The 144,179-nt window shown below is 40.4% G+C and overlaps 14 protein-coding genes across 15 annotated transcripts; all 14 read left to right on the top strand.

Annotated features, from left to right (window-relative positions):
- Positions 1–6,246: 6,246 nt before the first annotated feature.
- On the top strand, positions 6,247–11,102 carry PCDHB2 (protocadherin beta 2). Of its 2 annotated transcripts, XM_077137216.1 has the most exons (2): positions 6,247–9,805; positions 10,985–11,102. In XM_077137216.1, exons 1-2 carry the CDS (start codon positions 7,531–7,533, stop codon positions 11,098–11,100), a joined length of 2,391 nt encoding a protein of 796 aa, XP_076993331.1. In that variant the 5' UTR covers positions 6,247–7,530; the 3' UTR covers positions 11,101–11,102. The 2 variants fall into 2 exon arrangements, with proteins under 2 accessions (XP_076993331.1, XP_076993332.1); XM_077137217.1 differs by lacking the exon at positions 10,985–11,102 and having other exon boundaries at positions 6,249–10,969.
- Positions 11,103–12,749: 1,647 nt separating this feature from the next.
- On the top strand, positions 12,750–17,278 carry LOC143663869 (protocadherin beta-3-like). Its single transcript, XM_077137219.1, has one exon. It carries the CDS (start codon positions 12,765–12,767, stop codon positions 15,111–15,113), a length of 2,349 nt encoding a protein of 782 aa, XP_076993334.1. The 5' UTR covers positions 12,750–12,764; the 3' UTR covers positions 15,114–17,278.
- Positions 17,278–34,815, top strand: LOC143663868 (protocadherin beta-4). Its single transcript, XM_077137218.1, has one exon. The coding sequence runs from the start codon at positions 25,714–25,716 to the stop codon at positions 28,087–28,089; it is 2,376 nt and encodes a 791-aa protein (XP_076993333.1). The 5' UTR covers positions 17,278–25,713; the 3' UTR covers positions 28,090–34,815.
- Positions 34,816–34,889: 74 nt separating this feature from the next.
- Positions 34,890–40,884, top strand: LOC143663870 (protocadherin beta-5-like). Its single transcript, XM_077137220.1, has one exon. The coding sequence runs from the start codon at positions 38,210–38,212 to the stop codon at positions 40,580–40,582; it is 2,373 nt and encodes a 790-aa protein (XP_076993335.1). The 5' UTR covers positions 34,890–38,209; the 3' UTR covers positions 40,583–40,884.
- Positions 40,885–50,526: 9,642 nt separating this feature from the next.
- LOC143663872 (protocadherin beta-6-like) lies at positions 50,527–57,749 on the top strand. Its single transcript, XM_077137221.1, has one exon. The coding sequence runs from the start codon at positions 55,376–55,378 to the stop codon at positions 57,746–57,748; it is 2,373 nt and encodes a 790-aa protein (XP_076993336.1). The 5' UTR covers positions 50,527–55,375; the 3' UTR covers position 57,749.
- A 2,258-nt stretch (positions 57,750–60,007) lies between these two features.
- Positions 60,008–62,476, top strand: LOC143663873 (protocadherin beta-17-like). The gene is given in 2 exon segments (XM_077137222.1): positions 60,008–61,550; positions 61,553–62,476. Coding segments are annotated over 2 exon segments (2,370 nt in total). The 5' UTR covers positions 60,008–60,019; the 3' UTR covers positions 62,392–62,476.
- Positions 62,477–64,005: 1,529 nt separating this feature from the next.
- On the top strand, positions 64,006–67,769 carry LOC143663880 (protocadherin beta-13-like). The gene has a single exon (XM_077137229.1). The coding sequence runs from the start codon at positions 65,408–65,410 to the stop codon at positions 67,727–67,729; it is 2,322 nt and encodes a 773-aa protein (XP_076993344.1). The 5' UTR covers positions 64,006–65,407; the 3' UTR covers positions 67,730–67,769.
- Positions 67,770–72,579: 4,810 nt separating this feature from the next.
- On the top strand, positions 72,580–75,332 carry LOC143663875 (protocadherin beta-16-like). Its single transcript, XM_077137224.1, has one exon. It carries the CDS (start codon positions 72,584–72,586, stop codon positions 75,020–75,022), a length of 2,439 nt encoding a protein of 812 aa, XP_076993339.1. The 5' UTR covers positions 72,580–72,583; the 3' UTR covers positions 75,023–75,332.
- Positions 75,333–75,492: 160 nt separating this feature from the next.
- LOC143663874 (protocadherin beta-9-like) lies at positions 75,493–80,101 on the top strand. The gene has a single exon (XM_077137223.1). It carries the CDS (start codon positions 77,272–77,274, stop codon positions 79,624–79,626), a length of 2,355 nt encoding a protein of 784 aa, XP_076993338.1. The 5' UTR covers positions 75,493–77,271; the 3' UTR covers positions 79,627–80,101.
- A 5,908-nt stretch (positions 80,102–86,009) lies between these two features.
- Positions 86,010–91,303, top strand: LOC143663877 (protocadherin beta-12-like). The gene has a single exon (XM_077137226.1). It carries the CDS (start codon positions 88,044–88,046, stop codon positions 90,420–90,422), a length of 2,379 nt encoding a protein of 792 aa, XP_076993341.1. The 5' UTR covers positions 86,010–88,043; the 3' UTR covers positions 90,423–91,303.
- A 6,544-nt stretch (positions 91,304–97,847) lies between these two features.
- Positions 97,848–102,959, top strand: PCDHB14 (protocadherin beta 14). Its single transcript, XM_077137225.1, has one exon. The coding sequence runs from the start codon at positions 98,058–98,060 to the stop codon at positions 100,437–100,439; it is 2,382 nt and encodes a 793-aa protein (XP_076993340.1). The 5' UTR covers positions 97,848–98,057; the 3' UTR covers positions 100,440–102,959.
- Positions 102,960–111,736: 8,777 nt separating this feature from the next.
- Positions 111,737–114,671, top strand: LOC143663878 (protocadherin beta-18-like). Its single transcript, XM_077137227.1, has one exon. It carries the CDS (start codon positions 112,267–112,269, stop codon positions 114,640–114,642), a length of 2,376 nt encoding a protein of 791 aa, XP_076993342.1. The 5' UTR covers positions 111,737–112,266; the 3' UTR covers positions 114,643–114,671.
- Positions 114,672–117,915: 3,244 nt separating this feature from the next.
- On the top strand, positions 117,916–121,657 carry LOC143663879 (protocadherin beta-15-like). The gene has a single exon (XM_077137228.1). It carries the CDS (start codon positions 117,917–117,919, stop codon positions 120,278–120,280), a length of 2,364 nt encoding a protein of 787 aa, XP_076993343.1. The 5' UTR covers position 117,916; the 3' UTR covers positions 120,281–121,657.
- Positions 121,658–122,044: 387 nt separating this feature from the next.
- LOC143663881 (protocadherin beta-15-like) lies at positions 122,045–135,683 on the top strand. Its single transcript, XM_077137230.1, has 2 exons — positions 122,045–125,022; positions 127,489–135,683. The coding sequence occupies exons 1-2, from the start codon at positions 122,658–122,660 to the stop codon at positions 127,587–127,589; spliced, it is 2,466 nt and encodes an 821-aa protein (XP_076993345.1). The 5' UTR covers positions 122,045–122,657; the 3' UTR covers positions 127,590–135,683.
- Positions 135,684–144,179: the final 8,496 nt, after the last annotated feature.

Here is a 144,179-nt window from a genome sequence, read left to right on the forward strand (position 1 = left end):
CTCTAAAATAACTATGAATATACTTCATAGTCTTCAAAACTTCCCTAGGTAAGTTCAGGCTGTTGATTTTTGCCTATCTGATATTTCATAAGTGAGTACTGATAGGTGTAGTCTCCACCTACTTACTCATTTCATTGAGTAATAACTACTTACTTGATTAATAGTATAATGTCTTAACTTTTTCTTTGAAATAAAGTCATTTGTTTGATGATTGTAGTTTTCAAGACAAAATCAAATGCTTACAGATATAAAAGCACAGGAGAAAAAGAATTGTTAGAAACCGAGGTCTCTTTTATTATTTAAGGCATAAATCCACTGAGTTGCCAGATAATTTATTTAACCCAATGCTAAATTTGTGTTTGCTACTTTTTACCAAATGTTCTTATTTTCCTTAGACATAAAAGCTTTATTATTTAGAACTTAAACAGCTCAGCATTTCCAATATATTAAGAGTAAATATCATGTAAAATGGACTGATAAAACACTCTCATCTCTTTCTGTCAGTGCTTATTACTCTCCAATATTATATAAAATAAGCAAAGGCTCAGGTGCCTCAAATGAGACCTATTTGTTGTTACTGAGGAAATGAGAGTACACATTATTTAATACAGTGGATAATAAATACATTACATAAATATGAAATATGTTGCCTTTCTCAAATACTTTTTTTTCTTCCTGGAAAGCTTGAAACCCTAGACCTGTATTGTGGCACTGCAGGCTCAGATGGTGTTTAAAACAAACTGCAAATACAGTAGTGTATGCTCCACATTGCATTACATGAACTGTGACAGTTGTATTGGAAGCCTGAGACTCTTGTGACATAATAATAGAAATAAAGACAATGTTGTCAGGCTTTATGCAGGGCCATATTTGCTGGAAGGAAAGGAATTAATGGAAGAAGGAATAATAGAATACTTAAAGCTCAATCTAAAACAAAGTCTGTTTTTTTTCTGTTTTATTTAATAGATATTCAGGGTACTGAACTCCTGAGATTTCTTTTCCAGAGGAATTGTAGATTGGTTCCTTCATTACCAGTCTAGCAGATGTTTTGGGCATGAGTATGGGGAAGCTGATAGGAGGGGGAATGAGGCAGTAAATAATATTTTTAAGGATTAAAAAAAAACCGCATTTTCAGATTAACCGTCATACCCAGGACTTGCTACTAAATAGAAATTGTATCAGAGTTGCTGTGCAGACCCAGGAAGACAGGTATTGCATTTTCAGTTGCTAAAGGACAGTCCTTTGCACTTTCCTAAGTTGAGTTGAGACTCACAGATTTAAATAAGCATTCCCTAGTACACTCCTGGATCTGGGATGCTGCAAAAATCCAGCGGAGTATTCCTATAGGGACCGAATTCGTACAGATGTTGCCCATGACTTGGATATAGACAGCAGTATTCGTAAGCATACACAGAATCCCAATTTCCATGTCTCTTCTTTCACTTCTTGAGACAGAGGAGGCAGGAAATAGCCTGAACTGGAATGAACAAATTTCTCAGTGGCAATAAATAGAATAGATGTAAATAATTTAACCATAATGGTGTTTGATGCTGCATCACCACACACATCCAGATCTGCACTGGTCCTCATCAAAGTTGTGGACTGCCAGTAATTTTGTGTAGCTGTACAATAATGTGCTAAGTCCAGAAAAAAGTACTTGCCTCCCTATACCCTTCTTTGTCAGAGATTTGGATGTATGGTATAATAGAGAAATAATCTTCAAGAATTTTCTGGGATATTGAAGACTTATGATAACCTTAATAAAACATTTATACTGTTTTAAAAAAACAACCCATAAATGACTAAAACCTACAACTTCAAGGCAATACCAATATACAGTGTGGATTTTTAGGTCATCAGTGATGAAAGACTTTCAGGAAAATGAACTGTCTTGATGTAAAAGATAGCTCACCCAAAATAATAAAGCCATCACTTTCAAACTAAATCCCAGGAAACTAGTTTGAGACCACAGTTGCTATTTTCAATATTTAAGATTCGGACCAGAGGAAAATAGATACCTCGTCTTTGCAATACCACCTTCCTTTACCTTAACACCGTCAATAGTGGTAGACAGGGAAGAGAGACTACCATTCTTTTATCACTGCCAGAGATCTGGAGTTTTCCCGAGGTGAAAATGAAATGTAACATAACCATGTCTCTTTTCACCAAAGTGCTGTACACTTACCACAAAACTGCCTGAACACTTAACCATGAGGACAGAGCCTCAGGCCACATGCACTTTTGAAGGACAGTGCATAGACAGAGACTTAGAAAAACACCCAAGCAACCTATTTGGTTCCGCAGTATGAGTGCCCCTCCATGAAAACGAACAAGAGAAACCTGTTGGCTCTCAGATGCCTGGATTGTTACGCCCCTTCAAATGTCAAGCAGCTCTCCAGAGCTGAGCAGCATGGTGTTCATATGGCTGGTAGTTCTTGATGACAAAGACAATTCAGCCATCAGGTCAAATTTGATGCAGAAAGCCTATCTGATGTCTCTCAGTGGAAGAAGACTAGGTCTGAAAAGCCATCACATCCTATCGGTTACTCACGGACTCAGATCTCAGTCTCTTTAGCATGTAAGCCCGTGAGAGGAAAGTGCACATCCCCAGGTTTCTGAGAGATAGAAATCGAGCCAATCATAGATGGAAGGTTAGGTCAAGGACACTGAGATGCCATCTCTGTCTTCCATGTTAGGACTACACATGCTGCTGGTCATTAGTTTCTTTCATTTCTATTGGCTGCATCGTCACAGGCCCCAGAAGGTTTAAGACTCCACCTTTAGCTACTACTTCATCGTTACTAGGGTCTCAGTATCTTATCTGTCTGCTCCTATCCATGGTATGTGTTCAACTAAGTACTCCAGTGTGACAACACATGAATAATTTTCTCATTTTTCAAGCACTATTTCCTTGTATTTCTTTAGTATGTCTAATTGGTTATTTCATATTTTGTATTTTGTAGTCAGGTTCTCAAGTTTCTTTTTACCTCACATATGCTTTGCCCTTTGTATATTTTTGGATTTCTTCCTTATTAATTTTCTATATTGTGTTTAATGACACACACCTAGCTATATTTTCATTTCAAAGTGAAATTTCAATGTGGTCTTAGCAAAAACTGCAATCATCTTTCAGATTGCCTAAACCTGACAGAAGTTTCAGCCTAATTTAATCATGGGAGGGAAGCTGTCTGAGATTCATGGAAAATGTCATATATGTTGCATGCAAATATATGAGAGCCTCCAAATGTATACTCACATCAAGCCAGAAGCTATGGCAATGCCTGGTCAAGATTTCTGTTTTCAAGGGAACAGACTATGATGATTTTTCTTACACACACACAAATGCCAAGATTCTTGAATGGGTATCGCTTTCAAAACCTTAGCTGCATATTTGCAGTGTCAAAGAGAATAAACAACACTTTTTTCCCCTGGTTTGAATCACTGTTATTTGGAAATCCTGCTTGCATGAGTTTTGTGAAATGCAGGTCTTGGTAGATTGTGGGAAATTTTATCTGTTTGCATCCTGAATAAAGCAAAAGAAAATTGTTTGGGTGTTACACCGGTCCACAATTTCCATCTTAGATAAGGTAATACAAAGTCCAAACACCCCCTCCCTATGCTAGATTATTTCCTGCAGGGTCTGAGTGGTAGGTCATTGGAACTCTGGTTTTCTGTCTTCTGCCCTCTGATTCCAAGTGAGCAAAGACAGCTTGTAGACTGAAGGCCTTTGAAGGGCTGAAAAGAAGGCTAGAAGTAGTATGGATAATATGTCTATATTTGTTTGGCATTATCTCATAAGAAATTTGGTGATATAAAACACTTTGAGTACTTTTTCTCCTGATTCCTCTAATTTGTATCTCATGGCGGTCAAAAGAATCAAATCACCTCTAGTCCAGAAGAGAGGCAAACCTATTTGTGATAGATCCTCAAACAATGCTTTCTTATTTACTTTTAAAATGTTTTCTAGTGAGATTATGATGACTTACTTTCATTTTCTTTGATGTGTTTTTTTTAGAAGAGAAAGAAAAGCAATTTTATTATGGAATAAGCATTAAACCAGACTGTGATGTATCACAGGCAAGCCACTAAAGAGATTACAAAGAAAGAAATCTCATCCTTTTTATTGCCAAGCAGATTCAGCCCATTATGTACATGTTCTCAAGATGAATGATAACTAGTGCTCAAGTAAGAAGACAGCACCACCATTTGCCAAACATAGTTCATCTTAAATTCACCTTTCCAGTAGGCTGGTCATTGTGTTTGCTGATAGCCAAAGGAATAATGTAACTTCTCATGTCTCTAGGACAGGTAGATTGTTACATCTTAGAGCCAGGGATGTCTATGCTAACCTCCCCCCCATGGAAATAGGGAGGTAAGAGGGCTAACATTTCTGATGTCTGCATTTCAGAGGTAGCTCCCAGGTCCTTGAGAAAGACATTCCTGGGTTGTCTCTTTGATATGTTTTAAAAATATTTTTCTATTCATATATATATACATATAATTATTCATTTATATGTTATTTTAATATATTGGACTTTTATTGAAAATAATCTTCACTATTATGAAAGTGACTCATAAGATAATTTCTCTGATTAGGCAGTATATGGAAAGTAAAGCCAAACATAAGAAATTAAATATAATGCAATAATATAGCTCCTAATTGTATATGTCCTCATTATAATACAAATTATTGTATATAAATATGTAATATAAATATTTTAGGTTTCTAAATATTATATAGATTCTAACTCTAATATATATAATTCCTTATTAACAGAGGTTAAGAAAATAAGAGCATTTGTAAAGGCTACTCAAGAGGAATTATGTAGTCTCATCAAGATTTAAGGAAATAAATAAGATAGCATACTGTATATAATGCACCGAAAACTGGAAACCCATATACGAATATAAAAACATTGCTACTGGTTCTGTCGCTTTTGAAAAAGAGAAACTTCCTCTATTTTCTAGGTATTAATAATATTGAAGCTGAAAAAAGGGTGAAATCTTATGAATTATGAGAACATATATAACTCAACATGGGAAGTTATGAAATTTTTTGCACAATAAAACCTAATGCGTTCTTGAGTATATTTTTCCTCTGAAATATCTTATCAGTTTTTTTTTGTTCTTCAGTTTATGAGAGGTGGTAGACTATGTAATTTTCTTCATATTAAATAATCGTCAATGTCCTTATGGTATCTCAAATTCACCACAACTGCTTAGATCAGGGAACTTATCAAAGCTGAATAATCTGCTTGGCTCAACATAAGATTTCAAGTAATCTACTAGTTGTCTTCTACCTTTATGATGGAAGTGATCCTTACTACATCTACTTCTGGGCATCATTAAATTTTGCAGCCAATACAAAGAACTGTTTTCAAAGACATGTTATATCCTTTATAAGTAATGTTCTGATATTCAGCCAGTTTTTACATTTGGTATTTTCTTTTTATTCACTTAATCATAGTTTTTTTTAGTAAAATATTATTTTGAATTGCACTGATTTATTATAATGAAACATTCTCTATATTGTATGGTCTTTTTCCTTTAAAGTCCTACTCAGAGATTTAATACTTTAGAGTTGGACCATTTCCTGGAAAATAACCTTTTCAATCCCTTTGTCCACTTGGATAAATGGTTTTTAATGCTCATTGTCAGTGAATTAACATTTGAATTCAATATGAACATAACAGCAGTAACATGGAAAGCAAAAAATAACAATATCAACAGAATAGAAGAAGGCAAATGTTTCCTAAACAATTCCCTTCTTTTTTTTACCCAATACAGAAAATAAATGAGAACTTAAAAAAAAATGTTATAGCTTTGTTAAATTTAATAATCATCTATTCCAGTTTTTTGGAAACCAGGAGGAAATAGGAACAGGTTAAATGACACCATAAGGAAACAATCAGACAAACTCAGAATGTAGGACATCCTACAAAACAGTTGGCCTGTATACTTCAGAAAAATCAATATCATAAGAAATAGGGAAGTGTTTTAGAGTAAATATAACACTCAAATACAATTATGAAACTTGATTGAATTCTGGTTAAAAAATAAAGCTTCTAAGACATTCCTTATAATAGTGGTGAAGAAAGTTAAGTTCATTAGTACCAGGCATTCAAGAGTGAATATGAATTATCAGCACTGAAGAAAATTGGGAAAGGACAATTAATGAATATTAATAGAGACTGTATTTTAGATAATACTATGGAATTATTGTTAATTTTCTTAGGTGTGATAGTAGCATTATGGTTATGTGAGAATAAGGTCCTTATACGTAAGAGATGCCTGCTGAAATATTTAGAGGTAAATACCATGGTATCTGCAAGTTAATGTCCGCAAGTTATTTTCAAATAGGTGAGCAAAAAGCGGGTGAGTTCATGAGGAATATATACAGAGAGAGAGGGGGAAAAAGAGAACAAATATGGGAAAATCAAACAATTATTTAGTTTGGACCAGAGTATACTTAGGTTCATTGTTTAGTTCTTTGAACTTTTCTATATATTTTAAAGTTTTCATATACAAGTATTTTCTTAAACAGAAAGAGACTTTTAAAACCTAGGAACTACAACATATATAACCTGTTTGGGAGCCGATTTAACAAACCCTCTCAAAAAGACGTTTTTAAACATAATGGGAAATTTGAATGTTTACTGAGTGATTGTGAAACTGTCACTAACTTTGCTAGTTGTGATAACTGAATTGAGGTTATGTTTTATAAAAAAGATCCTGTCTGTTAGAAAGGAAAACAAAAACTGTTGACACACAGAAGAAATTACCCAGCTGTTCTTGGAGATTTGCATGTGGTTCAAATGCATCAAAACTCAAGAAATATGAAGTGGAAGCAGTGCAAGAAAGAGAATATTGTATTGTCCATGAGCATATTCTCATTTGAATTCTTTGCTTTTCCTGGGTCTCTATACTTTTTGGTTGGACTTGAGTGTGAGGATAGTAACTTCACCACTGCCTGTATGTGCACTTACCCAAGCTCTGAGTGAAAACTGGCAACTGCCTAGTCTCAGCCTTTCTATCGCATCCTAGGACTGAGGTCATTCCCGTCCAATTCCTGAAGTTGATTTTTTTTTCCGCAAGTAAAAGAGCCCCTTGAATCTGTGAGGAAATGTGTGGAAATATTTTTCCATGCTAGCCATGTGCTTATGGAAGTAGTGAAATATCCTAGAAATTCAATTAAGACTTCGGTACTGTGAGACTTCTTGAAAACATTCAGTTTATCGGTCTGGAAGGATTAGTGTTTTTCTCAATGTTTCAAAGGAAAGAAATACTCAGAAAAGACGCAGGGTGGCGCTGCAGCCTTGGAAGTAGAAGAGAGCAACCAGCAAGCTGTTCCTTTAGCTGGAGTTACTCGGTCAAAGAAGAAAGCAGGAAGAGGCTTTCTAAGGCGGGCCGTCCGGGAAATCGGGACTCTAGGATCGTCTGCGCATCCCAGTATCTGCGAGATATCGGGAGACAGCTTCAGCGCCAAAGCGAGCACGAGCTGGGTCAGGTTGTTTGGAAGGCTAAAAGGCGATGGAGACCGGAAAGAGAAAGGAACGCGTTCTGAAACGAAGGCAAGTCCTAATACTCTTTGTTTTACTGGGTGTATCTCAGGCTGGTTCCAAGCCTAGGCAGTACTCAGTGGCCGAGGAAATGGAGAGTGGCTCCTTAGTGGCCAATTTATTAAAAGACCTGGGCCTGGACGTAGGCGAACTAGCCGCGAGGGGGGCTCGGGTCGTGTCGAACGTGAAAAAAATGCGTTTGCAGTTAGACGGGCAGAGTGGGGATTTGTTGTTAAATGAGAAACTAGACCGAGAGGATCTGTGTGGCCGCACCGAGCCGTGTGTACTTCCTTTCCAGGTGTTGTTGGAAAATCCCTTGCAGATTTTTCAGGCCGAGCTACGGATTAGGGATATAAATGATCATTCTCCGATTTTCCTAGACAAGGAAATCATTTTGAAAATTTCAGAAAGTATCACTCCCGGAACTACTTTCCTAATAGAAAGTGCTCAGGACTTAGATGTAGGAAGCAACGGTCTCCAAAATTACACAATAAGCCCCAATATCTACTTCCATCTTAAATTACAAGACAGTCCCGATGGCATACTATTGCCACAGCTGGTGCTGGACAAAGCGCTGGACCGTGAGGAACAGCCGGAGGTCAGGTTAACCCTCACGGCGCTGGATGGCGGGGCTCCCCCCAGGTCCGGCACCGCCCTGGTCTGCATTGAGGTCTTGGACATCAATGACAACGCCCCTGAGTTTGCAAAGCTGCTCTATGAAGTGCAGGTCCCGGAGAACAGCCCCGTTGGATTCCAGGTTGCCGCCGTCTCTGCTAAGGATTCAGACATTGGCACTAACGGAGAAATATCTTACGCATTTTCTCAAGCCTCTGAAGACATTCGCAAAACGTTTTTAATAAACACAAAATCTGGAGAACTCCTTTTAACACAGAAACTAGATTTCGAATCCATTCAGACTTTTACAATAAACATTCAGGCGACAGATGGTGGGGGCCTTTCTGGAAGTTGTGTGGTATTTGTCCAAGTGATGGATTTGAATGACAACCCTCCGGAACTGACCATGTCAACGTTTATTGGTCAGATCCCAGAAAACTTGCAGGAGACCATAATTGCTGTATTCAGTGTTTCAGATCCTGACTCGGGAGACAACGGAAGGATGGTTTGCTCCATCCAAGATGATCTTCCTTTCGTCCTGAAACCCTCGGTGGAGAATTTTTACACTCTTGTGACAAACACAGCTCTGGACCGAGAGAGCAGAGCCGAGTACAACGTCACCATCACCGTCACCGACCTGGGGACCCCCAGGCTGAAAACCGAGCACAGCATAACCGTGCGCGTCTCCGACGTCAACGACAACGCGCCCACCTTCACCCAGACCTCCTACACCCTGTACGTCCGCGAGAACAACAGCCCCGCCCTGCACATCGGCAGCGTCAGCGCCACCGACAGGGACTCGGGCCCCAACGCCCAAGTCACCTACTCGCTGCTGCCGCCCCAGGACGCGCGGCTGCCCCTGGCCTCCCTCGTCTCCGTCAGCGCCGACCACGGGCAGCTGTTCGCGCTCAGGGCCCTGGACCACGAGGCCCTGCAGGCCTTCGAGTTCCGCGTGCGCGCGGCCGACGCGGGCTCCCCGGCGCTGAGCAGCGAGGCGCTGGTGCGCGTGCTGGTGCTGGACGACAACGACAACGCGCCGTCGGTGCTCTACCCGCGCCACAACGGCTCGGCGCCCTGCACCGAGCTGGTGCCCAGGGCGGCCGAGGCGGGCTACCTGGTGACCAAGGTGGTGGCGGTGGACGGCGACTCGGGCCAGAACGCCTGGCTGTCCTACCAGCTGCTCAAGGCCACGGAGCCCGGGCTGTTCGGCGTGTGGGCGCACAACGGCGAGGTGCGCACCGCCAGGCTGCTGAGCGAGCGCGACGCGCCCAGGCACAGGCTCGTCGTGCTGGTCAGGGACAACGGCGAGCCGCCGCGCTCGGCCACCGCCACGCTGCACGTGCTGCTGGTGGACGGCTTCTCCCAGCCCTACCTGCCGCTCCCGGAGGCGGCCCCGGCCCGCGCCCAGGCCGACTCGCTCACCGTGTCCTTGGTGGTGGCGCTGGCCGCGGTCTCGTCGCTCTTCCTGCTCTCGGTGCTGCTGTTCGTGGCGCTGCGGCTGTGCGCGAGGCCCAGGGCGGCGTCGGGGCCCGAGGGCCACTTTCCCGGGCACTTGGTGGACGTGAGCGGCACCGGGACCCTGTCGCAGAGCTACCAGTATGAGGTGTGTCTGAGAGGAGGTTCTGGGACAAGTGAGTTCAAATTTCTGAAGCCGATCATCCCCAGCTTTATGGATGCTGAAAGAGTTAGTGAGGCAAAGGCTAGTTTTAGGGATAGCTTTGATTTCAGTTAAATATATTAAAACGTGTCTATTGAGCCAAGGTTTAGTTAATATAAGAAAAGTCCTTTTTCTTTTTCGCCACCTTATGCTTTAGAGTTCTCTCTTTATTTGAAATGTAGCTATCCTATTCCACTTCATATCCTATTCCAATATCCTATAACTGATTTTTTAAATGTGTTTCCTTGTGGTTTAGTGAATGCAAATTTTCTTTGTATTCTATTCTTTATTCATCTCACTGTAACTTAATTTGCATAAAGTGGAAAAGTAAAATTTGTATTTTTGGAAACCTTTTAGTTAGGGCACCTTTTCCTAAACTTACCTTCTGTAGTTCCTAGGTAATTTTGTAATCTTCCGTATATTTTTAAAAAGTTGCTATTATAACTAGGTTGTTTTGTCCAGCCTGAATATTTGAGTTTGTTTATATCCTCTTTGGCCAATGTAACATTTATGCTCTGACTTCACATTGACTAAACCATTTATGTAGGTATATTCATGAATAATAGCACCCTTTCTATGTTTGTCTAAATAAATCTCCTCTCAGCGCTTCATTAACACTCAAAAGACTTGAAGGAATATCTTTGTCCTTGACCAACTTTTTGAGATTTCAACATAGCTTGACTTTGCATTTTTCAAAAATTTCTGAAGCATGTAGAATTCAATTGCAATATGCCTGTGAAAAAAATTGCATTTAGGTCAACTCATTGTATTTTTCAGCACTGACTACTATTTTTCTCCTTTTGGTTCTCTAACCTTTCAGTGTTTTTCTTAGGTGCTTGAGTTATTTTTTGCAATTGTTCCCAATTGTATTGCATGATTTGCGCAGTAACTGGAACACTGTTGGTTCTTCATAAAATTTTTGAATGACTGATGAAACAAAGAGGTGTCTTTATTTTACCTGGAATGTATTGATAGTTAAATAGAATAAAATACTTAGAGAATAAAATTGTGCTGGAATTATATGCTCTTTGATTTTAAATGAATTATATAATCATTGCTAGTAATTGAACTGGTATCTGTCATTTACACATTTGCAATTACCAGTCCATGATGTCTCTTTCCTTCAATATATTTTTTCTTTTATCTCTTCCAGTTCAATTCGAGTTTCCTCTCCTGAATATATATGAGGAAAATGTGGCCTTCAATTTTATAATTAAAATTTCCTTCTATAATTCCCTAAACAATACATCCAACTTTCTTCATTTCTAGCCATTTAGTTTCTGATGCCTATATTAAGATAGAATTATAATTACAAGGATCTTTCAGCTTATCTTTAAATTTTATGTCATTTTATGTATATCAAATGAGTTAGACTATTAAACTTAAAACATGAATTTTAAGGTCTCATTTGGAGATTTGCAGTGGTGTAGAGCACTACCTTGGTATCAAAAATATCTGATCAACCAATTTACTACCAGTAGGATGTTGGGTAACTCATAATATCAGCTCCCCAAAAGAATACTTATAACTACTTCAATATATTGCAGTTGTGATCAAATAAGATAATATGAAGATATGGAAATGTAGTTTTTGGTATTACTAATGTTAAAAGTATACTCAAGAGATGAGCATGCATGTAACGTTCTCAATAATTGTGTAGAAATACCAAAGAAGTTCAACTGAACATAAGCTATTTGCATTGTTTTACTTCTATGCTTAAAACCTTGCAATAGCTTTCTTCTGTTCTTAGAATAAAATTCAAACACCAGTTATGGGCCCCAGTTTACCTCTCCAGGCTCCTGTTCTCTCTCACTCTCGAGACACTAGGTGTTGGGTTCACTCACTCTTATCTAGAACAGCTGTTTTACCAACTCAGGGATTTCGCAAATCAGTTTCTTATATAAGAAGTCTTCTTTCCATCCTACAGTCTTAACCTGACAGACTTCTCATCCTTCGTGTTCCAGTTTAAATGGTATGGGAAATTTTCTCAAACTCCTAGATTAAGTTAGGTTCCCTCATTCTCTCAATGCACTCAGTACGTTTCCTATACGCCACTTTCTGCCCTTTTTGTTTGAACATCTGTTTAAAGTCTGCACACCGAATTGGGGAGAAGACTGTAAGATGGATGGACATTGTCTTATTACCACTGTCTAACTTCTACAAACACAATAAATATATGTGCAGATAAGTTAATATGGGTGAAACAACTGTAAAATTACTGTGAAAATAAGAATAGGAAAAAGCACTGTGGGACTTCCTTGAGTGGATATGAAAAGGTCATTTGTGGCTTTGTGGATCTATTCCCGACTTGATCTCTTATAATTTTTATAAACTTGCATTTTTCTAACTATAAATGCAACTAATGAACATTTTATAAAATTTGGAAACTAAAAATACAAGTTAGATAGTGAATCATGTCATTATTTAGAGCAAAATCTTATTTATGGGTACAGATTAGAGGGGAAAAGCAGTTGTAAACTTCCACAAAATCATATAAAGGAATCTACCAGGCACGGTTATTCCTTTTCACTAAGGGGGCATTTCAGTTCTCTAGGTTGCGATCTACTCATATGACATAAGAAATCCCTCCAACAGCGTCAACTGGGTCTGATAAGGGGACTAAGCATTTAAAAAAACAAAACGGCATAACCCCACAGCCTTCTCCAAGAATTTGAAACTCCGAGCGAACGCGTGGTGGCGCTGTTGACTAAGAAGGCGAATTAACCCACAGCCACAACCACTGCGTACTCTGGGACGCACGAACGCTGAGGTGTAACTGAGGATTTTTGTGAGCTTGGGAAGGTTTGCAAACAAGCAAATCAGAACCTCTGGGAAAGATTCTCCGCTAGGCTGTCTCCAAAGGTTGGGAACAAAAGACTCTGTGTTCCCCAGCCTTGTCTGAGGCTCTGCTTGGCGACATATCCTGGAAGAAGATGGCGGAGAGCGCAGTGGAGGCCGGAGGGGAGCGCTTTCTTAGACAAAGGCAAGTCCTGCTTCTCTTAGTTTTTCTTGGTGGGTCTCTAGCTGGGTCTGAGTCGAGACGCTATTCTGTGGTTGAGGAAAAAGAGAAGGGCTTTTTAATAGCCAACCTAGCAAAGGATCTGGGGCTGAGGGTCGGGGAACTGGCCGCGAGGGGGGCCCAAGTTGTGTCCAGAGGGAACAAACAGCATTTCCAGCTCAACCATCAGACCGGTGATTTGATCCTGAATGGGAAATTGGACCGAGAGAAACTGTGTGGGCTCACAGAGCCATGCATACTGCATTTTCAGATATTACTACAAAACCCTTTGCAGTTATTTACAAATGAGCTCCAGGTCGTAGACGTAAATGACCACTCCCCTGTATTCCTTGAAAATGAAATGCAGTTGAAAATTTTAGAAAGCACTCCACCAGGAACAGTAATTCCTTTAGGAATTGCTGAGGATTTGGACGTGGGAAGAAATAGCCTCCAAAACTACACAATCCTTCCCAATTCCCATTTCCACGTTCTCACATCCAGTCGGAGAGACGGAAGGAAATACCCAGAACTGGTGCTGGACAAAGCGCTAGATCGCGAGGAGCAGGCGGAACTCGTTTTAACGCTCAGGGCGCTGGATGGCGGGTCCCCACCCCGGTCGGGTACAGCCCAGGTCCACATCCTGGTCACAGACATAAATGACAACGCTCCAGAATTTTCCCAGTCGCTCTATGAGGTTCAAATTCTAGAGAACACCCCCCTCCACTCTGTCATTATCACCGTGTCAGCTACTGATTTAGATACAGGACATTTTGGGACAATATCATATGCCTTTCTCCATGCTTCTGAAGAAATTCGCAAAACTTTTCATATAAACCCAATTACTGGTGCTATCCAGCTAGTCAAATATTTGGATTTCGAGGCTGTAAGTACTTATGAGGTTGATATAGAAGCCAAGGATGGCGGAGGCCTTTCCGGAAAATCAACAGCCATAGTTCAGGTGGTGGATGTGAACGACAACGCGCCGGAATTGACCTTGTCGTCGGTTAACAGCCCCATCCCAGAGAACTCTCCGGAGACGGTGGTGGCTGTTTTCAGTATTTCCGATTTAGACTCTGGGGACAATGGGAAGATGATGTGTTCCATCCCGAACAATCTCCCTTTCGTCCTGAAACCCTCGGTGGAGAATTTTTACACTCTTGTGACAAACACAGCTCTGGACCGAGAAAGCAGAGCCGAGTACAATGTCACCATCACCGTCACCGACCTGGGGACCCCCAGGCTGAACACCGAGCACACCATAACCGTGCGCGTCTCCGACGTCAACGACAACGCGCCCGCCTTCACCCAGACCTCCTACACCCTGTACGTCCGCGAGAACAACAGCCCCGCCCTGCACATCGGCAGCGTCAGCGCCACCGACAGGGACTCGGGCCCCAACGCCCAAGTCACCTACTCGCTGCTGCCGCCCCAGGACGCGCGGCTGCCCCTGGCCTCCCTCGTCTCCGTCAGCGCCGACCACGGGCAGCTGTTCGCGCTCAGGGCCCTGGACCACGAGGCCCTGCAGGCCTTCGAGTTCCGCGTGCGCGCGGCCGACGCGGGCTCCCCGGCGCTGAGCAGCGAGGCGCTGGTGCGCGTGCTGGTGCTGGACGACAACGACAACGCGCCGTCGGTGCTCTACCCGCGCCACAACGGCTCGGCGCCCTGCACCGAGCTGGTGCCCAGGGCGGCCGAGGCGGGCTACCTGGTGACCAAGGTGGTGGCGGTGGACGGCGACTCGGGCCAGAACGCCTGGCTGTCCTACCAGCTGCTCAAGGCCACGGAGCCCGGGCTGTTCGGCGTGTGGGCGCACAACGGCGAGGTGCGCACCGCCAGGCTGCTGAGCGAGCGCGACGCGCCCAGGCACAGGCTCGTCGTGCTGGTCAGGGACAACGGCGAGCCGCCGCGCTCGGCCACCGCCACGCTGCACGTGCTGCTGGTGGACGGCTTCTCCCAGCCCTACCTGCCGCTCCCGGAGGCGGCCCCGGCCCGCGCCCAGGCCGACTCGCTCACCGTGTCCTTGGTGGTGGCGCTGGCCGCGGTCTCGTCGCTCTTCCTGCTCTCGGTGCTGCTGTTCGTGGCGCTGCGGCTGTGCGCGAGGCCCAGGGCGGCGTCGGGGCCCGAGGGCCACTTTTCTGGGCACTTGGTGGACGTGAGTGGCACCGGGACCCTGTCGCAGAGCTACCAGTACGAGGTGTGTCTCATGGGCGACTCTGGGATAAATGAGTTTAAGTTCTTGAAGCCAATTCTCCCCAGTGGTCTTGTTCAAGACATTGAGCGGGATTAGAGCAAAACTCCAATAGCTTAGATTTTCACTAAAGAAGAAAAAGTAGTTAGGCATGTTGTCTATGAGTATTTACTTTATATTGATATGTCTTTATTTGGTACAGCAAATTGTTTTTATGTTGCTTCCAATGTAATCACGCATATTCTCCTTTTTTCATCTGCTTTTTATCTTGCTAAAGTAATATCAACTTATCCCTTTTTTCCTAATACCCCGGCAAAAATAAATTCATTTTATTTTAAATTGTGATTTCAAATAGGCTTGTTTGAATGAATTAATTTCAAATTCAAATTCTAAATTCCAAAGCAATGTAGAGTTCCAACCCATCAATCTTAGATTTAACTTTGTTGAACGTATTTATGTAATGCTCTGCATAATGCTCCTAAAGCCACTTTGTCTATGGTTAACGAAGTTTGTAGATAAGGATATGTTTTCTTTGAGATACATCAGTGTACCATTTTTAGAGGCATAGGACTTGAATGAAAGTAATACATTTTCTTCCGTTTCTGTATTGGCACTTACAATGAATATTTCAATATTGCACAGGTTTATAGTGATCATAGGTGGGCAAAAATTAAAGCACTTTATGAAAACTTACTCTCACATTTGCCTGAAGTGTATTTATGATACCTGAGAAAACAATTAAACTCAGGCTATTTTAATCGGTTTGCCACTTGACATGAAGACAGTCTTCAGTAAGGCGTCTGGCGGATTGATCATTCAGTTTGTAAATTGATAGGTAAATGTTATCAGCTTCATTTATTTTTTAGTTCAAGAAAGCACATGTAAATGTGATCTCTAAATGCCTTCTGGTAAAACTAGTGTCCCGTCCAGCCCTACTCTATTATTATTACCTGGTGGCATTTATGTGGTGATAGATGAGGGAAATATTTTCTTTGACTTCGGATTACGTATTATCCTTCTGAGATAAACATTGCCCATCCACTTCAGCATTCTACCTCCTACAGTATAACTAAAAGAAGATGTACAAAGAATAGGGAGTTTTGAAGAGGCCAGAGCAATATCATTATGAAAGTCAAAATTAGCTGAGATTAAGAATCAAATCTGGAAGTAATCAAGACATTAAATTTTCATGGCTATTTTGAGTGAAATAAGAAAAGCTCATTTTTAAGTAACAAAATATTTGGAGTCTACCTAAAGAAACTTACTAGGAAAGTTTCTTCTCGTAGGCATTTTCTCATCCAGAAATAGAACTTTGTGGGAGTTGTTCATAGGGGAGACCAGAAGAGAACAGAAGTTTCTCAAAGATTTTGGAAACTCCAAAAACGGGGAAATAATTTAAGATTACCCTGCCTTCAATCATACATTAAACTCTAGTTATTATTACATTGAAATAGTATCATTTTGTATTATAGTTAAATCCAAATTCGTGAATCCTTCATAATCAGGAGAAAGAATATTTCCTTTTACTAATTACTTGATAGAGATGTTTGAATGTGGCTCTTACAGTTTTTTTTCTTCTTTTCACACTAAACTGAGTTTTCATGAAGATTATCAAGAGCACAGAGAATTCTGACCAAGACTTCTCTTTATTTGCTGATTTAGTCCCAGGTTGTGCAGCACCTGGGAGATATAGTAGAGGATAGTTCTTTTTAAAAATTATTATAGCAGTTGTAGGTTTACAGAAACATCATACAGAAAGTACAATATTCCCATATACTCTCTACACATACAGCAGTTTTTGCATTAGTGCGGTAGCTTTGTTACAATTTGTGAAACAACAGTACCATAATTATACTATTAACTTTAGTACATTGTTTATCTTGTTTTGCACAGTTCAATGGGTTTGGGTCTGTGTGTATGTGTGGTAACATATACAATCTGAAATATCCTTTTTTCCCCCTTTTTGGGGTAATAAATAATCCCAATCTCCATAGGGCCAATTTATTATTTAATGGTCTCTTTTGGCTTGTTGAGATTTCTGGATACTCAGAGAACTTTACTGTATTAATCTCCAATTGGATTCCAAATTGAGTGTTGCTCACATCTTTGATTTCAAAAACAAATAAGAGATTAAACAAAAATAAAGTGTAAAATAATGGCAAATTTCAAGGCCTTTCTGTTTATAAAATTAACTTCCAGAAAACCATATTTAAATTTCCTGGCCTCTAATAGACACAGCTATTGAATTTTGGTTAGACTTAATAGTATCAAAAAAGAAATGAGATATGCATGATCCCAAAAGCTTTAAAAAACTTAAAAAGTAACCAATCATTTATTCTCAAACATAATTGTAGTTAGCGTATTCTCTCTGAAAATACATCAATTCATAAGTAATTTAAATATTTCTTAAAATTCACAATCCAGTTTTTAACACTGAAAGAGAAGGGATGACAATATTAAGTATTTATGTGGGGCTGTTAAAAGACTAATGTTGTTCAAATATCAGCCATCAGAATTTGTGAAGTCATTCACCATACTTTTCATAAATCTCCCTTGATCCTTAAATGCTGCTTCCGTGCAAATGAGGATATTAAAAAACATATGACAGTTTTTCTTCACAGTCCATTATTTTATTATAGGGCTATTTTTTTTTTCTTGGAGTAGGTTGTTAATGCTTTTTTAAACCCAGGAAGCTGTTAGTCATAATTCAGAGTTATTATGTCTACTGCTCATACCCTTCACCAGTGCTTTGGTTATAGCTTTTTTAACATTTAAATTCATTTTTCTTCTGTTCTTTGTTTTTGGTATCCAACAATGTTGATATTAACATATTTTTTCCTTGATTCTTGATGTTCTGTTACTTGCTAAGTTCCACCAACCTAAGATTCACCCAATATACTGAATTTTTTGTTTTCTTAACTATCTTTTTCTGTTTCAAAATTTCCATTTGGCAAGTTTTTATAACTTGTTCTTATTGTGCAATTACCATTTCCTCCTTTTTCTGTTTGACGATAGGAAATATTTTACTCTTAAGTTCTTTCCTTACCTTCTGAGTTTCTATTTTTTTTTTAAGTATCTACTCTTTCATTTGTTGAGCCTATTTTTCATGGTGTTTGTCTTCCTCATGTGCTTGGCAATATTTTACTGAGAACTCATCTCCTACTGGAGGGTTCCCTCATATCAGTACTGGTTTTTATAATCTTGGTGAAGGAGGGAGGGAGAGGAGAAATCTCCAGGTGGTTTCAGCTCCACTTCTGCAAGTCTAAGTCTTAAGTTTAGAAGCTTAGCTCTCTTTGCCACGCACAGGTAGAAGTTTGGATCCAACCCCTACAGATGTGTTTGAACTGAACCAAGTCTCCCTTAGATAGTACTTCTCTGCATTTTCTCTATGAAGCAAAAATCACAGGGAATGTCATTTATTGGTTACCATGGTGTCTGCTAAGGCTTTAGACATGAAAGCAAATAGAAATTGTTAATCTTTTCATCTTGATGGTAAGCAAACTAATTTTGAGAAAAATTGAGTCTCATAGTTGTAACTGAAGTAATTGATTCATGGGGAATACCTACTGGACAAAATAATGATCTTAGTTTAAGTAATGAGTATGTGTGACAATGAGCAGGAAGAGAAAATGTAATCCAAGATATTGCCCCTGAAATAATGGTTGTGAATTTTTAGAAAATGGGATTGAATTCCATCAGTAATGCAAAACTGATTTGTTCCATCCAAGACAATCTCCCCCTCATGAAAGTATCTATCAAGAACTGTATTTCTTGTAACAGAGAGATCAGTGCTGAGTACCATCTCAATCACAGCTAGGGGACCTCCAGGCAGAAATACAGCACAATGTAATTGTACTGGACTTTGACATTGATGACAACTCCCTTGTCTTTATCCAAATCCCATTTACTTCACTAGTCAACAATAAAAGCAGCCCTATCCTGCACATTGGTAGCATTAGTGCCCCAAACAGAGGCTTTTACCTAGGGAATTATACTCAATTTATCTTCTCATTGCTGCCCCAGGACATATGCCTCAACCCTATTTTGTATCAGTCAGCATAGACAAATGGAAACCTGTTTTCTTTGAGGTCCCTGTTTTTTTAAGCCCTTGAAGAGTTTGAGTATTAAAAGAGTTGGAGGCTCCCTGGGGTTGAATTTCACATACAACTTGCTGGATGAAAAAGAAAACCCACTGCAAAGCTATTATATATTTTGCACTAACCTGGAACAAGGTGGGTAGCCTAGGTGGCAACTTGGGCCAAAATTCATGACCATTTTACCAACAACTCAAGGCCTCAAGGTCCTGGATGTTTAGCATATGGGCCTGCAATTTGAAAATATGACAGGTGTGAAGCACATCTAGGTGACAGACATACGTCCAGGCATGATCTGGCACTTATCAAGTACAACAGGAAGCCACCTTTGTCCGCCGTGGTCATCCTACATATTGTTAGAACCTCTCCCAGACTAACTTTTCATTCCTTAAACCATCCACAGAAGCACACTCCAGCTGGAAGGTCTACCATTTTTTTGGTTATTGTCTTGGCTCAGTCTTCTTCATTCAATTCTCTGGGCTCCTGTTCAATGATGTCAAATTTTGGAGGATAAACACAGAACTTTTGATGGACTGATATTCATAAGAAGAGCCCTTTCTAAGCATCTTGGGGATATCAGCACCACTGGAACTAGTTCCAGAGTCATAAGTATGAGAGTTTTCAGACTGGAATATCAAGTAAAGTGGATTAAAATTTCTAAAATTGGACTTGTGGGAAGATGATGGAGTAAGGAGCTTCAGGACTTAGTCCTTCCACCAGAGCAACCATTAAACAGGCAGGAGCTTTCTGAGACAACTATTTTGAAACTCCAGAGGCCAGAAGAATGCTGTACAACATCCAGAGAAGAGTGAGAGGAAGAGGCTGATAAATTATGAGAAAGAATAGCAAATTGGGTGGCTACTGATGCCCATCCCCCACTCTCCAAGCAGGCCACCATGGGGTCCAGCCTATGGCTAGCCCACTAGTGATAGAAAGGGGCATAAACATTCTTTCCCCCAAGACCAGGGGTGGGCATGGCCAATTACTGATCATAGCTTTTGATCAGTGATCATTAGCAACTTTGGATCATTAGAGACTCAGCTCTAAGGAAGGTCATTGTTTTAACCGCCATGAACAAAGGTAGTGGCAGCCACTGTTTCAACCCACCCAGTAGGGTGGAGGAAACTTAGAGATGCTATGATTCCTCGGGGTTATAGGGGAAGTTAGTTGAAGGGCAACATCTTCTGGGCAGGCAAAGTAAGTCCAGCTGTGGGGAGCCCCGGTAAAAGGTCTTGGCACCCTACCTGATAGCCTTTTCAGGGCACACTGGAGCTAGTTTTTGTCTCCTCCATGTATGTCTGGCCTTATTTGGGCTGGAAAGGACTGATTTGAGAAAATCCTGTCCAGCATGTCCTACCTTCTAGAATTTGCTCCAGGTAAACAGAAGCTTTGAAAAGGTCTGACATGTTCCTGGAATTCTAAAAGGACACATGTATAGGGCTTTGTGTATGACCAGGGCTGTGCACATACTCAGGAAAGAGCTGAGAAGGCTGTAAGTTATCACCATTTGCTAATCTTGAGGATCTCTACAAGCAGGAAGTGAAAGCTAAGGCAGAGTTGTTAACTTTCTAGCTGAGAACTGAAGGTGTGCCACAACATGCACATAGACCCTTGGCAAAGACTGAGATAACTACTGGTTCTATGAATGTAAATAAATCTGTCCAGTCATTAACTTACCACTTAACTAACTGAGTAAAGAATTCAGTGGCCACAATTATTTCAGAAAAGTCACAAAATAAACAACAACAAGAGCAACAACAGAAAACCTTAAAGAGGAGAGAGAATCTGATCACAGAAGTTGCCATATATTATTTAAAACAAACACTTTTCAACAACAACTAGACATTCAAAGAACCAAGAAAGCATGACCCATACACAGAAAAAGTAACCAACAGAAGCTGTCCCTGAAAAAGCCAAACATTGGGCTTACTAGGCAAAGACTTTAAATCAGCTATTTTAAATATGTTCAAAGAATGAATGGAAACCAGGTCTAAAGAATTAAAGGAAAGCATGAGAACAATGCCTTATCAAATACAGAATATCAATAAGAGATGGAATTATTTTAAAAAATAGAAATACAGGAGTTGAAAAGTACAATAATCAAAATGAAAATTTTATTAGAGGGACTCAATAGCATATTTGAGCAGGCACAATGAAGAGAAATGAACAGAGCCTGAGAGAACTGCATGTTTCCACCACCAGGAAACCAGCATACACATAGAGGAGTCCTAGAAGGAAAGAAAAGGGACAAAGGGGTAAATAATAGTAGAAAAGATAATGGTTGCAAATTTCCCGAATTTCTTGAAAAACACTACTCTGCATATCCAAGAAGTTCAATCAATGAACTCCAACTAGAATGAAATCAAAGAGATCTTTACATTGGTCCACCATGATCAAACCATCAAAAAGCAAAGACAAGGAAAGAATCTGGAAAGCAGGAAGAGAGAAGCAACTCATCACATACAAGGGATCCTCAATTAGATTAACATCTGATTTCTCATCAGAAATCACGGAGGTCAAAAGGTAGTAGTTCATACTCAGGGTGAAAATGAAGTGGTATTCCTGTATTTCTAAAGTTTGAAAGACATCATGTTCTACTGTTTTGTCTCACCCAGAGAATGTAACATTTCTAACACTCACAGCCCTGTATGGGATGCACATATGAATAAAACAGGCAAAGAATAATTAATAACCAATGGGTCAGAAAAAATTAAATGAGTCAGGGGTTTGTTTATTAATTGACTTACTAATTTTTAATTACTTTTAAAAAAGGTTTAGGTTGGGAAAAGAAAGCTGTATCTCCAATGCCCATTCCTCTTCCCTAATCCGAGAAGCTGTGTATATTTTTTATATTGAGGTTCTGTGTTATGTTTTGTACTTGGAAAAAAAAAGTTTCTATCAATTTGAAAGAAACAATTTGACAATCACTGTTTAAAAAAAAAACATATTCAAAGTGCGGAAATAAAAAGACTACCAACCAAGAATTCTATATCTAGCAAAACTATCCTTCTAAAATAAGTGAAAATAAGAAATTTCCCAGAAAAACTAAAACTGAGAAAATCTGTCATAAGCAAACCTGCCCTACAAGAAATCCTAAAGGTAGTCCTTTGTGCTGAAATGAAAGGACACTAGAACTTTCATTTAAGTCTAATTCACTTAAAGAGCACCAGTAAAGTTAACTACAAAGCTTTTTTTTAAAAGATGGTATATCCCAGGGATGAATCTGCCCATTGCACCATGGGATCAACCTTGGCATCCCCTGACCAAAAGAGGGAAAAAAAAGTGTAACAAAGTATCGGTGACTGAGAGAGACTTGAGAGGCTACTCTGGAGGTTACTCTTACACAAGCGTCAATTAGACATTGCTAAATATCATAACTTGCCAACCCCCAACCAAAGCCATTCCAGCCAATCCTAAAGAACACCTAGGGCAATATATAAGATTCTACAAAAGTTCCATGCACTAAGGTAACTTTCCAGAAATCTACAACCTCCAGATGGGTCCCTGGATCAGATAAGTCCTGAAACCTACAGGGGCAAGCCTCTCCAGAACAACAGCTAGTTCCATCTCCATACCCCTTATTACTGATAGCCCCTTCCAACATGAAAAAGTTAGAATGGACATAGCCCAAATACCCCTAAAGAGTGGGTGAAAGATGAAAGGTGATGGTGGACTTATACAGAGAAGGTAGGGTTTAACAAAAGAGTATGATTGCTGAATCATTAAATTGATATTTCTTTTAGTCTCCAGTATCTTAGAGCAGCTAGAAGTAAAAACCTAAAATTGTGGAATTAACCCATACCAAACTCTGAAATCTTCTCTACAACTAATTGTTGTGTTGTGCTTTGAAATGTATTGCTTTTTTTGTACATATGTTATTTTTCACAAAAAAGAAAACAGTCAATTGTGATGATAAAAAAAAAAATTATTCCTTCTAGCCTCCAATGTTCTGGAGGAGCTGGAAGGAAAAATCTGAGATGACAAACTTTGGGATCTGTCCTGTAACTACTTGTTGAAGAGTGCTTTGAAAACTACTGCTTTTTTCTTTCTTTTGTATGTATGTTATATTATACAATAAAAATTAAAAATAAAGATGTCATTTTTATACACACCAGCATAAAGGCGAGAGAAGGGAATGGGACTGTATAGGAACAAACTTTCATACTATGGAAATTAAATTTTTATCAATCCAAACTAGATTGTTATAAATTAAGATGTTAACTGTAATCCCCTGAGCAACCAAGAAGAAAATAACTAAAAAAAAAAAAAAACAGTAAAAGAAATGACAATGGAATTAAATGGTTCAAAAGAAAATATCTACTTAACAACAACAACAAAAGAATAAAGTAATGTAGGGATAGAACAAAAAACCATTAGAGATGTGAAAAACAAATAGCAAAATGGCAGACATAAAGTCTATGCATCAATAGCTAAATTAAATGTAAATGGATTATGAACTACAGTCAAAAGACAGAGATCGGCAGAATGGATTTTTAAAAATGGCCCAACTATATATTGTCTACAAGAGACTGATTTAAGATTCAAAGACACAAATAATTTGAAAATAAATGAGTGGAAAAAGATATACCCTGTAAACAGTATCCCAGAGCTGGAGTGGCTATATTAATATCAGATAGGACAGACTTTGAGACAGACCTGTTACTAGAGACAAAGAAGGATATTTTATAATGATGAGAGGGTCAATCCATCAAGAAGATATAACAATTATAAATATATATGCATATAACAATAAACATAAATAGGTAAAACAAAACTGTCAGCACTGAAAAGAGGAAAAGATAATTGAACAATAATAGTAAGATTTCAATACCCTACTCTCAATAACAGATGGATAAAATTTCAGGAAGAAAACAGAAGACTTGAACAACATTAAACCAGCTAGACCTAACAGACATTATGCCAATGCCATATCCCTTACATGAATTAATAGGAATGGAATCAAAGTAAATTAATTGAATGTTCTTAGCATGTATTATATTCTCATATCTCAGAACCTGTACTCATTTTCAGACATTCATGGCCGATGTGTGATGTGATACTAATGTGCTTATATAGGTAGAGTCATCATTGTTTAAATGGATTAATTTATTAACTTATTCAACTGATATTTATTGACTACTATAATCCAGGCTTCTTCCAAAAATAGTTTTTGCTAATCTTTCCATCACCATAAGAATCTGAGGTTATTTACATACTTTTAAAAAGTATTCATCAAAGGAAATTATTTGCTTTTATTGTAAAAGCTGCACTGGGAGCTCACTTCATTTTATCTGTATAGTTTTAAAAAAGGCAGCTACATTCAACTGAGGGTTAAAGAAGATGCTTAAGGGGGGGAAAATTTATATGTGCCAAGGTAAGAAGTATTCCATCCAATATCCTAACTGTAACCAATACACTAGTCAACTGTGTCTCAGTGTTTCCCTCTTCTTCAGTGTATCTGGGAAAGCTCAACTGTTGCAGACTGTGCTGAAATCAACTTAATAGTCTCCCTTCTTTACCATATATGATTGGGCAAAGCCTGAGGCTTTTAAAATGTTTTAAATCTGTGCTTCTTGTTTTCCCAGAATCAGCTGGTCACGCAATATGATAACTGGGACACAAAGGATGACTATGTTAACAGGCAAACTTATAAAATATAATTTGTATCTATTTAGCTAAATAAGCTGAAGCTTAAATCCTCTTTTCGTTAACAAAATTCCATGGTTTTTAATCACTTGATTTTATCTTGATATTACCCTGATAATAGCTATAAAGAATAATCAAGTTCTACCACTTCAGTTTCCCTATCTGTAAAACCCTTTTCATTTCCCCTCCATTTTTATGAATCTAGGATTCAAATACTATTTGCTTTCTAAATTGAATGTGGGTTCGTTGTAATAAAGCGATATGTCTCTATTTAACTGTTTTAGGATTTGCAGACCAGCAGAGGAAATAAAACCCATGGTCTGATGAAACAGTTTCCCTTTAGGTCCGTGTGGTATAGAACACATTAAAAAACTTTTGCATCATCATAAAGTACTCACATACTTGGGAGAAAAACAGATATGTTATGAATTAGATTGAAATTTTATAGGAGGTTAGCTTCCAAGCTTAAAGTGCGCAAAGGGGAAATGCAGTTCTTTTAAGTTGCACTGACAGGAGTGTGGAGAGACTGAGATATCCTTTTGCTTTCTGCTCACAGAAGTTCTCGTTCATGCAATTTAAAGGAAAAACATTATAAATTACACAATTCAATGTAATAAAGTTTATAAAAGCCCTATACACTAAAAAAAATGGTTTGGACACTTCCAAAATGTGCCTTGACTTACAAACACTAAGACGCAGGGTGGCGCTGCAGGCTAAGATTGTGAATAAAGAGCCCTAAAAAGCTTGCAGATTCCTTTGTGCTGCGAGACAGAATAAAAACACACGGAAGAAGCTTTGCAAGCAGCTCCGGGTTACCAACAGATTTGGGGCAGCATTATACTACATGGAATTAAGGTTAAAAACAACTTTGTTACAATTTCTCCAAACAAGAAATCAGGATTGAAAGTTCCCAGTCTTTTCTGGTTGCTAAAAGGGATTATACACACCGGGACTCCAACATGAAGACGCTAGAGAGAATTCAACTAAACAGGCAAGTGATGGCCTTTATTTTGATGGTGGTGATCTTGTCTTGGGCTCACTCCGAGCCTATTCGTTATTCTGTGCTGGAAGAAACAGAGAGCGGCTCCTTGATAGCCCATCTAACCAAGGACCTGGGCCTGGGAACTGGGGAGCTGGCTGCCCGGTCGGCCCGGGTGGTCTCTGACGATGACAAGCAGCGTTTGCAGCTGGACCGTCAGAGTGGAGATTTGCTTCTGAGGGAGAAATTAGACCGGGAAGAGCTATGTGGTCCTATTGAACCGTGTGTTTTGCATTTCCAAGTGTTCCTGGAAACACCAGTGCAATTTTTTCCAGGAGAATTATTGATCCAAGACATAAATGACCACTCTCCAGTATTTCCTGATAGGGAAATGCTCTTGAAAATTGTGGAAAACAGCCAGCCAGGGACTCTATTTCCATTGAAATTAGCTCAGGATTTGGATGTGGGCAGCAATGGTCTTCAAACATACAAGGTCAGCCCCGAGTCTCACTTTCACGTTCTCACTCGAAATCATAGTGACAGCAAGAAATACCCAGATTTGGTGCAGGACAAACCGCTAGATCGAGAGCGACAGGATGAGTTCAGCTTAACCCTTACGGCTCTGGATGGCGGGTCTCCACCCAGGTCTGGGACTCTCCTGATCCGAATCCTGGTCGTGGACGTCAATGACAATGCTCCTGAGTTCGTGCACTCGCCATATGAGGTCCAGGTCTTGGAAAACAGCCCCCTTGGCTCCCCAGTAGTGAGCGTCTTGGCTAGGGATGTAGATGCTGGAAACTTCGGGAGTGTTTCTTACAGCTTATTCCAAGCAACAGATGAAATTAAACAAACTTTCTCAATAAATGAAGTCACAGGAGAAATCCGACTGAAAAATAAGTTGGATTTTGAGAAAATTAAGACTTACCACGTGGAAATTGAGGCCACAGATGGAGGGGGCCTCTCCGGGAAAGGCACTGTGGTCATAGAGGTGGTGGATGTGAACGACAACGCCCCCGAACTGACCATATCCTCAATCACCGGCTCCATCCCCGAAAATGCTCCTGAGACTGTAGTCGCTATCTTCCGGATTCGAGATAGAGATTCTGGAGACAACGGAAAGATGGTCTGCTCTATTCCAGATAATCTGCCATTCATACTGAAACCGACTTTTAAGAATTTCTACACCCTGGTAACAGAGCGCCCTCTGGACCGAGAGAGCAGAGCCGAGTACAACGTCACCATCACCGTCACCGACCTGGGGACCCCCAGGCTGAAAACCCAGCACAGCATAACCATGCGCGTCTCCGACGTCAACGACAACGCGCCCACCTTCACCCAGACCTCCTACACCCTGTACGTCCGCGAGAACAACAGCCCCGCCCTGCACATCGGCAGCGTCAGCGCCACCGACAGGGACTCGGGCCCCAACGCCCAAGTCACCTACTCGCTGCTGCCGCCCCAGGACGCGCGGCTGCCCCTGGCCTCCCTCGTCTCCGTCAGCGCCGACCACGGGCAGCTGTTCGCGCTCAGGGCCCTGGACCACGAGGCCCTGCAGGCCTTCGAGTTCCGCGTGCGCGCGGCCGACGCGGGCTCCCCGGCGCTGAGCAGCGAGGCGCTGGTGCGCGTGCTGGTGCTGGACGACAACGACAACGCGCCGTCGGTGCTCTACCCGCGCCACAACGGCTCGGCGCCCTGCACCGAGCTGGTGCCCAGGGCGGCCGAGGCGGGCTACCTGGTGACCAAGGTGGTGGCGGTGGACGGCGACTCGGGCCAGAACGCCTGGCTGTCCTACCAGCTGCTCAAGGCCACGGAGCCCGGGCTGTTCGGCGTGTGGGCGCACAACGGCGAGGTGCGCACCGCCAGGCTGCTGAGCGAGCGCGACGCGCCCAGGCACAGGCTCGTCGTGCTGGTCAGGGACAACGGCGAGCCGCCGCGCTCGGCCACCGCCACGCTGCACGTGCTGCTGGTGGACGGCTTCTCCCAGCCCTACCTGCCGCTCCCGGAGGCGGCCCCGGCCCGCGCCCAGGCCGACTCGCTCACCGTGTCCTTGGTGGTGGCGCTGGCCGCGGTCTCGTCGCTCTTCCTGCTCTCGGTGCTGCTGTTCGTGGCGCTGCGGCTGTGCGCGAGGCCCAGGGCGGCGTCGGGGCCCGAGGGCCACTTCCCCGGGCACTTGGTGGACGTGAGCGGCACCGGGACCCTGTCGCAGAGCTACCAGTACGAGGTGTGTCTGACGGGAGACTCTGGAACTGGTGAGTTCAAATTCCTGAGGCCGATTATCCCCAACCTCTTGGTTCAGGACACTGGGAGAGAAGTGAAGGAAAATTCCAACTACAGGAATAGCTTTGTATTCAGTTAAGTATTATATTGGTGCAGTGAACCTCTCTTTTTTTTTTTTTTTGGCAAAATAAACTCCCACTGCAATGTCCTTCTTTTAAGAAATTGTGTTGCTATTTAAATATCGTACTACTCTTCCAAATGTATGCATGTCTCATAGAACTCATTTCTTTTTTGCTTTATTATTGGTATTAATTATACTTACTAGTTTTAGTTATACTAGGTACTATGTATATTTTGGCATAGTTGACATCATCAAAAAGTTAATCTTTCCCTAACTCTGAATCACTGAAGTGTAATGAGAAATGTTATTTTAATGAATTTCTTAAATTAGTTAATATGCCCTATTAGTTAAAACTTTAAACTTGTATGTAATATTGAATTTCTGTATGTTCTGTTGTTGTTGTTGATGCAAAACTTCATCTGTTCAAGGCCAGGGTGTTGGAAATTCTTTATCACTACCCAGGCGTTTCTTCTTCACTGCTCATGCCTAAACTACCTGAATAGCAGGAGCACAAAATTCAGCATATTAATTTTTTCCATATGTTATATAAACATGCCCATCATTAAAATATTAAATATCCTAAAATTGTGACCATTCTCCCATTATGAGCACTACATATGCTAGCGATTATCCTATTTTATTTGGTTGCTATGGAATGCTACCTACCTGGCAGATGGTAAATGCTACATAAACACTCCCTATTACTAAAATTTTTTTAAATGTTGATAATTTCTAAGTAACAATTAAAGAGAAAAACTCACATAACTTTTCATCTCCCTCATGAAGTAAAACTGTTAAGTCACCGTTTGATATAACCCTTTAAAAATAAATCTCAGAGGGCGGGCAATGGTGGCTCAGTGGCAGAGTTCTCACCTGCCATGCCAGAGACCCGGGTTTGATTCCCCATGCAAAAACACCAAAACAAAACAAAAAATAAATTAAAAAATCTCTAGAGCCTTAAATAAACCCTAAATCCTTTCAGAGAATTCAACGGTATCATATGTCTCTTTGCTCTTCATTTTGCCCTATAACTAGAAGTTCAAATGTAGATTAATGTATGCATTTCTCTTTGTTTTTCTGCAGATTTACTCACTTTTCAAAAGATTTAGGGAATTTCTTCTGAGTCTTTGGCTATTCTTTTCAGGTCTTATTATTAGGTTATATCAGACTTTTTACTTTGCAGACATGGACAATTCTTATCAGCAATATAGTGACGTATTTTTGATGTTCGAGTTATCTTATGTTTTGTTCTTCAATGTAGACTTAAGATATTTTGTATAAATTTGCTTTTTTCAATCATGCTCAAGTTGCATTTCTATGAAATAAATATTCATTTAGCCCCATATAAATGAACTAGTAATGAATTTTTCTGAATTGTAATTGTTTTATGGTGTTTTCAATGAATCAAGTAAGCTGATAGTGTGATTTCCAGCTTGTTAAATTTATATGGATATAACTTTAAACACGGTTCGTTGGACTGGACATTTGGCACAAGGTGAGCAATTGAAGGACATGTTTTATAATATAAAATATTTATTTCTAAATCTCAAATATCATTCTACCAAAGTTTATGTAACTGCATTTTCCCCTGAATTACTCTTTTCCCTAAAGATATAATGAAATAGAAAGGGGAAATACTGAATGTTAAATTTCATTCCGGAAATATAGCTTTTAATCTTCATCCAATCTAAAAATTGAAGTAAGGCGGTAATAAAAGTGTGAACCAAATTAAACACAAGCAAATATATAAGATATGAATATGATCCTTTTAATCTCCTTGCAAAAAAACTATGGTACATCTTTAATTTTTCCACTTATCATTAGTTATTTAAATTTAAATGTAATGGCTTTTATGTGTGATAACCAGTAAGAAATTTGATTGGCGTTTTCACCAGTCTATTTCAGCCACATGGAAATCCAAGTTACTTGTTTTGTTTATGCCAGGATACCCCAGTTTGAAATCTCCCCCACATGAGACTTCCCCAATAAGCATCCTGAGTCCACCTTATCTTGGTGTACTCCTAAAGCACAAATCCTTCCTTGCTCTCTAGAGGCCATCACTAGACTTCAGTGTAGAATACATAGATCCACATTTTGAAGCTCAGTTATTATTCAAAATTCAATTATTAGAATTTATTAGTAATTGTGATCTGAATGCATACCTTCAGAAAACTAGGCTAGTTCTCTTGTTGCAAAACAAAACAGAATGGAAGCCAAACATCTTGATAATCATACCCATTTCAATCTTATTTTCTCAAATGTTTCTATTATATATGCATAGTTTACCATTCTTTTGTTGTTGGTTTTAGACACAGTATTATAGTGAGTTTAACACATGCTGGTGGGGGTGGGGCAGAAATTCTGGAAGCAGTGTAGACCACAATTACTTCACCTCTTTCTTTACTATTTATTATTCTTTTTTACTATTACTATTACAAGTTACAAAAAAATAGTTTTAAGTAATCTGAGGTCAAAAGTTATGCAGATATTTGGTGTAATTCTGCTTTTAGGTTAGATGGATTATCTAGCAGCAGAAAACAACCATAAAAGCCAATTAAAATTCAGAAATCATCTGTTTGAAGCATCAGATAGCAGATGATATCATAAGAACTGAAGGGGCTCTGATTCCCAAAGCTAAGTCCTTGGACATGTGACCCGACTTCTAAAGTCAGGTTTACTCTGAGGACATTTGCTAAGTCTGAGAACAGGCAAATGGCTCCTGCCATGGGTGAGTAATTTCAGTGACCTTTGTCAGACTGGAGGGGTCAAGCTCATGGCCAGCTTTTCCCCTCAGGACACTTGTCAACTATGGGGTAGCCCCAGGAAGAAGACTAAAAACCTAAGCGGAAAATTTTTGAAGAGCAGAGTGATTCGAGTTTGGGACCAGTCATGGGAAGAGACTGTGGTGACTATACCAAGTTCTCAACTGAAGATTCCAGGGGCTTATCAAGACTGCAAAGAACCTTGAGTATTCACAGTACCTGTTTAGATTACAGTGATTTGATTAGGCATTATTTTATCAAGCTAGAAGAGTAAAAGGTGAACTCTTTTGGAAGAAGATATTATATAGAGCCTGGATAGCTTTTTGCATAAATATCTAGCATTCTATTAAAAAAATTCTAGGGACACACACACACAACTGGATGGCATGAATCAAACCTGGGGACAAAATTGACAACACAAGCACTCCACAAATGATCCAGATACTATCATTAACTGACAATTATGTTAAAATATGTATGACTAATATGTTAAAAACAAGGAAAGATAGAAAAAAACAGAGAAAAAGACAGAAAATTTCACCCACGTATTGAAATTTTAAATTTTTCATTAATTCAAAAATTGAAAAATACAGTATCTGAAAGTTAAAACTATTTAGGATTAGTGAACGTCAGGCCAATATAAAATATCCAAACAGAAGCACAGAGGAAAAATGAAGAATACAAAGCAGAGCATTACTGACATGTGAGACATAATGAAAAACCCTAACATGCATGTGATTGGAACACTATAAAGAAGAGAGAATAAGAATGAGGAATAAGCAATATATGAAGATAAAATGAACAAGAATTTTCCAAAATTGATGAAAAATCTTAACCCCTCAAGAAGTTCAGTAAAACCCAATCAGGATAAATAATAATAATAATAAAAGGACTGTATTATAGAAAGAATGCTGAAGGTCAAAGTCAAAGAGAAAATCATAAAAGTTACTACAAAAATGACACATTACCTTCAATGGAGCAACAGCAAAATGGAAAGGTGAGTTCTCAACATAAATCAAGAAACTAGAAGACAAAGGAATGTTGTCTTTCAAGTTCTGAAAGGAAGTAACTACCAAACTAGAATTCTATTAGCAGCAAACATTTCCTTCAAGAAGGAAGTTTTCAGATAAACAAAAACTGGGAGAATTAATTGCAGTCACACCTGATTTTAGGAAATCAACCCTTATGGAATCACAGAATGGAAGGAAGGAATGAAGAGCAGCAAAAAGTGCAAATATATGGGTAAATATAAATGAATAGTGACTGAATATTGATTATACAAAGCAATTTTTGTAGTTCTTGAAGGATTTGAAATATTTGTAAAATTTTTATTCATAACAATAGTGTAAAAGGCAGATGGGGTAAATGGAGTTAAAGCGTTCTAAGGGTCTAAGCATTATCAAGGAAGTAGTACAATTAAGTGATTTGTATTAGACGCTTATAAGTGAAAAATGCATGCTGTGATATCTAGAACACCACTGAAAGAATAACTTAAAAATTTATTAAATGGAAAATATGTATTTGAATAATAAAAAAGATAAAAATATTTAGAAAAAAGAAATGCAAGGGACAAATAGAGAAAATAATTAAATGGTCAATATAAATGGGAAGACATCAGATAGTGCATTAAATGTAATTGGACTAAATAATCCAATTAAAACCCAACTCATCAGACTGGATTTAAGAAAAATTCAGCTATGTTTTCTCTCTCTCTCTCTTTCCCCCTTTCTCTAGTGTAGCTGTATTCACAAAAGACAAAGGGAACTTTAAGGAAAGATGCATTACTAGAGATAAAAAGAGACATAATATTATAATAAGACTTAAATCTACCAGAAAGATCTCCTAGTTCTAGTATAAAGTTAAATTGACAGAACATAAAGGAGAAATAGACAAATCCACAATCATAGTGGGAGACAACACAACTCTCTAATACCTGATAGAATAAGCTGACAAAAAATACAATAAGAATATAAAATAATTGAGCAATACAGACGTCATATTTGAGTAAATTGGCATACGTAGCACCCTGAAGAGTGCATACTTTTTATGTGACACAGAATATATCAAAATTGTATTCTGGGTCATAAAGCAAGCCTCAAAAAATAATTGGAATGACTCAGAGTATGAATTCTGACTGGAGTAATATTAAGCCAGAAATTAAAAACAACAAAAAATCCCCCAAATATTTCAAAATTGTATTATATAACCTATGGGTCAATAAGAAATCACAACAGAACATTTACAAAATATGTTGTACTGGGTAAAAATTAAGATCTGACATAATCGGGGCTTATAGAGAAATTTAATTCTTTACATGCACATATTATAAAAGAAGACTAAAAGCCAATAATCAAAATTTTAATCTGTAGAATCTAGGAGAAGAACAGAGCAAATCAAATGCAAATAAAGATTAAAATAAAAATTGACAGAAATCAATAAAATAGACAATAAATAGGTATCAGAGAAAATCAACAAAGCCATAGTGATTAATAAAATTAAAATCTCCTAGTAAGATTAATCATGAAAAAAATAAAACACCAACTACCAATATCAGGGATGAAGGAAGGTACATCACTACCAATTCTACAGTTATTACAAAAAGATTTTTAAAAGGGGATATTATGAACAACTTTATGATAATAAATTTGACAGTTTATGTAAAATGGACAAAATCCTTTTAAAGCACAACATCAAAACTGATGAAATAGAAAAAGATTAATCATATCTGTTAAATATATTAACATTGTTATTAAAAAACTCCTACTCCAATATACACCTGTGAATTTTTCCAAATATTTATGAGAGAATTAACATCAATTCACAAAATTCTTTCAGAAAATAGAAAAATAGGAACTATTTCCTAAATCATTCAGCTACCAGCATAACATTGATATCCAAACCTGAATAGGAAAGGAAATTATAGACCAATCTCTTTTATAAAAATAGATGGCTAAATTCTAAACAAAATATCAGCAAATAAAAGTCCCTTGCGGGATTGGAGAAAAACTATGGAACTATTAAACTGGGGAAACCCCTGATACTGTCTCAGACATTAGGGACTCCCAGGTCAAGAGGCCAAGCCCTTGATCTTGAGGGTTGTTCTTATGAAGCTTATTTCTGTAGTGGAGAAGCTAAGGCTTCCTATAGTTATGCCAAAGAGTTACTTCCAGTAAACCTTTTTTGTTGCTGAAATGTGGCTTCTTTCTAAGCCCAACTCTGCAAGGAAAATCATTGCCCTCCCCCCTATATGGGACATGAGATATCCAGGAGTGAAAGTCTCCCTGGCGATGTGGGATATGACTCCCAGGAATGAGACTGGTTCTGGCACCCTGGGATCAACAATGCCTTTCTGATCAAAAGGGGGAAAAGAAATGTGAAAAATAAGTTATCAGTGGCTGAGAGAGTTCAAATACTGTCAAGAGGCTATTCTTGAGTCTACTCCTATGCAAGCTTCAGCTAGTTACTGCTAATTCCTATGGTTTGCCCAAACCCAAACAAAACCATTCCTGTTAACCCTAAAGAACACCTAGGGCTCTATCTAAGATTCTACAAAAGTTTCACACACTAAGATTACTTTCCAGAAACCTAAAACCTCCAGATGGTTCCTAGGCCAGATAAGCCCTGAAACCCAAAGGGGTCAGCCTCTCCAGAATATCAGTTATTTCTATCTCCCTATCCCATATTGTTGATACCCTTTCCAACATGAAAAAGTTAGAATGGCCATAGCCCAAATACCTCTAAATATTGAGAGAAGGATCAAAGGATAAGGAGGAGTTGGTAATGGAGAAGATAGGATTTAACAAATGAGTAGGACTGCTAAATCATTATATTGATATTTCTTTTAGTCTCCAGTGTCTTGGAGCAACTACAAGGAAAAACCTGAAATTGTGGAACTGTAACCCATAGCAAACTCTGAAATCTGTTCTATAACTACTTGGTACAATGTACTTTGAAATTTATTGCTTTTTGTATATATATTATATTTCACAATAAAAAATGTTTAAAATTTTCAGTAAATAAAATTCAGAGATATATAAAAAGGAAATAATACATCATGAGACATTAGGGTTTGTTTCAGGAATGCTGAAATGTGGTTTAATATTTGAAAATTAATCAATGCAAGTTACCACATAAACAAATAAAAGAAAAAAACTATTATTTCAATGGATGCAGAAAAAGTCATTTGGTAAAACTCAACACACATTCATGGAAAAATTGTAAGCAAACTAAAAATAGAAGGGAACTTTCATAATGTTTTTAGAAAACCTACAGTAAACATCATCATTAATGGTAAATTATTGAAAGTTTTCCCCTAGAGATCAAGAATGAGACAAGGATGGCTACTGTAAATACTTTGATTCGGTATTTAGTTGTAAGTCGTAGCCAGTGGAATAAGACAAGAAATAAATAAAAGACATGGTAATTGGAAAAGAAGAAATAAAAATATCTTTTTAAAAATTGGTATGATTGTATACATAGAAAGTCAGAAAGAATCTACAGTTAGAAAAAATAAGTGAAGTTAGCAATGCCACTAGATACAAGATCAACATTTAAATATATACGGTATTTATAGCCATAACAGACAATGAAAAATTTAAAGTATTATTTACATCATCAAAAATAGCAAATACCTCAGAACAAATCTAATAGAACATATGTTAAGACCTGTACACTGAAAGTTGTAAAACATTAGTGAGAAAATGTAAAGATCTAAATAAATAGAGGGATATACAATGTTCAGTCATTTCAAGACTCAATGTTGGAATAAATCAGTTCTTCCCAACTTGATCTACAGATGCAATAAAATCTAAACAAAGTTTCAGCAGATTTTTTGTGTGTGAAAATTGGCAGGCTGAATCTTAAGTTTATATGGAAATGCAAAGGAACATTAATAACTAAAATCATGAAGAAAAGTAATAAAGCTGGAAGAATTACCTATAACATTACAAAATCTATTATAAAGCAATAGTAATTAAGATAGTATGGTATTGCAGGATAGACAAGGAGAAAAATGGAATAATAAGAGTCTTGAATAGACCTACAAATATAGAGTCACCTGATGTTTGGAAAAGATGACACAGCAGAAACAATGGGGACTGCATCCTTTTCAATAGATGGTTGTGTTAGTTAGATTCAGTTGTCAGCTTGGCCAGGTGAGCATAGCTAGTTTTATTGCTGCGGACATAAGCCAATGGTACCTGAACCTCATCTGTTGCTAATTACATCTGCAGTCGGCTAGGAGGCGTGTCTGCTGCAATGAGTGACATTTGACTTAATTGGCTGGTGCTTAAATGAGAGAGCTCAAGGTAGCACAGCCTAAGCAGCTCGGTATTCCTCATCTCGGCACTAGCAGCTCAGCCCAGGCCTTTGGAGATGCAGAAAAAAGTCACCCCGGGGAAAACTGTTGGAACCCAGGGGCCTGGAGAGAAGACCAGCAGAGACTGTCCTGTGCCTTCCACGTAAGAAAGAACCTCAGTGGAAAGTTAGCTGCCTTTCCTCTGAAGAACTAACAAAATAAATCCCCTTTTATTAAAAGCCAATCCGTCTCTGGTGTGTTGCATTCCGGCAGCTGGCAAACTAGAACAATGGTGCTAGGTCATTTGGATATTTATTAGAAAAAAATTTTTTGACCTTAACCTCACTCATATGAAAAACTTAATTTCAGGTAGATTATAGCTCTAAATGTGAAAACTAAAGTAGTGAATCTTTCAAAATACATCATACAGAAATATCTTCATGACTTCACGGTATGAAAAAATTTAAACAGGATGCGAAACTCGCTGACAATAGATGAAAAATATTGACAAATTATACTAAATTAAAATGATGTTTTGCTCCCCAAAAGACACCATAAAAGAGTTAGAGTGCAAGCCATAGAGTGGTGTAAGATATTTGCAATACATACATCTGGAAAAGGGTGACTATCTACAACATATAAAGAATTCCTACAAGTCAATAAGCAAAAAGGCAAATGCCTCAAATAGAAAAGTGTACAAAAGACAAGCATTTCGCAAGAATTTATCCTAATGGCCAATAAACATGTGAAAATGTGCTCAATTTCATTAATCCCCAGGGAAATACTAATTAAAGTTACCAATATGTACCATCACATAACCACCAGAGTGGCTAGAATGAAAAAAATACCAAATGTTGTCAAGGATGTGGAGCACCTGGAACTTTAATGCTTTGCTGGTATTGGTACAACCACTTTTGAAAACTGTTTGGCAATATCTACTAAAGCTAAATATATCTGCACACCATAGCAATCCCACTCCTAGGAACATGTTCAACATAAGTGCATACATATGGTCACCAAAAGACATGTGTAAGCATGTCCATAATAACAACACTGTGTATAATAGCCCCAACTGGAAAAACCCCATTGTCTATCAACTGGAGAATGGATAAACAAATTGTAGTATGTTCATATAACAGAATAACATTATGCAGTGATAATAAAACAAATTAGATCAACATGCATCAGAGGAATTTTATAAATATATTGCTGAATGAAAGAAGCCAGACAAAAGAGTAAGTACTCCATAATTCCATTTATAAAAGTTAGAAAAAAAAAGCAAAAAAACATTTTGATTATAGAAGTCAAGATAGTACTTACCTTTGGGGAGAGCACGGATGGGGAAAGATAATGAACAGAATATGGCAGGAGGCGGCTTCTTGGGTTTGGTAAATTTTTTTTCTTTGGATTCTGCACATACGAGTGTGTTCACTTTGTGAAAGTTCATTGAATTGTAGTTATAATTTGTATGCTTTGCTGGATGCATATATTATACTTCAAAATAAAAATAATTTTTATACATTTTAAAGTTTTGTAAACACCTTTATCGCTTATTTTTATATAATCAAATAAACCCACAAAATAAAGTTTCTTCATGTACTCAAAAGGTACTTTTATGGGGAATACTAATGTATTATTTTAGTTTGTTCTCAAAAGTATTCTTTCACCGAAAATACACTGCAAATGTTCATTTAGAGCATCCAATAACTAAGAATTGGAGATACAGGAGGATTCTATGACTTAAAGGGTTTTGATACATACCAGGATTAGAATTTGGAATGAAATAGTAAATACCATGTGAAATGGTAAATACGGACGCCTGGTGGCGCTGCAGGTTAAGAGTGCGGATACTAGACTCTGCGGATACCTTGGACGCCATTGAGCTGGGAATCAGAGCTCTGAATGTTCACTAAGAGAAGGAAGCGTTTTAGGTAAGATCTAGGAACAGAGATCGTCAGAGAGGGCATCATTCCTGTGCAACTCAGAGTCAAAAAGCTCGAATTCGAGGCTATTTAACCAAACCTTCCGGGCTGATTGAATACGGAGTTGAAGAAACGGCATTCTGGACCAGGGCTGAACAATGGAGACAGCGCTAACGAAAACGTCACGGAAAAGGCAAGTTGTCTTTCTTGCTCTATTGTTGCTTTTGTGGGAGGCTGGCTCTGAATCAATTAGGTATTCCATGCCAGAAGAAACGGAAAGCGGCTCCTTTGTGGCCAATCTGGCAAAAGACCTGGGACTCAGGGTGGGGGATCTGGCCACTCGGCGCGCGCGAATCCATTACAAAGGAAACAAACAGCTCGTGCAGTTGGATGTAAAGACCGGGGATTTGCTTGTGTATGAAAAACTAGACCGGGAGGTGCTGTGCGGGGCAACAGAACCCTGTACCCTGCATTTCCAACTGTTACTGGAAAAGCCGGTGCAGTTTTTTCAAGGTGATCTGCAGCTCACAGATATAAATGACCATTCCCCAGAGTTCCTAGAGAGTGAAATGCTTCTAAAAATCGCAGAGAGCGCCCAGCCAGGGAGTGTGTTTCCTTTGAAAATAGCTCAGGACTTTGACATAGGCAGCAACACTGTTCAGAGCTACACAATCAGCCCCAACTCCCACTTTCATGTTGTCATTCACAATCGAGGAGATGGCAGAAAATACCCAGAGCTGGTGCTGGACACAGCGCTGGATCGCGAGGAGCAGCCCGAGCTCAGTTTAACCCTCACGGCGCTGGATGGTGGGGCTCCGCCCAGGTCCGGAACCGCCATGGTCCGCATTGTCGTCTTGGACATGAATGATAACGCCCCTGAGTTTTTACAGTCGCTCTATGAAGTGCAGGTCCTCGAGAACATTCCCCTCAACTCCTTAGTTGTCGCTGTCTCTGCCCGAGATTTAGATGCAGGAACATATGGTAGCGTAGCCTACGCGCTATTCCAAGGCGACGATGTCATGCAACCATTTGCAATAGATGAAATTACAGGAGAAATGCGTCTAAAAAGGACATTGGATTTTGAGACAGCTCGATATTATAACGTGGAAATTGTAGCCACAGACGGCGGGGGCCTTTCAGGAAAATGCACTGTAGCTGTCGAGGTGGTGGATGTGAACGACAACGCCCCCGAACTGACCATGACCACTCTCACCAGCCCTACCCCAGAAAACTCCCCAGAGACAGTAGTTGCTGTTTTCAGTGTTTCAGATTCAGACTTCGGGGACAACGGCAGGATGGTTTGCTCCATCCAAGATGATCTTCCCTTCCTCCTGAAAGCCACATTCAAGAATTTCTACACCCTAGTGACACAGGGGCCACTGGACCGAGAGAGCAGGGACGAATACAACGTCACCATCACCGTCACCGACCTGGGGACCCCCAGGCTGAAAACCCAGCACAGCATAACCGTGCGCGTCTCCGACGTCAACGACAACGCGCCCACCTTCACCCAGACCTCCTACACCCTGTACGTCCGCGAGAACAACAGCCCCGCCCTGCACATCGGCAGCGTCAGCGCCACCGACAGGGACTCGGGCCCCAACGCCCAAGTCACCTACTCGCTGCTGCCGCCCCAGGACGCGCGGCTGCCCCTGGCCTCCCTCGTCTCCGTCAGCGCCGACCACGGGCAGCTGTTCGCGCTCAGGGCCCTGGACCACGAGGCCCTGCAGGCCTTCGAGTTCCGCGTGCGCGCGGCCGACGCGGGCTCCCCGGCGCTGAGCAGCGAGGCGCTGGTGCGCGTGCTGGTGCTGGACGACAACGACAACGCGCCGTCGGTGCTCTACCCGCGCCACAACGGCTCGGCGCCCTGCACCGAGCTGGTGCCCAGGGCGGCCGAGGCGGGCTACCTGGTGACCAAGGTGGTGGCGGTGGACGGCGACTCGGGCCAGAACGCCTGGCTGTCCTACCAGCTGCTCAAGGCCACGGAGCCCGGGCTGTTCGGCGTGTGGGCGCACAACGGCGAGGTGCGCACCGCCAGGCTGCTGAGCGAGCGCGACGCGCCCAGGCACAGGCTCGTCGTGCTGGTCAGGGACAACGGCGAGCCGCCGCGCTCGGCCACCGCCACGCTGCACGTGCTGCTGGTGGACGGCTTCTCCCAGCCCTACCTGCCGCTCCCGGAGGCGGCCCCGGCCCGCGCCCAGGCCGACTCGCTCACCGTGTCCTTGGTGGTGGCGCTGGCCGCGGTCTCGTCGCTCTTCCTGCTCTCGGTGCTGCTGTTCGTGGCGCTGCGGCTGTGCGCGAGGCCCAGGGCGGCGTCGGGGCCCGAGGGCCACTTCCCCGGGCACTTGGTGGACGTGAGCGGCACCGGGACCCTGTCGCAGAGTTACCAATATGAGATATGTCTGAGAGGAGGTTCTGGGACAAGTGAGTTCAAATTTCTGAAGCCGATTATCCCCAACCTCCCACCCCAGAGCACTGGCAGAGAAATCGAGGAAAATGCCTCCTTCCAGAATAGCTTAGAATTTGATTAAGGATCTGATCATAATGCAATTTGTTCTGTCATTTATCCCTAATATATATATAGAGAGTTTGAGAAGTAATGGGGGAAAATCTCCTATTCAGGTACAACATTGATTTCCTTTTTGTAATGGATTTGTGCGTTGAACTTTGTCTTGTCCACTTTTAGAAAACTCATTTCCACCCATTGCATTTATTTACCTAGCACCCATTCCAAATCCACATACATCATATCATTTTCCTGAAATTCTTTTTTTTTTGTGAGTTGTAGTGATGATGTATCTTCATAAAATAAAATAATTATATTTTCTCTGTAGTTACCCATTCTGTTTTGCCAACACTCTAAATATATTTTATCCTAAACAGTAAAAATAAGTGTCTGCACCATTTTCTTTTAGTTGTTTTCTAAGGAATACATGTGTATGATAAATCAGTAAGAAATCATTAGGATGAAAAGCAACTATCTCCTATTACTCTTCTTTTTCAGGCCTAATCCCTTTAGCACACATTTCTAAACAAGCTATTTAAAATTGACTATAATATATATACAAAGAAGTGCACAAAATCCTCGATGTTTACCTGAGTACTTTTCGCAAAGTGAACATACTGGGCATCTAACACACCCAAGCAGCCTGATGACGAAGTGTATTACTAGCAGCCCTGATGCCACAGAAATTATCCCTAACAGTCACACCCAACCCAAGTAGAACAATTGTACGGGCATCTAATGCCATAGTTCAGTTTTGCCTGTTTTGAATTTATATGTCTGGAATACCAGCTAATAACTGTTTTGTGTCTGACTTTCATGCAACCTTATGTTTGTGATATTTTTCCATGATACTGCTTTTTGACTTGAGTTCTTTCATTCTCGTTGTTGTATAGTGTTCTATTGTTTCATGTACCACAATCTATTATCTGTCTCACTGCAGATGAACATTTGGGTTGGTACCGGTTTTGGCTATCACGGATAGTGCAGCTAGGAACATTCTCGTACATGCCCTTTGGCAAGCATGTGATTTCTGCTCCATACACACCAAGAGGCGGAATTGCTGATTGTTTAGTAAGTACATGTTCACTTGTAGTGGATATTTGCAGGCAGTGTTCTACAGTTCTTGTATACTGTCAGTTTTATTCTTGATCTTTTCTATTCTCCCTGTTCTGTTTCTCTGTACTCCATCTCTATCTCACCTCTGGAGCTTCCCTCTCAGATTTAGAATTTTCTCCTTATTTTAGGTGACTTAAATTTCATAGTGATGCTGTGTTCTTTTTCATTCACTGGGCTCAGTGTACTTGGATATTTTAACAATTCACGCCTCTTCATCTCTGGTATTATTTCATCTTAATATAATTATTTCCTTAATAATCATATTCCTAACTTTGTCTCATTAGTCCTTTCTGAGACTTCTGCTTGTCAGACATCAGACATTCTCAATTGTTTTTCTATATTTCTTATAATTCTCTTTTGTAGTACATCTTTGCCTTTTCCTCTACATTCTGGAGTCTCTTACGTCTTAAAGTATTTCTACTGATTTTTTCATTTTGGTGGCATAGTTTAATCCCTAAGAGCATTCTTATTATCTGATTGTGCCTTTTCCCATAGCACTGCATATTTTTTATGGATGAAATAAATTTTCAAATGTTTCTGAGGGTATTAGATGGGAGTTTCAAGGTTCACTTTATTTCCTGAATTATCTCTTTCTTGCAGATTCCATTTTTCTGTGCTTTTTGTTGTTGTTGTTAATTGTTTGGCGTTTTCATGTGTCTGTTATCTTTTCGTATGTTAGAAAGAAGAAGTGAGTAGCTGGTGTGAAGCATCTATTGTTTTTATAAGTTTTCTCTGCCCTAGTATTATAGGGTGGTTTCCATCTGATTAGAAATTCTGACAGGGTGAGGCAGGGCAGGGCTAGGCTTATCAAATGTCAGATTGCCCTTTAGGGTACATTGTAATAAATAAGCAGGAAGCACTTTTCAGGATGTGTCCCTTCAAATGGCAGAATGATAAGATTTTATGCTGGGATCCCAACATCCCCACTAAATGCCTTAGTGTTCTCGAGAAAATTCCTTCAGTTTCTGTAGAAATGATCATTAAGGTTTTAAAGGGGAGGTCTTGACAGAAAAAACTAACCCATTGCAATACGTTAAATTATTCTTGTTTATATCTCATTTCATCATCAAAGTAATATCACATTTAATCTCATTTAATCATCAAGATAATGATACAATTGGTATTTCCATTTTAGGGATGAACAAATTAGGGCACAGAGAGGTAAAGTAAATTGCCCGAGGCCACCCAGTTAGTAAGTAGTGGAATCAGAATTTAAATTCTGGCAGTCTGATTCCAAAAACATTGCTTTTTTCTTTGTTCTTGTTTTTTTCTATTTTGAAATCTATTAAACATTGAAAAAGTATGATATACATCTTTATATACAATTTAAAATAAATAAATAAGAGGTCATCCATGTGTTCATTGCCCACTTAAGAATAAGAATTAGAACAATGCCAATATCTTGAGTTTCTACAACATACAACCAAAAGAATCTTGAATAATTAACCTAACTCACTGCTGAGGATTGAATCATGTCCCCCACAAAAGACATGTTAAGGACCCAATCCCTGCCCTATGGATGTGAACTCATTTGTAAATACGACTATTGAATTATTAGTTAATTTATGCCTGTGCTTGCTTAAAACTGTTATGGACCCGCAGAAAAGCCATATTCTTCTAATCTAATCTTGTGGGAGCAGATCTATTGTTGGGTGGGAGCTTTTGATTTTGTTGTTTCCATGGAGATGTGACCCACCCAATTGTGGGAGGGACCCTTTTAATGTTTTTTTTAATTGTGAAATGCAACATATATACAAAAAAGCAATAAATTTCCAAGTATATTTTAACAAGTAGTTATAGAACAGATTTTAAAGTTTGTAATGGATTACAGTTCAATGACTTTGTTTTTTCTTCTAGCTGTTCTAAGACACTGGAGATCAAAAGAAATATCAATACAATGATGCAGCAGTCATATTCATTTGTTAAATTCTGTCTTCTCAGTTATACTCCTCCTCTGTTTTTTTTTCTTTTTTGTGATAAGTAACATATATACAATAAATTTCAAAGTACATCACAACAATTAGTTGTAGAACAGATTTCAGAGTTTGGTTTGGGTTACAATTCCACAATTTTATGTTTTTACTTCTAGTAGCTCTAAGGTACTGGAGACTAAAAGAAATATCAATACAATGATTCAGCAATCATACTCATTTGTTAAACCCTACTTTCTCGGTATAACTCCACCAATACCTTTGATCTTTCTTCCACTCTTTAGGGGTATTTGGGCTATGTCCATTCCAACTTTTTCATGTTGTAAGGGGTTGTTGATAATATGGGGTAGGGGATGGAACTAGTTGATGTTCTGGAGAGGCTGGCCCCTCTGCATTTCAGGACATAACTGGTTCAAGAACCTATCTGGAGGTTGTAGGTTTCTGACAAATTACCCTAGTGCATTGAACCTTTGTAGAATCTTATATAATGCCCTAGGTATTCTCTAGGGTTGGAAGGAATGGTTTTGGTTGGGTTTTGGCAAGTTATGAGAGCTAGCAATGTATAACTGAAGCTTGCATAAGAATGATTTCCAGAGTAGCCTCTTGACTCTATATGAATTCTCTCAGCCACTGATACTTCTTTTCCCCTTTTTGGTCTGGATGGCATTGTTGATCCCATAGTGCCAGGGCCAGGTTCATCCCCGGGAGTCATCTCCATGGCACCAGGGAGACTTTCACCCCTGGTTGTCATGTTCCACATAGAGGGGAGGGCAATGGTTTCACTTGCAGACTTGTGGTTAGGGAGAGGGAAGCCACATCTGAGCAACAAAAGAGATGACTCTTAGGCATACGTATAGGTAGACAAAGATTCTCCACTACATACATAAGCTTCACAAGAGCAAGCCTCAAGATCAAGAACTTGGCATTGTAGGTGGGACAGTTTTGATTAAATGATTTTCATAAAGATGTACCCACCCCCATTCAAGGTAGGTCTTAATTAGTTTACCGGAGTCCTTAAAGAGTTCAGGGGGAGAGAGAACTCAGAGCTGACACAGAGACCAGAGAGATGAAACAAAGACACAGATTTTTGGAGATACTAAGTTAAGAGATGAAACTGAGAGTCTGCCCTGGAGAAGCTAAGTGAGGAACCACAGATGCTTAGAGAGAAAGCCACTGGAAACAGGAGCTGAGAGCCATTTGAAACCAGAAACTGGGAGAGAAGGACAACAGACGTCACTATGAGACTTCCATGTGACAGAAACCCCGGATGCCATCAGACTTTCTTCAGAGGTATCTTTCTCTAGATGCCTTAAGTCAGACTATTCATGACCTTAGGACTATAAATTTGTAACTTCAGAAAAGCCTATTCATTTCTACTATCTTTGCATTGTGGCCACCGTAGCAAACTGATGCAGATTTTTGTACTAGGAGTGGGGTGCTGCTGAATTTGCAAATACCAAACATGTTGGAACAGCTCTTTCAATGGATAAGGGGAAGATATTGGAAGAATTGTAAGGAGGATAAATGGAAAGACTTGGAATACTTTGAAGAGACTGTTTGTAGAAATATGGACTCTGAAGACATTTCCAATAAGGCTTTAGACAGAAATGATGAACATTTAGTTGTAAACTGGAAGAAAAGTGATTCTTTGTTTGAAAATGGCAGAGAATTTGGCAAAATTGAGTACTGGCTTTAGATGGAAGACAGAATTTCAGAGTGACAAACTTGATACCTAGCTGAAGAAATTTCCAAACTAAATGTGGGAAAATGCAGCCTAGTTCCTCCTTGCAGCTTAAAGTAAAACGTGAAAGAAAAGAGATAAGCTGAGAACTGAACTCCTGGGGACAAAGAAACCAGAAATTGATGGTCTGGAAAATTCTGGACTTCCAGAAATGGAGACCCCAGAGAATAGTGCCCCATGTGAGGATTTAACCAAACTTAGTACCAGTCAACCATTACAAGACAAACTAGGATTGGAGATGGAGTTAGCCAGAAAGCATCTGTGGAAAGTCCTATTGTCTAATGGTTGTGATCCTTTGTATTGCCTGTTGTGGGATCTGTATAAATGGAATCACTGCCCATATGGACTAAAAGAGACAGAAAAGGGATGGATTGAAGGAAAAATGACTTCAAAGGCAGAACCATGGCAGCTAAGGTCTAGAACCAGGAAATCTCAGGCCAGGAGAATACATCCATCCATGTATGAGGAAACGGTGAGTTGGGAAGCAGAAGGCAGGCCTTCTGCTGCATTACTCTAAAAGAGTGTTGTCCCCTGAAGCCTTAGAGAGGGTTAGCACACTCCCCAGGTATGGGGGAGAGCCTGGCCACTACCCCACTGTTCTAAAGAGGTTAATAGTGTACCCCAGAGATGCCAGAGTCTGGGTGCTTTCCTGATTCTTTAAGAGCATAGGGCTGAGAAGAACGTGGTCTCCCCAATGTTTGGTTATGTTGGAATGCTCACCTCAGTGTTGGGAGAGAGCAGGATCACTGCATAAGCCCTGGGAAAGGATGGCACTCATGCTTTTTCAAGCCCTGAGGATAAATGAATCTCAGATTTTGAAATTTAATGGAGTTTGCCCTGCAGGTTTTTGGAACTGTTTGGGTCCTTTGACCCCTATTTTCCTTCCAGTTTCTTCCTATGGAAATTAGAATATTCATCCTATAACTGTTCTTTGCAACAGATAACTTGTTCTAGGTTTCACAGGTCCACAGCCAGAGAATTTTGCTTTACGAAAAACCACACCTGTAACTGATTTTTTTTTAGTTGGGGGGGGCGGTGCATGATTGGGGAATCAAACCCAGATCTCCCACATGAAAGGCAGGCATTCTACTACTGAACCACCATGCACCTCTGTAACTGATTTTGATGTGACTTTATTCGGTTTTTGACTTTGCATTGCATTTGCATTGTTACTAAAATGATTTAAGGCTTTTGTGATATTGTGATGGAATGAATAGATTTTGTATATGAAAAGAATATGTCTCTTTGGGGCCCAGAGGGTGGAATTTGCTGTTTTGCAACTGTTATGTACCCCAGAATAGTCACGTTCTTCTAATCCAATCTTATGGGGGCAGACTTGTGTTGGGCGAGAACTTTTGGTTAGACTATTCCCATGGAGATGTGGCCCCTGCCCATTCAAGGTGGGTCTTAATTAGTTTACTGGAGTTCTTAAAAGAGTTGTTGGAGAGAGAGAAAGCTCAGATCTGGCACAGAGACCAGAGAGGTGAAACAAAGACACAGACATTTGGTGATGCTAAGCTAACAGATGAAACCCAGAGTCTGTCCCAGAGAAGGTAAGTGAGAAAGCACAGACACTTAGAAAGAAATCCACTGGAAACAAGAGCTGAGAGGGCTGTTTGAAGCCAGAAGCTGGGAGAAAAGGACAGTAGATGTTGCCATTGCCTTCCCATAGAAAGAGAAACCCTGTACACCACCAGTCTTTCTTCAGAGTTGAGGTATCTTTCTCTGGATGCCTTAATTCAGACATCTTCATAGCCTTAGGACTGTAAATGAGTAACTTAAAATCCCTCTCAAAAAAGCCTTTCCATTTGTGGTATATTGCATTCTGGCAGCTTCAGAAAATCAAAACAATGCTCAAAATGAATGAGAATGAGTCTTAATCCAATATGCCTGATGTCCTTAAAAAGTAAAAGAAATAGAACACAAAAAGAGAGTCCCCAGGGAGCAACTAGAAACTGAAAGTTAATGGAAACTGGAGGAGAAAGGTAAAGATGCCACCATGTGCATTACCATGTGATTGATGACAAGAACCAAAGATCTCCAGTGGCCAGCCCCTGAATGCCACAGTCTTTACATAGAAAACATTATCTTACTGACACCTGGATTTTGTACTTCTAGCCTCAAAACAGTAAGTGAATACATTCCCATTGTTTAAACCAAACCATTGTATGGTATTTGTTTTAGCAGTTGGGAGGCTAAACCACTCACTAATAGGGTCAAATTAATCTACTACAGGTAATCCTTTATTTTTCATTACATGTGTATTTAAAAATTTACCTTCAATGAAATGTAAACACTTTTATTTAATCCAAAATAATAAGTCTTTTATTTGGGACTTCCATTATTCAGAATATGGAACATAAATATTTTTCCCTATTTCTCCTGCTAAGTAAGACTGAAAACCTTAGGCATAATATATAAAGCATACACACTCTGAAAGTGGAGTAAAGAAGGTAGACCAGCTAGGAATCTTGGAAGCCAAATAACAATACAGCGGTGAGTTATATGAGCTTTTTCTTTGTTTTGCCTCACATATCCCAAAGTGGGTGTCAGGGAAGCTGGCAACCTGAAAATACAATGGCACAGACCAAAAACAGCCCCAACAAAAGCCTGCTGTTGCTAGCCAAAGGAGCAGAAAGAGGGAGCCTAGAAAGATATAAAACATTTACAAAATAACCACCCCACTGCACCAAACACCACACAAAAACCTGTGGTCACATCCTCACCAGCAAAGGCTGAGTGGGGAGCTTAGACTCCCACACTTGTCAGGTTGTAATGAGCTGCCACAACTCTCCCTGATCCCAGGGTGGTATCAGAGAAAACTGAGTAGGGATTCTGGACTTCCACCCCTAATTGGCAGTAATGAGGCAATCCCTCCTTGTGTATTCAACAGAGGCTAAGTAGGGAAACTGGACTTCTATCACCATCTGGAAGTAACAAGGCAATGGTCCGCCTTCCCCTTCCAACTAAAACAGAAACGAAAATATGACCCAGATTCTCATAACATATTTGGCTAAAATGTCCAGGTTTCAATAAAGAAATCCCTCATCATACCAAGAGCCAGAAAGATTTCAAAGCACATAAAATAGACAATTAAGAGATGCCAACACTGAGATTACAGAAATGTTAGAATTATCTGACAAGGATTTTGAAATAGTCTTCACAAAAATCCTCAATGAGAAATTATTGAAAGAATTTGTGTTTAAGAACACTTGAAAGAAAAGAAAAAATGGAGTTACAGATAGAAAGTCTCAGCAAAGAGCTAGAAGATGCAAAGAAATATCAATGGAAATTTTAGAAATGAAAAATATAACTGATGTAGAAAACAATGAATGGGCTCAACAGTAGCATGCATAGGATAAAAAAAGAATTAGTGAACTGGAAGATAGATTTGAAATTGCCCAATCTGAACAACAGAGGGAAAATGAATGGTAAACATGAATAGTGCTTCAAGGACCTGTGGTACTATAACAAAAGGCATGACATTTGCATCATTGAAGTCCCAGAAGAAAAGGAGAAAGAGGGTAGAGCTGGAAAAGTATTAAAAGAAATAATAGTTGAAAACTTCCCAAGTTTAGCAAAAGATATAAACCTAAAGATTCAAAAGCTGAGAAAACCCCAAACATGATAAACCCAAAGGAATCCATATCATGACACATCATAGTCAGATTTCTCAAAACTAAAGACAAATTTAAAAAATCTTGAAAGCAGCCAGAAAAAAATGACATTTTACCTATAGAGGAGCAACAATTTGAATGACAGTGGATTTCTCATCAGAAACTTTTGAGACCAAGAGGAAATAGCACAACATTTTTCAAGTGCTGAAGGAAAAGAACTATCAACCCAGAATCCTATAAAAGTGAAAAATTGAAGGGGGAAACAAGACATTCTCAGATGAAGGAAAGTGAAGCAGCTTTTAGACTTATCCTAAAGGTATGTCTAAAGGAAGTGCTCTAAAAAGAAAGGAAATGATAAAAGAACAAATTCTGGAACATAAGGAAAGAACATGGTAAGCAAAAACATGGGTAAATACAAAGACTTTCCTTCTCCTCTTGAGTTTTCTTAATTAATTTTGAGGGTTGAAGCAATAATTTTAACATTCTCTGATATGGTTCTAAACGAAGAGAATATTTAAGGCACTTATAAAGAGGGATAAATTTTCTGCACTTCACTTCAACTGATAAAATGATGGCACACTAAGCTATTATTAGTTTTCTTTATACCATCTAATATGTAGAGCAAGCACTAAAAATCTATACAAAGGGATCTATTCAAAAAGAGTATAGATATATAAAAAATGGAATTCTAAAAAAATTTCTAATTACCCACAGGAAGGCAGGAAAAAGAAAATAGAGGAACAAGAAACAGAGAGAAAAAATGGAAAACAAAAAATAAAATTGGAGATTTACTCTCTAACATATCAATAATTACACTAAATGTGAATGACCTAAATAACCTATTAAAAGAAAAAGATTGGCAGAATGTAATTTAAAAACATGACCCAACTATCCTGACTGCAAGAAAATCTCTTCAAATATAATGACATGGGTTGAAAGACTGGAAAAAATATCATGAGAACATTAAGAAAAAAATATATCATGAAAACATTAAGAAAACAGCAGAAGTGGCTATATTAATATCGGATAAAGTTGACCTTGGAACAAAGAAAATTACCAAAGACAGGGAGGACATTAAATAATGATAATAGGGTCAACCCTCCAGGAAGATATAGCAATCTTAAATGTGCATGCACCCAACAACATAGTTTAAAAATATGTGAAGCAATACTGATAGAACCAAAAGGATAGACAAATCCACAAATGGACTTCAACATGCTTTCTCAATGGATAGAACATCTCAACAGAAAATGAGCAAAGAAATAGAAGAACTCAACACCATCAACTAACAGAATCTAATATATATTTATAGAACATCCCACCTAATAACAGCAGAATACACATTATTTTCAAATGCTCATGGAACATATACAAGATAAACCATATCCTGCACCATAAAACAAACCTCAACTAATTTAAAATATGAAATCATACAAAATGTGTTCTCTGATCACAATGGACTGGAATGAAAAATTAATAACAGATAACAGGAAAATCTCCAAACAGTTGGAAACTAAACAGCACACTCCTGAGTTATCCATCAGTTAGAGAAAAAGTCACCTAAAAATGCATTGAACTGAATTGAAAATAAAAATACAACATATGTAAATATGTGGACTACACTAAGGTAGTGATGAGAGGCAAATTTATAGCACTAAATGCATACATTAGAAAAGATTAAAATTCTCAAATCAATCATCCACGCTTCCATGTCAACAACCTAGAAAAATATGAGCAAAATAAACTCAAAGCAAGCAGAAGGAAAGAAGTAATAAAGATAATACTAGAAATCAATGAAATTCAAAAGAGAAAAACAATAGAGAAAAATCAATGAAACAAAGAACTGGTTCTTTGTAAAGATCAGTAAAATTGACAAACTTCTAGCAAGCCTTACAAAAAATTTCTTACCTGACCTTTGAGGTTTTAAATGTGGTTTAGCACCAAATCTTTATATTTTCAAACTTCTCCGCAGTATATCTCACATTAATTAATAGGCTTCTTTAAGTGGTTACTTATATGTCTCCTACATCTTGTCCTCAAATTATTACATTTTCTTTGCATGTAACTAACTTAAAGAAGAGTGTAGGAAGTTTGATTCATCTTTAAAGGTTAGCATTGGCTTTATCTTCAATCTTTAGTAGACTTGAGGAATTTTTAAAGTGATAATGGAATTTAAGGAAAACAAATCACTATAGTATAAAATGGGACTCAACCTGGTTAACTGTCCAATAATTATAAACTTAATAAAATTACATTTAATTTACTTTACAGTGTTTCATCAGTTAAAGTATTATTTCAACTCACTTGTAATCATCCACCTGAATTAATCTTATAAATATCCACTTTAGAATATATGAGCGTAGAGAGCATGGGATTTTTTTATCTGCATTTCCATATTTTATCCAGAGGAGACCAAAATTTTGTTACCCAGTTATTAAAATTAAGGTGGGAAATATGATTATGATGATTCCCAGTAAGTGACGGAAATGCTGTGTGTCTTGAAAGAGATGGGTTATACAAACATATCTATTGTTAAAATGGTACAGTTAAGATTGTTGCATTTTCACAGGACAGGTATATATACCAAAGAGATAGAATTGAGATTTCAGAAGTAAATCCTCACATATATGGCCAACTGATTTTGACAGTGATGCCAAGTCCATTCAATGGAGAAAGAATAGTCTCTCAACAAATGGTTCTGAGAAAATTAGATATCCATATACAAAGGAATAAAAGTGGACCCCTGCTTCATGCAATATACAAAAATTAACTCAAAATGGACCAAAGATGAACTAAAAGCAGAAAATTCCTAGAAGAAAGCATAGAAGAATATCTTCAGGATCTGTATTAGACAATGGATTTACATCAAAAGCATGAGCAACAAAAGAAAAAAATAGATAAATTGGACCTCATCAAAATTTAAAGCTTTTGCTCATCAAAGGACATTAACAAGAAAGTGAAAAAGACAATCTAAAGAATGGGAGCAATTGTTTGGAAACCACATATCTGATAAGGGTTTAATATTCAGAATATACAAAGAACTCATCACTCTACAACAAAAAGATGAAAAACTCAAATTAAAAAATGGGTAAAGGACATGGATAGACATTTCCCCAAAGAAGATACACAAATGGCCAATAAGAACATAAAAAGATGCTCAACATCATTAGTCATTAGGGAAATGATAATCAAACCCACAATGAGATAGCATCTCAAACCCACTACAGTGACTACTATTTTAAAAATGGAAAATAAGAAATGTTGGTGAGGCTGTGGAGAAATAGGAACCCTCTTGTATTCTAGGTGAGTATATAAAATGGTGCTGCCACCATGGAAAAAAGATTTCCTCAGAAACTTAAGTGTAGAATCACCACTTGGTCTGGCAATTCCATCTAGGTATATATCCCCAAAACTTAAAAGTAGGGACTTGAGCAGATATCCACACACCAATGTATATAGCAGCATTATTCACATTTTCAAAAATGTGGAAGCAACCCAAGTGTCCATCAATGGATGAATGAATAAACAAAATGTGGTACATAGATACAAAGAAATATGATTCTGCCATAAAAAGCAATGAAGTTCTGATACAATATACAACGTGGATGAACCCGGAAGGACATCATGTTGAGTGAAATAAGCCAGATACAAAGAATAAATATTTGTATGATCTCACTAATAGGAAATAAGTATAATATGCAAATCCATAGAGCCAGAAAATACATAACAGGGTACGAGGGACAGGAATGGTGAGAGGTGATGGGGAGTGGAGAGTTAAAGTTAAAGGGTACAGAGTTTCTCTTTGGGGTGATGGAAAAGTGTTGGTGATGCATGGTGGTGATGATATTATTATGTAAATATAATTAACACCACTGAATTGTATAATTGAAAGTGGTTAAATGGGAAATATATTTTACGTGTTTCAATATAATAACATTTTTAAATGGTGCATTTCAATTTATTTAAATATTACCTTAAGAAAAGAACTGTACAAAAGATATAGATAAAATAAGAATGGCAGAATGTTGTGAACTAGATGATACATATGTGATTTGTTATACTATTATGTTTATGGATATATTGGAAATTTTCCATAATAAAATGTTTTCAAATAAATTTTTAAATGATTTACTGTGAGAACATGTTTATGCAAGCAAAGCCAGTTCAACTCTACTCTAGGAACTAAAATCAAAGCAAAAGAAAGCAAAGAGATGCATTCTTTTGAAAGACTAATGTAATCTACTTTCCAAAAAAGGCAGTTTCTTGACATATGCAACTGATACCTTTTTTGGGGTACATTGGGATATTATTTTCATTATCAAAGCTACCAATGTTCTCAGGAACTGCAAACACATTAAGAAAAATCATTTCAATGATTTAAATTAAGTTTGATATAAACTTGCTGCTGTTAAACTTTGCTTTAAAACAGAGAAAACAAAGAAACAAAAAACCCAAACAAACAAAAAACAACAAAACACTACACACACACACACAAAAACAATCCACCAGGCTGTATTTAAGGATGTCTGATGGAGCAACAGGTAAAAGGAGTGACAAAAGGACTTTGCAGATGCCAGGTATGCCATTAATCTGGAAACAGAGCTCCAAATGCGACTGAAAAAAAGGAGACATTTAGGAACGAGCTGGAAAGAGGCTTGTTTCAGAGAAGAAATTAATCCCATCCAAGATGTTTATTATTACTGGTTTTACTTCAATGGTGCATTTTGGCTTTGGTGTCAGAGAAGCAGGCTACTCATACCATCAAGAAACAGTCTATTCTCTGTAACATTTATCAGTCGAACCCCAGAGGCTGGTCACACTGGTCTCCTTGCTCTTCTGAGAGAAGTGATTTTTAACTACAAAATGATCTCATCTGGTCAGAGTCGAGATTTTATTTTACTTCGTTATTTTGCCTGGATGTAAGGTATCTTGAAAAACAGCTTCATTTTAAAATTTTCTATCATTGCAGCTCTTGCCTGAAATGAATTTTGTTTGAGCTCAATTGATACGATCTCTCAATAAATATGAAATCAATCTGAATCAAATTATTTTTGGTGTATTCTGTGTTCTTTTATGTGCACTGTGACCCAGCTTTATTTCATACGTTTTTAGAATAGTTAGAGATACATTTTCCAATTTATATGAGCAGAAACTGGTGAGATAGGAATGAATTTATGCATGGTATCTCATCATTGAATTCTATAGAATCCACTCAAATGTAATTCACCTTAAAAATATCTTCTCATTCCATCTTATTTGGCATATATTTATAGAAATTAGTATTGTCCTTTTTGTGGGAGGATGGTATAGATCATTCTTAAATGTTTGTTTTCTGCATTGCATCTTATTCTTACAACAGGGTGACATATTTGTACTTTGATTGATTGATTAATAGGGGGGGGAATTTGACAAAAATACCAGATAAAAGCCCCTTAAAAATAGTGATCAACTCCACTTATACAAAACTGAGTGGAATTCTAAAATGATTATGACAAATAAATGCTTGACTGCTCCTGGTTTCTTTGTTGAATTATTTAACTTACTTATATACTTCTAACATAAGTGTTTTTTGGCCTTAATTTTTCTTCTAATAACCTAGTTCTCTTTAGTGTGCAGGCAAAACCATATAACAAAATAAGTCTGTTTTGTTGTTCATGCCATTTTATAAGTTCTATAAATTAGAGAAATGACTGCTTATTTTACCATCAGTATTGTTAACAAAATCTTCCAAGTTTTATATAGCTTGCTGATGTGCTTGTTGGGCCAATTAAATGGTGTATTTCTTGGACTCACAAATTACACTGTTCATCAGAAATAAATTGTACTATTGAGGAAGCAGAGTTGATTATAGAAAGTTTACATTACCCTAAGGAGTGATTCTTAAGTGTTAGTATGTATGATAATCCCTTTAGGGGAAAGATTGAAATGCAGATTCCTGTTAGCTTCGCTAGACAATTTGATTCAAGATCTGAAAAAGATCCCACCAATTGTTGTTACAAAACAACAAGCGGCCCAGATAATTCTTTATGCACGGGGTTTACGCATGATAGTTTGAAAAACATTGCCTCGACATAGAAGTCTTTGTAATGCACAGATTTCGGAAATGGTATTGACCTGAAAGCACTGCATGAAGTTGTTCATTTGAACGCGGGGTGGCGGCACAGGCTAAGAGAGTGAATAAAAGCGCCTCAGATTCGGCGGACTCCATTTCACCAAGAAGCCGAAGGGGGAGAAAAACAGAATACATTTACAGCTAGAGCTACGATACAAGTGCTCAAGGAAGGCAGTTGGAACCACACGAGTTATAAGAGCGAATGCAAAATTTTATAGCAAAGACATTTTGGTTCCAGGAGGGTCGACGGTGGATGTGTTAATTGGGAGCTGAAAAGGATTTTTTTCCGCTGGAAGCAGACATGACAATAGGGATGGCGCAAACAAAAATACAGCACAAGATAAGGCAAGTGACGAGTTTTATTATATTAATGCTTTTGTGGGAGACGGGTTCAGAATCGATTCGGTACTCAGTGCTGGAGGAGACAGGAAGCGGCACGTTTGTGGCCAATTTGACAAAGGACCTGGGACTCAGTGCGGGAGAGCTGGCCGCGCGCGGCGCCCGCGTCGTCTTCAAGGGGAACAGACAGCATTTGCAGCTTGACCCACGGACCCATGATTTGCTGCTAAATGAGAAACTGGATCGGGAAGAGCTGTGCGGCTCCACTGAGCCGTGTGTGCTGCCTTTCCAAGTGTTACTGGAAAATCCCTTGCAGTTTGTTCAGGCTGAGTTGCGGGTCCGAGATATAAATGACCACGCCCCGGAGTTCCCCGCCAGAGAAATGCTCCTGAAAATATCAGAAATTACTCCGCCAGGAAAGGCATTTCCTTTGAAAATGGCGCAGGATTTAGACGCAGGCAGCAACAGCCTTCACAGCTACGCAATCAGTTCCAACCCTCACTTCCATGTTCTCACTCGAAACCGCAGCGACGGCAGGAAGTTCCCGGAGCTGGTGCTGGACCGAGCGCTGGACCGCGAGGAGCAGCCCCAGCTCACGCTAACTCTCACGGCCAGGGATGGCGGGTCTCCGCCTCGCTCCGGGGCCGCAGAGATTCAGATCCTGGTCTTGGATATTAACGACAACGCTCCCGAGTTTGCTCAGGAGCTCTACAAGGCACAAGTCCCGGAGAACGACCCCCTCGGCTCCCTGGTTGTCACCGTCTCAGCAAGAGATTTAGATGCAGGGTCCTTTGGGGAGGTATCCTATGCCTTATTTCAGGTCGATGATGAGAACCAACCCTTCGAAATAAATCCAATCACAGGAGAAATTCGACTGAGAAAGACATTGGATTTTGAGGAATTTCAGTCTTATCACGTGGATATTGAGGCCACAGATGGCGGGGGATTATCAGGAAAATGCTCTTTAGTTGTTGAGATACTGGACGTGAATGACAACGCCCCTGAACTTACCTTGTCCTCATTCACCAGCCCCATCCCTGAAAACTTGCCAGAGATCATCGTAGCAGTTTTCAGTGTTTCAGATGCAGATTCCGGACATAACCAACAGGTTATTTGTTCTATAGATGACAATCTACCCTTCCTTCTAAGACCTTCCATCCAGAATTTCTACACCCTGGTAACAGAGCGCCCTCTGGACCGAGAGAGCAGAGCCGAGTACAACGTCACCATCACTGTCACCGACCTGGGGACCCCCAGGCTGAACACCGAGCACAGCATAACCGTGCGCGTCTCCGACGTCAACGACAACGCGCCCACCTTCACCCAGACCTCCTACACCCTGTACGTCCGCGAGAACAACAGCCCCGCCCTGCACATCGGCAGCGTCAGCGCCACCGACAGGGACTCTGGCCCCAACGCCCAAGTCACCTACTCGCTGCTGCCGCCCCAGGACGCGCGGCTGCCCCTGGCCTCCCTCGTCTCCGTCAGCGCCGACCACGGCCAGCTGTTCGCGCTCAGGGCCCTGGACCACGAGGCCCTGCAGGCCTTCGAGTTCCGCGTGCGCGCGGCCGACGCGGGCTCCCCGGCGCTGAGCAGCGAGGCGCTGGTGCGCGTGCTGGTGCTGGACGACAACGACAACGCGCCGTCGGTGCTCTACCCGCGCCACAACGGCTCGGCGCCCTGCACCGAGCTGGTGCCCAGGGCGGCCGAGGCGGGCTACCTGGTGACCAAGGTGGTGGCGGTGGACGGCGACTCGGGCCAGAACGCCTGGCTGTCCTACCAGCTGCTCAAGGCCACGGAGCCCGGGCTGTTCGGCGTGTGGGCGCACAACGGCGAGGTGCGCACCGCCAGGCTGCTGAGCGAGCGCGACGCGCCCAGGCACAGGCTCGTCGTGCTGGTCAGGGACAACGGCGAGCCGCCGCGCTCGGCCACCGCCACGCTGCACGTGCTGCTGGTGGACGGCTTCTCCCAGCCCTACCTGCCGCTCCCGGAGGCGGCCCCGGCCCGCGCCCAGGCCGACTCGCTCACCGTGTCCTTGGTGGTGGCGCTGGCCGCGGTCTCGTCGCTCTTCCTGCTCTCGGTGCTGCTGTTCGTGGCGCTGCGGCTGTGCGCGAGGCCCAGGGCGGCGTCGGGGCCCGAGGGCCACTTTCCCGGGCACTTGGTGGACGTGAGCGGCACCGGGACCCTGTCGCAGAGCTACCAGTACGAGGTGTGTCTCATGGGCGACTCTGGGACCAGCGAGTTCAAGTTCCTCAAGCCGATTATCCCCAACTTCCCTCCCCAGAGCATTCTGAGTGAAATAGAGGAAAACACCACCTTTCCGAATAGCTTCTGATTCAGTTAAGTATTGGATTATTCCACTAAACTTTCTCTATTAAGTTCGGAGGTTTCTTTTAACTTAAAGTTATTGATACATGTTAATGATGATCTATTTCTTGTTGATTTTACAAATTTTTGTTAGTTTAGATTTTTAAAATATCAGGTATTAGGATACAAAGTATTTCCCCATATTTTGCTTAGTAGTTTGATTATTCTCTCTCAATTACATCTGACAATCTGAATAAAAAGCAAAATTTTTGAATTTTTTTGTAAATAATCTACTCTTTTTACAACTATTATATTGCAGAGTCCTTGAGTAAGATTGTACATCAAAACATTTGTACCAGTTGTCATTATCACTGTGTAGGAGAAGTTTTAAAATTTATATGTTTGATATTTAATCTTCCAATGCACTACTCATTTTGGGCCAACTCCTACAATGTAAGGAAATAAAGATATAAACAACTAAACACTAAGATAATCACTCATATTTATATGCATTTCAGTATACCATGGTTGTACTATTTACATTCCAAAGTAAAATAAAAAAATTTTAAAGAATAAAGGAATGCTAATATTCCTTGTAGGTTCCTCCAAATGAGTGAAATTATTAAATATCACTACTTAGTTAAATCACTTTTTTGCTTCCCTCTAAATAGAAAACACCCTTTCACTTGCCCTAAACACTATTACAGAACATAAAATGCTTGAAAGCACATTTTTTTCTGCTTGCCATCAACTAACAAGTTGGACATTCAAGGATACAGTTTTGGAAAAGCCAAGTTACTTTTTTCAAACTCCTCCCACCTCTCAAGCTTCTATAGGTGATTCTTGCAAAGACCTAGGTATAGTATTAGTAACAGATTACTAGATAATGTCAGATTTCCCCTGTATAAGCATCGTTTGTCTTTATTAAACTATAAAACCATTTGTTTTCACATTGTAGCTCATATTTGGTCTTATTTATATCAGAGTTGACATTTTATGAAAAATTCTTCCTTTCAACTTCCTATCAGAGCCAAACAATTTATACTAAGGTGACATTTGAGTGAATATTTAATTTTTATACTTAACTACAATGGAACTGGGCCAAATTAAATTGTGTTTGGCTGCATTTTGTCCCAATAAGTGAATTGTCATGAATGATTACCAATCGGTTTAATAACTGTAGGGAAACACTTACAGTTTTGAATTCCCAGACATCTGCTTTCCCCTCCTTGGAATAGCATTTTTCTTTGGCAGAACTGCATCTTCCATTTTTCTCACTCCAACAACATAGCTTTAGTTGAAACAGTGATATTTCAAAGTTACCCCATCCATAGTCCCAGAAAACATAGCCCAGGATAGACCCCTGTTCAAAGCAGACTGGTCAGAACCCTTCCTCCAGGCAATACTTTTTTTTTCTTACTTCATTGACTTTATTTCTCTCTTCATGTTTGTAGATAACACCCTGCCTGACTTCTAAGCTTATACTGATTTCTAATAAAATAAATAGTCGTTTCCTCTCATGTTTACTGAGTACTGCACACAGTGAACCTATGTAAGGAAAAAAATTCTCAAAGATCATGCATCCCAGAGTCCTACAGAAATCACATTTTCATTGTCTTTCAGGAGTTACAAAATATTGTTGAAAGTAAAAAATGGATAAAAATTTCACAATTTCTTCTAACATAATAGAACAAATTATTGTTTTGCCCAAGAATGTAAGCTCCAGGAGAGCAGGAATTTTTGTGTTTTACTTACTGTTTTATGCCCTGAAAATAGAAGGATGTCTGCATAAACAAATACCAGTTAAATGAACAAATGGATTTGTTTTCATCAGTATTTTGAGTGCTGAACTTTGAAGATGACTGTATACATTACTTTTGTTCCCCCAATTATTGTTTGCTACTTGAACATGACTGTATAATAGATGGGGATGGGGGAGGCATATATAACACTATATGACCTAAAAGATGCGAAATGTGTTTTGGCTATTACAATATACTTTGAATTGGAAAAATATGTGAAGTTGTAAAGCAGAACGCTTGGTGGCGCTGCAGGCTAAAAGAATGAAAAACCGGCGTGGTTGACTCCTTGAGTCCAAGAAAGCTGAGCAGTTTCTGGCAGCTGATAGAAGGAAGGAACGTTTTACATTATTGGGAATAGAAGGCTTAAAAGTAATAACTATTTCCATGTCAGTTACTGCTGAAAAGAAATAATTCAAGATTCTTGAATGAAGACAGCTGAGTTGGTTGTAAAACAATTATTTTGTAGCTAAATACTGCATCTCTTCACCGGAGGAACTATGGTGACTCCGCTCCCCAACGCGCCGCAGAAAAGGCAAGTGACCGCCATTATTATCCTGTTACAATTGTGGGAGGCGGGCGGTGCGACCCTTAAATATTCCGTTCTAGAAGAGAGGGACAGCGGCTTTTATGTGGCCAACCTAGCAAAGGATTTGGGGCTGGATGTAGGGGAGCTGACCGAGCGAGGAGCTCGGATTCTTTCCAAAGGGAACAGGCAGTATTTGCAGCTTGCACAGAAGAGTGGGAATTTGCTCCTAAAAGAAAAATTGGACCGAGAGGAGTTGTGCGGTGACACAGATCCATGTGTACAGCATTTCCAGGTATTACTGGAAAACCCGGTTCAGTTCTTTCAAGGTGAGCTACAGCTCCAAGATATAAATGACCATGCCCCAGAATTCTTGGAAAATGAAATCCTCCTGAAAGTCTCAGAGAGCTGCCATCCTGGGACTGCGTTTCCTTTGAAAATAGCTCAAGATTTGGATGTAGGAAGCAACACAGTTCAGAACTACATAATTAGCACCAACTTCCATTTCCACCTTTTAACTCGCAATCACAGCGACGGCAGGAAATACCCTGAGCTGGTGCTGGACAAAGCGCTGGACCGCGAGCAGCAGCCTGAGCTGAGATTAACTCTCACAGCTCTGGATGGCGGGGCTCCGCCCAGGTCTGGGACTTCCCAGATTCTTGTCGTGGTCCTGGATATCAATGACAATGCCCCTGAATTCGCTCAGGAGCTCTATGAGGCGCAGGTCCCAGAGAACAGCCCTATAGGCTCCCTTGTCATCACTGTCTCTGCTAGAGATTTAGATTCTGGAACCTACGGGGAGCTCTCCTACTCATTTTTTCAATCTTCAAATCAAGTTACTCAGGCTTTTGAAATCAACGTAGTGACCGGAGAAATTCGATTAAAAAAAATGTTGGATTTTGAGGAAATTCAGTCTTACCGAATGGAAATTGAAGCCTCAGATGGCGGCGGTCTTTCAGGAAAATGCACCATTATCATAGAACTGCTGGATGTAAACGACAACACCCCCGAACTGACCATGTCATTACTCACCAGTGATATCCCAGAAAACTCCCTTGAGACTGTGGTCGCTATTTTCGAAATTTCAGATCCAGACTCTGGGAACAATGGAAAAATGATGTGCTCCGTTGAAGACCATCTCCCCTTCCTTCTGAGACCTACTGTAGACAATTTCTACACCCTGGTAACAGAAGGGGCGCTGGACCGAGAGAGCAGAGCCGAGTACAACGTCACCATCACCGTCACTGACCTGGGGACCCCCAGGCTGAAAACCGAGCACAGCATAACCGTGCGCGTCTCCGACGTCAACGACAACGCGCCCACCTTCACCCAGACCTCCTACACCCTGTACGTCCGCGAGAACAACAGCCCCGCCCTGCACATCGGCAGCGTCAGCGCCACCGACAGGGACTCGGGCCCCAACGCCCAAGTCACCTACTCGCTGCTGCCGCCCCAGGACGCGCGGCTGCCCCTGGCCTCCCTCGTCTCCGTCAGCGCCGACCACGGCAGCTGTTCGCGCTCAGGGCCCTGGACCACGAGGCCCTGCAGGCCTTCGAGTTCCGCGTGCGCGCGGCCGACGCGGGCTCCCCGGCGCTGAGCAGCGAGGCGCTGGTGCGCGTGCTGGTGCTGGACGACAACGACAACGCGCCGTCGGTGCTCTACCCGCGCCACAACGGCTCGGCGCCCTGCACCGAGCTGGTGCCCAGGGCGGCCGAGGCGGGCTACCTGGTGACCAAGGTGGTGGCGGTGGACGGCGACTCGGGCCAGAACGCCTGGCTGTCCTACCAGCTGCTCAAGGCCACGGAGCCCGGGCTGTTCGGCGTGTGGGCGCACAACGGCGAGGTGCGCACCGCCAGGCTGCTGAGCGAGCGCGACGCGCCCAGGCACAGGCTCGTCGTGCTGGTCAGGGACAACGGCGAGCCGCCGCGCTCGGCCACCGCCACGCTGCACGTGCTGCTGGTGGACGGCTTCTCCCAGCCCTACCTGCCGCTCCCGGAGGCGGCCCCGGCCCGCGCCCAGGCCGACTCGCTCACCGTGTCCTTGGTGGTGGCGCTGGCCGCGGTCTCGTCGCTCTTCCTGCTCTCGGTGCTGCTGTTCGTGGCGCTGCGGCTGTGCGCGAGGCCCAGGGCGGCGTCGGGGCCCGAGGGCCACTTTCCCGGGCACTTGGTGGATGTGAGCGGCACCGGGACCCTGTCGCAAACCTACCATTACGAGGTGTGTCTCATGGGCGACTCTGGGACCAGCGAGTTCAAGTTCCTGAAGCCGATTATCCCCAATTTGCCACCCCAGAGCATTGGGAGTGGAGGGGAGGAATATATTTCTTTTCGGAATAATTTGCGGTTTTAATAAGGAATAAAAAATTAAAATGTCTCTTATTGTAATCCTACTGAGAAATTCATCCCGATCTTCTCGTAGAGATCTTTCATATGATTTCATGAGTGTCAAATAATGACTTCTGCCCTAATAAGCCCTCCACAAGCCTTGGAATTTTCATACTGTATCTTAAACAATTATGCCTCATGTGAAGCCTATTACATAATAAATCTTAGTTTGAGATGTTACAAATGTCCATTGTCTTCAGTCTTTATGGCTACCTTCTGAGTTGATTAGAGTGCCATACTAGTACACCTACCCTAAATGTGAAAAGCACAGCTTGTAGAGTATCTGTTTTAAGATTTTTAAAGCAATTACTATGCATTATATTCTACTTTAATTATTCCCCAATAAACCTAAGAGGGTTGACACCTTATAAATCTTCAGTAAGTTCACCTAGGTCATCAAGGCCACCAATAATCAGTGGCAAAGCTGAGCATCCCCCTAGATTTGTCCAACTTGGGATCAGTGACCTTGCCACCATCCCTTACTGTTTTCTGTCATTAGCTAACACCTGAAAGTGTCTTTTAATATATTTAGAATAACAATGTATGCATTAGTCTATTGTATTTTTTTAGAAGCCAATAGTCTAGCATTTCTGGCTTATTCAACTATTGTTATGAAATCTCTTATCAAATTCCAAGTAAAAAACTAACAAAAGATCAAGCTATGCTTTCTTGTTAACTGAGTAAATGACCTTCATTACGCAGAAAAAAACAACAATGATCTTGAATAGTTTTATGAATTTTGATTTTTTTATTAGTTTGTGTTTTCTTCACATTTCAGTATTTTCTCTCCAGTACTTCTTACCTACCTTTGTAATACTTTCCTGCTTTAATTTGAAAGTTTATTTTTAAAAATATCCTACTCAGTACATTGCAGTGTTGTATCAGGAAAGCAAAAGAAAAGAAATAGTTTTAGATTTGTAAAATTAAGGAGAAATGTAAATATCATTAAGTTACCTAGAGATAATTGGGCATTAAAGAGAAGCTTTCTTTGTTATGATGATCTTTAACTACTTTTAACTTAAAAATATATCCAAATAATTTTGGCAAAGCTTATTCAGAAAATATGAATTAGTGCTTCTAAATTTAAAAATAGTAGTACTACTACTCTACATCACTACTGGGATAGAGTATAAGGACAAAAAACACCTCAAAGCAGCAAAATCTTAAATTGTTTTTATAGTCTCAGGATAAAATGATACTGTTTCTCCAACAAATCAATGGTATGGAAAAAAGCAAGAAGTTTACACATGAAAGAACATGGCAATCAAATGCAATTTTGAACCTTGTTTGGATCTTGAGTCACAAAACAACTTTGAAATACTGAAGAAATCTGAATATAGTTGAGTATTAAATAATATTAAGATATTAATCATTCATTTTCTTAGATGTGATAATGGAGTTAAGTTGTTTATTAAGTCATTAACAGAGATGAATAATGAAGTATTTATGGGTGAAAATTTAGGTTGCTGGGATGTGAAAATGTTAGAGGGACAGAATAATAATAGTGAAATATTGATAATCATTGAAGCTAGTTATGAGTCGTGGGGCTTCATCATATTATTCTTTCTTTGTGGGATTTGAAATTTTTAAAATAAAGGATATTTCAAAAGTCGATGCTGTAAGAAGGGGAGGTTACAAAATAGACATCCTTCTGAGATACAGAATCAACACTGCTAGCATTAGATATACCTTTATTTAGATAAACTTTCCAGTCTTTTTTTGTTCAGCCCTTCATCATTTGGTATGTTCACTCCTATTTGAGATCACTCTGCTCATGTATTCTGTTATCATGTGAATTTTGGGATGTCTTTCTGCTCATGGCAATGGATTCAGGTAGATTCAGCGACCTTGTGGCATCAGACAACATGGCTGGTTTGTTTCTTGGAACTTATCTAATGGTACACCAAAGGGAAAAATAAAGGCTTTATCAAGAATTGGTTTTCCTATGTTGACACTACTAATGTCATAGCTATTCACAGGTTTCTTTCCTTGTACTATTTGCAAGAAAATGGAAGTAACAAAGATGCCCTGTACATAAACCAATACAATCCATTGTGGAATTGGATTTTCTGGCCAAAGGAACTGGTAGGCCCAGCTGTGAATGTTCATGCTTAGATTCTATCCCAATTATGTGAAGGTTAAATATAGCCATACTTTTAAATTTAGAGATAAGGATTAGAAGTGCCCTACTCTAAAATAAAGGTGTTATTGATTCTTTAGAGAACCAAGTTTTAATTCTGAAAAATTTCTTATCTTTATTAAGATGACGTATATAATTTATTAAAGAAGTTAACCTTTCTCTGCCTCAGTTGCCTCATTTGTAAGGTAGAGCATCACAACAGCCCTATGTGGTATATACTATTATTACAGATGAGGAAACCGAGGTAGATAGAGGTTAAACAGTTTTTCCAAAGTCTACAGCTACTAAGTATCCCCTGGGTTCATGGTAATAAAAATATATAATTCTGAAAGTTTACTGGTACTCCAATTACATATATTCTTTCTTCCCAGCCAGGCTACTTTCCTTATGCCCCAAATTCAATTAGCATTATTGGAAGACTCTTTACTAGTATCATTTCTCTTGTGTAGCCTTCAGACTACACAAGGGTCCGACGTTATTAGAGATAGTATTGCAACCTTACATAGCCAGTGGTACAAACGAGCAGTCAGGAATACCATTTGAAAACAGCATTTTCAGCCAAGAAAATTTAAGATCCTATGAGGACGCGCGGTGGCGCTACAGGATAAGGAGGTACAAACCCGACCCGCAGCTGCGGCTCAATTAACAGGCTAAACTTAGCAGCAGAGCCTGGAAGCCGCTGGAAGGATTGGACGCCACAAAAGAGGGCTGGATCCTCTGAACAAAGGCCACTCACCTAAATATTTTTGAGGTATCCTGTAGAATAACTGCAGTCTCAGATACTGGGTGTTTTACTGTTCAGCGGAACCATTCTCGCTGGAGGAGGCGCTAAGCAAGAACAATGGAGGCCAGCGGGAAGCTCACGTGCAGACAAAGGCAAGTCCTTTTCTTATTTCTTCTGGGCTTATCTCTGGCTGGCGCTGAACCCGGGCGCTATTCAGTGGTGGAGGAAACTGAGGGCAGCTCCTTTATTACCAATTTAGCAAAGGACCTGAATCTGGGGCAGAGGGAGCTCACTAGGAGGGGGGCTAAGGTAGTTTCCAAAGGGAACAAACTGCGTCTGCAGCTCGATCGGGAGACCGGGGATTTGTTGCTACGGGAAAAACTGGACCGGGAGGAACTGTGCGGTCACGTAGAGCCCTGTGTGCTACGTTTCCAAGTGTTGCTAGAAAATCCCTTAGAGTTTTTTCAAGCTGAGCTGCAAATAATAGACATAAATGACCACGCACCGGTGTTCGTGGACGGAGAGATGTTACTAAAAATATCAGAGAGCACTCCTCCTGGGACCACATTTCCTCTGAAGAATGCTCAAGACATGGACGTAGGCCGAAATAATATTGAGAATTATTTCATCAGTCCCAACTCTTATTTTCGGGTCCTCACCCGCAATCGCAGCGACGGCAGAAAATATCCTGAGCTGATGCTGGACAAATCGCTAGACCGGGAGGAGGAACCTGAGCTCAGGTTAACCCTCACCGCGCAGGACGGCGGCTCTCCGCCCCGGTCGGGCACCGCCCACGTCCACGTCGAAGTCGCGGACACCAATGACAACGCCCCTGAATTTGAGCAGTCTCTCTATAGGGTGCAGGTCGCAGAGGACATGCCCTTAGGCTTCTTGATTGTCACGGTCTCTGCCACGGATATAGATATAGGAGTCAATGGAGAGATTTCCTATTCACTTTTTCAGGCTTCAGAGGAGATCAGTGACACCTTCCAGGTAAATCCCGTGACAGGAGAAATTCGACTGAAAAAAAAGCTTGATTTTGAAACATTTCAGTCTTACGAAGTCAATGTCGAGGCCAGAGATGCTGGAAGCTTCACGGGAAAATGCACTGTTCTGGCTCAAGTCATAGATGTAAACGACAATGCCCCAGAAATCACCATGTCGGCATTTACCAGTCCCGTCCCTGAGAACTCTCCGGAGACTGTGGTTGCAGTTTTCAGTGTTTCAGATCTTGATTCTGAAGAAAACGGGAAGATAAGTTGTTTCATTCAGGACGATCTACCCTTTCTCCTGAAACCTTCTGTCGAAAACTTTTACACCCTGATAACAGAGCGTCCTCTGGACCGAGAGAGCAGGGCCGTGTACAACGTCACCATCACTGTCACCGACCTGGGGACCCCCAGGCTGAAAACCCAGCACAGCATAACCGTGCGCGTCTCCGACGTCAACGACAACGCGCCCACCTTCACCCAGACCTCCTACACCCTGTACGTCCGCGAGAACAACAGCCCGGCCCTGCACATCGGCAGCGTCAGCGCCACCGACAGGGACTCGGGCCCCAACGCCCAAGTCACCTACTCGCTGCTGCCGCCCCAGGACGCGCGGCTGCCCCTGGCCTCCCTCGTCTCCGTCAGCGCCGACCACGGGCAGCTGTTCGCGCTCAGGGCCCTGGACCACGAGGCCCTGCAGGCCTTCGAGTTCCGCGTGCGCGCGGCCGACGCGGGCTCCCCGGCGCTGAGCAGCGAGGCGCTGGTGCGCGTGCTGGTGCTGGACGACAACGACAACGCGCCGTCGGTGCTCTACCCGCGCCACAACGGCTCGGCGCCCTGCACCGAGCTGGTGCCCAGGGCGGCCGAGGCGGGCTACCTGGTGACCAAGGTGGTGGCGGTGGACGGCGACTCGGGCCAGAACGCCTGGCTGTCCTACCAGCTGCTCAAGGCCACGGAGCCCGGGCTGTTCGGCGTGTGGGCGCACAACGGCGAGGTGCGCACCGCCAGGCTGCTGAGCGAGCGCGACGCGCCCAGGCACAGGCTCGTCGTGCTGGTCAGGGACAACGGCGAGCCGCCGCGCTCGGCCACCGCCACGCTGCACGTGCTGCTGGTGGACGGCTTCTCCCAGCCCTACCTGCCGCTCCCGGAGGCGGCCCCGGCCCGCGCCCAGGCCGACTCGCTCACCGTGTCCTTGGTGGTGGCGCTGGCCGCGGTCTCGTCGCTCTTCCTGCTCTCGGTGCTGCTGTTCGTGGCGCTGCGGCTGTGCGCGAGGCCCAGGGCGGCGTCGGGGCCCGAGGGCCACTTTCCCGGGCACTTGGTGGACGTGAGCGGCACCGGGACCCTGTCTCAGAGCTACCAGTACGAGGTGTGTCTGACGGGAGACTCAGCTGCCAGGGAATTCACGTTTCAAAAGCCAGTTTTACCCAACTTTGCTCTGGGCCAGAAATAGAAAATCCTAACTTTATGAGTGTCTTTGTTTTCAGTATCCCATGAGCACAATTGGTTTTCATACTCCATATTTTTAAATTTTTATGGTGAATTCAGGGTGTTGTATTTCTGTAAACCTATTATAGACTTCAAATTCCTCCAAACTGGCTTGCAAATTTCTTATGTTATTCCTAGGTTTTAAAGATGGTATCTTAGCTTTTCTTCAAGTGTATAAAAAGAATGGCTCTAAATCTAGTCTCAGAACAGAGATGAAGTCAAATTTTCCACAAACTCTTGTTTTGGAATAGCTTAGAAATATGTTAGGGGAAAACAGTGGAACATTTATTCTGTATCATCAGTTTTTGTTCCATTTTCTCCTTACTTAGCAAACCATTGGGTACCAAACACACATAAAGCAGTAATACACTCACATTTACCCTGCAGCATGCCTAGTCGCGTAGCAGAAAGAAGTTGTGCAGGTAGAATGTCTCATCCTTGCTTTAGGCTGCACTGAAGGCACTAAACTTTTCTAAAATTTTCTCTTAAAATATTATGCTAATTGTGTCCTTTCGTTATTAAATAAGTTTCAGTTGCTATCTATTTCATTTCATTAGTATTAAAAAGGGGGGGAATCTACATCATGTTTATGTAGTAGTATGGTAATAAATGAGATTTTCTCAGTTTTAAGAAACATTAATCATAATTTGTCTGTGACAGAAACTCTAGTAGCCACCCAAAATCCATTCATCTCTTCCTCTTTGGTAAAAGATCTCAAATTGTTTTCAGGGCATTAGTGTGTTTAGTCAAAAGAATACATCTTTCTAGTCTCCTTGACACGTAGAACTGGTTATGGTCAATGAGATGTATGTACAAATGTCATAGAGGTCTAAGAAGGCTGTTTGAAAGGCGACCATCTAGGAAGTAGGCTCCTTTTCTTGAGCTTCTTCCTGCTGCCTGAAATGTTGATGTGATGGCTAGTGCACAAATAGCTACTGCACAATTGCAAAGCAACCTTATAATTGAAATAATGGACTAAGACAGTGTAGAATAAACATAAAAGGAGCTAGGGTCCCTGATAATCATGGAATCATCCCTGGATTGCCTACATCTGAGTTTCTTTAACTTGAGAAATAAGGAAACAACTATTCATTTAGGCCACCATCATTTTGGTTTTTGTGTTCCTTTATTTAGTGGAAACTAATCATAATTTTTAAAAGCAAGACTTTTTAGTAAGATATTTTGTAGATACATAAAAACATACAGACATACAGCAAAATGAACAGATATAACTGCCCAGCTTGATCTAACTGATCTTTTTGAAGCCCTTATTTCTTGACTTCTAACTCAGTTAAAAGTAATCTACCGAGTGCTTTATAGGCATTATCTTTCTTTTAATAATGAAGACAATTTATTGCATATGTGGAAAATAACAAAATCAGATCCCTGCCTCACACCCTACATAAAAGAAATCCATTCAGGGGGAAAAAAAACTTGTGAAAGGCAAAATTTTATAAATTTTAGAAGATAATAGAAGAAGATATCTTTACGACCTCAGAGTAGGGAAGAAATTCTTGGACAAGGCATGTAAGTACAAACCATAAAGGATAATACTGACAAACTTTCCTACATCAAAATTAGGATAGCACACAGAGAGTGGATATTATGAGACAGTAAGAAGCAGTGAACTAAATGCATGATATAACCACATGTATGCTTCTCAAAACAAAGTGTGGTGTGGGAAAATGTGAAACTGAACAAAAATGATAGCATATTTCCATTTATGCAAATTTAAAACATATCTACACAAAACACTACATATTTTACAAGTATGCAAACAAATATAAGTACCTGTTTTAGTTCAGCTGCCAGAATGCAATATACCAGAAATGGAATGACTTTTAAAAGGGGAATTCATTAAGTTGCAAGTTTACAATTCTAAGGCTGTGAAAATGTCCAGATTAAGACAGCAACAAGAGGTTACCTTCACTCAAGAAAGGCTGATACCACCTGTCAGCTGGGAGGTCACGTGGCTGGTGTCTACTGGGATCTTTGGCTTCTAGACACCTCTCTCAGCTGAGAGGGTGCATGGCGATGTCTGCAAGCTTTGTCTGTTGGCTTCTCTTCTCATTTCATAAGGATTCCTAGGTGGGGGTGGGGTTCCTTCTGCATCTCCAAAGGTCTCTGACTGTGAGGGCTCTAAAGTTTTTCCAAAATGGTTCCCTATTTTTTTCTTTCTTTTTAAAAAATATTTGTATTGAGAAATATCCACACACATACAGTCCAACCATGTTATATAATCAATGGCTCATGATACCATCACATAGTTGTGTAATCTTCTCCATGATCATTTTTTAGAACATTTGCGTCAAGTTCTGTGTGGGGTCTCAGACATTCCACCTGGCCCAGACTGGTGCACGCTATGTGTCTGATCACTAATATTCTCCCAACAGTTGTTCTGTATCATACCTGGCCATTTACTCTGGAGGATGGCCTAAATTCCACACCTCACTATGCCGCTCTCTTGCCCCACCTCTCCTGCATTATCTTTTTAATCTTTTGCAAAACCATAAGGAGGTTAGCACTATTATCCCCTTTTTATCTACAAGGAAGCTGAAGCATAGAAAAGTAACATGCTCACAATTCTGATAAATGAGTAAAATTTGAAATCAAATATAAATTTGAGCCTAATGCCCTAGTTCTTAACCAATAGGTTCTTAAACAAGCGACAGGCATTAACTGGTAGCATTGTCTTCCTAAGTGAGGAAGAGAAATCCATCTATAATTCCTATTTCATGAACTGAACTGTCATGTAGAAAGGTAACTTCTAGTTTATAGTTTGTATGTTTCTATACCTATGACCATGCTGCTCTGGACCAAAACAAAAGCAAAAGCAAAGTTCCTATAGAAGAACTGACCTAAGTAAACTGGATCAGCAGCACAATAATCCCCATGGTGAGGCAATCAGTCTGATTATCTTCCTGTACCTTCTCAATGACGTATTCATTATTGAAGAAATGAATGTGCTTTACCCTATGTTTGTTTTCCTTGAACTTTTTAGTACTCTTTCCTCAGTCTTTTTCTGTTAACCCTAATAATACATGTTTTTATTCTTTGGAAGGTAAAATTTGCTCTATCATATATATTTTTATAAGCCCTTTATTCGAATTAAATATACTATATTCCTTGTTAGCAAGGAATAGCATTGTTTGAAAGTAGTTGCTATTCTAGTATTAATCCCAAATGAACTGACTGATTGCAGAAAAGTAAGGTAATGTGGAGGAATTTTTATCACTAAATAACTTAGAGATTCTGGAAATTTAGTAGGAATAAACTGATGGGCTCCAGTTATTTCCCATTAAAATGAACCATCTACTTTTGGAAATGCCTCTTAAAAATCATGCTGAAAGAATGTATGTGTGGGTCATAAATGGCTTTATTCTGAGAAGATGAATTACACATTCTCCACTATTTGTTTTGATAATACTATTCTTGTAGAAGTGATGAATTAAAGTTGACTCAGCTGCTGAGTGCATGAGAATCCATGCTTGGGCTGTATTAGTTTTCTATTGCAACTGCACTAAAGTGCCATTCGTGTACTGGCTTAAAACAATGCAAATTTATTATCTCACAATTCTGTAGGTCTGAAGTTCAATATGGGTCTTACAAGACTAAAATCAGGGTGTTGGCAGGGATGCATTCCTTTCTGGTAATTCTGAGAGAGAATCCATTTCTTTGTCTTTTCTAGCTTCTGGAAGCCACCCACATTACTTGGTTTGTGGCCTCCTTCCTCCATTTTCCAAGCCAGCAGCATTGCATCTCTCTGAGCATTCTTATGTAGTCAAACAAGAAAGGTGCTCCACTTTTTGGACCCATGTAACTAGACTGGCCCATCCAGATAACCGAGAATCATCTTCCCTTCTCAAGGTCTTTAACTTAATCACACCTACAAAGTCCCTTTTGCCATGCAAGGTAACATAGGTACAAAGTTCTGGAGATTAGGGCATGTACCTCTCTGGGGGGAGGAGCTGCATTCCTGTGGCTACTAGGAGCTAGCTGCTGGGAAGAGAATTATCCAGTCTAGTAGTACCACCTGTGGCCAAATGAGGGCACCTGAAGATTTTTCTGGCAGGAACTTAGGCCTCATTGATTTGATATTTTTACTTTAGACAAGGTAATGACAGACTTCTAAAAATTATTCAAATGATGGGTATGGAATACCCAAACAAAAGAATCTCAAAACATGGCAGGCCCAACCTGGAGATCTATTTGGTAAATAACTTTTCAATAATTTGAAGGTTGTGAAAATTGATAGTTCTCATGTTTAAGTGTTGGGAGGAAGAGGGAGTAATCTACACTTTGATAAAGCACTTGGTTAAATATTCCTTCTAGAACTGCCACTGATTGCAATTTTACAGCATCCACTCATTTGTATTTCAAAAAATGTACCATGAAAAAGATGTAATTGTGAAATGGTTCCCCTGTAACTTCAGAAAACTTTTGCTTCTATGTGCATATTGTTCTTAGCTTAAATGTTGAATAAATTATTTAATTGTTAATGCCTCCACAACGTTAAGCAGTCAGTAATATAACAGACAGTTTGTTCTTGTATTACTCCCAGTGCAATGACACAGAACTCTATCTGAACCCTTGAAAATAGAACTCAGTGTTTTATATTACAGAACATAGTTTGCGCAGCTTATTCGATACATTTAGAAGTTTTGCCTTCAATATTAAACCAAAAAATGTAAGAGTCAGAACACATGGTGGCGCTGCAGATCAAGATGAAGGAAAACAGAATTGCCTACGCAACTTCAGTACCCAGCTACAGCACCGCCCAAAAGGAAAAGAAAAGCCTCCTCAGCCAGAGAAAAAGCGCATGTTAGATCTCTTTAAAAATCTGCCAAATGTCATAGTTCTGACACTCCAGACTTTAGGACCGTGCTACCAGGATCTTGGCCATACATGCAGCGCCTATGAACCACATTTTCAGGAAGGAGTAATGGAAACTGGAAGGATGCGCAATCGGAGACAAAGGCAAGTCCTACTTTTCTTTGTTTTACTGAGCATGTCTCTGTCGGGTGCCGAGTTGGGGCCCTATTCGGTGGTGGAAGAAATGGAGCGAGGCTCCTTTGTGGCAAATCTAGGAAAAGACCTGGGGTTGGGACTGACAGAGCTGTCCGACCGCGGGGCTCGGATCATTTCTCAAGGGAGCAAAGAGCACTTGCAGCTCAAGGTTCAGACTGGGGATTTGCTCATAAATGAGAAATTAGATCGAGAGGAGCTCTGTGGTCCTACTGACCCCTGTATATTACATTTCCAAGTGTTAATGGAAAAACCCTTAGAGATATTTCAGGCTGAACTGACGGTAAGAGATATAAATGACCATTCTCCGGTGTTCACGGAAAGAGAAGTGATTCTAAAAATATCGGAAAACAGTCCTCTAGGAAATGCATTCCCTTTGGAGAATGCTCTGGACTTGGACATAGGAAGCAATAATGTTCAGAATTATAAAATTAGTCCCAACTTGTATTTCCGGGTTCTAACCCGCACACTCAGGGACGGCAGGAAATACCCTGAGCTGGTACTCGGTAAAGAGCTGGACCGGGAGCAGGAGCCCGAACTCAGATTAACCCTCACAGCGCTGGATGGCGGCTCTCCGCCCAGGTCTGGGACAGCCCAGGTCCGCATCGAAGTGGTGGACACTAACGACAATGCCCCTGAGTTTGAGCAGCTGCTTTACAAGGTACAAATTCCCGAGAACAGCCCGATAGATTCCCTGCTTGTCACTGTCTCTGCCAGTGATTTAGATGTTGGAGCCAATGGAAAAATATCATACACACTCTTTCAACCTTCTGAAGAGATTAGCAAAACGTTGGAGGTAAATCCTACCACGGGAGAAGTCAGACTGAAAAAACAAGTAGATTTTGAAAGAATTTTATCTTATGAAGTGGACATCAAGGCCACGGATGGAGGAGGTCTTTCAGGGAAATGCACTCTCCTGGTGCAGGTGGTGGATGTGAATGATAATCCGCCAGAAGTGACCATGTCTGCACTCACCAGCCCCATCCCAGAGAACTCGCCTGAGATCGTAGTTGCTGTGTTTAGTGTGTCGGATCCTGACTCTGGGGACAATGGAAAAACGGCTATCTCCATCCAGGATGACCTTCCCTTTCTTCTGAAGCCTTCAGTCAAGAACTTTTACATCTTGGTAACGGAGACAGCACTAGACAGAGAATTGAGAGCCGAGTACAACGTCACCATCACCGTCACCGACCTGGGGACCCCCAGGCTGAAAACCCAGCACAGCATAACCGTGCGCGTCTCCGACGTCAACGACAACGCGCCCACCTTCACCCAGACCTCCTACACCCTGTACGTCCCCGAGAACAACAGCCCCGCCCTGCACATCGGCAGCGTCAGCGCCACCGACAGGGACTCGGGCCCCAACGCCCAAGTCACCTACTCGCTGCTGCCGCCCCAGGACGCGCGGCTGCCCCTGGCCTCCCTCGTCTCCGTCAGCGCCGACCACGGGCAGCTGTTCGCGCTCAGGGCCCTGGACCACGAGGCCCTGCAGGCCTTCGAGTTCCGCGTGCGCGCGGCCGACGCGGGCTCCCCGGCGCTGAGCAGCGAGGCGCTGGTGCGCGTGCTGGTGCTGGACGACAACGACAACGCGCCGTCGGTGCTCTACCCGCGCCACAACGGCTCGGCGCCCTGCACCGAGCTGGTGCCCAGGGCGGCCGAGGCGGGCTACCTGGTGACCAAGGTGGTGGCGGTGGACGGCGACTCGGGCCAGAACGCCTGGCTGTCCTACCAGCTGCTCAAGGCCACGGAGCCCGGGCTGTTCGGCGTGTGGGCGCACAACGGCGAGGTGCGCACCGCCAGGCTGCTGAGCGAGCGCGACGCGCCCAGGCACAGGCTCGTCGTGCTGGTCAGGGACAACGGCGAGCCGCCGCGCTCGGCCACCGCCACGCTGCACGTGCTGCTGGTGGACGGCTTCTCCCAGCCCTACCTGCCGCTCCCGGAGGCGGCCCCGGCCCGCGCCCAGGCCGACTCGCTCACCGTGTCCTTGGTGGTGGCGCTGGCCGCGGTCTCGTCGCTCTTCCTGCTCTCGGTGCTGCTGTTCGTGGCGCTGCGGCTGTGCGCGAGGCCCAGGGCGGCGTCGGGGCCCGAGGGCCACTTTCCCGGGCACTTGGTGGACGTGAGCGGCACCGGGACCCTGTCGCAGAGCTACCAGTACGAGGTGTGTCTCATGGGAGACTCTGGGACCAGCGAGTTCAAGTTCTTTAGGCCAAGTGTCCCCAACTTTCCTCCTTAGGTCCCTGGGAGGAAAGTTGTTGAAAACTCCACCCTCCGAAATAGTTTTACGTTTAAATGATAGGAACTACCTGACAAAAACATTTCTTTTCCTAGGATATTCTTGTTGATTAAGTGAATTGTTTATGCCCACTACAGCCAATAAAGTGTGATTTGATTGTCTCTATTTGATTCATCCATAATTCCCAATTTTATACTTACCTTCACAAGTTTCTTTTTCTTCATATTTCAACCAAGAGGGTTTTTCTCCAGTAGAATCCCAATAAGTGAAATAGGCTTTATTTTCAAAGTTGATATAATTTTAAGTATTTTCTTCCACTGTATAAAATCTTTATGTATCTATTTATTTACATTATTGTTTGTTCTCCCTTCCTAGAACTTCAACTCTTAAAGCTGTTCTGCTGGTACTTAGTTATTACTTGATATTTCTTCTATTTTGCTTTCAAAATTATTATTTTGAAATATTTTATCTTCAGTTTTCATTATAACAATGTTTGAATGATGTCCCTTTGTAAAAAAACATTCTATATTCCTATATTCACCCTTGAATTCTAAAATATAATGTTCCTATTATAAAATATATGATAAATCTTCAATCAGCCTTATCTGGAAATAATAAGAAAAACCACGAAGATTTTGCACGTATCTTTAAGTTTGGAGACGAAACACACACATACAAGTTTAGGCATTCTATATCATCACGTGGAACTCTTTAAGAATTGCTGCTTTTAAATCCATATGAAAAAATCAGAAATCCCTGGTATGTTTTTAATGGCTAACAACCCAGTCGCCTTCTGTTAAAAAAACAATAGAAGTTATTAGGTAGAAGTTTATATAGTGTAGCTTTTATATTCAGGAATTAGAGTGTTGCTTTGGTGGCATTTTACCCTTTCCTTGTGCAGTATCTCAGATTAATGTGTACCCTTTGCTTATTATAGAAAAAATAGAGCTTCCTTATAAATATTTGACCTTTGCATAAATTCAATGGAAGATAGATATTACAATGTTGCTCTTATTTTTAAAAAAACAAGTTTAATAGGTCATAGAGTGGTCTATTCTTTACTTCCTTTTAGTCATTACAGAGAAGTCATATCCACTAGATTTCAACTGAGGGGCCTTAAAATAAAGGTCAGTCACTTCTTGAAGTCTGCAAGTAAATTTAAGACTAATATGAGAAAAAGAAAGAAAAAGAAAAGGAATAGAAACTGGTGAATAAGGGGGTTGTAAATAAGAATGAATAAGTGAAGCAAATTTTCAAAAGGTAGGGACTGAAGGGCACTGAAAATTATTGTTTCATGTCTTACTTAGTAGAATTTATCTGTGCATCAGTACAGCAAGCATTGAGTGAGTATCTGATGTGCCAACCAAATATGATTAGTATACAGTTCCTGTCTTCAACTAGGTCAGATATTGAAGATGCGGCGGACTGTTACAAAACAAGGAACGATAATATTTACAGGGGTTAATCATAATTGTATGCACACGTCTTTATGGGAACACAGAGAAGGAACAGCCTAAATGCTTTGTATTAGATTATCAAGTGATAAATGTATTTAGACAATGTCATGACATTTTGAGGGTGCTTGTTGAATGAAGGTGTGAAACATTTCTTTCATCAATTTTAGAGTTCCTATGCTCCATGTTGCTAGAAAAGTAAGACATTCTATTATTTTGGTGGTTCCAGATGGTACCACAATTTTCTCTTCGGTTCTGGATGTTGGTAGTTTTGTCTGGAATGAAAGGCTCAATTTGGAGCTAAATCTAATAATGAGGTAGTAGCTCACTGTTAGAAATATTTTTTTTCTCCTGTTGAATTTTTAACTCTCCCCACCAAGCAGTGAAAAATCCCAACAACAGTTCACTATCCCAACACTATTATTAGCCAAACAAAGTAAGAGTAAATGAAAAAAAGTAAGTGTTCCATTAAAAGGAAAAGTTATATAAATACAAACGATACACAAACTCTTAAAGAAATTGGATACAGTCATTTGAGGCAGTTGAATGCCACGCGATGGCGCTGCAGGCTAAAGAGACAAAAACTGACGCGTTTGCTACGGAAGTCATTAACAAAAACGGAAGATTAGGGCAGATAAGCTGGAGAGAAAACCTGCAGTGGCCCAAGATTGGCAAAGGAAAAACCCAGACCCCTGTTACTTCGTGGCATAGGTCTGGGGTTACAACTGCTCTTTCTTTTATGCTGGGAGAAGGAGTTGTCAGTGAAATTAACAAAAGCGGGGTTCAGAAGAAGCTATGGAGGCCAAAGGATTGCACGCTCCCAGACAAAGGCAAGTCCTGTTTCTCTTTCTGTTTTGGGAAGTGTCCTTGGCAGATTCTGGGTTTGGACATTATTCTGTGACAGAGGAAACTGAGAGGGGGACGTTTGTGGTCAATCTGGCAAAGGATCTGGGGCTAGAACAGGGGGAACTGTCTGTGAGGGGAGCACGGGTGGTCTCTGATGACAATAAACAACACTTACTACTGGATTCCCATACTGGGGATTTGCTCACAAATGAAAAACTGGACAGAGAGAAGCTGTGCGGGTCCACAGAGCCCTGTATGCTCTATTTCCAAATATTAATGGATAACCCCTTTCGGATTTACCGTGCTGAGCTGAGGGTCAGGGATATAAATGACCATTCACCGATCTTTCGGGAGAAAGAGATGGTCTTAAAAATACTCGAAAATACAGCTGAAGGGACGTCATTTCCATTAGAAAGAGCACATGATTCTGATAGAGGACTTAACGGTATCCAAAAGTACACCATCGACCCCAACTCTTTTTTCCATATTAAAATAAGTGACAGTGATGAAGGCATGATATACCCAGAGCTGGTGCTGGACAGAGCACTGGATAGGGAGAAGCAGCGCGAGCTCAGTTTAACACTCACGGCGCTGGATGGCGGGGCTCCGCCCAGGTCTGGGACAGCTACTATACGCATCGTGGTCATAGACATCAATGACAATGCCCCGCAGTTTGCAGAGGCGCTCTATAAGACCCAGGTTCCGGAGAACAGCCCCGTAGGGTCCCTTATTGTTAAGGTCTCAGCAGAGGATGTAGACTCAGGAGTCTATGCAGAAGTGTCCTATTCATTCTTTGGAGCCTCTGAAGATATCCAAACAACTTTTCAAATCAATCCTCTTTCTGGGGAAATTGTTCTCAAAGCGTTGCTTGATTATGAAGTAATAAAGTCTTACAAAATAAATATACAAGCAATGGATGGTGGGGGACTTTCTGCAAGATGTACAGTTTTGCTCGAAGTATTGGACACGAACGACAATTCCCCTGAACTGATAATGTCATCAGTTTCCAGCTACATTGCGGAAAACTCTCCAGAGTCAGTACTGGCTGTTTTTAGGATTAGAGATAAAGACTCGGGAGAAAATGGGAAAATGCTTTGCTACATTCGAGATGATTTGCCGTTCCTTCTGAAACCTTCTGTGGAGAATTTTTACATCCTAATGACAGAGGGAGCGCTGGACAGAGAGAGCAGGGACGAATACAACGTCACCATCACCGTCACCGACCTGGGGACCCCCAGGCTGAAAACCCAGCACAGCATAACCGTGCGCGTCTCCGACGTCAACGACAACGCGCCCGCCTTCACCCAGACCTCCTACACCCTGTACGTCCGCGAGAACAACAGCCCCGCCCTGCACATCGGCAGCGTCAGCGCCACCGACAGGGACTCGGGCCCCAACGCCCAGGTCACCTACTCGCTGCTGCCGCCCCAGGACGCGCGGCTGCCCCTGGCCTCCCTCGTCTCCGTCAGCGCCGACCACGGGCAGCTGTTCGCGCTCAGGGCCCTGGACCACGAGGCCCTGCAGGCCTTCGAGTTCCGCGTGCGCGCGGCCGACGCGGGCTCCCCGGCGCTGAGCAGCGAGGCGCTGGTGCGCGTGCTGGTGCTGGACGACAACGACAACGCGCCGTCGGTGCTCTACCCGCGCCACAACGGCTCGGCGCCCTGCACCGAGCTGGTGCCCAGGGCGGCCGAGGCGGGCTACCTGGTGACCAAGGTGGTGGCGGTGGACGGCGACTCGGGCCAGAACGCCTGGCTGTCCTACCAGCTGCTCAAGGCCACGGAGCCCGGGCTGTTCGGCGTGTGGGCGCACAACGGCGAGGTGCGCACCGCCAGGCTGCTGAGCGAGCGCGACGCGCCCAGGCACAGGCTCGTCGTGCTGGTCAGGGACAACGGCGAGCCGCCGCGCTCGGCCACCGCCACGCTGCACGTGCTGCTGGTGGACGGCTTCTCCCAGCCCTACCTGCCGCTCCCGGAGGCGGCCCCGGCCCGCGCCCAGGCCGACTCGCTCACCGTGTCCTTGGTGGTGGCGCTGGCCGCGGTCTCGTCGCTCTTCCTGCTCTCGGTGCTGCTGTTCGTGGCGCTGCGGCTGTGCGCGAGGCCCAGGGCGGCGTCGGGGCCCGAGGGCCACTTTCCCGGGCACTTGGTGGACGTGAGCGGCACCGGGACCCTGTCGCAGAGCTACCAGTACGAGGTGTGTCTCATGGGCGACTCTGAGGCCAGCGAGTTCAAGTTCCTGAAGCCGATTATCCCCAATATCCAGGCACAGTGTGCTGGGAGGAATAATGAAGAATATCCTACCTTCTGAAATAGCTTTGGATTTAATATTCACTGAAAATTTCGTTCATTTTACGTCTTCTGGCATTCATAATAATTTAGTTTTAATTGTCTTTTTGAGCATATTGTTGAAACACTGTATACCTATGTCTTATAAATATTATTTTATGTGTTTTGCAGTAATAACAGCTACCTTGAATTGAATTATTATTCATTTCATAATAATATTATTATGGTTTCAGTCCTTTCAAAATGCACCAATTTAGTTTTGTTCTTATTGTAGAAAACTGAGATTTTGATGGCTTTACCAGTAAATTTCAGAACTTATGTGTACTATACTTGTTTCATGTTAGAAAAGATAACTATATTTCCAGCCTTGTTCCAACATTTTTTATTTATTCATGTTCAAAAACTAAGTCATCTTTAGTTCTGTGTCATGGAGTTTAGAATGGAATACTGTTCTATAACTTTGTTCATGAGAAATGAAACATCATTTTGCAAGTCATATATATACATGTGTATATATATGTATATATATATACGATGCCAATAATACCCTGTATTCATATTATTATTTTATTTTCTTTAAATACACTGCTCTTACTTGCTTAATACTTGCTTATGTTCATTTTTTGCTGATATAGAAAATAGATGATGTCTTATAATTCAAACTGTATAACAGCCTGCATGAAAATGAATATGAATTAAAATATTTTGAAAATTTGCCTGCGAGAATGCTGGTGATGGGGGTGAATATATTTACTTTTTAAAAAATATTTACTTTTCTTTCTTTTTTGGCTTTTATAAAGGGCCTTTATTAACTAACAAATTTACAGTGCTAATGATGTGAAAATGTCCAAATTAAGGCACCAACAAGAGGATAACTTCACTTAAAGGCCGAGTAAGTCCAGGCTTTCTCTGTCAAATGGGAAAGCACATGGCAATGTCTGTTTCCTTCTCTCCTGGCTTCTGGTTTCAGACAGCCCTCTCAGCATCTCCAAACGTCTGTATCTAGGTGTCTGCTGTCTCCATCCGTTCTAAGCTCTCTCTATGCTTTCTGTCATTTATTTTAATTTTTATTGTGATATATAACATATATACCCAAAAAGAAAGCAAAAAAAAAACCCTAAATTTTCAAAGCACATTTTAACAAGTAGTTACAGAGCAGATTTCAGAGTTTGTCATTTCAGATTTTTCTTTCTAGCTGCTCCAAAACACTGGAGGCTAAAAGAAATATCAATCTAGTGATTCAGAAATCATACTAATTTGTTAAAATCGTATTTTCTCTATATAACTCCTCCTTCTCCTTGATTCCTATCCCTAGGTATAGGGGTCTTTGGACAATGCCCATTCTAACTTTTTCATGTTGATAAGGGGTGTGGACAGTAAGGGTTAGGGAGATGTAATTAATGGATAACCTTGGAGAGAATGGTTCCTCAGGATTTATCTGCCCTTGGATCCTTCTGGAGGTTATATGTTTCAGGAAAATAAACTCAGTGCATGAAACGTTTATAGAGTTAGAGCTCTAGGTAATTGTTAAGAGTTAACAGGAATGATGTTTGGGTTTGGCAAACCATAGGGATTAGCAATTTCTAGCTGAAGTTTACATAAGCGTAGCCTCCAGAATAACCTCTCGACTCTATTTGAACTCTCTCAGCCACTAACACCTTATTTTATTCCACTTCTTTTTCCCCTTTCGTTCAGGAAGCAGTATCAATCCCATAGTGTTAGGACTAGACTCATCTCTGGGAGTCATGTCCCACATTGTCAGGGAGACTTTCACCCCTGAATGTCATGTCCCATGCAGGGGAGAGGGTAATGATTTTCTTTGCAGAGTTGGGCTTAGAGAGAGAGGGGCCACATCTGAGCAACAAAAGAGGTTTTCTGGAAGTAATTCTTAGGCATAAGTATAGGTAGGCTTAGCTTCTCTACTATAGAAATATGTTTCATAAAAGGAAGGCTCAAGGTCAAGAGCCTGGCCTATTTTCTTGAGAGTACCCAATGTTTGAGAGGGTACAGGGGTTTCCCTGGTGGTAAAGTTTAATAGTTACATATTTTTTTACTTCATTCTCTCAAGGGACTTGTGCTGGTTTGAATCTATGGTGGGCCCCAGAAAAGCCATGTCCTTTAATCCTCATTCAATATTGCTGGGTGGGAGCATTGATTGTTCCCCTGGAGATGTGACCCACCCAATTGTGGGTGGTAGCTTTCAATTACATGATTCCATGGAGGTGTGTCTCCACCCATTGAAGATGGAGCTGCTTACTAGAATCCTTTTAAAAGCAGAAACGTTTTGGAGAGAGTCCTTTTTGTAGAGCCACGAGAAAGCCAGCAGATGGTGCCATGTTCGCCATGTGCCCTTCCAACTGAAAGAGAAACATTGAACGTCATTGGCCTTCTTGAACCAAGGTCTCTCCCTGGATGCCTTAAATTGGACATTTCTATAGACTTGTTTTAATTGGGACATCTTCTCAGCCTTAGAACTGTAAACTTGTAACTTATTAAATCCCTTTTTTAAAAGCCATTCTGTTTCTGGTATATTGCACTCCGACAGCTAGCAAACTAGAACAGGACTCTACCAATACTTTTTAATTATCAGCCCACCATAGTCTGATTTGTATACGGGTATTACATTAAGCTATACAGAATTACAAGACCTCATTCATGTTCTGTATATTTACTTTCCATTTTATTTTGAAAATTTATTTAAATTTTATCAAATTTAAATAAAGATAGACTAAAGATTAAAATGAAAAACAATAATTTGTTGATTAGTCCCAACTCAACTTCTAGTCCCCTTTCACAGAGTGGTTTCTTCTACAACTTATCCCAATATTTACAAACAATATGTTTATATTGCTCTATCTTTTCATTTAATTTTATATTCTAATCACATGTTGCTATAATGGATAAGAATTTTACTTTCATATTCGCCAACCAAACCATACATTCAAACATTGCACATCCCCTTTCTTCTATTCTTCCAGTATAATTATCACAAGTTTTTTTAAGTTAAATTTGTAGATAGTGTCCTTATTGCTAAGTTATTTCAGAATACACATTGGTATATTATGATTACATTTTCTTACCTGAAAAGCATTTTAAGAGCTGATAAGTTGGCTTTTTAGTTGCATTGTTTTCTATGTGCCATTGTTTTTTTTCCATGCATCACTCATATGAAAATCACTGTTTTCCTCTTTAAAATATTTAAATATATCAGATACTCTATCAGTTATGCTTATTTCTTGGAGATCTTTCAATCAGAACACTCCAATTCTTCATTTACATTGGCTGCTCTAGAGGATTTATTTCCCCTTTCAACACTTTCCTTTGTTAGTCCCCCTTTCTAAGGTCCAATATATTCTTCCCTCTTTGTTTTGTGCCTTATTTAGCAGCACACATATTTCACCTTGATAAAATGTGTATAGAGGAGGTAAAAAAATTTAGATCTTGCATTGTGAAATACTTTGTTTTTCTTTTATTAGATTGATAGTTTGACTGGGTATAAAATTCTACACTGAGAATAATTTTGAACCTTTGAAAGTACTGTGACTTTTCGTTATTGCATATTGAGTTGATAATCAAAAGATTCATTCCATTCTGATTCCTATCCCTTTTATGTGACTTTGTTTTCTTTCTGAAAGCATTTAAAAACCTTCCTCAGACATTCTGAGAATTCACAGTGATGTACCTTAGAGTAGGCTGTTCATTTATTTATTAAGGTTGTCACATGGACATAATCTAGTAATTTTTAGGCTCTTGATTTCATTCATGAGAAATTTTCTTATTATGTTTCAACCATAATTTCTTCCCCAAGTGTTTTATTATCTTATTTTAACCAAACCCTGACTGATTACATATTTCACCTCCTGGATTGAGCTTCTATGACTCTATACTTCTTTCCTTTCTTATTCTCAATCTAATTGGAAACTTTAAATTTTTATATTAAAGTTTTTCTTTTTGACTGACATATATTTATTGTTAGGAATTCTTTCTTTGTTATCTGGTTGGTTTTCACAGCATTTTGCTATAGATTTATAAATGCAATATCTTTTCTCATCTCTAACTCATTTCTTCTTCAAAATGCATTATGTAGTAAGAACTATTATTATACCCATTTTACAAGGGAGAGTGAGTCACAGAACTCACTTCCTGAGGTCATACAGCTAGTAAAAGGCAAAGATGAATTTTAAGATTCTAGAATCTCCATTTTTAAGCTCTAAGTTATCTTTCTTTTGCAATAAGATTAATTACTTCATATAATTCATTAACATTAAATGGTTAAATTTATCTATGAGGCATTTAGAATGACAGGTGGCACAGACTAAGTATTGGCTCTTACTAGATTTTATTTCTCTGGGAATATTTATCAGACTTTTTCTGTATTATATGTTTCTTCCTATTCCATTTTAGTGGTGGCAGAGGTAATGGTGGTTTGGGCCTTTCTGTTTCATGTTGTATGCTTTTCTTCACATGTCTTGTCGGCCTTGGCTGTCTTCTTATATTTAAGAGTAATGAAACTATTAAATGACTCTAAGCTCTCTTTGAGTGCATGGGGCCTGTTATTGGCAGGGCTTCACTATATAGTAACCATGCAAAGACAACACTATTACTTTGGTAGAATCCCAAATATCAACGTGCTGGTTTGAAGCCATTCTGTACCCCAGAAAACTCAGGTTTTAATCCTGATCCAGTCTTGTGGGAACAGCCGTTTCTTTTCATTGTGATTCAATGCCGAAAGGCAGAAAATTTGATTAGATGATCTCCGGGGAGATGTGACATGCCCAATTGTGGGTGTGACCTTTTGATTAGATGGAGATGTGACTCCATCCGTTCAAGGTGGGTCTTGATTAGTTTACTGGAGTCCTTTAAAAATGGAAACATTTTGAAGAAACCTCAAGTGGGTGAGCTATCCTCAGAGTACACACAGATGCTTGGAAAGCAGTTGCTTCAGAGCTGACAGAGCCAACACGAGACCCAGACATTTGGAGCTGCAGGGCCCAGCAGACATTGCTTTGTGCCTTCCTATGAGATACTAAGCAAACCAGAGCCCAGAGTTGAGTCCCTGAGGAGCTAAGTGAAGACCCACAGATACCAAGTGAGGAACCCCTACGCAAACAGAAGCTGAAAGCAACAGAGCCCAGTAGCAAGGGACCAGCAGATGCCAGTCACATGCCTTCCCCTCTGACAGAGGAGTTCAGGATGGCATCAGTCGTTCCGGAGTGAAGGTAACCTCCTGTTGGTGCCTTAGTTTGGACATTTTCTAGGCACTAAAACTGTAAACTTGTAACTTATTAAACTCCCTTTTTAAAAGCCATTCAATTTCTGGTATGTTGCTTTCCAGTAGCATTAGAAAACTAATACAATCAAGAAGTTTCTTTATTTGGGTTTTTGATATATTACAGATAGGTTAGCAATAGCTTCTGTGTAGGGATGGAGTGGGGAGGGGGGTCAAGCATATATACCTTATGTCCTGACGAAGGTATTGTAAGAAGGGGCTAGAAGTCTCTCCATGCAGGCTACATATTTTTGCTTCATCTACCTATTTTTAATTTCACACCTCACACTTGCTCTGTACTTTGCCTGGGGTCTCCACAACTAGAGATACTCCCAATTTCATTTCTCTAGAAAATAAACTTTCCACTCCCTGGCCTGAAGGTATTTATGTGTCCATGTAGGATGGAGAGAAAACCAGAGAATTCAATTCCTCTATATACTTTCAAGTAATAGCTTTTTTAAAAAACCCTTACTGAAATTCAACTTTATTATGTATCTTGTTCCTCCAAATCTTGAACCTAAACAGGATTATGTGGGACATAAGTTTCTCATGAGTCTTGTCAAAGCGGGAACTTGAAGCAGTTCTTGACCTGGTGAAGCCAATTGCTCTTCTATCTGCCTTGTGTCATAACATACTTGTGCATTCTTAGTCCTTGTGAGTCTGTATCATTTCTAATACTTTCCTGTCACTTTAGTGGGCATTTTAAAGGGAAAGGAAATATCTGTGTGTAGTTAATACATGTGCTTTTCAATTTTTACCCTTTCATACTAATTTTAAAATCATGTATCTAGTTTACATTTCAGAAATGTAATTTGACATTAAAACTTTTCACGTAAACGTACTTGTTAGATTCCTTTTCCAGCCGTCCTTGAGAGTATCTGAGGCCTCTGTGGGGGGCATCATTTGTGGGATCCTACCACCAATGCCAAACACCTGCCTCATTGGTAACTACGCACTTTGGCTAGGACTGGAACCACCCCAAGCTTCAGGGTGGCCCCTGACCAGACGAAACAAAGTAGACGGAACAGATGGGTGTTCAGTTTCTGGAGCTAGAATATCAACCTATAATCTTATACTGCCTGAAACGATTTGTTCAATAGCAGGAAATGGTCTTACTTGATCTAATTGGAGTAAACGCCTGTTTTGTTCTATGATTGGGGAAGAGAATCTCTCTCCTGCTTTCTTTCTCGGCTGAAAGAGAAAACATGTAACCATAGTGGCTGCTGTAAGAAATGTTGGGAACCTGAGGACAGGCCAGTATTAGGAGTAAAACTTGTCTTAAAAAGAACTAACATGAAGAGGTGAGGCAGAGCAGATAAGAAACCTTGTCCTTATAAAATAGTTGATCTTCTAAATAAAGTTTACTTGAAGCTTGCTCAATCTCGGACACGTTACGTTGCATCAGCCATGTTACTTATACTTGAAAGCATTCTAAACGAAGCATCTACTCAATGCAGGTACTTGTAAACATTTATAAATAAAGCAACTTCTTTCAGCCAAGGTTCTTAAGTTGCTTCATAGGAGTAACATAATTTTGGTGCAATTCAGTTCATATGTAATATAAAGACAAGTATGAAGAAGTTAATACATAATGTGGTTCCGTGGATAGTTTTATATATTTATGCATATGCTCCTATAGATTTAAATACATAAAATCTAGGAAATGAAATAAATGTGACTCAGTAGTAAATTTGATATGAGTGCATAATTTATTTTCAAAGTTACATATATCCTCAAATTTACTATTATTTGTTTCTGTTTCATGGCATTTCACGGGTATCAACCTTACCTTGAACTATGATAGGCATATGGCAATAGAGATCACTTCCATATCACATACTTCCAGTTATTATATATTTCTAATAATAGGATGCAGCTTTATTTGCCTTATGTGTACCAAGGAGGTTAAAAAAAAGTCCATGGATACCACTAATAAAATCAAGGAATCAAAGAGGAAAAGGCAAAGAGCAAGGAAAACAAGAGTAAAGCAGAGAATAGCAGTAGTATATATCAGTTCCAGAAATTGCCAATTACATTCCAAAGAATTATTCAACAAAGAGTGGAGACAGAGTTTGCATTTTAGACAGTTAAGATAAACATCATACAAACCAAAATGCAGAACATCATATAAACATGTGAACCTTGATTTGTGTATATATAATAATTTTCCCTTTAAGGGACTGGGGACACAGCAAAGAAAAAAATTGACAAAAGACTCTTTCTCTATAATGTACCTTTACATTTGAAAAAGCAGAGACATTAAACAAATAAATGAATATATATATAGTAATAAGTCAGACGGTAATTGGTGTATGAGATTATGTTCAGTAAACATGTTTGCTTGCTCATTAAATGTTTCCTAAATTATGAGAAACAAACTAAACTGTGGATTTACCTAATGCAAATGATCTCATTTCCTATCAGTTCACAGTTCACTGATATCAAGGAATTGTACTGGTATGCCTCCTGGTGCTATAACTTCTATGAATGACCCATCTCATGGTTAATCCAGTGTCACATCTTCTGAAAGTGCTTCAGAAATGAGCCATGCATGTTTCCCCTTTCCACCTAAGGGAGGACGAGTAGTGACAGAATTCTCTTCACTATAAAAATCAGTTTTACTATCCTTATTTCAGATTTTCTGTCTTCTCAGAGAGATTTCCAGCTCCTGGAGGCCAGGAATAAAGACATACCTTGTAATTCTTTATTTACCACAACTGGGCATATGTGGCTGTGTGGGGAGGGATACTTAATAAATAAATGCTAATGGCATCACAGACTATAAAGAATTTCAGATAATTAAGATGAAGGAGAGAATATATTTGCAATCAGTTAAGAAATCAATGGATAAAGCAATATTTGCTGCTGGAGGACATTTACACCAATGAAATTGAGCTTGCATCAAACTGTGAAAATCTGTGGAGACACCTGGTGGCGCTATAGGATAACATCGTGGAGGAAAAACTACACTGGATGATGGTCTGAACAATTACCCGGCACACGGAGAGATCTGGGAAGACAGAAAGAAAAAGGCTTTAAGGGGAGACGACCTAGAAGCCATTCAACACGGTTGAAATCCTTAGACTTCGGAGGACTCGGTGGGCAGATCAGAGGCATCTTCCCAGAACTAGGAGGTGGAGCTGTAGCCACAAGCCTTTGGGAAAGAAGCTATGGAGAATTCAGGGGCAGACACTCTGTGGATAAGGCAAGTCCTACTTCTCTTTGTTTTTCTGGGAACGTCTCAGGCAAGCTCTGGGTCAGGGCACTTTTCTGTGGAGGAGGAAATGCAAAGCAGAAGTTTTGTAGGAAATTTGGCAAAGGACCTTGGGCTGGAAGTGGGTGAGCTAGCCTCACGGGGGGCCCAGGTGGTCTCTAATGATAACAAACAGTATTTGCAGCTGGACGTAAACACCGGTGATTTGCTCCTAAGTGAAACGCTAGACCGGGAGGAGCTCTGCGGCTCTGAAGAGCAGTGTGTGCTCCATTTCCAGGTGTTAATGAAAAAACCCCTGCAGTTTTTTCGGCTTGAGCTCCAGGTCAGGGACATAAATGACAACTCTCCCATTTTCCTGGAAAAAGAAATGCGCCTACAAATCCCAGAGAATAGTCCTGTCGGTGCTGTGTTTTTACTAGAAAGTGCAAAGGATTTAGATGCAGGAATCAACTCTCTAAAAACCTACACAATCAGCCCCAACTCCCATTTCCACATTAAGGTTAGAGTCGATCCGGACAACAGGAAATATCCAGAGTTAGTTTTGGACAAGGCGCTGGATTATGAAGAGCAGCCTGAGCTCACCTTCACCCTCACTGCTCTGGATGGTGGGTCTCCGCCCAGGTCCGGGACTGCCTTAGTTCGCGTGGTGGTCGTGGATACTAACGACAACTCCCCTGAATTTGAGCAGCCTTTTTATGATGTGAAGATTCCAGAGAATAGAGTTCTAGGCTCGCTGGTTGTCACTGTCTCAGCCTGGGACTTAGATTCAGGGGTAAACGCGGAAATAGCGTACACATTTTCCCATGCTTCAGAAGATATTTGCAAAACATTTAAAATTAACAAAAAATCTGGAGACGTTAGTCTAACAGCATTCTTAGATTTTGAATTAATTAAATCTTACTCCATAATCATTCAAGCCACAGATGGGGGAGGCCTTTTTGGAAAATCCACAGTCAGAATTCAGGTGATGGATGTGAATGACAATGTTCCTGAAGTCACTGTGTCATCAATTACCAATCCAATTCCAGAAAATTCGCCTGAGGCTGTGGTTATGGTTTTTAGTATCCGAGACAGAGACTCCGGAGACAACGGGAGGATGATATGTTCTATCCCAGACGACCTCCCATTCATGCTAAAATCTTCCGTTGAAAATTATTACACGTTGGAAACCGACAGAGCGCTGGACCGAGAAAGCAGAGCCGAGTACAACGTCACCATCACCGTCACCGACCTGGGGACCCCCAGGCTGAAAACCCAGCACAGCATAACCGTGCGCGTCTCCGACGTCAACGACAACGCGCCCACCTTCACCCAGACCTCCTACACCCTGTACGTCCGCGAGAACAACAGCCCCGCCCTGCACATCGGCAGCGTCAGCGCCACCGACAGGGACTCGGGCCCCAACGCCCAAGTCACCTACTCGCTGCTGCCGCCCCAGGACGCGCGGCTGCCCCTGGCCTCCCTCGTCTCCGTCAGCGCCGACCACGGGCAGCTGTTCGCGCTCAGGGCCCTGGACCACGAGGCCCTGCAGGCCTTCGAGTTCCGCGTGCGCGCGGCCGACGCGGGCTCCCCGGCGCTGAGCAGCGAGGCGCTGGTGCGCGTGCTGGTGCTGGACGACAACGACAACGCGCCGTCGGTGCTCTACCCGCGCCACAACGGCTCGGCGCCCTGCACCGAGCTGGTGCCCAGGGCGGCCGAGGCGGGCTACCTGGTGACCAAGGTGGTGGCGGTGGACGGCGACTCGGGCCAGAACGCCTGGCTGTCCTACCAGCTGCTCAAGGCCACGGAGCCCGGGCTGTTCGGCGTGTGGGCGCACAACGGCGAGGTGCGCACCGCCAGGCTGCTGAGCGAGCGCGACGCGCCCAGGCACAGGCTCGTCGTGCTGGTCAGGGACAACGGCGAGCCGCCGCGCTCGGCCACCGCCACGCTGCACGTGCTGCTGGTGGACGGCTTCTCCCAGCCCTACCTGCCGCTCCCGGAGGCGGCCCCGGCCCGCGCCCAGGCCGACTCGCTCACCGTGTCCTTGGTGGTGGCGCTGGCCGCGGTCTCGTCGCTCTTCCTGCTCTCGGTGCTGCTGTTCGTGGCGCTGCGGCTGTGCGCGAGGCCCAGGGCGGCGTCGGGGCCCGAGGGCCACTTCCCCGGGCACTTGGTGGACGTGAGCGGCACCGGGACCCTGTCGCAGAGCTACCAGTATGAGGTATGTCTGACGGGAGATTCCGGCAGTAATGAGTTTAAATTTCTGAAACCCGTTATCACCAACTTCCCTGCCCACTGCCCTGGGAGAGAAACAGAGAAGAATCCTACCTTCTGTAATAGCTTTGGCTTCAGGAATTAATGACTATAACTGACTATATATATATATATATATATATATATATTTGGGCAGTTCCAAACAAAATCATGAATAAATTTCCTGCAAATTGTACTTTAAATTTTAGATTGTACTGGTGTTACATTTTCTCATAGTCTCTCCACCTTTGCTCTTAAGTGACAATGCAGTTGTAATGAAATAATTTATTCTCTAGACCAGGCGGTCTGTATTTTTAATTAATTTGCCTCCTTAAATAACTTCAAATCACCTTTTAAAAATTCTCCCCCTTCCATTAAACTTTCACCCATAATTCTGCTTAAGGGAAAATGAAAAATAAAATGGAAGTAATTCAAGTGTCCAAGCATTTCTTCATTTGATTCTTTGATTCTATTTTGCAGTTTTTTTCTCATAGTTTCATAATGGTTGCTACTCAGAAATGTCTTTTATCTCTTTAAATCCACTGCATTTTCCTGGCTACCATTTTAAATCTTTATTGCTATTGAAAATAAACCTGAGAAATAAACCTATGATACAACCATAAGTGTAACCATCTGATTAGAAAGGACCAGAGGCAAGTTTCTTACTTATACTGAAGACTGATTGTGAAGGCACATGAATATTGTGGCCACTCACAGAGTCTTGGAATATGAAGCTACAGTTTTCCAGGTGTTTCATCAATGTTACAGCACTATAATATAACCCCGTTGAATGCTGGCACCTGAATAGTTTGGATAATGTAAAGTGAACTTGTGTGTTAAATCGTGTAGTTTTTTTGCATTTGTTCTCCTAGAATTTAATGTATCTGTACAGGACAGCGTTTTTCAAACTCTTTTTTTTTCCCTACAACTAATAGTAAAATTATGCATTATATTATTAGTACTCAACACACAGGCATAATAGAAAGATATTTTGTGAACAATGCTTAGCCTTTTGTGATGGAATCTGAAATTGTCTATACTATGCTATTTAACTTTCATATGGGTCATGATTCTCTAAATTGATTTCATCACCTGCTAATGGCAGCAAAGTTCGAGAAATATTTTTCTCAGAGATATAAAAGTAGATGTTCACTAGTGCATGTGTTAAATATAAAGCATTGAGAAGTATAAAAAGATAGACCCTTAGGGTTTTCATTAAAAACATTTTTTTCAAACCATTGCAGGAGAAGCAGTTTTATCTCATACCACACGCACACCAAGCAACAACTCCTGCCTTTAAGGCTCTGACTACATTATAAAATAAAAGGCCTTCATCGTTGGGTGGGGAGATTTCCCATGAATTTCATCAAAAAGTATAACGTCTATATGTTGCAGAAGGAAAATATAGATGAACAAAAGGAGTAGGAATATAGAGGGAAAGGAAGTGTGCATGAGAGAGAAGGTAGACATGGGAAAGGGAAATGAGAAAGGACGAGTAAAATGCTTGCTTTTAGAGCCACAGTCTAGAGTCAATGCCATAAATTGCCTCTCGAAAATATTTTCAAGTTTTATCGTGTCATTCTAGAGATCCTGGATCTCTAGGTCAGTTGATAATGCCAAAAAATACAATCTCTCTCTATCACATCTCAGATAATCTAATGTTTATATTTCTTGAAAGTTAAGATTTCACAATCTGTTCTATTTGATAAACCAGTGTGGACCTATGAATAATTTTTTTCATTCAAGAGAAATGGAAAGAACAGAAATCAACTGTTTGGCATGCAGGCTAATTACATTCCAATTTTCTATTCTCACAAGTGGGACTAAAAGCAAGTTCTTTCCCCCTAAATGTAAGCTTCTTTACATAGAGAACAAAATTCACAAGATATTGGAAAATCAAGGTAGAGTATTAATATTACCTCTTGACTTCCATGTACTTAGTGAGGAAAGGATGGAGGGCCACTAACTTAAAGACATATAAACGGTTATAACTTCTTAGCAGGCCAGACAAAATACATAGAATACTGAAGGTGAAAAAAGATAACTGCCTTATGCTTTAATGGCTATGATAAAAAAGACAGACAAGGCAACAAAAATGTTGATTAAGAGGTGGAGAATTTGCAATCCTCATACAGGGGTGGGGATATAAAATCATGTTGTCATAATGGGAAAGTGTGGCAGTTCTTCAAAATGTTAAACAGAAATAACCCTGTGACCCAGCAATTCCACTCCCATTTATCTAGCCAAGAGAATTAAAAACATTTGCTCACCAAAAAACATATGTACTAATGTTCATAGTAGTATGATTCAGAATAACCCCAAAGTGAAAACAACCCAAATGTCTATCAGCTGATGAAAGGATAAACAAATGTGGTATTGTCATATGATGAAATTGATATTATTCAACAATCAGAGGGAATGAAGTACTGATACATGCTACAGCATGGATGAACCTCAAAAATATTATTCCAAGTGAAAGAAGACAGTCACAAAAGATCGTATATAATGGCCGTATTCATAGGAAATGCTCAGAATAGGCAAATATAGGAACAGAAAGTAGATTAATGACTGCCTGAGGCTGGAGGGAGGGAGGGAACAGAGAGTGACTGCTAATGGGTACAAGGTTGGTTTTTGTGATGTTCAAACTGTTTTAAAATTAAATAACTCTATAAATATACTAAAAAACATTGAACTGTACACTTGAAATGAATGAATTTTATGGTATATAAACTATTTCAATAAAGCAGTTAAAAATAAAGGTGGATGGATCTCGGTCCCAAGTAAACCGGCTCTTATTTATAATGGGGTAGGAAAAAGTGCAGTTCAGGTATCTCAGACCACAAATCTAACAAGTGCAACAACAGAGGCGAAGACCAGGTATTTGTTCTGTTGCTTTGAGTTTTTCTAGATACATGTGCAGCAGGACTTTTCTATTATTTCTATTTATTTAGGACTCTAAGGTAGAGTGCCCTGGCCTTCAGGAGCTCAGGTGCCCTGATATAAATAACTAACCATTTCTCTAAAAAATGAAGGACAAAAAAAATCATGCTCTGATACATCAAATACCCATTTATAGCTAAATTTAAATCTGTGTTTAGGAATCAAGCTGCATCAATCAATTTTATGTTGAAGAACTACAGGCTTTAATTAATTTAGAAGATGGCCTTATATCCAATGGTGAAAAGGCCACTTATCAAATGGAGAACAATATGGCCCAGGGGCCCAAGACGGATTTTCTTGAAAGCCCTTAAAAATAAAAAATCAAATAACTATTTAGTTTGTAATTATCCACGGGTCACTTACAAACTCATCTTCCTTTACACCCCAAGTCCTTGCCTCCACTCCCAGGTCCGCTGATGAACAACACAGCCTCTCAATTCCCAGGTCTCCACCTCTATGCCAGTTCAGTCATTAATGCCCTGCTAGGTGCTGTACTTTTTGCCCCCAGAATTATTATTTCTGCGAAACAATTTCAGATATCTCCCTCTGAGAACGCAATATTCTATCATTTTAATGCTCTCATCCGGTTACTCTCATCACATCTTGTCTTTGACCTTAGAGAACCTTCATTCCATGATGCTGCTACTACCCATCAATGCCCACCTATTTTAATTTCCTTCCTTTTCAACTGATTCCTGGTTTACCTCTCTCAGTCACTCTCTTGCTGATATCCTCAGTTCCCTTGTTTTATTTTCCCTCACTGCAAACACCTGATGAAACGCCAACCCAGAAGAATATAATTGTCTCTCTCCTCTATTGCACCTGGGATGCTGCAGTCTATGCGAGAAGACTCAAAATCATCAATACTGCTGCCACTGTAGATTTACCACATCTCAACTTAATTGGGCCTTCAGCAAGACCAAGGAATCATTTTATATGTTCCTAATCAGTTCTCTTTTCTGTTCTCCATAACAACTATTTCAAACCTAGTTTGAACTTCTCACACTATCACTTGCATACCTCCTTTTAGAAGATGACCTGCCCTAATACCTTAAGGAGGACAGAGAAATTCATCAATGTCCCAAACCCACACACTTGACAACATCTGCACCAGTACTTTCCTCCCATTGAAGCCTTTTCCACCTGTATGTGTGCAATCCCTTCAGACCTTCTCTGGATCCCATCTTCTAGAGGATAACATTCATTATCTCCTCCGCATTTTTAAGTTCTCCCTCTCTGAAAACTACACATCAGCATTTAAAACATTTTCAAGTCTCTCTCATTTTTTAAAAAAACCTTCTGGAGTCAAAATTCCTCTCTAAATACTGGTCTAATTCCTCCTTTTATAATCAAATTTCTTGAAAGAGTTGTCTACCCTCATTTTCCATTCCTCATCCAAGTGCGCTTTTCAACCATGCGCAGTCTAATTCTAATTAAAACCCCTCCACCGAGACTGCAACTGTAAAGGTCATCAGAGATTTCTGCATAAGGTAATGTTTTATTGCTTAAACAAAGAGATGCAAATACACAGTGGTGTGTAGACGTGTGTCTCTCTTTCGTGTAACATTTCCAATATAAATGATTAGGTAAACAGGGCAGCTTTGTTCCTCATGGTGCTTCTGGAACCAAATTTTGTTCCAAGTTCCAATGGCAATGTCACAGCGTGCATGGCCATATCTGAGTCATTGCTACATCTGGTTCCAGCTATGGCAATGTCACGATCTGCATGACCAGATCTGGGTTATTGCTATATCTGGTTCCAGCTGGCGGGGAGGATGGACATCCAGATATCTTCCATTACAAACCTGGAAGTGGCAAGCAAAAGTTTGCTTTCAGTCTGTGAGAATTTAATTCTCAGATGTGAGAATTTAACTCACTACAAGGAAAGCTGGGATAGGCAGACTATCTGAGAAGCCATTTGCCTGGGTACAATTCTATTACCATGAAAGAAGGGGATAGCAGTTTTTGGCTGAATGACCATCTCCGTATGGACAATTCTCATACTCTTTTTCTTAACTTTTCTGATGCATGTGATACTGTTAATCTTCCTCATCTTGAAATGATATTTACTTCTGATTTCATGGTTTTGAAACTTGGTAACAGGTTGCTTCTCTAAGTGAAGGTTTTTCCCAGAGTACTTTCCTAAGTCCTCTTCTAGTCTTACTTGAACATTTTTGCTTGCTTAGCTTAGAGTCTGCCCAAAGCCCATATCTCCAACCTAGGTTTATTTCCTATGCTTTAGCTACATATATATTTATTTTTATTTTTATGCATTTATAGACACACATACACACAAAATAAATACTCATAGGGTACATGTGATTTATATATGTATATCTGCGTATACATATATATACCAGCTTTTGCTAGTCATTTGCTAAATATTAACTCAGTAGATTCCTACAATAATAATCCTAGGTGATAGATACTATTACCTGTATTTTATAGGTGAGGAAACAGAGGCACAGAGGCTAAGCAAATTGCCTAAGTTTACAACTAGTGAGTAGGTAGAGCCAGGATTCTGAAACACACATTTTGGTTCCTGTTTTGGTTTGCTAATGCTGCTGGAATGCAATATACCAAAAATGGATTGGCTTTTATAAAGGAGATTTATTAAATTACAATTCTAAATCCATGATAAAGTCCAAATTATAGTACCAACAAGAGGATACCTTCTCAGAGGAAAGGCAGCTGGCATCTGGAACACTTCTGTCAGCTGGGAAGGCACGTGGCTGGCACCATCTGGTACTTGCTCCCGGTTCGTTGCTTTCAGCTTCTGATTCCAGTGGTTTTTCTCTCTAAACATCTGTGGAACCTTTCTTAACATTTCTGGGGCAAACTCTGGATTTCATTTCTCTGCTCAGCCTCTCCAAACATCTGTGTCTGGTTTCATCTCTCTGCTCTGTGTCGGCCCTCCAAGCATCTCCAGCTCTGAGCTCTCTGTGTCCACTCTTTTAAGGATTCCAGTAAACTGGTTAAAACCCACCTTGAATGGGTGGGGCCACGCCTCCATGGAAATAATCTAATCAAGATTATTATCGCCCGTGGTGATTCTTCCCCCACAAGACTGGATTAGAAGAATGTGGTTTTTCTGGGATACATGGCAGTTTCAAAACAGCATAGTTTCCGAATCTATGCTCCTTATAATAATGATGCAGCCACCAAGATGCAAGATATCTTTTCTATGTATTTCTCTATTACTCTTTACCCATGCATGCATTTATAACATATCTTAACTACTGACCTGTCAACTTTTTCTAGTTTGTGAGACCTATAAAGACAAGGATTATATTTTTTCATGTCATATCCTTACAGCTATTTTTGTGACTTGAAACTTAGAAAGTATTTGAATATCTGATGATTGGAAATATAAGTAAATGTATTTAAAATTATGCCTTTGGTATTATGCAAGGACAAATTCTATTCTGAAATTTGGCTCAACTTAATTTAGCAACTAAATAAATTACAATGTATAAGTAATCATTTCACAGATTTTCAGAAATGGAAACTAAATACTCTTGTGATAATATTTCTTATTATGGTAATATTTAGGTCTTGCTTATCTCTCTCCTGCTCTCAGGGGATCTCCTCTGCATATCTTCAATGATATAATGCTCTGCTTCCCATAGGAAATATTCTCAATCCCTTCAACAACAATACACATATACTCTGTGTAAGGCCAGTCTCAATTTCACTTGCTATACAAACACCTGTCAGGAGTTAGAGGAATACACTATAGGTATTCTTGGGTGCACACCTCCATTTTCCCTAAGTACTCACTTCCCATGAAACAAGTCCTGGTCTAGATTACCAGTTATTTGTTACTTGTTCCATGTTTTCATTTAAAAATGTTATAAGCTTTTGAAGAACATGGAACATGTTTTATAGCTCTTAACATATACCACAAATTAATGTATTATTGTGATATAATGTGAAAAATGATTTTACTTACATTTAAGTTGGTAGATTCACAGATGGTCTTTATAGACAAATATAAAGAGCATGGCATTTCCTCTTAGAAAGCAGATTGAGGATCAACCTAGGGAAAGAGACTTTTTCTTAACTGTGTACCATTTTCTGATGTTTGAATTTTTAACCTACACATGTTTTTAAAACATAAAAATGAAAAAGTAATGACATTACTAACTGTATATGACTGAACTCAACAAGCATTTATAGGAGAATATTTGTGATTACTCAATAAATGGCCTGAATAAAACATTCCATTAGCCAGGGCATTTTAATGGATCCTTATTGCCAGGCATTCAAAAAAGCAATAATCAAATGCAGTGTATTGTCCTTGTTTGGAATCACATTCAATCGAACCAACAGTAGAAAGACATTTTTGAGGAAAATGGAGAAAATCAAACATTCTAAGTATATTAAGGAGTAATTGCTAAATTTGTTGGTTGAAATAGAGATACTTGATTCTATTTTAAAAATCCTTTTCTATTAGAGAATACTGAAACATTTAGAGGTAAAATATATGATGTCTAGGATTTGTTTTAAAATATGCCAGATGTATTTATGAATTACTTGCTCAAAGAGAAAAAACTGATAATGAAAAAAATTCGTAGAGACACATGGTGGCGCTGCAGGATAAGATGAAAAACAAAGCATGGCAGATACTGTGGGTTCAATGTTAAGTTCAACAGAGAACAGAGAGCATTGGGTCCACTGAAAACAGAGTATCAGTGGAGTTTCACCTACAGAGCTGCTGGAGGGTTATATACCTTCCAGGGTTTTTTTTTGTGTTTGTTTTTGTCTTTTTTTCCCACTCAAGAGGTTGCCTGCAGGAACCATGGAAACCAGAGGGGTGCTGGCTCTGCGGAAAAGGCAAGTCCTTATTCTCTTTGTTTTGTTGGGATTGTCTCGGGCAGGTCCTGAATCTGGGCGTTATTTTGTGGCAGAGGAAACAGAAATTGGTTCTTTTGTGGCCAATCTGGCAAGGGACCTGGGGCTGAAAGCAGACCAGCTGTCCTCACGGGAAGCCCGGGTAGTGTCTGATGATAATAAAAAGCATTTGCACCTTGATTTGCTGACTGGGGATTTGCTCTTAAATGAGAAACTGGACCGAGAAGAGCTATGTGGCTCTTTTGAGCCCTGTGTTGTGCATTTTCAGGTGTTAATGAAAAACCCTTTACAGTTTTTCCGGGCTGAGCTGCACATCAAAGATATAAATGATCATTCCCCTACATTTCTGGACAAAGAAATACTTTTGAAAATATCAGAAAGTACCACTATTGGAACCACATTCCTAATGGAAAGTGCTCAAGATTTGGACGTAGGAAGCAACAGTCTCCAAAACTACACAATTAGCTCTAATTCTCATTTCTACATTAAAATTCGAGAGAGCAGTGATGGGAAGATATACCCAGAGCTGGTCCTGGACAAAGCGTTAGATCACGAGGAGGAGCCTGAGTTCAGATTAACACTCATAGCGCTGGATGGCGGGTCCCCGCCCAGATCTGGGACAACCTTGGTTCTCATCAAGGTCTTGGACATCAACGACAATGCCCCTGAGTTTGCTCAGAGTCTGTATGAGGTGCAAGTCCCGGAGGACACACCGCCCGGCTCACGAGTTACCACCATCTCTGCTACCGACCTGGATGCAGGGAATTATGGGAAAATATCTTACACATTTTTTCACGCATCGGAAGACATTCGCAAAACATTCGAAATCAATTCAATATCTGGGGAAATTAATTTGAAATCACACCTGGATTTTGAAGTAATACAAACCTACACTATAAATATCCAGGCAACAGATGGTGGAGGTCTTTCAGAAAAATGCACCCTTCTGGTTAAAGTAATAGATATAAATGACAATCCACCGGAAGTAACCATGTCGTCAGTTACAAACAGTATTCCAGAGAACGCTCCAGAGACCCTCGTCGCTGTTTTTAGCGTCCGTGATCAAGACTCTGGAGACAATGGGAGAACGGTTTGCTCTATTCAGGACGACCTCCCCTTTTTCCTGAAACCAACCTTCAAAAATTTTTTCACTTTGGTTACTGAAAAAGCACTGGATAGAGAGTCGACAGCTGAATACAACGTCACCATCACTGTCACCGACCTGGGGACCCCCAGGCTGAAAACCCAGCACAGCATAACCGTGCGCGTCTCCGACGTCAACGACAACGCGCCCACCTTCACCCAGACCTCCTACACCCTGTACGTCCGCGAGAACAACAGCCCCGCCCTGCACATCGGCAGCGTCAGCGCCACCGACAGGGACTCGGGCCCCAACGCCCAAGTCACCTACTCGCTGCTGCCGCCCCAGGACGCGCGGCTGCCCCTGGCCTCCCTCGTCTCCGTCAGCGCCGACCACGGCCAGCTGTTCGCGCTCAGGGCCCTGGACCACGAGGCCCTGCAGGCCTTCGAGTTCCGCGTGCGCGCGGCCGACGCGGGCTCCCCGGCGCTGAGCAGCGAGGCGCTGGTGCGCGTGCTGGTGCTGGACGACAACGACAACGCGCCGTCGGTGCTCTACCCGCGCCACAACGGCTCGGCGCCCTGCACCGAGCTGGTGCCCAGGGCGGCCGAGGCGGGCTACCTGGTGACCAAGGTGGTGGCGGTGGACGGCGACTCGGGCCAGAACGCCTGGCTGTCCTACCAGCTGCTCAAGGCCACGGAGCCCGGGCTGTTCGGCGTGTGGGCGCACAACGGCGAGGTGCGCACCGCCAGGCTGCTGAGCGAGCGCGACGCGCCCAGGCACAGGCTCGTCGTGCTGGTCAGGGACAACGGCGAGCCGCCGCGCTCGGCCACCGCCACGCTGCACGTGCTGCTGGTGGACGGCTTCTCCCAGCCCTACCTGCCGCTCCCGGAGGCGGCCCGGGCCCGCGCCCAGGCCGACTCGCTCACCGTGTCCTTGGTGGTGGCGCTGGCCGCGGTCTCGTCGCTCTTCCTGCTCTCGGTGCTGCTGTTCGTGGCGCTGCGGCTGTGCGCGAGGCCCAGGGCGGCGTCGGGGCCCGAGGGCCACTTTCCCGGGCACTTGGTGGACGTGAGCGGCACCGGGACCCTGTCGCAGAGCTACCAGTACGAGGTATGCGTCATGGGAGACTCTGTAAGTGAAGAGTTCAAATTTCTGAAGCCAATTATCCCCAACGTCTCAGTCCAAGACCCTGTTAAAAATACGGGGGAAACCGCCTACATCCGGAATAGTTTTGGATTCAACATTCAGTAAAACAAAAATTTAAATTACTTTTATCCTTGAATTTTCTTGGCATGCAAACTGTTGATATTTTTTGTTGATCTGTAATGGATTTTAGGTTGTATTATAATTGCATTTGTCATCATTTCTTGCTCTCCTTACATTTATTTTTAAAATATCAGTGGCTATGAGGAAATGGAAATATGAATCAGCATTTTGTTGTTGTATTAACTTGCTTCAAAAGGTTGTATTAAGGGGCTATTGTTATTTTTGTTGTGTAATTATATGGTTATTAGGTCAGATTATGTTCTTAGTAACTGGATATGCATACTGAAGTATTTAAGAATGAATGTCAGTATGTGTAATTGATAAAGAAAAAAACACAGATAAAGCAAAATTCCAAAATACTATCCATTATTCGTTATCTGGAAGTTTTTACCATAAAAAGTATTTAAAAAAGAGATGCTACCTTTGCATATTCCATACTGGAGAACATTTTGTTGTTATACATGGGTAAGAGCTGACTTCATAACGAAATAAAATTGGAAATTATTGATTTGTTAAGCATGTAATTTTTTTCTTTACATATTTTTGCTATTGTTGTTATTGTTGTAGGGGAGGAGTCTTATAATGCTGTGGGCCTTTATATGCTATTTTGTTTCATTTAAATGTACGATGTTTAGTAACTTAAAATTACTATTATTTTATATTGTTTATTACTAAGTAACCTGAATGTAGTTCATGATTTCATTCTAATGAATAACCTTCATTAGAAGAATACAAGATGAAGACTTCTTTAAAAATTGAACTGAAAATCCAAACTGTTAAGATGACTTAGGCTGACTTTCCTATTCATTCTGAAGAGTGAATATAAAATATCCTTAATACTTTGTGACCTAACGCAGATATCTAAAAGATGGAATGTTTCTTACAAGTTATATATGACTCATCTGTGTGACAAATTACAATGTCTCATTTACAAGTGGCAATTGAATGGAAGATTATAGGTAGTAGAGATTTTGCTAACTGGACTATAGTGTGCATTTATGGCTAGTGTGTAATACACTTCTGCATGTGCTCTCATAAAACTAAATAAAACAGACTAGATGATGTAGTAAAATGGAACTGCACTTGCAATTGTGAAGTGGATGGAACAAATTCTGATTTCTTTAGGCATCTTTTTTACCCTGATTCATGCAATTTTGACTGGTTTGTGTTGCAACAAGTATTTACTAGTTGTGAGAACTTCATGTAAATAGACATTTAAATAATAAAAATCCTTAAAAAGAATATTTGGGCCCTCTTTATAACTTGGAACCACTAGAAGCAAAATCATACCCGTGAAAGTCACTGGAAGGTTTAATGGGTAAATACTGCTGAAAGAAAGAAGAGTCGGAAGAATAGAATAAGAAGATAGAAAAAAATGAGATGGAAAAAAGGATTAAGATCATCGTTTCTTTTCCCCCAACATCACCCAACTAGAAATGAAATTTTAAAATAGTAACAAAACCTAATATTTCTAGGAATTAGTCTAACAAAGAATGCAGAAATACTTTATGGAAAAAAAATGAAGTCAATACATTATTAAATGAAATAATTAAATAACTGAATAAATTGAGAAAGATAGAGGTTTCTTGACAGAGTAACTTAACATGACACCTATCTATTCTTCCCAAAATAATGTATAAATTCAATGCAATTTTTAATATTGACATAGAAGAAAAATTTCATGAAGAGCTAAGACAATTTTTATAAAGCAGTGGGAATGCCTTACCCTATAGATATAAGAACACATTACAAATATGAGGTAAATAAATCTATTTGAATGATTCAGGAACAGACTAGTTGTACCACCATATAGAATAGAATAAAGAGTCAAGTCTGTTTATATAAAAGAACTTGGTCTTCATAGAAGATGTGTCAAAATCACTGGTGAGAAAACTGATTACCTAGCAAAGGTTATTGGAAAAGCTTACATAAGAAAAAAATCCCTATTGCATGTCATATAAAAGTAAACTTCATATGGATCTAAGAGCTGAATTTGAAATATTTGAATTACAAAAAAAATTAATCAAGGCAAATATAACTTTATGACCTTAAGATTGGTTTGAATTTATTAAGCAAAGCTGCTGTAAAAGTACAAACCATAAAGACAAAAATTGATGAATGTGCCAAGAGATGGAAATGGCCCAAATGTCCATCAGTGGATGGGTGGCTAAACAAGCTGTGGTATATACATACAATGGAATATTATGCAGCTGTAAAGCACAATAAAGTCATGAAACATGTAACAACATGGATAAACTTTGTAGATCTTATGCCGAGTGAAATTAGCCAGATACAAAACGACAGATACTCTATGGTCTCACTATTATGAACTAAGATTAATGAGAGAACTTTGAGAGTTGAAGTTAAGAACACTGGTTATCAGGAGATAGACATTGAACAGAGATTGGACATTTGGTGGTGAAGGAGCACAGATTATACAGCAGGACTGATTGCAAAATTTCAGAAACAGATAGCACAATACTACCTGACTGTAGAACAATAACATAAGTGTACTGAGTGAAGCTGAATGTGAGTATGATTGAGGGAGAAGGGCTGGGGGCATGTATGAAACCAGAAGGAAAGATAGAGGATAAAGACTGAGATGTTATAACTTAGGAATGCCTAGAGTGGACAGTGATGGTGATTAAATGTACAAATAAAAAAAAATGTTTTCGGAGTACAAGGGTGGGTCAGTGTTAGAATTCTCGCCTGCCATGTGGGAGTCCTGGGTTTGATTCCCTACCTGTGCACTTCCCCCCACCCCCCAAAAGTTCAACACATGGTGCTGCAATAATGGGATAGTTACATGGAAAAAGAATGCAATGTGACCCCCACCATACAGCATACAAAAAAAAAAAAAAAGAACAAATGAATATCAACATTGTAAGGTTTTGAAAATGGATGGTATACAGGGAAAAGTACAATCAGTGCAAGCTAGGGTCTATAGTCAGCAGTAATATTGTAATATGGTTCCACTGAATGTAACAAAGGCATTAGGCCAAAACCAAATGTCAAGGTGGGGGGCATGGAGAAGGGTATGGATTCTTTGTGGAAGAAAAGGAAATGTCTTCATATCGTTTATGGTGGCAAAATCATGCCCATTTTCTTAGGCTGGATTGTATGATGTGTGAATAAAACTGTTTAAAAATGAACAGAGAGAAACAAGTGCTAGAGAAAATATGGAGAAAAGAGATGTACCTATTCACTGTTGGTAGTGAAACTGAGAGGTGCAGTCCCTTAGAGGGCAGTGTGGTGGTTCCACAGGAGGGTAGGGGTAGGGTTGCCATACGATCCTGAAACCTGTTGCTCAGTATATACTTGGAGGAACTGAGGTTTATACAGGAATGGACATTTGCACACTGGTGTTTATGGTGGCAGTGTTCGGTGCTCACAATGGATGGAGGTTGCCTAAGGGTACAACGACTGAGGAATGGAAAGGGGAACTATGGTGTATACATACAATGGACTACTGAGCAGCAGCAAGAAGGAATGAAGTTGTGAGGCATGCAACTAGGTGAATGAACCTTAAGGACTGTATGTTGAATACATGTCAGAAACCAAGACAAATATTATCATGCCTCACTCATATGGACTAACTATAATATACAAACTCATTGAATTGCGTGGGTCGTCAGGTTGGGGCTTATTGTAAAGGGTCCTAGATTGTAAGCTCTTATAGCATTCACATCTATTCCAGAGTCATAACTGTTATTTCTAAATTCTGAGATACAGAGCTGTTTGTATATAACCTGGTCGTTCCCAGAAACTTCGGGTATTTATGTGGCACCTGAGATTAGAATTAGAGTTCTGAAGCTATGAAAGGCAGCAGTACCCCATACAGGTACTGTTTAAAAAGTTGAGAAAGTGATCAGACTTCAAGTAGAAATATGAATGAAGCTGACGTGGATAGGACAAAGGTAGATCAGAATATAGGGTAAAGGATGACTCATCCATATTTTAAAACTTCAACTTGTGTGTGAGACCAAAGGGAGAAATGTCTATTTGGTGCAAAAATTTACATTTTGGATAGCACATCACCTGATTTAACTTGTATGGTCCGTTTAGTTGAACACCATAAGTACATGGAATCTTGAATAGGGTGTGAGATCTTGTTGGTTTGTGCAGGCTAGTGTGATGCCCCATATATCCCAGAGTAATTTGGGTAGTAAATAAAGAAGTATTTGCAAAGTCCCCTTAGGGGGGCTGGGGTGAAAGGAGGAAATATTCAACTTCCACATTTTGGGAATTCCTGATATTCTCGCAAACAGTGGGGACAACCATATCAGTAGGCTGAGCCCTCAGTCTCGGGGTTCACACCTTTGAAACTTACTCCTGGAAAGGATAGCTTAAGCCTCTTTATAATTATGCCTAAGAATCATCCCCAGAGAACTTCTTTTGTTGTTCAGATGTGGCCTCTCTGTCTAAGCCAACTCAGCAGGTGAACTCACCGCCTTCCCCTCTATGTGGGACATGACTCCTAGGGGTATAAATCTCCCTGGCAACATGGGACAGAAATCCTGGAATTCATTGGGATCCAGCATCATGGGATTGCAAAGCCTTCTTGACCAAAAGGGGGAAGAGAGAAATGAGACAAAATAAAACCTCAGTGGCTGAAAGATTTCAAATAGTCAAGAAGTTATCCTGGAGCTTATTCTTATACATTATATAGAGATCCCTTTTTAGTTTATGAGGCTGAAGCGAAGTACCTGGAACTGTTGTGCTGTATTCAAGTAGCCTTGATTCTTGGAGACGATTGTATAATGATATTACATTTACAATGTGACTGTGTGATTGTGAAAACCTTGTGTCTGATGCTCTTTTTATCCAGGGTATGGACAGATGAGTAAAAAAATATGGATAAAAATAAATAAGCAAAAGGAGGGATTAGGGGTAAAATAAAGTGGGTAGATTGCAATACTAGCGGCCAGTGAGAGGTGGGGGTAAGGGGTATGGTATGTATGAGCCTTTTCTCTTTTCCTTTGATTTCTTTTTCTGGAGTGATGCAAATGTTCTAAAAACGATCATGGTGATGAATACACAACTATGTAATGGTATTGTGAGCACTGACTATACACCACATATGGACTGTAAAAAAAGGGGGGGGGGGACTTGATATCACCACAGGAAAAAACATCACTTGCCACAAAAAGTTGTAAAAAGTGAATACGATAAAAACTAAACCATGTTACTAAGTTTAAAAATTATAAAATGTAATATAACTCAAAAAAAATGATGAATGCTACTACCTCGATACTAGAGGATAGCCTAGACAAGTTGACAGACAAGGAGAAGCTACTTGTAATATTTTATCTGAGAAGGATTAATATTTAGATTAATTGAAGTCACTCTCAGATGAGTAAAAACACTCAGGATGATCAAAAAGATGAACGGAAAGAAAGAAGAAAGGGAAATTCACAAGGAGAAATGGGAAGTCTGAAAATAATGTGAAGTGATGCTGAATCTCATTACCTGATGAGACGCATACTGAAATGAAATGCCCTTTTACACCCATAAGATTAGTAAAGATAAGAACTTTGAATAAGGGCGGGCCACGGTGGCTCAGCAGGCAAGAATGCTTGCCTGCGATGCCAGACGACCTGGGTTCGATTCCCGGTGCCTGCCCATGTAAAAAAAAAAAAAAAAAAAAAAAAACTTTGAATAATATCAAGTGGAAATACAGGAAATTTCATAAGCAGTCTGCTCGGAGAACTTTCTGGTAGCATTTCATGAAATTATTATGTCTTATCCTATGATCCAGCAATTCTACTTCAAGGTATATAAGCCAGAAGACTGTTACACAGGTTTACAAAGAGATATACATGGGGGGGGTGCAATGACAGCTCAGTGGTAGAATTCTCACCTGCTGTGCAGGAGACCCGGGTTCGATTCTGGTCCTTACACTCCATTCCCCCCCCCCAAAAAACAAACAAAAACCAACCAAACAAAAATTCAACAAATGATGCTGCAATAATGGATACTCACATAGAAAAATAATGAACTATGACCCCACCATACAGCATACAAAAAAAAAAGATGTACATGCAAATGTTCATGCTAGAATAGCTATATAAAGCAAAGAATAGAAGTCCATTAATGTAGAAAATTGATAAGTAAAATGTAGAATATACATGTGAAGGGATATTATACAGTGATCAAAAGGAATAAACTAGATCTCCATACAACTATATGAACAAATATGAAATTTTTTCAAAGGAAGAAAGAAATGGGGAGTTACAGTGTAGGGTCACATATACATATATTTTATCCAAAGTACACATAATATATTTGTGGAAGCATACAAATATGTAAATGAACATATTGGAGATGGATTCGTCATTAGTTCAATATTTTTTAATGTCCACAATGTGCCAAATATTGTTTTAGGTGATGAAAATAGAGCAAGGAAGAAATGCCCAAAAATCCCTCTTTTTTAGAACTTATATTCTAGTGAAAGTATAAATAAATAAGTGCATTATATGTTATGTTGAAACATTAACTTACTTCGTAGAAAAACAAAACAGGAAAAGAGATGAGAAATGCTGGGAGTTTCAATTTCAAATTGGATTATCAAAATGAGCTTCACTCTTTCAAGGTGACATTTGAGAAAAGTCTTTAAGGATTTATGCAAGGAACTCAGGTGACTATCTGAGGGCAAAGAATTCAGCAAGAGAGAACAGTCAATAGAAATCCCCTGCGGCCAAGCAGTCTGGGCATATTTATTGTATTAGAAATTAAATCTGAGTTGTTTTAAAAATATGTATTAACTTATTTTAAAATAACTATATTAAAGCTATTATATGCTACACTCTATTAAAAAAATTAACCACATTCTCCAAAACAGAAAACAGTAAAAATAATTGCACAGTTTTACATTTTAAAAAATCTAACTTTAATGTATGGCTTAATAGAAGAGAGCTGGATTCTTCTTTCTGCTTCTGCATTTAATTTGTTGTGATATCATATATGTAACATCTGAATAAGATGCCCATAAAAGAACGGTAGTTTAAAAAGACAAAATATGTCTGAGGAGATTTATGAGAATAGCTTTGACCTTATGAATTCCATGAATGGGTCCTGGGGACTTAAAGGAGTCCCTCTAACTGTGGCAGAGGGATTGAGTGGGAAATCAACATGTGAAGAGAGCAGAAAGGTAACCGGAAACAGCATTGCTTAGGCATTTGTCTTTTACTGTGAGAGGGTGAATATATGAGCAGTTAGAGGGTTTAGAGCAGGGGAGTGACATAATTGGACTTATGTTTTAAAAGAATCAGTGTGATTTCTGACTTGAAACTATATTGTATTAAGACAAAGGTGGAAACAAGAAAACCAGTCACAGGGCTATTGCAAAAATTTGGGTGAAATATTATGGTGGCTTTGACCAAGGTGATAAAAGTGAAAGTAGTAGAATATATTCCTTAGATACTTTAAAGACAGAAACAGTAAGTTTTTCTGATGTTATTGGTATGGAATATGAAAGACAGGAGTTAAGGATGACTCCAAAGTTTTCAACCTGAGCCATGGTAGAATGAAGTTCCCAGCTAACATGGATCAGGTTTGCGTGAAAGATCACCAGTGCTGTTTTGGACATGTTTAAGCAAAGAAGTATATTAGATATTTACATAGAGATGTTGAATAAGCAATCTATAGTTTTTGAGGGGAGGTCTGGAGCTAGAAATAATTTTTAAAACACATATTCATTGATTAATATTAGTGCCAACGAAGGCTAAATTGGAATTTGCTAAGAAAGAAGAAATAAATGTGGCTTTCAGGGACTATTGATGAGAGTGTGTCATTAAAAATGCGTGTGAAGAACCCAGTTCTATTCATCTGAGTCTAGGAGAGACAAAGAGAGAAAGCGAGAGGAGAAGAGATGTAGGAAAGAGGAGGAGATGTGTTTATATATATGAAGATTAGTGGTACAGAGAGAAATGGGAACCTATGCAAAATGTCTGTGAAAGAAAATCTCTTCCAAGAGACTGTTTAAATTGATTGCAGCATTATAGACTTTATATAGCTAAAGTAGCCTTTTGAGAAGGTATATTGCCCATATACCACAAAATCTAAGAGTTTACTGGTAATTTTGAGGCATAAAAAGTAGCCTTCAAATTTTACAGTTTCAGTGAGGATGGTATAGATTATGTTGATCAGCCTTTCCTCTGAAAACAATTAATTAGCTTGAGACATTAATATTTTGTCAGGCCAACAGTGAAGGTTAAAAGGAAACCTGGAGCGATAAATGAGCACAAAATCTATCTTTTCCTTGAGATACTGAAAAATTTGAACCTCCCATTTTGATTTGTATAATGGTTTTATAATGAGGGGAAAATGAAAGCTTAACAAAATGAAAAGATTACTGAAGACCTTACATCAACAAGCATGGATGCTGTGGTAGTTAGATTCAGTTGTCAACTTGGCCAGGTGAAGGTACCTAGTCTTGTTGTTGTGGACATGAGCCAATGGTATGTGAACCTCATCTGTTGCTGATTACATCTGCAGTCGACTAGGAGGCATGCCTGCTGCAATGAATGACATCTGACTTAATTGCCTGGTGCTTAACTGAGAGAGCACAACGTAGCACAGCCCAAGCAGCTCAGCATACCTCATCTCAGCACTTGCAGCTCAGCCCAGGCCTTTGGCGATACAGAAAGAAATCACCCCAGGGAAAGTTGTTGGAACCCAGAAGCCTGGAGAGAAGGCCAGCAGAGATCACCCTGTGCCTTCCCACGTAAGAAAGAACCTCAGTTGAAAGTTAGCTTCCTTTCCTCTGAAGAACTAACAAAATAAATCCCCTTTTATTAAAAGCCAATCCATCTCTTGTGTATTGCATTCTGGCAGCTAGCAAACTAGACAGATGCCCAAGAGTTATACCCTCAAGGTGAGAGGAAACTGGATATGGATTAGTCTTTTTGTGGCATTTCAGACTTGAACTTGAGATAAGGTAGTCATTGATAGGTAGTGCCCCCAGTTCCTGATGGAACAGTATGCAGATCTTCTAAGAAAGAAGTTTTAGTCAACCTAAGCCTCCAATTATTCATATACATAATACATAACTTCACATCCATAATCTGAACACAGTTGAAAATAACTGCATACACAAGAAAACATGACACCATGAGTGAGAGCCAGCAGAGATGATAGAACACAGAAATAAACTTGCAAGCACTTTAGACATTGTAATTACAGACACTTTATAGGATGCTAACCATTTAACTGGAATAAAAGATACACTCAAAGGTGTACATAGAAAAAAAACAACTATAAAATGTGGTAGATTGGAAAAGAACAAATAGAATTCCTAGAAATGAAAAATACAATAATCAAGATTTAAAACTGAACAGAAAGGATTCATAGAAAATTAGATACAAACTAAATAATTATTGAAGTGAAAGATAAAGCAGAGTATAACTTGTTCAATAAGAGGCTCAGAGAGTTAATAAGATAAAAAATACACAGGAGGTGGTTAGAAACATAGGATAGAGCAAAAAAGTCTAACATATTTGATCAGAGTTTCAGAAGGAGGTGTGAGGAAGATTGTGGCAGAAGCAATATTTGAAGAAATAATGGCTGAGAATTTTGTAGAGCTGATGAAAACAATGCACAGATTCAAAAGACCTAATAAACTTAACAGGATAAGTAAAAAAGACAGCCATGCCTGGAAATAACATAGTGAAATTGCAGAAGATCAAAGACAATGAGAAATCTTTTAAAAGGCCTTAGGAAAATGGTCTTTAACCCTGAAAGTCATAGCAGTTAGACTGAGAGATGGTTTCTCAACAGTAGCAGTGGAAATTAAAAGCAAATGGGATAATATCTCCAATGTACTGAAAGAAATTAGCAAACCTTCCTGCCTAAACAATCTTTGCATATATTAGTTCTAAAATGAGAGATTCGAATTACCTGAATATCAGCCTAGTGGGAAACTTCATGATGAGAGAGGTATGGAAGAATGGAAATGAGATCGATATGGCTGAACCACAGAGCAAAGAAGAGAAGTGCTGAGAGTTAGAATAGGAAAAATAAGTAAATATTTTGTAAGAAATGCCAAGACGTTTAGACTTTACAACACCAGTGGAAATGCAAGATTATTAAAAAGTTTTGAATAGAAAAGTGATGATCATGTTTTCATTTTCAAAAGATCACCTTGTTTCAGGGTGGAGAAAAAATTAGAGAGGAGTAACACTAGAGGCAGGAGATTTCTTAGATGTGATTGTGGAAATACAGGTAAGAGATGACATTGACCTGAGCTAGACATGCAGTTGTGTAGTTGTATTGGAAAAATAAAGATAAAAGATACAGGATGTGATGATAGATCAGATATAGAGGGAATGGAATAGGAAGAACTAAAAGTAAATGTCTTTTTTCAGGCTTAGAAAATTGAGGGGATGTTGGTGCTATTAATTGATAAAGTGAACTCCGAAAGAGAAAAGGGAGAGCAACAGGCATGGAGTTGGAGAAAATGTTTAATTTTGAGGAAAGGGCATTTTAAATATAAACCTTGAGTTGAGTTTGAGGTGTCCATATTGAGTTGAGTTTGAGGTGTCCATAGAGCATCCCTACAATTATGTAAATGATCTTTAATTTTATAAATAAACTTGAGGAAAGAGGTTGGGGCTGCAGAGTCTAGCTTGAGATTTATCAATATAAATGGTGATTGTACTTCGAAAAAGGTATTAAGTTGCACTCATTATACTCTTTGATTCTTAATGTATGATCACTTTTCAGTCTCCCTTTTTCAGGGCAAGGACTATTTCTGTATCGTTGACCATTCTGTCAGTAACACTTGTCACTATGTCTAAAAAACATATGCTCAATACATATTTACTGAACAAATTAATGAACAGATGATGAAAATATTTAGAACTATACCTATAAAAATGATGAAATTACTCCACTACTATACTGGGATCTAATTCACTCAACGTTTTTAATAGTGTCAGAAACTGGAATGAAATTATTATTATAGCAACTCTGCCCTTCATATTTTGTTTTATTCACTACTGTTGAACATTTACTTTCTACTCTTTCAGGGAAGTCTCCTAGAGTATCACCCAATAAACTCTCTCACTTACAGAGCCTGAAATGTCCAGCCCCCCCCAAAAACAACTATTTACATATACCATACTCGGTTTCAAGTGCATGACCTCATTTTTAATCAGTCTTTTCTAAAAGTATTTGCCGATAGCTACAGAAGACTGAAATTTCTGGTTCCCATTTCCAAATGTCCTGCGAAACATTGCTCATTAAGTCAATTACATGCAGGCATGCTCTAAAATATTTTTGTCTTCTCTTGTCTTACAGAGAGACTATAAGTAACATTGAGACAGGGACTTTGTTTTAAATATGCTTTTGATCCCCAGCACATCTCTAACAGATTACGGCTTAATGACTAAATGATAATAGCATCACAAATCATGAAGAATACAACTCAGAAAAATAGGAAGGTAGGAGAAAATATAATTTAAATTCATCAACAAGCACATGTAAATTAATATTTTCCTTCAAACTTCCTTGACTTTGTCTAAAACCTTAAAATCTGCAGAGTCGCATGGTGGCGCTGCAGGATAAGATGGCGAATTTTTTGCAACATAGCAGATGCTCTAGTTTCCTTTAGTCACTGGGATTGAGACTGCCATAAGAAACACACACACAAAAAGAGGCTTTCAAGAGAAAGGCAGGAAGCCAATAACAACTTCGTGGTAGGACTATCTTTAGATTTTCAAGGGTCCAGACTGACAGAGGAGAGGACCAATTCCTACAGCTGTCTCAAATAGAGTTGAAGTGTTTCCACAAAAGGACTTTTGGCTGAGGAGCCATGGAGCTGGGAGAGGGGAGCGCTCAGCAGATAAGGCAAGTGCTGCTCTTTGTTTTCCTGGGAGGTTCTCTGGCGGGTACTGAGACCTGGCGCTATTCAGTGGCAGAGGAAACCGGAATCGGCTCCTTTATAGCCAATGTAGTGAAAGACGCGGGGGTGAGGGTGGAAGACCTGCCTACGCGGGGGGCTAGAGTCATCTTTGATGACTATAAGCCGCATTTGCGGTTGGATCCGCAGACAGGCAACTTGCTCATAAATGAGCAACTGGACCGGGAGGCACTTTGCGATACCACGGAGCCATGTATACTGCATTTCCAGGTGTTATTTGAAAATCCTTTGCAATTTTTTCGGGGCGAGCTTTTGGTGAAAGATATAAATGATCACACGCCCACGTTCCTAGATAAACAAATACTTCTAAAAATCTCAGAAGGTACTACTCCAGGAACCTCTTTCCAAATGGAAAGTGCTCAGGACTTGGATGTAGGAAAGAATGGTATCCAAAACTATACGCTAAGCCCCAATCCCCATTTCCATCTTAAACTGCAAGATAATGATGAGGGCAGACAATATCCCGAGCTTATTCTGCTCCAATCTCTGGATCGAGAAAAGGAGCCTGAACTTAGTTTAACGCTATCTGCCGTGGATGGCGGGTCCCCGCCCAGGTCTGGCACTGCACTGATTCGCGTCGTGGTGCTAGATCTTAATGACAACGCTCCCGAGTTCGAGAGGCCGGTCTACGAGGTGCAGATACCGGAGAACAGTCCTCTAGACTCCTTGGTCGCCACAGTGTCTGCTACAGATTTAGACGCGGGAATAAACGGAGAACTATCCTACTCATTTTCCCACGCCTCCAGAGACATAAGGAAAACATTTGAAATTCACCCAATTTCCGGCGAAGTCCATTTAAAAGCACTTCTAGACTTCGAATTAACTCAGTCTTATACAATAAATATTCAAGCCATGGACGGCGGGAGCCTTTCTGGAAAATCATCCATTCTAGTTCGAGTTGTAGATGTGAACGACAACCCGCCTGAAATAGCTATGACATCCCTTACCAGCCCCATACCGGAGAACTCCTCCCCTGAAATGGTGGTCGCTGTTTTCAGCGTACGAGACAAAGACACTGGGAATAACGGTAAGATTGAATGCTCGATTCAGGACAATCTCCCCTTTCTCCTGAAGCCTACCTTCAAGAATTTCTACACCCTGGTAACAGAAGGGGCGCTGGACCGAGAGAGCAGAGCCGAGTACAACGTCACCATCACCGTCACCGACCTGGGGACCCCCAGGCTGAAAACCCAGCACACCATAACCGTGCGAGTCTCCGACGTCAACGACAACGCGCCCACCTTCACCCACACCTCCTACACCCTGTACGTCCGCGAGAACAACAGCCCCGCCCTGCACATCGGCAGCGTCAGCGCCACCGACAGGGACTCGGGCCCCAACGCCCAGGTCACCTACTCGCTGCTGCCGCCCCAGGACGCGCGGCTGCCCCTGGCCTCCCTCGTCTCCGTCAGCGCCGACCACGGGCAGCTGTTCGCGCTCAGGGCCCTGGACCACGAGGCCCTGCAGGCCTTCGAGTTCCGCGTGCGCGCGGCCGACGCGGGCTCCCCGGCGCTGAGCAGCGAGGCGCTGGTGCGCGTGCTGGTGCTGGACGACAACGACAACGCGCCGTCGGTGCTCTACCCGCGCCACAACGGCTCGGCGCCCTGCACCGAGCTGGTGCCCAGGGCGGCCGAGGCGGGCTACCTGGTGACCAAGGTGGTGGCGGTGGACGGCGACTCGGGCCAGAACGCCTGGCTGTCCTACCAGCTGCTCAAGGCCACGGAGCCCGGGCTGTTCGGCGTGTGGGCGCACAACGGCGAGGTGCGCACCGCCAGGCTGCTGAGCGAGCGCGACGCGCCCAGGCACAGGCTCGTCGTGCTGGTCAGGGACAACGGCGAGCCGCCGCGCTCGGCCACCGCCACGCTGCACGTGCTGCTGGTGGACGGCTTCTCCCAGCCCTACCTGCAGCTCCCGGAGGCGGCCCCGGCCCGCGCCCAGGCCGACTCGCTCACCGTGTCCTTGGTGGTGGCGCTGGCCGCGGTCTCGTCGCTCTTCCTGCTCTCGGTGCTGCTGTTCGTGGCGCTGCGGCTGTGCGCGAGGCCCAGGGCGGCGTCGGGGCCCGAGGGCCACTTTCCCGGGCACTTGGTGGACGTGAGCGGTACCGGGACCCTGTCGCAGAGCTACCAGTACGAGGTGTGTCTCATGGGAGACTCTGGGGCCAGCGAATTTAAGTTCCTGAAGCCGGTCATCCCCAACCTTGCATCTCGGGGCACTGAAAGGGAAATGAAGGGAAACTCCACCTTACTAAATGGCTTTGGATTAAATTAGGGATCTGATTATGATGTGTAACTTTGAAAATTTCTTTGAAATTTTATTCATGTGATGTAAGGTTCTTCATTTTGGGTAACTTCATCTTAGAAGTTTTCAAAACTTGGATTATTTAAGTCTTTATTTTCTGCTTTCCTTTATATTTAGTGTGAAAAATTTAAGGGGGCTGAGATTTGCTTAGTCTTTACCCCAAAATGCAACCTCAAGTGATTTATTCAAACATATAGCAGTTTCCCTTCAAGCTTAATTGCTCACTTGACTCAGTCGTGTTCTCTGGGTGTTCTAGTTCCTGAATTCTCCTGCCCAGTTTTCATATGTTTTATATTATCATAGAGGAAATGAATGACATGAATAAAATATTACTTTGTTATCTAGTTAGGTTAGTATTTAAGATGTTAGCAACTTAGGTGGGGCTTTAATTTTTTTCTTATTTAGTATAAACAATCTTTGCATTATGCTTTTCTACCAAATATTGCTGGAAATTTTTCTGTACTTAGGTAATTTCCTTTATAAACATATTGTGCATTGTACAGATTGCTGGTAGAAATTTTGTTAAAATAAATTCTTGTTTGGATTCTTAGGGAATGTATTATCCAGCCCACACTCATTCCTTAGCTAAGTACTTCCCTGTTCTGCACAAGGAAAGTGATCACTCTTGCAGTGTTTATGCTACTATTCTTTGCCTCTCCTGGCCATTTCAGTTGGTCCAGTGGACTCCTGATGAAAGCTGGAGTAATCACATTCTCTCAGCCCCTGAATTTTCAATGAAGAGATAGTTTGTCTGTTTCTTTCTCTTACTCACAACTAGGAAATAGATGTTAAGTATGGGTTAAGGTAGTCATATTTATACCTGAGTAAGCTGGAAACACAGAATAACCTTTAGAGAGGGAGGAAAAGGAAGGAATAAGGGAAGAAAAAAGGAAAAGTGAGAAGAAATAAGGGAGTGGAGGAAGCGGAAGCCTATAAAACAGTGGAGACTAGACTGCTACTTGGGTCTGGAACTACTAGTTTCTGATTCCAGCCCTTCCTACTCCCCCGTGTATAGTAGCCCTTGGGTTCCACAGTAGAACTCCAGTTTCCTAATGATAAAACTCTTTTATTTAACCTATCTTGAAGGGCGATTTCTTGCAACTAAAAGAAATATGACATATAAACGCAGCTTTGTATAGTTAAGCTATACACCATCCGGTTTTTTATTGCATGCTTTCAACATTAATCAATGAATGGAATAAAAAATACATGGATAGAGAAAACTAATCATTAATAGTCTTTCATTATAAAATTTAAATTTGTGAACAATTTATGAGATATTTCAACAGGTAAGTGCTACAATGGGTTTTATGGAATATGTTGTTAAGTTGGGTCCCCTTCATTATTCTATGTGTCCATAGGAATATTTTTAAAGTAATATTGAAATTATTATTTTGATGACTGTACCTTTCTTCATGATCATTGTACCCTCCTATACTGACTCTTTCTTTAAAAAACTATTTATTAAGCTCATGTGAATAGAATTATTTTATCATTTAATGTAAAATAGCTGGATCTATAAATAATCCTAATTTATAGATCATATGGGTTGGTTCATGATCCCAATAATAATAATAAATATCATTACATTGACACATACTCTATTACTGGAAAGTCTCATGAAAAAAAATTCGAACCTCCCACCAAGCTTGTAGGGCTTAAAATGTAATCTAAGGAAGATGAACATTTATTTGAAAGATGAAAGATGGGATTGAAAAAATAACTTTGATCCATTAGCTTATTGACAAGGGTTCCAACTTCTAGCTCATTAATAGTAAAAATGCCTGGACATTGAGGGCATATTTTCTTGGACATTTAAGTCCATATAAGTAGTTTGGATCCACTACTAAGATATTTCTATAAGGAAAATTGTCAATCAGATTTTAACTGTGCCAGCATATTAAAAGTTTAATCAAATGTGTTTCACCATGTGGAAGAAAATATTCTAAACAAAATCTTGATTTGAGCGCTCTGTACCTTAATAGGGTTAGATCATATGAAACACCATTCTTTCACTTGGCTTACAATTAAGTTATCCAGATAACTGGAGTGTTAGAATACATGGCAGTGCCTGCTGTGTACTAAAATATTGCCTGAAGGTTGTGGAACTGGAGAGCCCTGGATCCTCCACAAGATGCTTTCTCCTCCTTAGGAGTAAAAGAACCTCAATCCCACGCAAGGGTTCTAGGATCCCAAGATATCCACTAAGGATACATGAGCTGATTAAAAGGAATTGAGAACTTCCCTAGTTGTAAATAAGTTCAACCTGCTGTTTCACATAAATTTAACGTATTTTCTTCTGCCCTTTTTTACTTCATATGCAGCCTTCGGGCTCTTGGCTGTCCGCTATTCAAGATTCAGTGAATCTCAGCTTCCTTTTAGTAACAAGTATAAATGTTCTTTATAGGTTTTTAAGATTATGTAACAAGACAATATAGCATACTCATAGAGATACATTGTTCTTAGACAATATTTAGAAATGTTATCCACAGCCCCTTAAGCTGTCTAGTGCATTTGCATAATAAACTAGTTCTAGCTTGTCTATCACTTAAGTTTATAATCCTGATAGGTGCAAATTAATTAATTTTCTCTGCTATCAATGAATTAAGTTTAATGGTGCATGTTCTTTCTTTTGACTGATGGCTACACATCTTTCTCCTTCTGCTCAATCACCCTTGGACCTCTTACTATGTAGACACTATCCTGCAAGCTCCATGAGGGCAGAGAAGGGATCTGTTTTCCAAGCACTTACTAAAGTGCCTGACAATATAAAATCATTAAGTATTTGATTAATAAACAAATATATGTCACTAACTCTGTTAGTTAACTCTATCATTTCTCAAAGTGTCTGGCACCATTTCTATATGCATAATCCCACAGGAAGATAGCAATTATTTTTATTTATATATCACCCCATATATGTAATCAGTAAGGGGGTTTTGCATAAATCTAAATAAGTGAGACGTGTTTTGTAACATTTTTTAGTAAACTAGGTTTAAGACAACACATGGTGGCGCTCTAAGCTAAGGCTCAAATTAACTGAACTGCAGATGGTTACTGCTCGGGCAGAAAGTCATTCACAGATTCATCTAAGAGTCTTTCTTAAGGGAATTGCACTGCGGCAAGGATTGCTTCCCAGACACCCCTACATCTGGGAGCAGATTGTCAACAGACAGATCCGCACAGGTACCCAGACCTGGCACCACCTAAGACCTTATCTCCTTAAGGCTTTGATATTACAGAAATGAAGTCTGAAGAGGGGCGCTTTTCCAGACTAAGGCAAGTACTGTTTCTCTTTATTTTGCTGGCTCAGACTTGCTCAGAGCAGGTAGGATATTCTGTGGCGGAAGAAACAGAGAGGGGTTCTTTTGTGGCCAATCTAGCAAAGGACCTGGGGCTAAAGGTATCAGAAATGTCCTGGCGGAGGGCTAGAGTCATTACTAATGATAACAACAAGCATTTTCAGCTGAACCTTCAGTCCGGAGATTTGCAAGTAAATGAGAAACTAGATCGGGAAGAACTGTGCGGCTCCACTGAGCCTTGTGTGTTGCAACTCCAAGTATTGCTAGAAGAACCTTTGGAAATACATAGGCTTAACGTTTTGGTCAGTGACATAAATGACAATTCTCCTGTGTTCCCAGAAACAGAAATGACTCTAAAAATCCTGGAAAATAGTCTTCCAGGAACTGTGTTTCCCCTGAAGAATGCACAAGATCTGGATGTAGGCATCAACAACATTCAAAACTACACCCTCTATCCCAACTCCCATTTCCATGTTCTCACCCATCACGGCGGCGAAGGCAGAAAATACCCAGAGCTGGTGCTGGACGAGGCCCTCGATCGTGAGGTGCAGCCTGAGCTCAGGTTAACCCTCCTGGCGGTAGATGGAGGGGCTCCTCCCAAAACTGGCACCGCTCTCCTCCTCATCGAAATCTTGGACATCAATGACAATGCACCAGAGTTTGCAAAGCCGCTCTATCACGTGCAAGTCCCGGAAAATAGTCCCCTCGGATCCCTTATTGTCAGTGTTTCTGCCTCAGATTTAGACACAGGAATAAATGGTGAAATATTCTACTCGTTTTTTTATGGTGATGAAGAGATTGCCAAGACATTTGCACTTAATGAACGCACGGGAGACATTAAAATAATTGGTACACTAGATTTTGAAAAAATTGCCTCATACCAGGTGGATATTAAGGCCTCTGATGGGGCAGGTCTTGCTGGAAAGTGCACTGTACAAATGCAGGTGATAGATATAAATGACAACACCCCAGAACTGACTGTGGTTTCACTTAAAAGCCTCATCCCAGAAAATTCCCCTGAGACCATGGTAGCTCTTTTCAGTATTCAAGACCGAGACTCTGGGGAAAATGGAAAGATGATGTGTTCCATCCAGGAAGATGTCCCTTTCACGCTGAAACCTTCCGTTGAGAATTTCTACACCCTGGTAACAGAAGGGGCGCTGGACCGAGAAAGCAAAGCCGAGTACAACGTCACCATCACTGTCACCGACCTGGGGACCCCCAGGCTGAAAACCCAGCACACCATAACCGTGCGCGTCTCCGACGTCAACGACAACGCGCCCACCTTCACCCAGACCTCCTACACCCTGTACGTCCGCGAGAACAACAGCCCCGCCCTGCACATCGGCAGCGTCAGCGCCACCGACAGGGACTCGGGCCCCAACGCCCAAGTCACCTACTCGCTGCTGCCGCCCCAGGACGCGCGGCTGCCCCTGGCCTCCCTCGTCTCCGTCAGCGCCGACCACGGGCAGCTGTTCGCGCTCAGGGCCCTGGACCACGAGGCCCTGCAGGCCTTCGAGTTCCGCGTGCGCGCGGCCGACGCGGGCTCCCCGGCGCTGAGCAGCGAGGCGCTGGTGCGCGTGCTGGTGCTGGACGACAACGACAACGCGCCGTCGGTGCTCTACCCGCGCCACAACGGCTCGGCGCCCTGCACCGAGCTGGTGCCCAGGGCGGCCGAGGCGGGCTACCTGGTGAGCAAGGTGGTGGCGGTGGACGGCGACTCGGGCCAGAACGCCTGGCTGTCCTACCAGCTGCTCAAGGCCACGGAGCCCGGGCTGTTCGGCGTGTGGGCGCACAACGGCGAGGTGCGCACCGCCAGGCTGCTGAGCGAGCGCGACGCGCCCAGGCACAGGCTCGTCGTGCTGGTCAGGGACAACGGCGAGCCGCCGCGCTCGGCCACCGCCACGCTGCACGTGCTGCTGGTGGACGGCTTCTCCCAGCCCTACCTGCCGCTCCCGGAGGCGGCCCCGGCCCGCGCCCAGGCCGACTCGCTCACCGTGTCCTTGGTGGTGGCGCTGGCCGCGGTCTCGTCGCTCTTCCTGCTCTCGGTGCTGCTGTTCGTGGCGCTGCGGCTGTGCGCGAGGCCCAGGGCGGCGTCGGGGCCCGAGGGCCACTTCCCCGGGCACTTGGTGGACGTGAGCGGCACCGGGACCCTGTCGCAGAGCTACCAGTACGAGGTCTGTCTCATGGGAGACTCTGGGGCCAGCGAGTTCAAGTTCCTGAAGTGTGATGTCCCCAACCGTCAGAAGGCTATCAATGATATGGAGGAAAACTCCAACTTTGGAGATGGGTTTGGATTCAATTAGGAATCTGTTGATTTCAGAGCAGTCAGCATGAAGGTTATTTCCTTCTAATATACAAGTTTTGCATTACCTATTTAATTCCATATATAATTATTTTTTCTTATTTAATTTTCCTAGTTAAGGAAATTAGAAATTTTCTTTGAATATACCCTCATATTTACCTCTTTTATTATTTCCATTTCGATGGAGACAATAGAATCTTCAATTTTACTCCATTACTGTAAAATCATATTTATTCAATTTATCAATATTTCAATTTCAAAAACTGTTGAATTGAAGATCACCTCAACCCCATTCTCTGGATTATCAAGAAAATTTTTATAAGTTGTTGCCTGTGGTTTTACTTAGAAGACAAACATTATACAAATACCATTAGTAGTGTATCTTTTTTCTTAGTCTTATATTGTACTTATATGGCTTTTGAATTTTTAATTGGAGAAATGTTTGCAAAAATTGTTTTAGTTCACAGTTGCATTAAATGGAAAAGACTGCAATCTGTCCCATACCTAAGACTTTCCCTTCATTATATCAACCTTCACTGTATAATATATATGAATGTTACAGAAAGGTAACTAAATTATTCCAGGATTTTTTAAGAATAGATACCTTTGTAGTATCTGTTTGGGCCACCCACCTCTTTCTCTAGAGAATACTTTTCTCTTCAGCAGAACGTGTTGCAGCCATGTTTATTTTATATGACCTGTCGCCCTCTGTGATTTCAGATAATCAGACAAGGCACCACGAATTGTTGATTCAAGTCAGCTCAATCTGATTCTCTGGTTAAAATAAATAGCTTTAGAAATCAGATGTAACATACCCTCTCTGTTAAGAACTTAAAAAGAAAGTGATATTATATTTGTTTAAGTGCATGTAAAGAAACACGGTCAGTCCACTGAGAGACAAGAATGAAGGAGATGCCTAACCAGAGCATCCAAGACAGTCAGCTTTTGTAGATTTTCTTTTTGGATTTTTTCCAGTCCCTCCCAAGTCTGCTTTCTCCTTTGGGTTTTGAAAACAAATTATATGCTATTTCTAATAGATTTCCCTCTAATTAAGATAGCCAAGAGGGTTTTCTTGTAAAAAGCATGTTAAAATATTATTGCATGGATTGGTAAGCTAGATCTTATGATTAATTTGATATTTTAGTAATGGTTTTCATACCAATATAATGAATATCAGTGAGCAAAAAGGTTCTAGAATATTGGTAGTTTGTAAGGGACAAACACAAGCTTTTGTTAGAATATAGAATTTTGAGAATAATTTATGGATATTTCAAATTGTACCATCCATCTTTGGGGGGGTTTAATTGAACATCATAGAAAATTCTATATAAGAAGGAGCTTCTTTTGTATGTCATTGGTGTTATAATAGTATTTGTGTAAAATACAAAATGGATGTCTATAAGGAATGTACACCTTATTTTCAGGATCATCAGAGCCTCCTTGTTATGTTCTTTTTAAAAAATAATCTATCTCTTTGCTTATGCCATTTAATGAAAATACATTTCAGATCATTCTGAGTTATTTCAACTTACTATTCAAATGGGCATAGGGGACAAAAGGGTATAGGAAATAGCTACTTGGCAAAATGATGTCTTGTTTGTCCAGTTCATATAATGAACTGGGCTTCCAGCAAAAGAGGGAAGTAGAATTAATTGTGATTTTTAAAAAAACTGAACCATTCAACAAATATTTGTAGAGCTTCTACTGTGTGCTAGCCTTTTTTTTTTTTTTTTTTTTGATGTTGGAATATAGCAGTGAAAAATAAAAAGAGTTCCCACATTCCTGAGGCAATACAGAAAAGAAGCAAATATGTACATGTTTGCTATGGAGAAAAGGCAGGGTAAGAGTGATAGGAAGGGCCCTTATATATTTTTTCCCACAGTTATAAAGTTTCATAAATTTGAACTCTGATCTTATTTAGAAAGAGTATCATAAACCAGAATATACTTGTAGTTTTTTCCTGGTATAATTCAACCAATGAGAACCACAATTCTGTCATATAGGCTGCTTAGTATTTGAAAGCGAATGCTGAATGAACCCAGATATGAATCTAGAGGAATTCATCCGTTTTGATGAGAGCATTTAAATAAAATCTTATTGCCTTTCCTGCGATTGTTTCAAAGCAAAAACACCGCATGGTGGCGCTGCAGGCTAAGCGTAAAAAAAAAAAAAAGACACTTGTAAATGCTACGATCTCTACCTCAGATCTACATAGCCTAAAAGAAAAGCCTGAAAGCAGAGCTTGGGACCAGTAAGCCTCCAGAGCATGCTATTCACCGACATGTCCGGACTGGTTGTCTACTGAGGGATCACTTTCTCAGTCCCTTAGCTGTCGGAGGAAGGGCACTGTTCATTGAGAAGCTTTCACGGATGTAAAGATGGAGGCCGGAGGTGAGCGCTTTCCCAAACAGAGGCAAGTCTTGATTCTCTTTCTCTTGCTGAGAGTGACTCTGGCAGGCTGGGAACCCCGGCGTTATTCTGTGATGGAGGAAACTGAGAGGGGCTCCTTTGTGGCCAACGTGGCCAAGGACCTAGGGGTGGGAGTGGAGGAGCTAGCTGCGCGGGAAGCACGGGTGGTCTCGGAGGATAAGGAGCAAGGCTTGCAGCTTGATCTGCAAACCGGCTTGTTGATATTAAATGAGAAGCTGGACCGGGAGGAGCTGTGCGGCCCCACCGAGCCCTGTGTATTGTATTTCCAAGTGTTGCTGAAAAAACCATTGGCCGTATTTCGAGCTGAGCTACTGGTGGGAGACATAAACGACCATTCTCCAGAGTTTCCAGAAGGAGAAATGACCTTAAAAATCCCAGAGAACAGCCCTCCCGGGACTGTGTTTCCTTTGAAAAAAGCCCAGGATTGGGATGTGGGCAACAACTGCATTCAAAACTATTATATCAGTCCCAGCTCTCATTTCCATGTTTCTGTCCAAAACCGGGGGGACGGCAGAAAATACCCAGAGCTGGTGATAGACAAAGAGCTGGATCGTGAGGAGCAACCCGAGCTTAGATTAACCCTCACAGCGACGGATGGCGGCTCTCCGCCCCGGTCTGGAACAGCCCAAGTCCGCGTCGTGGTTCTGGATGTCAATGACAACGCCCCTGAGTTTGAGCAGAGGCGGTACGAGGTGCAGGTCCCGGAGAACAGCCGTGTAGGTTCCCTAGTTGTCAGGGTCTCTGCTAGGGATTTGGACGCTGGAACCTACGGAGAAATATCATACTCGCTTTTTTATAGCTCTCAGGAGATAAGCAAAACCTTTGAGTTAAGCCGCCTTTCAGGAGAAGTTCGACTAATTAAAGCATTAGATTTTGAGGCAATTTCTTCTTATGAGTTGGATGTAGAGGCGTCTGACGGTGGCGGGCTCTCTGGAAAATGCTCTGTCTCCATTAAGGTGGTAGATGTTAACGACAACGCCCCAGAAATAGCTATTTCATCACTTACCAGCCCTATTCCCGAAAATTCCCCTGAGGCAGAGGTGGCACTATTTAGGATACGAGACCGAGACTCAGGAGATAATGGAAAGATGGTTTGCTCCATCCAAGATGATCTCCCCTTCCTCTTGAAACCATCTGCAGAGAATTTTTATACGCTGGTAACAGAAGGGGCGCTGGACAGAGAGAGCAGAGCCGAGTACAACGTCACCATCACCGTCACCGACCTGGGGACCCCCAGGCTGAACACCGAGCACACCATAACCGTGCGCGTCTCCGACGTCAACGACAACGCGCCCACCTTCACCCACACCTCCTACACCCTGTACGTCCGCGAGAACAACAGCCCCGCCCTGCACATCGGCAGCGTCAGCGCCACCGACAGGGACTCGGGCCCCAACGCCCAAGTCACCTACTCGCTGCTGCCGCCCCAGGACGCGCGGCTGCCCCTGGCCTCCCTCGTCTCCGTCAGCGCCGACCACGGGCAGCTGTTCGCGCTCAGGGCCCTGGACCACGAGGCCCTGCAGGCCTTCGAGTTCCGCGTGCGCGCGGCCGACGCGGGCTCCCCGGCGCTGAGCAGCGAGGCGCTGGTGCGCGTGCTGGTGCTGGACGACAACGACAACGCGCCGTCGGTGCTCTACCCGCGCCACAACGGCTCGGCGCCCTGCACCGAGCTGGTGCCCAGGGCGGCCGAGGCGGGCTACCTGGTGAGCAAGGTGGTGGCGGTGGACGGCGACTCGGGCCAGAACGCCTGGCTGTCCTACCAGCTGCTCAAGGCCACGGAGCCCGGGCTGTTCGGCGTGTGGGCGCACAACGGCGAGGTGCGCACCGCCAGGCGGCTGAGCGAGCGCGACGCGCCCAGGCACAGGCTCGTCGTGCTGGTCAGGGACAATGGCGAGCCGCCGCGCTCGGCCACCGCCACGCTGCACGTGCTGCTGGTGGACGGCTTCTCCCAGCCCTACCTGCCGCTCCCGGAGGCGGCCCCGGCCCGCGCCCAGGCCGACTCGCTCACCGTGTCCTTGGTGGTGGCGCTGGCCGCGGTCTCGTCGCTCTTCCTGCTCTCGGTGCTGCTGTTCGTGGCGCTGCGGCTGTGCGCGAGGCCCAGGGCGGCGTCGGGGCCCGAGGGCCACTTCCCCGGGCACTTGGTGGACGTGAGTGGCACCGGGACCCTGTCGCAGAGCTACCAGTACGAGGTCTGTCTGACGGGAGATTCCGAGAGTAATGAGTTCAGATTCTTGAAGCCTGTCTTCCCCAACCTTCTGGTCCAGGATCCTGGGAGGAAAACGGAAGGAAATCCCACCTTTCATAACAGTTTAGGTATCTGAAACTGTCTCTCTGGGTGTATTAGTTTTCTCTCCTTCATTTTTCTCTTTCTTTTTCTAACCCATTAATGATATTTAATTCCAATTTTTCTTCTTTTTTCTCTATTTTCCTTACTAATATTTCTACTGACTTTATTTGCTAGGTTGTTCTGTACTTGTTTTTTCAATTATTGTATTATTAGTAAAAAAAAAAAAAAGGATGTCAGGAAATTTATAATCCCTTATTTTTAATTACTTTTATTACTTTTTCCTGAGGAATAATATGAAAGTTATCCACTCCTAATAAGCATAATTCTGATTTTAAAAGTACTTTTCACACTGTCTGAAACTACATAAGAATTATAAATCCTTTTTATCCTACTGTATTTTAAAAATAGTAGACATCTCTTTAGGTTATTTATTTACACTGCTATAGCTTTTCTATAGCCTCTTTTCTCTTTGGGGTGGATACGGTATATATTTATCCATGCTCAGTTTCTCCCAATGATTGTATTTGTGTCTTTGTATTTTTGTTCATCCCGTTAGGCAGCAAGATGTATAATTTCAAGCTATTAATTTCAAAATTGCACTTGAAACTACAGATTTCACTCTAAAATACATATACAATCTCATGAAAATATGTGTGTCATCTATTTTCTCTCCTCTAAACCACAGTTTTAAAGACTTACAGATTCTTTCTTCTCTTTAATTCACATTATGATCCTGATATATGAGTCCTTGACAAGTTTACTGATATCCATATTGACTCTGTTTAAAGTGATACTATATACTCTAAAGGCCAATAGACTCTAGACACAAGTAATGCATTACCTGCAATTGTAGGTTTCTGTAACAGGGAAATTATCAAGTGAGCTCCAAATCCTGGACTTAGAGGAGCTTTTGATAGATATGCCAATATTGATTTCCCTTTGGATGGTGATATTTTGTTTGACAGTGAATTTGAATCAAAATAATTATCTAATTAATAGTAGTTAACAAAACAAAATTTATTGAAGGATCGATTGGTGTAGGGGGGTGATTGATTTGGTGAAATAATCAGCTCTGTTGTCAGGATTTCTCTATCTCCAGGAATCGCTCACGTTTGCAGATACTAGAAAATGGTGTAATAGAATAATGCTCCCCACATCATAATCCCTGGAATCTATGTATATACTATCTTATAGGGCAAGGGGGAATTAAAGTTGATAAAGAATTAAGATTCCTATTCAGCTAACCTTTTAATGTGGAGACTGTCTTAGATAATCTGGGTGGATCTGATTAGCTGAAAGGCCTTAAAAGCAGAGGTAAATCCTTCCCGACATGAAGAGCAAATTCTGCCAGTTGACAGCAGTTCAACTCATGTCCAAGATTTCCAGCCTGCCAGTCCTGATGGCCTGCCCTATGGATTTTGGACTTGCCTAGACAAACCCCACAATCAAACAAGTCAATTCCTTCCAGTGAATCTCATAACATATATCCCTTATGTGTTATGCTTCTCTGGTTCAACCTTGGCTGATACAGATTTTGATACCTGGAAGTGAGGTACTGCTGTAATAAATCCCTAAAAATGTGGAAATGGCTTTGAAATTGGGCACTGAGCAGAGACTGGAAGAATTTTAAGGAGCACTATAAAAAGGGCTAGGGTGCTTTGCACAGACTGTTAGTAGCCATGTGGATGTTGAAACTCTGCTTAGTGAGGACTCAGAAGGAACTGAGAAGGCTGGCAGAGAAAATATGTTTTACCTTGAAGAGTATCTAAATCATTGTTAAGAGAAATATAGGTGTTAAAACATCTATAGATATTATCCATAGAAATACGGAAGTTAAAGGTGCTGCTGGTGAGGAATCAAAAGGAAATGAGGAATATTTTATTGGGAACTGGAATAAAAGGAATCTTTTTTATATAATAGCAGGAATCTTTGATGAATCGTGTCCTGCAGTTATGTGGAAAGTAGAACTTGTAAACAGTAAAATTCCTAAGCAGGGTGTTGAAGATAAGGACTGGTTTCTTCTTACTGCTTATAGTAAAATGTGAGAGGGACGAGACAGATTGAGGGAACTGTTAAGTAAAAAGGAACCAAGTCTTGATAATTTGCGGAATTCTCAGCCTACCCAGACTGCAAAAGATGCAAAAATTAGGAAATTCACTGCCAGAAAAGCATATTCTGAAGAGAAAGCCAACAATGTGGCTGGACATTCTTTAGCTGGTACCCTGAAAGTATCAAAAGTTCAATCTTCAAACACACAAAAGGCTCTTCGAATAGATTAGGCATGGGGCTCAGCAGAGGCCAGGAATAGAGATGAGATTATCCACGAAAGGACTGTAGAGCCTCTGATCTAATGAATTAAATCTCTGTGATATACACAGAGGGCCCATAAGGTTTTTGAGAATGTTCTACCAATAGAAACACTGCCAACTTGAACTAAAAGGGACATAGAGGACAAAGTGAAATAAGGCTGTTAAACCCACCAAATTCCATAGGCATGAAACAGATTGATAAAACTACTCAGCTGCAAGCATATGCTACCTCTCACAACAAAGAAAAGATGACTCGGAGGTTCCAGCCTCAGCTCCAGAGATGAAGCTGCAAGCCACAGAGGATTCTTCTCAGGCCTTGAATGGGGAAAATGGACTTCTCCTGGATGAACTTCTGCACTGGGACAGGTAACTCTTTTCATACTTTCCATTCTCTCCCATTTTGAACTGGAACGTTTATAACTGCTATCTTAAACCTGTCCTACTATTGTACATTGGGAGCAGATAACTTGTTTAGTTTCACAGGTGGAGAGGAATTGTGCCCCCAGAATGTATTATATCCATATTCTCACCCATCCATAATTTAGATGCTCTGGATAATGAAATTTGGAATTTTTGAGCTGATTAAACTTACATGAAGTTTTGGATTTTGAATTGATGTTATAATGGGGTGAGACTTTAAGGTATCCTGGGTTGGAGTGAATGTATTTTTCGTGTGAGACTGATGTAACTCTTTGGGTATCAGAGGGTGGACCGTGGTAGGAGAACACTGGTCCTCAGAGATGTACATATCCTAATCCCTAGAACCTGTGAATATGTTATGTTACACGGCAAAGGAGAATTAAGATTGCAGAACTAAGACTGCAGATTAAGGTTACTAATCAACTGAGTTTAAAATAGGGATATTATCTAGGTTATCTGGGTGGGCCCCATGTCATCAGGAGTCCTTAAAAGAACAAGTGGAGGCAGAACAAGAGTCAGTGTCACTGGATGGGCCCCCTGTGGCTCAGCAGGCAGAGTTCTCACCTGCCATGCCAGAGACCTGGGTTAGTTTCCTGGTGCCTGCCCATGCAAAAAAAAAAAAGAGTCAGTGTCACTATCTAATATAACTTCTCTGGTGAGTTTATTTATATAACATAATTACATGGAACTTAGAATAAAGAACAAGATCTTATTATTCTGTATAGGTCAATGTAATACCTGGATATATCCCAAATTATTTTGGGCAGAAAATAAGAAAAGTATTTGCAAAGTCTTCTCGAAGGACTGGGTAAAAATGTGGATCTCTTATACCCAGGGAAATCCTGATATTCTCTCAGGCATTAAGAACTCCCAATTTAATAAGCCAAGTTTGATCTTTATGAAACTTATTTCGGCAATGGCAAAGCTAGTCCTACATAAAATTACGCCTACCCCCAGAGAGCCTCTTTTGGTGCTCAGATGTAGCCTTTCTTTCTAAATCAACTCTGCATACAAATAAACTCACTACTTTACCCTCTATGTGTGACATGACTCCCACGGGTGTAAGTCCCTGGCAACAATGGGACATGATTCCTAGGGATGAGCCTGGCCCTGGCATCGTGGGATTGAGAATAACCAAAAAGGAGAAAAGAAATGAAACAAAGTAAAATTTCAGTGGCTAAGAGATTTCAAATGGAATCAAGAGGTCATTCTGTAGGTTACTCTTATGCAAGCTTTAGCCAGATATCTCAAACTACCACAGTATGCCATGCCTCAACCAAAAGTATTTCTGAGAACCCTAGGGGGTGCCCTGGCCTCTATCTAGGTCTTTATAAAGGTTTTCTTAGAAAGTTTATTTTCTAAAAAAACTTAAGGCCTCCAGATTGATCCTAGGCCAGATACATCCTGAAACCCAGAGGTACCAGTCTCTTCAAGAAGAACCAGATTCATTCCTTTATCCCAGGAAGTCAATCATCCTTTGCAGCATAAAAATGTTAAAATGGTCATTGCCCAGATATCCCTGAAGATTGAGAGAATGATCAAATGAGAGGAAGGAGGTGTAACTGAGAAATTAGGCTTTAACAAATGACTGTGACTACTGATTTATTAAATATATTATTTCTTTTTAGAGTCTACTATTAGAATAGCCAGAAGGAAATATCTGAAGTCATTGAACTGTAATCCAGTAGCCCTGATCTTTGATAATGATTGTATAACTATATTGCAAAAAATGAAAAATAAAAAAGAATCAGTGTCAGAGTGATGTGATATGGTATGAAAAAGACTTGGCTGGCCGTCATGGGTTTGAAGATAGAAGGAGGTCACTAGCCAAGGAATGAGGGTGTCCTCTAGAAACTGGAAAAGGCAAGGAAAAGCATTCTCCCCTAGAACCTTCTGAACGGAATGAAGCCTGACCAACATTTTGATTTTAGCCCAGTGAGATCCATTTTTTATTTTTGGCTATCAGAATTATCAAAATAATAAATTCATATTATTTTAAGCCACTAAGTTTGCGGTACATTGTTTCAGCAGCAATAGGAAACTAACACAAATGGCTACCAAAAAGTCTTTCTGAGCCCGTTTTTCCTTACCTCCTACTTTTCTACCCCCAATATTCTCATTCCCATAATCCCACGCAGTCATATGACATAGAAGTATCATATGACTCCTCAGTTACTGTCAATAACTTAAAAGTTCAGTTGGAGGATTGGGCTTTATGGAAATATTTTTCAAAGGTCTAGTCTGAGGTAACATGGTCTTTTGCTTTTCTTCCTTTTTCTTGACTGGAATGGGTAATGGAGAATAAGCCTGGATTGAAGTAGCCAAATTGCAACCATGAGATTAATACCATAATACCAAGGCTTATTGCACTAAGCATGATGAGATGGAAAGATAGAAAGCCCCTAAATGACTGATAGTATTGTTGAGCTGATGCAACAATTCTACGCTACCTTCTCCAGACTTTCTATTGCATAATATAGAAAACCCTTGTGTATTTATGCAATCATAGTTGGGTTTTCTGTTGATTATAGACAAATGTATTCCAAACTGACATGCCACCCCTCCTCACAAGTAAGATTTATTTACACAGTTGCCTGGCTAGGTCCCAGATTGTTTATTTTAAATGTCATCATAGGACTGTACTCTGAGCTGGCACTGATGGCTGTATTTCCATTTAATCATCTCTCAATTTGGCTAATGCAAAACACACTCAGATAATTAAGCTTTCAAAGGAATATTCCTGGTTAGTGGCATCCAAAAAAGTTGATTTTTAGAGAATAGAATAACAAGCTGAACTGATAAGTGCCATGTATTAGTGATGTCCTGAGCAAGATGGCTGAGATGTTTATGCAGCAATCCAGAGCACTTATTTTTCTCTCTCAGGCAAAGAAGTGTCAAGGACAAAATTTTTACTTAGTAAAATAAACTGACTAAATATGGATCCTGAAAATCCTTATAAGCAGATCAGCAATCTGAAATTTTGAGGGAATATGGTTGGTGGAAAGATGAGAAATGAAATTTCCTTTATGTCACACATAGCACCTAGATCAGAATCTTGAACATTGTTTCCTAGTGGGTTGCCAGAATAAAGACTTTCATCAGCAGTCATTCATTTTACTTATCTTTTTTCTCTTCCAGACTTTGTAACCTTCCTTTGATGAAGGTTGATGATATGATATTAAGCTAAGGCCGTTGCCCTTTTTTAAAAATAATTTTCCTTCTTTGCTCTTTCTTCCCAAATGGAGTTTAAAGTCCATAAGTTTTTATTGTCACATGAAAGCATTCATGTAGGAGGTTCCTTATTCTGATAAGTGGAAGGTAAAAGAGAGCTTGAATCTTTTACCCAAAAGCATTTAAATGGGGAAGATAGTTTCCTGAGAATCACATTCATTTTATTTCTAGTGTGAGAGTGAGCTGAAGCATCCCTTCACTATCCTCCAAACCACTGTTGAAAATATCACACTACTTATATTCTAATTCTATTAGTATAAATATGGAAAATAATTCTAGAGAATTTAGCCAATACTAATATTTGATTGTACATGAAATGATTCCACTTTGACTGGTGGCTGAATTTTGAGGAAAGGTTTTCTTAAAAATTAGAACTTTGATCATACCAGCAGAGGTTTCTCAGTATGTTAGGAAGACATGATAGAGTATCGTGAGTTATTCTCAGGATAACCCCTAACGGATTTCATAAATCTTGGATGAGCACTCAATAATTATACATTTTCTTTACATGAGAACAGAGAATACATTAAAATAATACTTTTAATAATCCAAGACCTATTCTCTGATGACTTACCTGTAAAACCAACAGCATATAAATGCTAACATTGGAAACTCTTTTTCATATATATTTATTCCCAATCTATTTAGGAATGGATTTGTGTCTTTTTCCCAAATAGAGCAAAATATTCAATGAGAATTTTCTTTAGTGGTGGGCATTAGAATTTAACTTTAAAGGAGGCCTAATTAGAATACTTCATGTGCAGAAATTGAATCCAGGCAAAAACACCAGTGTTTTTGCTGGGAAAGCAACAAAAAAGAATCAGAACATTCTCTCCATTTGCTGGGTCACTAGCCTGAAAATTACTGCATAGGTTTACCACAAGTCATAGACACCAAAAATGAGTGATCAGGTCAATAAACAGGACAATTTACATCATTGAAAATACCCAAATAGTGCTGGGAAAACCCAAACATTGTTTGGACATTACACTTGACGTGAAACAAACAACCCTTTGACCAATTTCTGCCTCTTTCTTACTTGAAATTTCTATCTGACAACTGTTAAAAGTCTGATCTGTCCCAGAGAAATCAGACATCCCTAGTTTCAGCAGACTCGAAGAAGGGGAACTAAAGATATTCTTGAGCATACTTCTTGGGGGACCTGCTTCTCCCTCAACCTGTATCCAAATAGTCCTCCCCAAATTGTCATCACTGCTTCCAACATTCAGAATCACGTTTGGAAACTTAGTTTCCCAGGCTGCTAAGACAAATACCACGTATTTGCTTGGCTTAAACAATGGGAATGTATTACCTCATGATTTTGAGGCTAGAAGAAGTCCAAAATTGAGGCCAAATGATACTTTCTTCCTGAAGATGGTGGTGTTCTGGTGCTGACTGCTGGTCATCCTTGGGGCTCATTGGCTTGACTCATCACATGGTGATGTCCTCTCCTTTTTCTACCAGGTCACAGTGACTTCTGGCTTCCGCATCTGCCCCGTGACTTTCTCTTAAAAAGCTTCCAGTGGCAGGATTAAGACCCAACCTCATTCAAGTGGGACACACCTTAACTAAAAGTAGCATCTTTAAAAGGTCCTGTTTGTTCACACCCAGGAGAATGGATTGAGATTAAAAGCAAGGTCATTTTTGAGGTTCATAATTGAACCCACCACAGAAACCATATGCTTTTCCACATGTCTCTTATAGTCTTCTTTAAACATGATTTATAGTAATTCATACTTCATGGTAGCAAAAATATTGTATCAACCAGAAAAATCTCTTACGAACTTAACACATTTGTCTTTGTCTAAATTCTCTTGGTTGCAACCAACAGAAACTCAGTTTAAACTAGCTCAAGGACAGAAAGAGAATTAGGTGAAAAGATATTGGAGCATATAGCATAATTAAAAATATGTATGGAAAAACAAACCGATTGAAAGAGAACCCCTTAAAAACAATTAGAAATACTTGTAAAAGCAGTTTCTCTATACTGTCCGCTTTCTGGTCTTTTCTTCCTGCTGGTTTCATTCTCTTTTACTGCAGGCTCGCTTCCTACACATGGCAAAAAATGTCTGCATATTACAAAAGCCTAGGAAGTCTCAGGGTTTTTTTTTTTTGTTTTTTTTTGTTGTTGTTGTTCTACCAAAAACTGAGTTATGACTTTTTCTGGCCCAAGATTAGAAATCCTGGGAATAGGGTTGTATCTATTAATAGCCTGGGATGTGTGTTTTAAAACAGGACAAGAGACCCAAATGCATCGCTGTCCACTCTTTCTTATCTTACTTTAGGTCAGGAAACGGGAGTTGTTTTTTTATTTTAATAATATGACTGCTTCCATTTGTTTCACATGATTAAATGGGAATCTGAGACATAAGTTCTCCCCAGAATGAAGGAGGGAAAATATCTGTACATGTCAGTAGTCAAAACCAGTAATGATTTAAGGTGAAGGGAATCAGAGCTAAACTTTCTTTCATAATTCTTTTATTTTACATATCCACAAAGGTTAAAGAACTTTTATTTCAAAATCAAGGCAGCAGATAGATGGTAACTCAATTACTTTGAACATTCAGGTAATTTTCTGTGTAATAGTTCTTGGTAATAATAACTCAACATTCATGCTGAATTTATGTAAACTGCTGAGTGCTGTAAAGAGAATCGATGCCAAGGGAAACCAAATCTATCTCGAGTGGTGACCATTTATGATATATCCTCACAAAAGGTGAAATAAGATCACTGAGGCCTGTAACACCTATTTCTTCTTCAAGATCTCTCTTGGAACATTAGCTTTATCCAATACTGTAGCTACTAGTATGTTTTCTTTGGTGGATTTTTTTCTCACATGCCGAGACTCCTCCTCTATATTATATCACAGCAAGAGGTGCAATATCAAAATGATCTATATACTTGGTTAATTTTTAGTTTCTATATTTCCAGTAGCAGCAATCACCTTTATCAGACAGTTTCTGACAGAATGAGACTTTGCAGAATGTCTGATGAGTATGAGCAGTTTCAGAAGTTGGACCCATAGCTAGGGTCCCATCTTGTCTGCTAAGGGGCTGAAGAGCAGCAAATACTATTTCCTCCAGCCTCTTATCACTAGCACTCATGTCCTCCCAGAGTAGTCCCTGTCACTTGTGGGTAATGAGGGAAATTTTTAAGATAATGTCAATTGAATGCCAAGCCAAAGAAAGAAGCTCATTCCTAATCCTTTTTTATTTAAAATAATTTTGACCATCTTTTAAAGAGATACGTACTAAAGTAACACTGCTTTCACATATTTTTTCCACATTGTAAAAATGTTCATCCTTGAATATGTGAATATATGAAATAAAAGTGGCATTAGAAATGTATTCTATAAGAAATCATATTTGCAAACTAAAGGCAAAGTTATGAAGTTTGGTGTCCCTGTTGGCCTTGAAGGAGTCACTCAGGAGAGAAGACTAAAAGTAGACGTGGTAGTTTTTCCAATAAGATCAGAGAATAATAAGGTTGACAGTGAGATCTGACCAGGCTGGGGGTAGGATGAGGCCAGTGTAGTCAAGCTGTGCAAGTACAGAGTTGTATTCTGTCCTTATTTAAAAATTTTTATTTTTTTTCATTGTGGATTTTTGCATTAGTTTTTATTTTGATATTGCATTAAATAATATTTGTCTTTATTACTAAATTCTGGGTGATCCCTTAAGTTTTGTGAGTGAGAGACTTGACTCACCCTAAACCCAACCCGGTTAGTTATTTTCAACTCAAGTTCAAATGGCAATTGTTGCAATAGCAACCGGATCACAGCTAGAACTTGAGCAGTGAAATCTGAACCAAACTTCACCATTCCAAATATGGAATAGCAGCAGCAACAGTTGAAGAATACAAAAGACATCCAAGGTGATCTAATGATGGAGTCCCACAGACTTAGGATGGAAAGATACCTTTGTGGGTGTAATTGACTGGTAAATTACTTACATTTTTCTTCCAGGTTGCAGCAGCAATGTAAAAAATATTAGCTACTAGGTAGATTCAATTTACTAATATTTCGTTGAGAATTTTTGCATCTACATTATTGAGAGATCTAGACCTATAATTTTTTTTCTTCTGTTGTCTTTGTCAGGTTTTAGTTTCAGAGCTGAACTTGTCTCATAAAATGAATTGGGAAATGTTTCTTCATTTTCTGAAAGAGTCTGTGCAAGATATTATTTCTTCATTAGGTATTTGGTAGAATTTACCATAGAAAGCATCTGTGGCTAGCATTTTACTTGTAGAAAGGTTTTGGATTCCAAACTCAATTTCTCTTCCTTGGGGGGGACCCAAGGAGTCTGGGAATTAGGCATCACTGGGCTGTCCAGGACTGTGGTCATCCCTCAGGGGATATGCAGAGTCCTGTCCTGGAGCTGCCCAAGAGACGCGATTTCTTAAATAAATATGCTACAATTCATATTTTTCTATTTCTTCTTGAGTCAGCTTTGGTAACTTGTGTGTTTAATGGATTTGTCTATTTTATCTAACATGTTGAATTTTTTGGCATAAGGTTATTGTTCATATTCCCTTATCATCCTTTCAGTAACTTTAGGATCTACAGTAAAGGCCCTCCTGCATTCCTGATATTAGTAATTTATGTTTTCTCTCCTTTTTTCTTTGTCAGTATTTCTATAAGTGCATCAAATTTATTAATCTTTTAAAAGGACTAATCCTTGGCTTTGTTATCTTTTCTATTACTCAATTTTCTATTTCACTTATTTCCACTCTCGTGTTTTTATTTCATTGACTTACTTTAAATTTTAGTTTTCTTTTTCTAGCTTCTCTGAAAGCTTAAATCATCGACTTTTAAGTCTTTTTTTTCTAATAAAAGCAAATATTCAAAATTTAAATTAAAGCTATAAATTTGTCTCTGAGCATGGCTTAAGTTGCATATCATGAATTCAATATGTACCCTTTTTTGTTATCATTCAGTTTAAATTAATCCATAATTTTCCTGGTGATTCCTTTTTTGACCCATGGTTTAATTTCCAAATATCCTGGATCATTATTGATATCCAGACTAATTCTGTTCTGGTCTGAGAGCATACTCTGTATGATTTCACCCTTTGAAACTTGTTGAGTTTTTCTTTATGGGTTATCTTAGGAGTTTTCATGTGCACTTGAAAGAAATGTGTACTCTATAGATTTAGAGTGTAGTGTTCTAGAAATATCAATTAAATCAAGTTGCTTTATAATTTGTTTAAATCCTCTTTATTCTTAACAAATTTATCTACTTGTTTTTATCAGTTTCTGAGAGGAATATTAGCGTTTCTAATTCTGATTGTTAATTTGTCTATTTTTTCAGCTAGGGATTTTTACTTCATGTATTTTGAAGCTCTGTTATTAGGTGTGTACATAGTAAGAATTGTTTTATCTTCTTGGTTCATTGACCTTATTATTGAGAAATATTCCTTTTTATCTCCATTAATATTCTGTTGGATATTTTTTATGCTTAGGGTTTGAGTGACTTATCTTTTTATTTTCAGCATATGTCTTTATATTTAAGGTGCCTCTTTTGTAAACAGTATAGAGTTGGATCCTGTTTTTTTTTAGCCAACCTTATAATTTCTTCCCTTTAATTGGAGAATTCATCCTATTTATATTTAACATAATTATTTATATGATTTTGTCTATTGAATTTGTTATTCATACCTTATATTTTTGTTCCTTTGTACCTCATTTGCTGCTTTCTTTTGATTTAATTGTGTATTTTTTGACATGTTGTATCTTCAAATGGCATTTTACCTATAACTTTTTGGGAGTATATTTACCCCAAGAATAACAGCACATGGTCTTAAATTATCATAGTCTACCTTAAATTATACTTTAGCTACTAATGTGAAAAACTTCTCATTATATAATACCCGTCCTTTTTCCCATGGCACAGAAGATCAGTACAAGATATGGGGGAGACCTTTGAAAATTCATATGGTGGAGAAATTCTATAAATATAATAAAATTGGAAAATCATTCAGGAATATTTTTATCTCTATTTTGCAGAAGATAATCAAAAATTGGAGAAATGTTGTGAGGGTAATTGATGTGAAAAAACTTCCAGCAAGAAACCAAATGTAAAAGTGTACTAGAGAACTCATACTGGAGAGAAATTCTATAAATTTAGTGACTATGGGAAAACCTAAAATGATCATTCACCTCCTAAGACACATATGTAATCTCACATTGGACACAAACTCTATCACTTAAGGAATATAGGCAATCTTACATTTGCTCCCTATATCTTATGACTCAAGTGAAATTTCACATTACAGAAGAATACTAAGAATACATGAAATGTGGGGAAGGCTTTATTCCATCCTCATCCATTAGTGTACGCATAAGAACTCATAGTGAAGACAAGACATAATTATAAAGAATGTGAAAAAGCCTTCCATTTTCTTTCATGTGTCAGGTAACATGACAACTCTCACTTTAGAGAAATCCTATTAATACAAAAATTGTCAAAAAAAAAACCTTCAAATGTCCCTTGTCCTTTAATGAATTTGTGAGAACTCATACTGGAAATAAGCCCTATGAATGTAAAAGAATGTGGGAAAGCCATTTTTTCTTCCACATCCCTTACTATACAAGTAAGAATTTGAATTGGAGAGAAGTCCTATGAACACAGGAATGTGGGAAGCCCTTCATTTATTCCTCAAAACTTACTGTGCATATGAGAATTCATATCATAAAGACACCCTATATATACAAGGGATATGGGAAAGTATACTGCTTTTACCTCCTCCTTTACTAGCCATATGACTAAAAACACTAGGGAGAGACTATATACATGTAAACAATGTAAGAAAGCCTTCATTTGTTCTTAACACTTTATTGTGCATGTGATAATGTGTCTTGGAAAGAAATGCAGCAAATGTAAAAACTGTGGGTATGCCTTCAACTGTTCTTCATCCCTTAGGAAACATATAAGAGCTCACACCAGAGAGAAATCCTATTACTATAAGGAATGCAGAGAAGTATTAACTTGTATCTGATTATTTCAAAGCCATGTGAAAATTCATATTGGAGAGAAATCAGTAAGTAAAGGAACATGGAAAACTCTTTATAATTCCTCATACTTTATTACACATGTAAGAACACACAATCTAGAGAAACCATATAAATTTAAAGATTGTGGGAAAGCTTTTGAGTCTTTCATTCCTTAGTCAGCAAGTGAGAACTCATACTGGGAAAAATCTTATGAATGACAAGAATGTGGAAAATATTTTAGTTGTCCCTCCCTCAGACTTTCAAAGACATGGGAGGGCTCACATTGAAGAGCAACCCTATGACCATAAATCAATGTAGGAAAGACTTAAGGTGCACCTCTTTTATTATGAATAATTAAGTTCATACTGGAAGAAAAACCTTTCACATGTTATAAATGTGGAACTGCTTTATCAGGGTTTCATCCTTGAAGGGGATGCTTAGCTTATAATAGTTTTTTTCTTTTCTAATACAAATCTCTGTAGTGATAACTACTGTTCCTGGTACCCTTTCAGCTATATACCACAACTTTTGATATGTATTATTTTCAATATCATGTACTTATATAAATATTTTCTCATTTCCATGGTGAAGTCTCCTTAGATCCATATGTAAAGTTAAGTGTATTTTAAAATGTGCATTTAAGTGTATTTTACATTAGTTTTATTATTGTTTCTAAATAGTTGCCATGATGCTTGATGCATGTAATCATTGTGATATTGATTTTGATACTTGCCAGGGTTTTCTTTCTGGTCTACTTGTGGCCAGAAATTTGTTTACCTGATATCTATTCTCCCTTTATTCCTTAATAAGAGAACTTAAAAATTTTCAGGTTATTGATCTTTGCTGTTGAAAGATACGTCTTCCACATTTTTGTAGTGAATGTAAACTATAATTAAGTGTCTTGGTCAGTGGGTAGTTGATAGAAATCAATAAATGTGCAAAGTTCTTGTAAAAGAATAGTCTCAGCTGACTTGTTATTTTCACCTTTTGTTCTTTGTTCCTGATTCAGTTTGGGCACAATGCTTCAAGTTGAAAAGAGCTTTGATCCTTCAGCAACAATGATGATTGTACTGAATTATGTTGTATGACTCTTAGAACTACATTTTCCAAAATCTTCTTTACTTTATAGATAAAGGTTAGAGTTGAATAAAAAAGGAACTTGCTTGAGACTTGGGGTGCTGAAATGAAGAAACATTAAGCATGGAAAATATATTCAGTGTCCTGTAGAATTAGGGAATTGTAAATTAAAAAATAATGGGATACTACTACATACCTATTAGAATGGCTAAAATAAAAAAAACTGACAATACCAAAAACTGGAGAGGATACGGAGCAACAAGAACTTTCATTCCTTGCTGATGGGAATGCAAAATTACAGGCACTTTGGAAGACAGTTTGGCAGTTTCTTACATGGCTAAACATAGTCTTACTATATGATCCAGAAGTCATGCTTTAAGTATTTACCTAGATGATTTGAAAACTTAGGTCCATGCAAAAGCCTGCACACATACGTTTATGGTAACTCTATTCATAATTTCCCAAAACTGAAAACAACATAGATGTCCTTCAAAAGGTGGATGGATAAACAAACTTTAAAAATCCATGCAATTGAATATTATTCAACCATAAAAAGAGGTGAGTTATAAGGTCACAAAAAGACATGGAGGGAACTTAAATCCATATTTCTAAGAGAAAGAGGCCAATCTGAAAAGGCTGACTACTGTAAGATTCCACCATGTGACATCTGGATACTCCACATCTTCTCCAGAATTTGGTATTGTCGGTTTTTTGGGTTTTAGCCATTCTAATAGGTATGTAGTAGTATCACATTATTGTTTCAATTTACAATTCCTTAATTACATAGGATGTTGAGTATATTTTCATATGCTTGTTATCTGTATATATTCTTTGGTGAGATATCTTCAGATTTTTGTCCATTTTTAAATTGAATTGTTTGTTTTCTTATTTTGAAGTTTTCAGAGTTCTTTGTATATTTTGGATACAAGAGTTTTATCAGATATGAGTTTTGAAAATATTTTTCCCAGTGTATGGTTTGTTTTCTCATTTCATTAGCAGTATCTTTTGCAGTGTAGCATTTTAATTTCAGTGAAATCTGACTGTGATGGTTAGGTTCTCATGACAACTTGGCCAGCTGATGGTGCCCAGTTGTCTAGTCAGGTAAACAATGGCCTAATGTTGTTGCAGGGATATGTCATGGCTGACTGTTAAACTAGCATGCTGGTTTATTAAATCATCAGTCAGTTGATTGCAGCTATGGCTGATTACATCTATGATCAACTAAGGGCGTGCCTCCCCAAATGAGATAATCTAATCAACTGTATTTGATCCAATAAATTGAAGACTTTTAAGAAAGAAGACATAATTTGCACCACTTCTTCAGCCAGTGAGTCTCTCCTGTGGAATTTGAGATCCTTCATCGGGGTTGCCAGCTTTACAGCCTGCCCTATGGATTTTGGACTCTTGCATTCCCGTGATTGTGTAAGACACCTTTATAAATCTCATTTTTACAGTTATCTCCTGTTGGTTCTGTTTCTCTAGAAAACCCTGAATAATACACCAACTTATAAATTTTTCTTCCATTAATTCTGCTTCTAAGGTATCTAAAATCTAATTTATCTTATTTATTTTAAGTCATGTAGAATTTTTCCTATATTGTCTCCTAAAAGTTTTAATATTCCATTGAAGTCTATGTATTAGTTACTATTCTCCAGAGAAACAGAACCAATATATGTATTTATTTATTTATATTTGTATTTACATATTCATTTATTTATTTTAGGAATTGGCCCATATGACTGTGGGAAATATCAAGTCTCCATTCCAAAGGACAGGCTGCAAGTTGAAAACTCAATGAAGATGACATTGAATTCCCGGGGAGGAGCTGTCTGGCTGAAGTAGAGACATAAATTCTGTTTTCTGATTGCTGAAATTCTCAGTTCTCCCTTTAAGACCTCCAACTTATTGGATGAGGAGACTCCCCTTATTGCTGAGGAAAGTCTTCTTATGTTGATTGTAGATGCAGTTGGTGTAAACACAATCAACTGACAAATGATAGAAATCTATCATGAAGTACCCTCATGTAACATTTACGCCAATGCTTGCTTGACCAAACAATTGGATGCCATAACCTAGCCAAGTTGACACATTCAATTAACTATCAGTCTAGGATCCATTTTGAGTTAATCTTTATAAAATGCATAAGAACTATGTCTAGAATCATTTTTTTTGCATGCAGATGTGCAATTGTTCCAGAGCTATTGTAAAAAGTATGCCATCTTCAGTGAATTCTCTTTGCTCTTGTGTCAAAGGTCAATTGACTATGTTTGTAGGTGTCTGTTTCTTGCCTCTCTTTTGTGCTTCATTTATCTATGAATCTATTATTTCACCAATACTACACTGTCTTGCTTACTGTAGCTTTCCAGTAAGTCTTGAAGGTGTGTAGTGCCAGTCCTTAAAATTTGATCTTCTTCTTCATAAGTGTTGGATATTTTCAGTCTTTTGTCTTTCTAAACTTTAGAATAAGTTTGTCGATATCCACAAAGAAATGTTCTGGGATTCTGATTGGGAATGCATTGAATCTATAAATTAAGTTGGGAAAAACTGATGCCTTAACAATATTGAGTCTTCTTATCAATGAAAGAAGCTCTATTTATTTTGTTCCTCTTTGATTTCTTTCATCAGAGTTTTATAGTTTTCCTCATATGGATATTATGCATACTTTGTTAGATTTATGCCTAAATATTTCACTTGTTCATACTAATATAAATGGCATTGTGTTTTTAATTTCAAAGCCCAATCATGCGTTACTTGTATATAGGAGAGAAATTCACTTTTGTACACTAATCCTGTATTCTGCCAACTTGCTATAATTTTTTGTTAGTTCTAGGAGATTTTTGTCAAGTATTTGGGGTTTTCTAAATAAACAATCATGCTATCTACAAACAAAAACAGTTTCATTTCTTTCTTTCCAGTTTTTATATCCTTTATTTCCTTTTCTTGTATTTTTGCATTAGCTAGGACTTCCAGCACAATACTGAATTACAACGCTGAGAGGAGACACCTTCACCTTACTCTCAGTCTTGGGGGAAAGCATCTTGTTGCTCACCATTAAATATGATGTTAGCTTCAGGTTTTTCATAGACGTTCTTTACCAAGTAGGAAAAGGTTCCCCTCTATTTCTAGTTTTCTGAGTGTTTTGATCATGGCGGATATTGGATTTTGTCAAATGCTTTTTCTGCATTTATTGATATGATCATATAATTTTTCTTCTTTAACTTGTCAATATGATAAATTACAATCATTGATTTTTTAATATTTTTATTATGAAATATAACATATGTATTAAAAAGCAATAAATTTCAAAGTAATTTGTAGCAAGTGGTTATAGAAGAGATTTCAGAGTTTGGTATGGGTTACTGTTTCACAATTTAGGTTTTTCCTTCTAGCTGCTCCAAGACATTGGAGGCTAAAAGAAATATCAATATAATGATTCAACAGTCACATTCATATCTTGTCTGTTATAACTCCTCCTTCTCCTTTGATCCTTCTCCCACCGTCTAGGGGTATTTAGGCTCTGTCCTTTCTAACTTTTTCATATTGGAAAGGAGTGTTTATAATATGGAATAGGGGAATGAAACTAGTTGATGTTCTTGGAGAGGCTGGCCCCTCTGGGTTTCAGGACTTTTCTGGCCTAAGAACCCACCTGGAGGTTGTAGGTTTCTAGAAAGTAATCTTAGTACATGGAAATTTTGTAGAATCTCAGATAGAGGCCTAGGTATTCTTTAGGGTTACCAGAAATGGTTTTGGTTGAGTTTTGGCAACCTGTGGTAATGAACAATAGCTAAAGCTTGCTTAAGAGTAGCTTCTTGACTCTATTTGAACTCTCTTAGCCACTGATACCTTATTTTGTTGTATTTCTTTGACCCCTTTTGGTAAGGAAGGTGTTGTTGATCCCATGTACCAGGGCCCAGCTCTTCCTTGGGAGTCATATCCCATGTTGCCAGTGAGATTTTCACCCCTGGATATCATGTCCCATGGTTGGGGGGAGGTTAATGATTTTACTTTCAGAGTTGGGCTTTGCACGAGAGAAGCCATATCTGACAAACAAAAGAGGTTTTCTGGAAGTAACTCTTAGACATAACTTCAGGTAGGCTTGAATACTCTGCTACAAAAACAATTTTAACAAAAGCATGCCTTAAGATCAAGGGCTTCACCTATTGAATTGGGAGTCCCTAATATTTGAGACAGTATCAGGGGTTTTCCTGGTGGTAAAGCTTAATGGTTCCATATTTTTCTTCCATCCTTCAAAGGACTTTTTCCATTTGGAGGAATTTTATTCAACAGCAAATCCATGTGTAGAAATTTCATTAGAAAAATACACAGACACAATATGATTTAACAAGGTTGTGTCAATATTACAATGAGAAATATTTCACCCTATATCCCCAAGTACTTTTTGAGTATTGTGAATATATTATATACACACAAAATTTTTAAAGTAGCAAAAAAATCTATATAGCTACACACTTAGTGATAAAACATTTGCTGATACTTACTCTGTAATGGAACTCTCATCTAACAGTAATTTATATGGAACCAGTACATAGAGGAACATTTTAATTGGAGAGGATGGGAAAACCTCTTCCTAAACCCAATTTATAAAAAGCAGCAGTAGCAGTCACTTTTTGGCAAACCCAAAGTCCAGAATCCAGAAACTTACATTTTTACTCAAGAAAGCATGCAGCACTGAACATGGTTGGGATGCAGCACAGCAATCATCACGATGCAAGTCAATTTAACTATGGACTGACAGTCATTCGTTCTTTATTAACCATTGCCCATCCAAATAAAAAGAGATCGTGGTATGTTCAAAGAAGATTGCTTCTCATTCCCTATTAGAATTAATTTTTCATTAACTTTTTGTTTCTTTTCACACATTCAGGGCACAATATATTGTCTTCTACATTTGCAGATGCAAAAGTGCAGGCTGGTAACAGAAAGAAAGAGATCATCTTCTTGGGAGTGTCAGGTACCCAGGCCTGCCTTGCATGGAACTGCAGGCAAACCCAACCCTTCGTGTCTGCATGGAGAACTCTGCCCTGGACCACACACCATAAGACCAGAGACTTGTAGCTAAAAGGTCTCAACAGAAGTAGGCATGGGACATGAATTCACAGTCTTAGGCTGAACTGCTCTTGCAGCAATTCTTGTCT

The sequence above is a fragment of the Tamandua tetradactyla genome, chromosome 20 (assembly GCF_023851605.1).
Source record: "Tamandua tetradactyla isolate mTamTet1 chromosome 20, mTamTet1.pri, whole genome shotgun sequence".
Lineage (NCBI taxonomy): Eukaryota > Metazoa > Chordata > Mammalia > Pilosa > Myrmecophagidae > Tamandua > Tamandua tetradactyla.

Excerpts from the sequence above, each read along its gene's own strand:
- LOC143663875 (XM_077137224.1), top strand. The coding sequence starts at position 72,584 with ATGTTAGATCTCTTTAAAAATCTGCCAAATGTCATAGTTCTGACACTC.
- LOC143663880 (XM_077137229.1), top strand. The coding sequence starts at position 65,408 with ATGGAGGCCAGCGGGAAGCTCACGTGCAGACAAAGGCAAGTCCTTTTC.
- PCDHB2 (XM_077137216.1), top strand. The coding sequence starts at position 7,531 with ATGGAGACCGGAAAGAGAAAGGAACGCGTTCTGAAACGAAGGCAAGTC. Across the intron at positions 9,806-10,984 it reads GAGAGGAGGTTCTGGGACAA|TTCAATTCGAGTTTCCTCTC; the intron begins GTGAGTTCAAAT and ends TATCTCTTCCAG.
- LOC143663881 (XM_077137230.1), top strand. The coding sequence starts at position 122,658 with ATGGAGGCCGGAGGTGAGCGCTTTCCCAAACAGAGGCAAGTCTTGATT. Across the intron at positions 125,023-127,488 it reads CACCTTTCATAACAGTTTAG|GCATGAAACAGATTGATAAA; the intron begins GTATCTGAAACT and ends CAAATTCCATAG.
- LOC143663877 (XM_077137226.1), top strand. The coding sequence starts at position 88,044 with ATGGAGAATTCAGGGGCAGACACTCTGTGGATAAGGCAAGTCCTACTT.
- PCDHB14 (XM_077137225.1), top strand. The coding sequence starts at position 98,058 with ATGGAAACCAGAGGGGTGCTGGCTCTGCGGAAAAGGCAAGTCCTTATT.
- LOC143663878 (XM_077137227.1), top strand. The coding sequence starts at position 112,267 with ATGGAGCTGGGAGAGGGGAGCGCTCAGCAGATAAGGCAAGTGCTGCTC.
- LOC143663872 (XM_077137221.1), top strand. The coding sequence starts at position 55,376 with ATGACAATAGGGATGGCGCAAACAAAAATACAGCACAAGATAAGGCAA.
- LOC143663874 (XM_077137223.1), top strand. The coding sequence starts at position 77,272 with ATGGAGGCCAAAGGATTGCACGCTCCCAGACAAAGGCAAGTCCTGTTT.
- LOC143663870 (XM_077137220.1), top strand. The coding sequence starts at position 38,210 with ATGGAGACAGCGCTAACGAAAACGTCACGGAAAAGGCAAGTTGTCTTT.
- LOC143663868 (XM_077137218.1), top strand. The coding sequence starts at position 25,714 with ATGAAGACGCTAGAGAGAATTCAACTAAACAGGCAAGTGATGGCCTTT.
- LOC143663879 (XM_077137228.1), top strand. The coding sequence starts at position 117,917 with ATGAAGTCTGAAGAGGGGCGCTTTTCCAGACTAAGGCAAGTACTGTTT.
- LOC143663869 (XM_077137219.1), top strand. The coding sequence starts at position 12,765 with ATGGCGGAGAGCGCAGTGGAGGCCGGAGGGGAGCGCTTTCTTAGACAA.